The sequence below is a fragment of a genome, unplaced genomic scaffold (genome assembly GCF_019419815.1).
Source record: "Pyrus x bretschneideri cultivar Hongxiangsu unplaced genomic scaffold, Pyrus_bretschneideri_v1 Contig46, whole genome shotgun sequence".
Taxonomy (NCBI): domain Eukaryota; kingdom Viridiplantae; phylum Streptophyta; class Magnoliopsida; order Rosales; family Rosaceae; genus Pyrus; species Pyrus x bretschneideri.
Genome location: NW_025999783.1, coordinates 2,125,163 through 2,269,341, shown reverse-complemented (window position 1 = coordinate 2,269,341; position 144,179 = coordinate 2,125,163). Strand labels below are relative to the sequence as shown.

The window sequence follows — 144,179 nt, the reverse complement described above, 5'->3', positions numbered from 1 at the left end:
TTAGAGTAGCATAAATACCTCTTTGGTCAACAAAGGTAGCATATTGTTTGAATAGCTCGTGTTTTTTACGTGGATCATCACATGTAATATCAAAAGCTTCAAGTACTCCCCTCGTTCCTTCCGCATCATCATTAGGGGCCTTTCTAGTTGTGCCTCCGGGTGCCATTTGTCTTTAGATATTCTCCATCATAGAAACGTGAAGTTAAAGCAAATGTTGGACAATGTGACGGAATTCATCTTTTCCCATCTACTAACCACAATTTGCTCAACATCAGAAAAATATTTTTCGTGTACTCTATCTCTTGTCTTATATCTTTTATTTCACCAAGCAACCATTTTTTTCGTAAATTTCACCCATTTATTGTCTGTCACCATCGCAAAACTTTACCAACAAATATATGGGCTTTGTGATCTTTATGATAGAATCTACATCATCCCAAAAACAATCACTTTGCACGAGCTCAACAACTTTGGCCGCATAAGTGTGTGTTTGCATCTTGATTTTTCAACCAATCTTTCCATGCTTTAAGAATAATTGTAGTTGCTAAAGCCTCTCTACACATACTGTCTCTGAACAAAATACAATGAGATGCAAACCTGGTTTTCGCAACTTTCAATATCTCACAACTTAGAGACTCTTGAGCATAGTCAAAGTCTGAATATGGTTTAAATAGAGCTTGACAATTGACTTTCCTTTTTTGTAAGTGCTCCTAAGCCAATCAAAATTTTTTGCTAGATCTTTGAAGATGAGATTCAATGTATGCAATGTATGAACAACACATGGAGACCAAAAGATATGTTTGTGTGCCTTTCGAATTTCTTGTCCGACAGCAACACAATTCTTTGCATTATCGATTACAACCTGAATGACATTGTTTGCCACCCCCCCCCCCCCCCCCCTCTTGTTCAATTGCTTTAAGCATATAATCAACAATCTCTTTACCACTTTTTATTACTCCAAAAAAATTATCTACATATAAGAACATACATCCTCAACTGGTTACTACAACACCATTAATGAGTGGATTGTGCTTCATGTTTGACCCTCCATCTGACACGATGGATACCCTGTGTGTGAGCCATATCTCTCTAACAGGTTTTAACTCATTTTCAATTCTAGTTTTGCATGCATTGAGTAGAGTGCTTTTAGCTCTTTCATACCCAGGAGCCTTGTACCCTTTAGGTCCATTGTTTATGACAGTGACCATCACATGGAATTGTGGATTCCTTAATAAATTGAATGGTATGCCATTAGTGCAAAATGCTCTAATAACCTTCATATCAACTACTTCTCTAGCCATAGTTTGCATCACTTCTTGAATCGGTTTTGTTTTTTCACCCTTGCCATTAACCTTTGATCTTTTCCTCCTTTTGTACTTTGTTTCTCAAAATTTGAAGTAATTCAAATTTTTTTTTGAACTACACCACAACGAGCAATATTTACACTAGTGTTATAAAAAACGGCCTAGGCAGCACCCTAGGCGCTGGGCGATGGTGACCCAAGGCGTTTTCTTGCAAATCGATTGGAAAAATCGGCTGGGCTCTAGGTGACATAGGCGGGCTAGGCGTTTATTTTTATTTTTATTTTTATTTTTGAAATTAAAAAAAAAAAATCCTATCTAAGTCTAAGTTGTGAACTTGGAGTACGTTGGAAACAAGAAATTAATGAGTAGAGAAGAGATCGATGCGTTTTACCTTTGTGCATCGGCAAACCGTGATGGCTGAAATAGGTGAGTGGGGATCAGGTCTGAGGTTTGTGTTGCTGTGAAAGAGGGTGGAGATAAATGAGAGACTTATTTCGGTTTCTAGAAAGAGAGAAGTTTCTAATTTTCTTGGGAGATGTCTCCCAAGAAACCTCAAATCGAGTTAGAAGCAAGGCTTGTAACTGCTTGATGTACGAAAAATAGAACCAAGCTTCTGAGATTTGATATATTGAATTTCAATTTGCAGCCGCTTTGCTGCTTCATCACTTTTTTGTTTTTCCTTTAAAAGTTGAACCTGGTGTTCTTGTTTAATTACAACTAACATTCACTTATCAACACAAAAGTAGCCTTTGAATTTAATTAGAAATGAGAGAGAGACCTAGGGTTTCTCAATTTAATCAGAAATGAAGGAAGGGCATTCAGATGCACGACACGTGTGCGCATCCTAAGCCTCCGTGCTACCCGAGGAGCAATGGTCTGAATTAGAGAGGAGAGGAGCCGTTTAGGCTCTGGGCTCGAGGTCATCAAAAGCTGAAATGAGAGTGAGTGTAGCTGTTAGGGTTTTTCAAATGTCAAATAAAGCTACTACACCAGCTTATATTGTCCTTGTTGCAATCGATTGACACAGTTGTTGCCTTGTGCGTGTTGCTCAGCGCGTTTTCATCAGTTTTCGGATCACGAGTTCGATTCTTCGCAGTGGCTGTTTTGTGTTTCTTTTTCTTTCTTTTTCCCGAGCATGTTATTCTCGCATGTCATCCTACAATATTTCTCACTATGATTATATGACATATATGCTTAATGTGTTTTTAAATTTTGGACTTATTGGATACTCTTTTTGCATTTTATCATTATTTTATTATCTTATCCATGGATTTTATACAAGTATAATTTTTTGTAAGTGTCAATATGCACTTATTTACAAGAAATTTACCTAAATCCACTTAGGTTGCCTAGGCGTCTGCCTAGACCCCACCTAGCCACCTAGGTGCTAAGCGTTAGCCTGCCGCCCAACTAGCGCCTAACGTTTTTTAGAACCTTGATCTACACTTCTTCCAACTAGTGAACCTAAAGTAAAAAAAATTCAAAATTAAAATAACAAAAATAAATAAATAGAATTTTGTAATATAATTAGTACCTATGAGATGATAACTGATGCGAGTAGTAAAAGATTTGTATACATTCTTGCAGTAATTGCACCTCCATTGCTTTGTCTTACTCGATATCTCAAAAGTAACTTTACTTAATGATAGGGGTTTCACCCTTGTTTTAGTATTTTCGAGTAGTGAAGTTTGTTGCGGAGCCCACCTAGATGATTGAGGTTGACTCGTTGGTATTTCCTTTGACTGTGGAATTTCTATGCAATCATCTTTTTATTTCTCGCTGTACGAGACTAAGTTGATATCATGTTTGGGTATATCTGGTTCCCCTATTCTTCTCTTGTTGAAAACCATCTTAGATTCTCTTTTTTTTTTTTTTTCCCGCAATCTGATGGTTTCTAAACAACAATTGTGCATAAATTTATACTCATATTTGTTTCTTAGGTTAAATGTATTTTGTAATACATATACCTAAGGACCTTAACCATTCGATACACAAGTACCCAACCATATTTATTTTTACTTAGATGCATTTACCCATTCATGTTCTTTATTTTTGTTTCGATGTATCTATCAACCATGTTTGTTTTCATTGCGAAATATGTACCCAACCATGTTCTTTGTTTTTTATTTTGAGGCATGTACCAACCATGTCATTTGTCATGTATCCAATCATGTTACAAATCATCAATTGCTACAAAATAAAAATGATTGCTCATAATAAGTAATACTATAAAATATAAAGAAAACTAATGAAAATTACTTAAAAACTTTGAATTTTAATGAAAATAACAAAATAAAGGGTAAAGTGAATAGTACCAGGATTGATTTTTTAGTGTAAAAATGTGATTTTTCGTTAAAGTAAACAGTATCGGGAGCTTTTCATTGAAGTTCCCTAAAATATAATTATGAACGTATTATTATCAATATTTTATATACAAACTAATTTACATTCTTTAACAAATTTAGAACGAATCAAACTGAATATCGTACTGTGTTTGTCTACTCTCTAGCGAATGATACTATAGGTTACTAGCGAATCCTGTACCCGAGCCAACTGCGAACTCAAACTGTATTCCGTATCTGGCAACTATGATCACAACCCTTGGGAAAGCTTAGGGGTTTTAGGAAATTAAACGACATGAATTTGAATGAAAATTGAAAAGTTGAAAATTTATTACAAACTTTATTTTGCGATTTTGGAAGTCTAATTGATCATTTTTCGCTTAAACACGATGGTCTCACGGTATAACTATTAGTCTTGTTATGCTTGTGATTCTTCAAAACGTCATATTATACGTCTAATTCTGACACTAGAATATTTCTTACTGCCTTTTCTGTAGCCATATCGATTAAATCCAATATTTTTGAACTTTAATTCTTTTTTTTTTCTAGAATTTGGAACATTTTATTGCTTTTATCTTTCTTCATCAGAATTGACCCATATCTTGTCCTACATTAGACTCCTTTACTTGAAAGGAACTTAACCTCGAGTTCATCTTGAAATGATCTTGATAGCTAGTAGACAACTGCATGGTTAAGTAAATAAATTCTTCAACTCGAGAAGCCCAACTTTTAGTGTACCTAGTTGAAATATTCATGAAATTAATTATGTAAACAAGACCAAACTCTGTCAATCAAGAATCAAAATATTTTTCCTCCCCAAGTTTTCTTGTTTGGTCAGCAATGTAATTTAACTCAAATTTGTTAGATTGTTGATTGTCCAAAGTCATAACAATTTTGGAATCACTCATACCTTTAGTTTATCGAGTCTCCACTTGTGAACTGTCATGTTTTGGCATAATGAAATACAAGTCCTCATCACTTTAGCTTCTTTTCTAATGATTGTTTGACATGTTGTTGACAAATACAATTTGTTGAAATGGGAAAAGAATTGCTTAACAATTTTGTTGCTTCAACTAACACCAACTTTTGATTGGAGTCTTACCTTGTTATGGCCTAGACTCTTGCATTTAATCCCACCATAAACGCATATCACCATCTAACCAAGAAGCTACCATCTTCATCTTCCTTTCCGAAATTGGTTGTCTCTAAAAAACTTCTCTATATCCTCAACCCATAATAAAAAACCTTGAATGCAATCACTTCCTAGGAAAATAAGAATATCTTCAACATCAACAAGGTGAGATTCGCGGGGTGAATCTCATACTATATCCCCTTCAAGATTTAATACTCTCTTATGAACAACGTCGTTTAGGGTATTATTTTTTCCACGATCAATTGTCATTACAACAGGGCAAATCTTTGCTCTGATACCAATTTGATGCATCATAAAGTTAAAAGGATTACAAGCATAAATCCCAAAGAACAAAGGTTTCTGGAATTCACAAAGATTATGATAAAACCAAAAGGTTTTTTGATTATTTATGAATTGATGCATTACATTGGGAGCGAAACAACTTAAATATATTTAATCACAGCCCCTGGGGAAGCTCATGGGTCTTAGGGAATTAAATGGCATGAATTCTGATAGAAATTCAAAAGTTCGATATTTTGCAGTTTTAAAAGTCTAAAAGTTCGTTTTTTGCCTTAAAACGACTTATTTTGCACCCAATTCAGAAACCAGACTATTATATGTTGTTCTATATCTCCATGAATCGAGGAACTTTTGCTTGCATTGTATCATTTGGTCTACGTAACGGACTGATAACATTCGAGATTATGTAGGATTCACAAGCAAGCTAATCTCCTAGTCTGATTTCTCGTTGTTAAGTAATTTGGTTAAATCAATCATCTTGGATGATTGCTTTTTTACTTATTCTTACTACCTTTTCTGTTGCCACATCGATTGAACCCAATATTTTCAAACTTTAATTCTTCTTTTCTAGAATTTGAAAAAACTGATTTACTTTATCTTTCTTCTTTGAAATTAACCATATCTTGCCATACATCATCAAACTTCTTTGCATTTTTCTCATCTCTTTATTTTAACAAACTGTGAATACTTTATTATTATTTTTTTATACAAAAATATATTTACACTACTATGTTTCGATGAAAGCAGTGAACTTAGAATTTAGATCCAAGTCATAATTTATAATTTAGCATGCATCATTCCCTTATCTAGATTTATAAACATAGAAATTTACCATTTCCACTTGAAAAAATACTCAAATCTTTGTATGCTTTAAACATGCATGTAGCTAATTGTGAGGAAGGAATAGAGAGAAATTGGCTATCATTGTACACTAATACATTCTTTTCTCTTCTTTTTTTGTGCTTTCACGAACCACTAATAGTATTGCACTTCTGTTTCAATTTATGAGGTGTGTTGTAAGTAGATGAAGCCATGCTCAGGGGACATGGTTTCAGCCAAGTTAAACATGAGGGTGATACTGTTGTTGCAAGGAAAGCAATTGGAAGGTACTCAAATTACACTCCTCCAATTTCTTTTCAACAATTTTTCGTTCTTGTGTCAAAATGATAGAAACAGTTTTGAGTTTTTATGATGGACTTCTAATACTGCTATGTTATGGACTTCCAAGAGACTAAAAAGCATAGAAGGAACAAACATCCATTTTTTAATTTTAATTTAGATTTGATTTTGGATTGCTTTGCAATATATGTGGTTTCCGATTAACTCTCTTGAATTGCTTTTTGTGGCTTTTACAATTTTACTTTTATTTTACTAAATATAATTTCAACTTATCTTTGATTAAGTGCAAGTGTTCCCTAGCAAATACTGAAGTTTTTAGTCCTTTTCCTTAAATTTATGTCCATTTTATGTTCTTATCTATTTTATTAAAAGTTAATTTGATGATAATTAAGAGTTGTGTATTTATATGTGAATTTGACTGCTATCATTGGGACACCACCATCACCCACCATCATCACCACTCACTGTCACCACCACCACTACCACCACCACCATCACCACCACCACCACTGCCACCACTCACTGTCATCACCACTCACCGTCACCACCGTTGCTGCTGCCACCACCCACCATCATCGTCGCCGTCGCCACCCCCATTATTAGCACAATTAAAATATTATCTCTCGTTTATAAATTATTGACTCTGGATACACATTAAATTTCATATTTAAATTCTATTGTGTTTTAGGTTAGTCAAACAAGAAAATTCACAAATTCTAGAAAATCAAGTTTTGTAATTTCAAATTCTGTCATTTTGGAATTTCAGGTTCCATCCGGTAACGTGTAACAAAATGATTTTTGAGATATTATTTTGTTAAACAAAAATGACAAATAAGATTTTGAATTCTTGTGATTTAAGAATGCGTCTGATAGTTTAGTCTGAGAATGATTTTAGAGAATGAAACATTGAAAACGTGTCTGGTACCAATTGTAATATATATATATATATATGTGTGTGTGTGTGTGTATGTGTGTGTGTGTGTGTGTGTGTGTGTTTGATAGTAGCGGTGACGGTGATGGTTAGGATGGTTTGGTTGAGACAAGAGTGGTGTTGGTAACGATGGTGGTTGGAGTAGTGGTAGTAGTGGTGAGAATAAAGGTGTTAGTGGTGGTGGGATATAGGTGGTGGCAATAGTGGGGTAGTGAGCAATTGGGGTGCAACTTAGGTTCGGTCAACTTGAATCTACACATGGCCAACCAAATTTCAAACCCAATCAGGCAGGTTAGAATGAAGAAGAAAACCCGCACAAACCCCACTCAGCCTCAACTCGATCATGTATTATGTTGGGTTGATGCCTTACCCGCCTATGGCAACCCAAACTCAACCTGATGTTGAGCTCGAATTTGCTCATGCACATATTACCCTCCTCACTTTATTTTACATAAGTATAAGTTTTGGGGTGACTATACTTAAAGTTTATTGTCGGTTTTCATATGGGTAATGAATGATAGTGTTACTTTTACATTTCTTTTGGTTAAGGCTTTGGTATGCATCTTGTAATTTAATTTCAACTTTGCATGGTTGAAACATTAGAAATAGTCTCGAAGTTGTGTGCTTTAACTTTTGTTTGCATGGTCACGTGTAAATGAAATTCCAACTAATATTTGACGTTTTTTGTTCAAATTTTGAAAAATCATGCAAAATAAGGTTTTATGAGATTGAACTCGATAAAGATGTGCAATCCTGAACCCAAACTCAACCCGAATAAGTCTGAATCCAACATAAACTTGAACCTAACTAACCTAAACCCAACCCAAAGCCAACCCGAACTCGAATTGTGAAGGTTGGGTTAGGGTTAGTGTCACGCTCCGGACCTAGAGTCGGTAGAAAATCTCAAATCTGAAATATGACCTAAAGTTGAATATAAATAAATAAAAAGAAGCATAAATGAATGAAAAATATAAGTTCCTCTTATATACCAATCCAGAATTCTTTACAAGGCCAAATTAATAAATGAATAAAAACTTCTAGCCCCACATCTAATTCGATCATATCCTATTCACCCTCTTGATTGAGTCTAATTCGTACACCTACATAAACAATGGAGCTTCAACAGCTCATTAGGGATATTGCCTTACAATAGTAAATTAATCAAACTAAATTAAGAGTCCTATGGTCATAGATTTCAGTCATGAGAAATTAGGAACAATGGTTCCATAATGATGCATGAATATTCTCTCATTCCCACCTCTATTCTCGTTAATCCACAATCCAAAACACACAGCCTCACACGTCTCATACCATGCTTTGGCCTCAAGTGTCTTGTTATATGAATTACCACTCATGACATATCCATTCACTTTCCATTGTTCTTTCAAACCACAATATCCATCTCTCGGTCAGCAAGTCGTCTCTCACATAAAGATTGTCTTTACTGCCGATCAGTTATGCTTACCGGAAATCCTGGTCCTTGACATGGTCGATCCAATTTTTACAATACATCGACCCATTCCAATTCATCACGAGACAAACCCACGTAACTCGAGTACCAATTGACAAGAATCATCATATTTGAATAAAGTTGATGTTGACGAAGTGTGCAATGTGCATGATGCTGATGAGGTTTGGTTTTCTTCTCTTGAGAATTTTGTTTTATTTAGATGCAGGTTTCTTTGTTCTCAAGAAATTGGGGTTACTTATTCAATCATGTTTGTATCTTGTTGTCTATAGATACCTCCATTCGAGTTGTGTGGAATTTTGAAATACTAACTATATACGCACTCGTAAACTCTGAACAACGAGCAAAAGTTTGATCTAAACAGCAGATCGATTGGTATGCATTCCATTGTTGTCATCGACACTCCAAAACAATATACAGATTAAACAAAGAATGAGCTTATCAAAATCACACCACTACTCCAAAGAATGAAAGAATAGTTGGAATAAAATCATGAAATAAGTGGTCATCTATATTAGGTTTTGGTTTCCCTGGTTTGGCGTTGTACTAGGAGGGATGCTGAATGGATCTCCAAACGGGTTTGCAGAGCCTGCGGGTTGCATTGGTTGGGAATATTGAGAATAATACGGGTGAGGTACCATCATCATGTTTTGCTGTTGTTGCTGCATGATTTGCTGGTGCTGTTCTTGTTGTTGTGCCATTAACGCCATCTGCACGTTTGTAGGGGGTGCTATGCCGTTGGACATTGCAAATGGGTCTTGTACGGGTTGCTGTGCTGCTTGTTCAAATGGATTTTGCAAGCTCGTCGCGCCATAACCATACCCTGCATTCTGGAGTTGTAACTGTCTCCTGGCACCTTCATCTTCATACAAACTATTAAGTAACAGATTATCAAAGCCACCAGCCTGACAAAACCCAAACGATGTCCATGAATATAAACTGAAAGAAAACGAATACTAATCTATACATGTAAATCTAGTGAATCGGCAGTGGCTTGTAGCTCCAGTTGTATTGCGCATTTACCAACACACTGAAAACAAGAGTTCAAACCTCCCTTGCCCCTTGGCCTCCTTTTTACGAAAGAAAAGTCCGGTGATTGAAGCCCGAAACTGAGATTTAGCCACACAAACAACTGCAATCTAAATGCATACTTAACTACTCTACTCTAGACCAAGTTAGATTTCAGATTCTTCGATTCCTTGATTCAGAAAAAAAGTGTGAAGGTGAGTATGTATGTGTACTGAATCTTGTAGTCAACTAACTTCACATTGAAAGAAATTCAATCCCAAACTGTCTAGGAAGGACCAAGTGGTTCAAGACCATATTGATTCAGTGAGGACTAACCAGAGCTGATCCCAACACTATCCATATGTAGCTTTCATACCATTGCACTGAAAGCGAAAGGGCAGAAAAATAAAATCTTTTTGAAAAGCAAAGAAGACTAACCAACTTTCTGTCTTGGGGCACTTGGCTGGTATGGTTGCTTGGTGTGGTCACCAGCGCTAGCTCCCAACCGGAAGTCCCAGCAAAATCATTGAAATTTGCTCCAGATTTTTGTTCATTCCCTGAAAATGTATAAATATGATTTTATAAAACAGAATTCATAAAGTATATCAGCAAACAAATCTTCAAATTCAACAATGCAGACATGTGTAAATTTTCCTCAATAATATACCATGCAACGAAACTTACCCTGTGGAACTATCGCAAGAGCCAGGGCATTGCATTCTTCTATTTCTGCAGCTTTTGGATTTATTTCCCTTAGACCCTAGACAATGAAAAGGAAAGACACAACATAAATGGAAAAAATCCAGACTGACATCAGAGAAAACATGAATTACAACGCATATATAAAATATCGTACCAGCAGATCAGTGTCCTCAGTTGATATCAAAGGAGGAGGTTTGACTTCTTCTTCCTTGGGTTGGGGTTCTTCCTCTGTTTTAGCCAGTGGCTCCTCAACTTCTTCTTCTTTTTTTTCAGGCTCTGGAGGGGGAGGAGGTTCTTCAGGTCTCTGAGGCTGCTCGTCTGTCTCCTGGTATTCCTATTGCCGGAACAAAATTATCAGAAATTTGAATATTAGAACTAATAGTTCAAATATACAAATAAGCATGACCGTTGTATATACAGCATGTCAACAGCAATTGTGTGCGACAAATATTTCAAAGAGTCTTAATGTTAATGCACATACATATCCAGTACTCAAATGTTCATACTCATATGGATTCTATCTCACCAGTCTTCTGTTAATGGAACCTGATTGTGGCGCTTCCTTTATATACTCTTCCATTGTTGCAAGAAATGAAGGTGGCGGCTGTTCAGTGTAGAGAAGAAGATTTGTGAGAGACCATGCAATGGAGTCAACTTAAATATTCCAGTAGAAGGCAAAGTGGAACCTGTCTCAATGTAGGAAACTGAAAAGTTCTAGCAAGATCCAAACCCTTGCAGTATTCGTAAAAATCTGCAAGCGTTTCAGCCTGTAGGTCGATAGAGAAAAAACTGCTTTTGAGGGTATCGTTATTAATTTAACTATGGGAAAAGGTCTATTCCAGCAATACATGTTTCGCTACAACATATTGTTATACAAACGATTCAAAAATAACGTATCATTGTGTACCTGTTGACCAGCTCTTTTGTAAATATTGAGGGCTTTAACTGCGTCGTGTCTTGACATATCAAAGAACTGCAGGAAGATGCAACTCGATTTGTTATAATTTTAAAATAAAAAATGGAGGTATCATATGATAACTGATTCAGCTCAGAGAAATATGAGTCTAGAAGAGCCTTACCATGTCAACGAGATTTATAATTCCGTCATTGATGGCACAATATATTTTAAAGCTCTCTTTTAATATCTACATGGAGAAGAACATTGTTGAAGCTCAGAAGGAACTAGTAAAAAGGCATATATTGGTTTTCTCAAGGAATTTAGGTTTCATGCATACCAGAGCCAAGGCATATTGTATGAGGTAATTGTTATAAGCTGTTCCCTCGGGCTGCAAAATAAGAGCAAATTAGAAAGTACAATATAACGAACAAAATGGTTCTTTCAAGACTGTTTCAGTAAGAGAGGATGTCGTGGACCGATTAAATAAAATTTGGCTCAAAGAACGAAGCCAGATCAGACTTTCTGTATCCATATTAACTTATTACCTGGCAACCCATGAGGCAGAAAAGAAGTTGCTGCAGTGCAGGTAGCTGCTCCAAGAGCGCATCAGCACTCAGCGTTCGTGTTCTACTATGGACCTGGTGGAGTCAATGGTATCTTTGTTATACTAAAGTTGAACATGAAATTCAATGAGAGACAAAAAAAGTAAAATTTTAAATCATGAAAATTACAAATATAAACCACCTTGGTTGATCCTGGCAATGTTTTGGTCAAACGCTCTGCCTCAATGTCATATTTCAAAACTTTGAAACACTCCAGCCGTTCTTCTAAAAAGAGCGCATATGTCCTAACCCAAGCGGAGCAATCCCAAGCTGCAAGGCAAAAGTTGGTGTAAGAAGGGACTGTTACAAACATCGGCCACATGTTACATAATATATCGTCATCAAAGGCGGAAACATTTTACCAAGGGGACTTGAGTCATCTTTAAAATAGGAAATTTGGAGAATGTGTCCTCTCTGCGAATAGTTCAGAAGCTCCTCTCTGAAGGTAGGATCACCATCTCTCAATGTTCTATGAATAACTATCAATGTCTTTATGGCAACCTGTAGATTGTAAACTTGTCACTTGTTAAGTGACCTGGTAGATTTCAACAACTATTTTGCTACTGCTACTGGACATACTTTTCCTATATGCATGTTGTACCAGCTATGAATGACAACAAAAACAACGATAACAAGAAGCGAATAAAGGGCATTACAATCCAACTCCGTGTCTTGGACAATCTCTTGGCCAACGTGTGAATGCAGTATGCCACATCTGCGCGTGGACGATTCACTGATGTCGCAGAGAAAATCTCTAGGCAGCAGAACAAGAAATCAAAAACACACCCAAAGATTAATCAGAAACGAGAACATGACTGAATTGGGAAAGCTCATCAATGCAAGGAATTTTGACCATGGAATTCAAAATAGAATTGGAAAATAGAATTACAAACATTATGTTAACAAATACAAGGAAATTGAACGTAATTGCAAATCTGATGGCCACAATAAGTTTATAATGCAGATTCATATCCTCATCATTCAATCAGATAACACATCCATATCATACAATTCACAAATGTAGGAAATCAAACACAACTCACTTCTAATATGACGTTCCTTCGGAGGGCACTCAACGTGACTGGTTGCCTTCACTGTGGCGATATCCAAATCCTTCCAAAAAAAAACAACCCACATTTCAGCAAAAATTGCATTTCATCAAAGAACCAAAATGCAAATGCATTCACAGAGCTCATCAAAACAAAACCCACAGGTCAAAATCGGTTCTTTTTCGCACCTTGAATTCGCTGTTGACCTTGATGAGGCCAACCTTGGTAGAGTCCTTCAGAGCTCCATAGGCCTTCCGAAAGCTCTGAAAAGTACCCATAAAAATAAAAGTTGGTTTTTATCTATTCATTGGGTTTTTCAAAATCAACAACACTTATAATGTGTTGGGATTAAAGAGATCAAACCATTGATATGATGTCAGAGGAGGAGATGGTGGTGGAGACGAAGGTGGTGGTGGTGAAAGACGATGTTCTTGTTCTTCTTCCGAAACCGTGTCGTTCCAACAACAAAAACAATCAACGACTCTCTCCTCCCCCTCCAAAATGTCCGCAGCTGGAAGGACTATTATTATATGGGTATTTTCGTAGTTTTATCCCCTATTTATTATTAGAAAAATTAATGAAAATAGTGAAAACTTTGAGTTTTATCGATAAGGATAAAATAAATAGTAAAGTGAATATTACCAGGATTGACTTTTTAATGTAAAAATGTGATTTTTCGTTAAAGTGAACAGTCCCATTATTATTCTCCCTCTTTCCAAAATAAGAAGTGAAAAAATTTTAAGCTTTTTCATGTTAATTGTTTGATCAGGAATCATTTTCATAGCACGGACATAATTTAGGTAATTTAGCCAAAAGTCGATAAAAATTTTACTATTAAGCCATATATCAATGCTATAATTTTGTTTTGGACTAAATCAATGATATATTTTTATTAATTAGGCATAAGTTAATGATGAATGCGACATAGGTTTTAAGTCATTATAAATAGTTAGAATTTGACTATTCTATCATTCCCTCTTTCGATCCAAAAGGAAAAAAAATCCTTCTCTCTCTTTCTCTCCCTATAAATGTTATATGGGTTTAAGCTATTATAAATACGAATTTAGATCCTCTTTGGATTAATTTTGTGGAGATCTTACGGACCGATGGATTTCATCCATTGATACAAATCCAACAACCAAGGCACGAGCCTGTGATCACATTGGCCTTGCTAAGGACGCCAAGGGAGGAAAGCCTGAAGAGGTACTCCAAGTCGTTGACTTCTGATGCCGACTCAAACAACAGTTCGTATCTCGTAGCCATGCAAGTCATGACTACTAGTGCGACTTCCAACGAGGAGCAGTTGGCACAAATGAGCGAAGCAATCGTAAGATTGACAAGGATCGTGGAGGAAAATGACTAACAGATTGCTACACTCGTCAACTGTCTGGAGGCGCAGCATGACAAAAAAGATGACCACAACTCAAAGGTTGAACTACAAAAGAAGGAAATTGACGAAGATGATGAGCCTCCGATAGGAAAAGCCGAGGAGAAGCTGGACCAAGCAACAACGCTCATGGGATCTCTCTCTATCCAACAGTTGCAGGAGATGATCACTAGCACCATCAAGGCATAGTACGAAGGGAACTCACATGACTCTGTGCTGTATTCAAAGCCTTACTCTAAAAAGATTGACGCCTTGAGGATGTCAAGGGGTTATCAGTTGCCAAAATTCATGCAATTCGATGTAAAGGGCAATCCCAAACAACATATTACCCATTTCATCGAAACTTGCAACAACGCTGGGACGGAGGGAGACTACCTTGTCAAACAATTTGTGCGCTTGCTGAAAGGTAACGCCTTTAACTGGTACACTGATCTCGAGCTTGAGTCCATCAACAATTGGGATCAGCTTGAAATGGAATTCCTTAACCGCTTCTACAACATTCGCCGCACCATAAGCATGCTGGAGCTGACGAGTACAAAACAGTGGAAGGATGAAGCTGACGAGTACAAAACAGTGGAAGGATGAACATGTCGTCGACTGCATCAATATGTGGCGTTCATTAAGTTTGGATTGCAAAGATCAGCTTTTTGAAACCTCTGCCATTGAGATGTGTGTTCAAGGCATGCACTGAGGGCTACATTGCATCATCTAAGGCATAAAGCCGAGAACATTTGAAAAGCTGACAACTCAATCCCATGACATGAAGCTAAGTATCACCAATCATGGGAGCTAATCACCGACTTCAAGAAGGATAAGATGTTCGCCTTATAGGTAGACAAGACTGGGAAGAAGCTCGCCAATGAAGCTTTTGTCATCCATACTACCCCCATCAAGACCTTCTCTACGCCCATCAAGATCTCCTCCAAGAACAAAATGAAAGAGGTGAAGAGAGGTGAACCTTCTCGCACCTAAGATAGGTACAAAAACACCTTGAGGGAACTAGAGTCGAAGGTGTACCATTTTCCTGACTCCGACGTGCCTGCAATGTTAGACAACTTGTTGGAAAAGAAAATGATCGAGCTACCTAAATGCAAGCGCCTTGAAAAGATGAATCACGTTAACGATCTTAGAAACTGCAAGTACCATCGTATCGTGAGTCATCCCGTTAGCAAGTGCTGCATCCTCAAAGAGCTCATCATAAAGCTGGCACAACAAGGGCAAATTGAACTTGACCTCGAAGACACAGCCGCAACACATACTAATACGATTGCGTTTAGATCCTTTGATCATGTGCCTCTCTAAGTAACGCCTGACCATTCTCGTCCATGCTCAAGCTATACGGCACCTTCTACACAACCATCACTAGGGGCAAGCGACCAAAATGCACTTACCGACAATGAAGAAGGGTGGACAGTGGTGACCTACAAAAGGACAAGGAAGCCAAGACCACAAACCATAAAGCCAAAAGTGGAACAAGGGAGAAAACACCGCCGCTGCAACAATAGGAAGCCCAAAAAGAGCGTAAGAGCTACCAAGCCAACATACGCTGGGGAACCTATGAAGCAAGAGTCACACATTTCCGTCTCCTCGCACGAGTACTTCCTGAAAGTCTTCTTCTAACAGTGCATTACCATTGCCTGTCACATGGTACCTGATGACATACTTTAGCATCGAGGAAGCGCTACAGTTGCCCAATGAGATGCGAAAAGCACTAGTAGCAGTCTTGGCGAGTCCCGACAACCACAAAGTGCAAGGCCACATGAATATGCCACATGTTGTGCCGCCCATGACGCAATCAACTTCACTAACAAAGACTTGCTACTAAGGTCAAAGCCTCACAACCGTCACATTTTTGTCTTTGGGTATGTAAGGGAGCACAAAGTCAATTGCATGCTTGTGGATGGTGGATCAGCCATAAACATAATGCTAAAGTCAACAATGACTACAATCGGCAACAAGGTAGATGAACTATCCTGAAGCCGCCTTCAAATCCAAGGTTTTAACCAAGGAAGACAAAGAGCAATGGGCATGATTCGAGTGAAGATGACCATTGGCGAACTCAAATCAAGCATTTTATTCCACGTGATTTGTGCAAGAACTTCCTACAGCTTACTCTTAAGAAGGCCTTGGATCCATGAGAATGGAGTAGCACCGTCCACCCTTCACCAATGCTTAAAATTCCACTGAGAAGGAGTGAAGGTGATACAAGGCAACACCAAGCCATTCACCGAAGCCAAATCACAGATGCAGCTATAAAGCGTACAAAAAAAATTACTACGCAATTTGGACCTTGAGTGGTGCTTTATTTATATTCTGAAGGCGAGGTGTGTTAGATTTACGAGTATTAATGACGTCACGAGTCAATCCTGGACGTAGGTCATTTGCGGATGCCAAGTTTTACATGGATGAAGACATGGTGCCCAAAGTTCTTCCAAAAGAATCAAATCCACAGGGAAACCGCACCTAAGAGATAGAAGTAGCAAGAGTTGTGTCCAAGAACTAATAAGTGGAAGTCGTGCCATCTTCGAGCAAAAACGATGATGAGCCTGCCAAACCCACAACAACCAAAGGGACGGCAATGCCTCAAAAGGATCAAACACACCCGTCTTTCGATACATCCCTATATCGAGAAGAAAGAATGGGCAATCGCCATTCGAAACTAAAACAAGCAAAGCCGACACACAGCTATATAAAGACGATGTAAAAACCTGCTTAAGACAAGTGCAGTTTTACCTTTGACATAGCTAGGCAACGCTAAATTTTCAAAACCACCATGAGGTTTCATAAAACCCTTCCCAAAGGGGGCAGAACCAAGCTCTCTTCCAACCAAGAAGACCAAAGAAGGTTTTAACCCAAACGCCTACAAACTCATGTCAAAGGCTGGGTATGATTTCGCCTCTTCAAATCTTGGAAAGAAGAATGCAAACACCATCAACAACAAAGAACATGACCTCACCGAGACTTAAAAGATGTTGAAGGAGCATGGTTACGAAGTTGACAACAACAAAGTTGGGCTTGGCTTCACACCAAATACACCTGTGAAGATTTCAAGAAAAGCGAAAAATGCTAGAACTCAATACATTAGGGTGAGCGTTGAATAAGATCAAGAGGAGCCTAAACCCACCCCTTGAATGTCAGTCTTCGATAGGTTGAATTGTTCAAAACCCAGAATTTCAGCACTTGATCGCATTGATGGTCAAGACCAAACTTCTATCTTCAAACGGCTTAACATGCCAACACCTCAAAGCTTCGTGTTCAAAAGGTTGTCAAAACCCAAGAAACAAAGCAACACAACTAGCTCTCCTTCGCGACGGTCAACCTTGAAAATACTTGAAGAAACCAATAAGCTTTCTAGAAAGAGGAAGACAACGCCAAAGGAAGAAAAGCTCGACAATTTAGCATAAAAGGACGATGTTCGAAGCTCGATTCCTTCAAGGATGAAAAGTTAAGCAACCTTGGAGGTTAACACAAAGGACCATTGAAGGGAAGGAGGCGTACCCTCATCCACACTGGCCAATGTTCACGCCAACAAGCCCAAAATGACGGCACTAAAGAGGAGGTTCAAGATGTCTTTTACATCACTATCTAAGAAGATAAAGAGGACGAAATCCCCAAGGAGGGCATCACTGCTACGCCACCACAGCTTAAGGATGAGGGCAAGCCATAGTTGATGATCTCAAGGAGCTCAACTTAGGCACAAGCGAAGAACCGAAGCTTATCTTTGTAAGTGCACTACTAAGTACAGACGAGATCGAGGAGTACTACCAACTGCTCTTGGAGTACAAAGACATCTTTATTTGGACTTACAAAGAAATACTTGACCTTGACCCTACCATTGCCATGCATCGTCTTGCAGTAAAGCTGGAACGCGGCCAATAAAGCAAACTCAAAGATGCTATCCATCCAAGCTCATCCCGTAAATTAAGACCGAGATTGACAAGCTAATTGAAGTAGGCTTCATTCGAGAGGTGCAATACCCTAAATGGAACTCTAACATCGTCATTGTCTTTAAGAAATCTGGACAAAGACGTGTTTGCGTAGATTTTCGCAACCTCAACGATGCTTGCTTGAAGGATGACTTTCCCTTACCAATCATCGAAATCATGATGGACGCAACCACTGGCCACGAGGCACTGTCATTCATGGACGGCTGTTCTAGATACAATTAAATCTGCATGGCTCCCAAAGGCTAGGAATTAACAGCCTTTCGTACTCCAAAAGATATCTACTGCTACAAGGTAATGCCCTTTGGCTTGAAGAATGATGAGGCTACATATCAAGAGCAATGCAGATCTTCAACAACATGCTACACAAAAACATAGAATGTTACGTACAAGATGTAGTTGTCAAGACCAAGAAGAGATCCGATCACTTAAGCACGAATGGTGTTCGACAAACTACGACACTAAACCTCAAAATGAACCCATTGCAGTGTGCATTTGGCGTCACTTCCAGGAAGTTCCTTGGTTTCATTGTCAAGCACCGTGGCATTGAAGTGAACTAGTCAAAGATTAAGGCCATTCAAAGCATGTCTGAGCTAAGGAATCTACACGAGCTAAAAAGTCTACAAGGGCAACTTGGCTTCATCTGACGCTTCATGTCCAACCTTGTTAGACGTTATCAACCTTTCAGTCAACTCATGAAGAATGACGCTCCATTCATATGGGATGACGTATGCCGCTATGCCTTCGAGAACATAAAATGGTACATGGCAAACCCATCTGTCTTAGGAGCACTCGTGCTTGGAAAGCCGTTCATCATATACATTGCTGCACAAGAAAGTTCCATTGGGGCACTCTTGGCACAAGAAAATGAAGACTAAAAGGAAAGAGCACTCTACTACCTAAGTAGAACCCTCACTGGTGCCGAGCTCAACTACTCACCAATCGAAAAGATGTGCCTTGCCTTAGTCTTTGTCATCCAAAAGCTAAGACACTATATGCATGCTTACACCATCCACTTGTTTGCTAAACCTAACTTGATCAAATACGTCATGTCCGAACCAATTTTGACAGGGCGACTAGCTAAATGGGCATTGCTTCTCAATCAGTATAAGATCATCTATGTCCCAGCTAAAGTTGTCAAATGACAAGCACCAGCAAACTTCCTTACCGATCACCCAATCCCAACCGATTGGAAAATCTCAAACGACTTGCTTAACGATTAGGTGTTCTACATCAGCATTTTCCTGACATGAACAATGTTCTTCGACAGATCCACATGAACGGACGGAGCAGAGGCAAGAGTAGTATTCATGTCATCACAAAGACAAGTACTACCCTATTCCTTCCGACTAAGCGAGCTATGCTCCAACAATGTCGCTGAGTACCAAGCACTGATCATTAGACTCCAAATGGCGATCAACATAGAAATCACAACGCTAGAAGTGTATGGCGATTCCAAGCTCATAATCAATCAACTTTTGATTGAATATGAAGTGAAGAAAGATGATCTCGTCCCATGTATCATGCTCCGGTTGACGATATGGCGGAAGCATTCAGCAATGTTGTGCAACCTCTTGAAGAAGGTGATCGGCCGAACAAAGAGAGACTGGCATGAAAGAATAAGCGAAGCACTTTGAGCATATATGAGTACATATAGGACTTATACCTAAGCTACGTCTTATTCTCTCGTATATGACATGGAAGCTGTTTTGCCACTCGAAAGTTAAATCCTCTCACTAAGGATGGCTATACAAGAAGGCTTAACTGAAGAGGAAAATGTAAAGCTACGACTTCAATAGTTGGAAGCACTCGATGAAAGAAGGCTTGAAGCTCAACAACACTTGGAATGCTACCAAGGACGGTTATCCAAGGCTTTTAACAAGAAGGTCCGCCCAAGGTTTTTTCAAACTGGAAATCTTATCTTGGCATTATGAAGGCCCATCATCACAACTCGCAAAACAAAAAGCAAGTTCACATCAAAATGGGATAGACCTTACGTAATACAAGAGGTTTACACCAACAACACCTACTTAATCATAATGGAAGATGGCTTGAAGATCAGCCCCATCAACGGTAGATTCTTGAAGCGTTACTACCCCTAAAACAAACAAGCAATGCTCCAATCCTGCATGAGCCTAAACTACACACGACAACAATGCTTCTTGTCCGTATGAACTTAAAAGACGACACCCAATGCTCATTGTTCACACGAGCTTAAAAAGCGACACCCAATGCTCATTACCTGCATGAGCCTAAACTATATACGGCACAAAGCTCCTCACCTGCACGAGCCTAAACTGCACACGGCAACAATGCTCCTTGTCCGAAAGAGCTTAAAAGGTGACACCCAATGCTCATTGTTCACACAAGCTTAAAATACGACACCCAACGGTCCTGGCCCGCAAGAGCATAAATTGTGTACAGCAAAACCAAAAATCAAAATCTCATCACTCCTATAAACTACGTCATGACTTGATCCCTCATCAACCGAGCGTACGTAGGCAACCTGAAACTTCAGGTACAGTTATATCATCAACAAAAACAAAAACACTTTGAAGAATAAAGAGCAAATTCAAGAATATGAATACTTTATTTCTTTAAAGGAAGAAAGCCTTATTACAAAATTAGCAAAAAAAAAAAAAAAAAAAACAAAGAAGGCTTCAAGCACAAAAAATGAAAGACACTACTTGAGAGCTATGTCCCTAAAACTACGGCGACGAACTTTAAGCAAGCCTTTCAAAGTCTTCAAAGTCTCTACATCGGTGGGAGACAAGGTGGGCATTTCCATGGCCATGCATTTCTCTTGCTCTAGGCGTGAAACCTTCTCTTAATGCTTCGAAAATGCAGCTTCCTACTCCGAGAGAACACCTTGAAGTCGTGATGCTTTGGTTTCCAACTACTCACGCCTATGCGCCAACACTTCTAGACGTGTTTGGACTGAAGCCAAAGAAGTCACTGTATCTTGATAACCCTCTGAAGCAGCTTGTTGAAAAGACTAAACTAGGGCAACTGATAAGTCACTGTATCTTGATTACCTCTAAATAGTATCTCCATAAAGGAATGAACGCCCATGTTCACCAAGTCAAAAGAACAAAAGGGCTCAACCTAAAGAAAACAAAGAAAGGTGTTAGAAACAAAAAGCTAAACCAATAAAAAACTGAAAAAATCACAAGAAAGAATAAAATACATATACTTTTCTCAAGTGACACATGGCCATCAAATTGAGAAGGCCTAAGCACTTTCTTCTTCTTATGACAGAAATTAAAGTCACTATCATCCAGAGCACCTTCACGCAGTCGTTTGTTCAAAACTTGTTGATGTTGTAGCAAAACAAGGTCATCTCAATGCGAATCAACTTCGTCATCTGTCTCTTCAGAAACACCTAAATGTTGAGAAGACAAGCACGGGCGTTGAGGAGCTAAAATTGCAAATCCATCTAGCAAAGGAGTTGCACTCACGCGATCAAAAGATGCCAGCTGCAACCGCAGGACAATCATCTCTCGGCACATCATTGCGTGAATGAGAAGAATTGGTGTCACTTGTCATCCCTAAGTTTTCACGATGTACCTTTAACCACCAACCTACGTAGCCACAGGTTATTGGATTACTCTTGAACTCATCATTGGCTGGCAAGGTGATGGAATCATTTGCGCATGAACGGGTACAAGACTCCCCATGCATATACACAACTTGCAATTATTCCAACTGTGCATTTTCCTTCAGCTTGCTTGGCACATGTTGGATAAAACCAAACTGCCTGCTGAAATGGTGAGGATTATACGGCTAAACAATACATCAGTCTCCTTGCTGCAAAGAAAAATACCCTGAGCGAAGACTTGTAAGATAAAACAAGTATGAGACATGAAGGTGTGAATCATCTATAAGACCTCACCGCGCTGAGCCAACCCTTACTAGATGGTCCATTCTTAAACCTTCACAGCTTCTAAATAAAGCTTGCGCCTACAAATCATCAAAACTCTTCACAGAAAGCAAGCCAAAGTACTTTGTCCCCAGTTTGACTGAAGTTGGTGAAGAATGCCCCGACTTGTCTAAAGTCGACGAAGAAAAATGAGTGCCAAAGTATTCACCTAACCAATCGTACACATAATGGTAAGGAAGTATCGCAGCACGATCTTCAGTGCTCGTTGAGTTCGAAACAATACTCAAGCCGTTGTAAATATTGGCTAAAACCGGAATAGCAAGGCTAAAAGATTCACCTGCAGCCATCTTTCTAGCCACTTTGAAGACTCTGGGATGGATAAAGTTGACGTCGTCTTTAGGGAAAACAAATTTACAAAGCCAACAAGCTAAGAAAGCAGCTAGGTAAGATTCTTCTACATGCTCTGACGCTACGCTAAGTTTATGAAACGTTTTCAACTCGGCAAGGGTGCGGCGCCTAGCTAAACCAATGACACCTGACGGGTCTGAGTCTCCCTTTCGCTTAATGGTCTTGTTGCAGCCACTTTTCTTTGAAGACTTCTTGTACTTTATGGCATCCCAATACCAAAATCGGATCTATGAATAAATCTTCATGCCTGACTTACCCTGAGCCTATTAGGAAAGCTTGTGATACGCCCAAAACAAATAGCAATAACTCGCAAGCAATCATTGGCTATTGCTATGAGAAAATTCCTCTACGCTAGGAACAACCTCGTCGTAAAACATACAGTGGATCGGCAAGCTTCCTATCTTGTGAAGATCCTAAAGTGAAATCGACATTTCCCCTTAAGCTATGTGAAATGTGTTGGTCGCTGAACACTAATGCTTAGAACGCACGAATGACAGAAGGATGACGATCATAACTAAATAAAGATGCGTACACATCATGATAAAGGCCCACGTTGGTAAGTACATCTTTGGACCAGCTCATGACATCTTCAAGCCATTCCTAATAAAACTCAACAAAGACGGCTTCTCTAGTAGCCAGTAAAGTACAATTCTCATTCGCATCCCCGCTATGGACACAATCGCCAAGAAGATCAAACAAAGCTGGTGAATTGTCACGAGCATGGTGCAGAGGATTCAAGATGAAAATCCTCAATGTACATGCTTTCTTCTTCGTATTTTGTTAACCAAAATCTGTCACCTCCCAAGATACGTTAGAAGATCACGACGTGATATGCATCAAGTTATCTTTTGCAAGAAGAACAAGCGCTTAGGGCCAGTCAATGGCGCACAAAGCTTCAAAGTCGTTCCCCTATCTTGTGAATTGCCTTCCTTCGCAAGAATGGTGATGGTATTGCTCTTAAAACATTTGAAAAATATGTTGCCAAAGCTCTCTTCAAAGAATGCGCAACCAAAGCCGAAGCTTTATGTTGACCAAAGTCAAAGCACTCCCTTAAAGAATCAACAAGCACTCATACTGATTCCTTCAAGACTTTGTTGCAAGCTCAAAACTTGTAACCACGTTTGTTTCAAGATCAAGTCGCCAAGACCGCTGAATCAACGAAATCCTGCATCAACATCACCCTTTTGAGGTGAAAACCATCCAAGCATCGTTTCAAGCTCAAAACTTGAAGCAATCGTTCAATTGTTTGTCCAAGATCAAGTCATCGAGACCCTTGGATCAACAACCTACGCATCTACATGAAATTTAAAGACTGAATAGGGGAAAATTGTAAACAGAGATTGCAACCCTACAAAATCAAATCAATACAAATCTACTTTGTACACGTGTTCTCGTTTCATTCGTTATATTCTATCACTCTCTCTCGCCCTTCGTTTACATGGAGAAGTCTACTCAACTAAAAAAAAAAAAAAGGAACCAGCAAATAAACATTGCATTACAATGTCAGAATCTAGATGTAAAAAACAGAACCAGGAAATAGACATTGCATTGTAGTGTTCGTATCCAAATGTAAAAAAATAGAACCAGAAAATGGACACTGCATTACAATGTTTGAATCTAAATGTAAAAAACAGAGCCAAGAAACGGACACTACATTACAGTGTTTGAATATGAAGGTAAAAATCAGGAGTTGTGCGAGGTGTGAAGTGTATAGGAGACGTTTGAGAGATGGAAAAAATAGAACTAGGAGTCTAAATCCAAAAGTGAAAAACAGAACCAAAAAACGGACACTGCAATGCAATTTCTGAATCCAAATGTACAAATGACATGTAAGCGGTGTGTGAGTGATGGCAAAAACATAATTAGGAACACAGACAATGCATTGCAATGTCTAATCCATATTGACTTATTCCAAATATAAAACTATGAGAAAATGAGTGTTAGTTGAAGTGAATGCCAGCTGTAGTGGCAGATTTTGTAATTTTTGTTTATTTTAATGTGATACATGATTGACCTATTTATAATCATCACTAGGATTTGTCTACACACTTTGTGTGTATGAACACATTTTTTTAGAAAATGAGAGAGAGAGAAAAAAAAAGGGGGGGGGGAGTGGGAGGTTTTTGTTTTTGGTCTTTTTTTTTTTTTTTTTTTTTTTGGAATATTAGAGATATTTTAACATCACCTATAGGTGATGACACACCCCGACCCAGAATGTCCACTAGGACTCCGAATCGAGCTGTGTTGGCCGATACCTGGAAGGTGACGAAGCCATAAAGTATAGTGATGTGGAAAATGTGAATAAATTTAAACCTAAAATTGCCTAAAGACAAGAGTGCGATGTAAGTGGGAATGAACTCATTTCACACGCGACATCAGAGCATAAGTAAAGTACAGTAGTGTGGGTAAGGATCCTACCCTCAAAGGTAGCCACTTATATTGAGATTCGCCAAGAATCCTCGTCGATACAAACTTTCAACAGCTAAACCTGGAGGGGCGAAAAACAAGGGTTAGTGGGCCTAAAAATAAAATTTTAATAAAAACCTTTTGAAAACATTATAATGTTTCGCTGTAAAACCCGTATAGTTTCCATAAAATAATACTACGTATATACAAAAACTAATGCACAAGGCCAGTAAAAAAAAAACTGAAATATGCCATATCATAACGTTTCAGCACTAAAACATGTAAGCCAGGTGTGAAATCAATATAAAATAGTATGCCAGTGACCTATACGACTGAACTTATAGCTCATTAACCTAATCCTGCACACGAGTCAGAACCACCTAATGTGGTCTGTACGACAGGCTGGGTGTAAAAAGTACTCTCAAGTTCTACGATCATGTGAAGGCTGTGCTAAGTATCGCAAGTCACCTACAAGTCGAAACCACCTAATATGGTATGTACAACAGGCTGGCACCTGCCTTGGATCCAAGGTGAGCGTGTGGTGCGGGAGGTGAACGATCACGTGAAGGTTAGGCCCTAGCCTCGGGCGGAGCACTAACACTGGGGTGTAGGATAATGAGCACTAAATGCATCTAAACATAACCATACACACTGCAATTACTATCATCAATATGCACTCACATGAAGCTTGCATGGACGTCCTCATCGTCATACAATAATATGCATATACTAAAATGTAATGCAATTGACATGACATTTAAAAACATAAATCCATTTAAAACCATTTCTGGGAAAATGGAAAACATATATACATATGTATAGCAAACCAAAAGTCCACTCACCTAGAGTCCGCGCTACAACTCTCTAGCACAAACATCAAGGCATCACGAACGATCGGCGCCTAGAACAATTATCAAACCATATCTCCGAATCCTTATCAATAGAACACGTAACTTACATATCCTATTCGAGAAGATCCGTATGTCGGATTCCCATTCCGTAAGTTTCTAATATCCTCAAATATTACGTACTATAATGTATCAAGGTTTGGTGACGATCCAATGGTCGGATCATCGATTCATATAATTATCAAGTAACGCACCTTAATCAAACTAGATTCACAATAATCAAATGACATCATATGGATATCAAATCTGAGATCAAGATATCAATTTAGTGTAAAATAGCATCGGCGGCCCACTAGCCATGCGCCGCAGGTGGCGGTCGACCGCCCAGACTCACCGAAAAATTCAACTATTTCTAAAAATTACCAAATTTTACAGGTAAGTAGATCTCGATGAGGGGAGAAATTTTCATACCTGGGCCGAAGTCTAATTTAGTTGGGAAACACTTGAACATAGCCTCGAATCGGCGGAAACCCTTAAATTTAGGTGTTCTTAATTCAACTCCAAAACAACTCCGACGCCCCAGCCAATGCATGGGCTTTATTACAGAGCTTCGGGGGAGTCTAATGGTGGTGCTAATTGGAAGATCATGTTTCAGATTTGGTGGATCTTGGCCACAGATCTCACGACACCCACGGGTTCATTTCTTCTCGATTCCAAACCTAATCTCCTCAAATTTGATATAGAAATGGTAGAAGAAAGGTCTATAAGATGATTAGAAGTGGTAGATCGGCTCAATCCATTGGAAAAATGATGAATTTCACCGGAGAAACCTATAGGTCGGAACCGGGTTCGCAGGTTAAGGGGAATCCAGTTTGGTTCCCCTTCTTCTCCTCCTTTCTCGTTTCCTTCCTTTCTTTCTTCTCTGATTGGTCACTCTATCATATCTCATTTCCTCACTGATCCGGTTTCCCCCTCCTTTCTCTCCTTTATCTTTTCTCCCAACTGTCAATTTCTTCTTTCTTTAAATCTGGGCCACACACATGGCTTTCCAAATTAAGTTGCAAAAATCTGGAGCTTTCTAGAAAATAACCAATTTACTAAAATGCCCCAAATTTTAAAAGTTAATCTCCTTCGTTATAACTCAAAATCACATTCTGTTTGCATCCACGTGTTTGTCGCAATGAGTACTATGAGGATATGCCAAGAAAACGAGTCTTATGTGACACGACACGGCAGTCAACAAAAGTCAACACTTTATCTCAAAGGGCATTTTCGTAAATTCATTTATTAAATTATATAAACCCTAAAATTAGGAAGGGGTCGTTACAGGTGAAGCTTCAATAAAAAACAATAAAATTTAAACTTGTGAAATTACATTATTGCCCATCATTTTTTTTGTGTGATAGAATACTAAGTTGTCTTTTCACCCTCTTTTAGTTGACAAAGAGGGTTTCCTTAATGAATAGAGATAAATGTTATTGATCTATTGTTAATATTGTAACTTTTTATTGATTTTTCACAAAATCACCCATATAATTTTACCATACTATTTTATGTCAATAATAAAATTACATATATTACTTTTTTTCACACGATGTTGTATGATTGGTATAAAATGCTATGTGGCGATATACTTATATTATGCAAGGAAGTCTTTAAGGAAAGGGATCCTTATTTTTTTTATAAAAATAGAGTAGTTGTGGGGTCCACACCATATCAAACTCTAACGATCCAAACCGCCTATTTTTCAAGTTGTACCTCATAGATCATCCTTACAAAATATTAGCCAAATTGGAAATATTTAAGACATCTAATTGGGTTCAAAGAAATGAATGAATATTTTGTTATATAAGTAATAATGAAACTTGATCTTGATAATTAAATAGGCAAATGGTTTCGAATTGAATTGAATTTTTATAAGGATGATCTATGAATCGAGACTAACAAAATAGCAATATTCTAAAAAAATGGTCTAGGCGGTCACCTAGGCTCTAGGTAGTGGTGACCCAAGGCATTTTCTTGCAAATCGGTTGGGCTCTAGGTGGGCGAGGCAGCCCTAGGCGGCTAGGAGGTTTTTTTTTTAAAAAAAACTTAAAAAAAAAATCCTATCTACATTACTATATTTCCTTATTTTCCTTCTATTTTGCATTTTATGTGGTTTTAAATTGTGAACTTATTGTACATGTGTCATCTTATAATACTCATCACTATGGTTCTATGGCATATATGCTTAATGTGTTTTTAAATTTTGGACTTGTTGGATACTCTTTTTGTATTTTCTTATTCTTTTATTATCTTATCCATGGATTTCATACAAGTTTAATTTTTTTGTAAGTGTCAATATGAACTTATTTACAAGATATACAAAAAATTTACCTAAATCTGCTTAGGCTGCCTAGGCGCCCGCCTAGACTCCGCCTAGTCGCCTAGGCGCTGACTCGCTGCCCGACTAGCGCCTAGCATTTTTTAGAATCTTGCAAAATAGACAGTTCAGGTCGTTAAAATTTGATATGGAGTGGGTCCACACTTAATCTCTATTTTTTTTTTCAAAAAATGGAGACTCATTTACATAAAAGACCTTTATTATGTATATTGTCTTCCTATAAATCGAGGGACTAGTCCATAAATTTGTATTTTAAATAAAAGTAGCAGTTCTGATAAATAAAAAACAGGAAGTAGCAGTTGGGCTAATTGCGAGAATTGAAAATGGTGGGTATCTTTCTGCTTTGGAAAGTACTGGAGTACCCATAATTGTTTAAGGCTTGGTGAAGAAAGGATGGTGTTTCTCGTCATTTGGATTAATTTAGTACACAGTATAGAGATTTTCCTCCACTTGGAAGGAGGCAGATTGTCTGCCCTCCTGTTTAGGTGCCCTTCCCATCCTTTTTTATTTGTGCAGTCACCGTTTAACAACTTCAACATTTTATATTCCTATTGCTTTTTGTCTTATTATCTCTATAAAAAAATCAATATAAAATGTTGTCGTGGCTTAACCGTGACCGTACAAAATAGGAGGGGATGGGAAAGGCACCCAAATAGGAGGGCAGACAATCTACCTCCCACTTGGAATCAGGTTCTGATAAATTAACAAATGCCAAGTACAGGCTGGTTTAGAGTGTGGAAGGAAGGACAGGCTGGAAACATATGGTGAATCACCACCTAGAAACATATGGTGAATCACCACCTAGACCACGCCACATCAAAATCTTCTAAGAGTATCTTGTTCGATAAATATTAACAATCAATGATCAATTCATATATGCTAATAAATAATAAATACGAATAAATAATTTAACAAAGTATGAACAAAACGAAATAATATTAGTAGACAAACTAAAGATTGAGGCCGCAATGTCCTTGAAATAGAAATTTCGTCCCTATTCAATGCTTGTAGTTCTACGAATGTTTGCTTCACCAGAATTCAACGATCTAAGTTAGAATTCCAGCACCAGAAAACTTGACTTCTGGCAAATTTTCTTTGTGGTTTTCTCAGTAAGGATGTTTAGGGTTGTAGAAGAATTTTATTTTTCTTTGTACTAGATGTCATGCAAATGGATGTATATATAATAGGTTTATGCCTGTTCGCAACAGGTATGAGAATGAAATGCGTCTGTTGCGAGACTTCTTCTTAGAAAGGTGCTTTGCTCTCTGATGTTCTTTCATCACTTCAAACTTCATCTGAAAAGATGAATCTATTGATATTAAAAATAATTAATTAAAGAATTTAATTATTAGAGCCTAAGCCCAAAAGCCTAAGATATATTAATTATCAATTAATTAGTACACCCCAAAGTCCAACCCTAAGGTTAAGTCCAATTTTATTCTCTATGGTCCATCACACCAATCACTTTCTATAAAGGACACATCCTTATAAAGTGAGTGAACCTTTTGGTAGTGAGCAATGTGGGACAATGAAATTTCTACTCAAAATTTTCAACATATCTTCAATGGAAGATCGTAATATAAGTTAATAATTTGTTTAAAATGAGTTCATCGTGACATGGCACTTCAATCTAATTCTACACTGTCATGGCACCTCGCATGACCTTATACATACCTAGAATGAGTTCACCGTCATATAGAACCTCACATACCCAAAAAATGCTACACTTACCATTGTTTTATATCACATTTGTACCACCTCTCTAATAGAGATAGGGTTCACCAACACATGTGGTCTCATTTCTATTAGAGAGGTGATACAAATGGGGTATGAAAAATGTGATAAGTATAGCATGTTTTCTATGTATAAGGTCATGTGGAGGAAAAAAAAATGATATCGCATTATTGATTTAGAAAGTCACGACGACAATGAATTTATTTTATGTAAGTCATTCTCCTAAAATGGGGTCTCCAAAGGAATCTTAGAGTTCCTATAAAAAGATTTGCCGGGATAGAGGTGTTTATTGTTTATATATAACTGTGTCATTAAAAGCCATGCACTTAAAAAAATATGTAATGGAGAGAATGTAATTTAAAGTTATATTTCTCATACTCATATTCTATATAATTATGACAAAGATTGTAAATCTGACATTGACAATCTGCAAGATCAGAACATATACCCCTCGTTTGGAAGAATGATTGGTTATTCACTAAACACAATCAAATGATGGTTATTATATGAAAGTTTTACTTGGGTGTCAATTAATAAAATATGTTGCTGTAATGATGCAATGAGTCCTCAAACTTGAGACATCACAATTGTTTTATAGATACGTTTTTTATCATTTGATTATGCATCATGACCCTAGAGTTTGTTCTGTGCACTATTAGTGTCATTGATACATTCATAGATGAAAGTGAATGTACAATAAAGAATTTCTACCTTTAGTAATATAGGAGAATACTCTAAGATATGATTCGAGAATCTTAGCTCATAGTATAAAATAGGATGGTAATTTTTGTACATCTCTTATTATCTTCCACACACCTTTTTCAAAATTTTAATATTTGTTTGCTCTTATTCAAAGCCCACCTCTAAGATAAAACAAAAAGGATAAAAGAGAAAACAAATATAAAAATAAAAATAAAAAGATTTTGTGAAAAATATAGTGTGTGTGAAAATGATCACCCTATATAATTTAATTACATAGAGTTCTAACTATATACATATGTATGAATCATATAAAGCTAAGGATTAACATTAGCGGTTTGACAAAAACTTCATGCCATATCAATGTGATTAAGAGTATTCATTTAGTGAAGAATCATGTTCTATATTTCAACCAAATGCATTCTCTGCCTTTTTCTACTTAGCTTGGGTATTCATGATGTTCTGCTAAGGGTGACTCATGACTTGCGGAAAGCCCTAAGGAAGGGAGAATTGCATGAAGGTTTTAGTTTATAGTCAATTAGTAAGAGTTTTAATTCTCCACTACCTTTCTAACTATCACCTTGGATCGCAGATTGATAAGCTTAAGTTTTGGGAAAACAAAAAAAGATTAAGTTAAATTAATTTAAAATAATTAAAGCCTAAACTCAATTAAGATTGATTAAGCTTTTTAAGTAATTACAGGGTTTTTCACTTGTAAGTGAGAGGTCTTAGGTTCGATTCTTGCCAAAAGCGAATTTGAACCATATTATTGATAGCCCATTGTGAGGATTAGCCACCCCCTCCTCCCTAGTATAGATAATATCGTTTATTAAAAAAATAATAATAATTACAGGGTTAATTACACATACACCCCCTGAGGTTTTTTTGTATTCACAAAACCTACTCACACATCACAAACATCATTTGATATTTTAAAATCATTAATAATAATAATTACAGGGTTAATTACACATACACCCCCTGAGGTTTTTTTGTATTCACAAAACCTACTCACACATCACAAACATCATTTGATATTTTAAAATCATTTCACAAAACCCTCCTTTTACGATTCTTAGTTTTATGCTGACATCAGTATAAAATAATCTTAAAATGGAAAAATTAATATTTTTGTAGCCAAAACACCCACTTCATTAATTTTTCTATCGTTTGACAAAAATAAGAATAAAAATAAAATAAATAAAGCCTAGTCTTTTTCACTTGGTATTTTTTTTCTTTGATCTACCTCTAGAGTTAATCACCTAATATTGAATTTGAATGGTCAGCGAGCCTCACACATTAAAGTAATATACAACCAAAATAAAATTTACATGTCTGATTTAAAAATAATCCAACATTTTCATAACAAATTGCAACAATTCAAAATAAAACTTAACATGAAAGATATAGGAAAATGTAAAACCGAACATAATATTTCCCATATATTTACGTATACTAAACATTAACACAAAAAAACACTGTTCATTAACAGTGTTCTTTCATTTTCACCCTTGCTTCTTTTCTATTATTTCAACTTTGCCCTATTGCTTTGCTGTCAAATGAGTAACCGTTTTGTGGGAAGGTGCTCAAAGGCTCTTCCATTTTCTTTTGTTGCTTTTCCCTTTCTCTTCCTCTCTGTTTCTGTGCTTTTCTCCCTGCGTTAATCTTTCGTGTTTCCCCGCTTCTCTCCACCTCCTCCTCCACCCAAGAACCACTGGTCAATCTGGTTTCTTTGGCTTCTTCTGATGGTGGCCAAGTCGTCATGGAGGAGATGAATGATGGAGGTCAATCGGATCTTGAATACGATTTCTACCACTAGACTTTCCCAAAAATTGAGACCATTGTGAGGTCTCCCACCAAAGGAGTGTCTCTGCTCAGCTGCTGGGCCTCTTCTTCCATGACTACTTCATTCAGGTATATCCCAAACCCCAAGATTCTTTTTTTCTTCATCTTTGCGGCTATTTCTCATATGGGTTTTGTTCTGATTGCTCTGCTTTTAATCTTGATGATACTTTTCTTCATCTTTGTGAGCTTTTCTCAAATGGGGTTTCTTCCAAATTCTAATCTTACTCTGGGTTCTCTAACTTTCTTCATTTTTGTGTGGGTTTTTCTTGAGGGTTTTTGTTTTGATTGTTCTGGATTTTCTGGTTTTAGTTTTCATTTCTTCTTCCCTGTTTTTTTCTTTTCACAAACACCCCTTGCAGGTCCCATTCTCGGATATCCGAATATGCGCTCGAACTAACTCTCTGAGGCCGCTGATCTTGGATTCGCCACTACTATATTTCCTTACTCGGATTCATTTCTGATGTTCTAATTCTACGGAATTAGCAGAATATCATTGATCGATAAAAGAATCCTCTTTCGTCATATTCTCTCGGTAAAATACGTACATCTCTCATTTTCCTAGCAATTGCTATATGTGTGTGTGTGTGTGTAATTATTTTCCTAGCAATCTTCTCTTCTGTATTGTATCGTTGTTTTGAAAATTCATTAGGAGAACTACTTCGAGGTTTAATTCATTTTGTGCTATCAGTTTTCTTAAGTGGAAGCAATATGTATGTTTTGTACGGCATATTTTAAATAATTACAGAAAAAATTACTTTCTAAAGATTGATGTGAAAATTTATAAACTAAATTAAATTTAAGAAACGCATGAATGAATTTAGCAAAGAATTGAAGTGATTTCATTTTTTTAACGCTTTTAATTGATTCAGTTTATATTTGAATCAGTAAAGAAATGTTGTTAATGGTGTACCTATGACAATGCAATGTTGATATGCTTCTGTGTCAATTTGGCTTCGGTTATGTGGTAAGAGAACTTACATTAACCTTCTAGTTTAATTCATTTTGTGTTATCAGTATTCTTAAGTGGAAGCAATAAGTATGTTTTCTATAGCATATTTTAAATACAACAACATATTTTAAATAATTACATAAAAAAATTACTTTCTAAAGATTGATGTGAAAATTTATAAACTGAATTTAAATTTAAGAAACGCATGAATGAATTTAGCAAAGAAAACAAAAAATGAGAACTATTTAAAAAAAATTTAAATGCATTCTAGGGTATTATCACTGTTGGTTCTATGTTTGAAGTTGATTTATAGTTCTTAATTAGAATTGGCAAATTCTTTTACTAAACATTTTTTTACTCATATTTCTAACGTAGGAGGTTCATTCTGATTTGAGATGGAAATTAATGTTATCAAGAGTTTAAAATGTGATGTAAGACAGAAACTATTATGATTTTCTAGAGAAAATAAGTTTTTAAATGAAAAAGCTGTAAAAACAAAGTCAAGGTTAGGTTAAAAGGTTTAAGAGAGTAAAATTGGGATTATGAAGGGTTAGATAGGTATGGGTGGGATTGGTTGAAGGATTTGATGGAAGCTAACTCTTAATTATGATGCTGTTGACGAAAAAAAAAATCAAGAATAAGTTGAAGGGTTTGAAAGAAACTAAAGTAGAATTAATTGGAACCGAACTATTCACTAGAAATTGATATATTTTTAGGTGCATTTGGAATACAAAAGTACTATAATAAGTGGTATATGTAGTTTATATTTTCTATACTTTTTTTTATAATCTCTTATGCCTTGGTCTAATTACTTTCTTGTATTCGATATGTTTTTGTAGAAACTTGGTTGCAAGGCAAGTTGAAAACACACAAAAGTTTGATCGCATCCTATAGAATTGCCAGAGAAGGTCATCTCCATTTTCGGGCAAAATCAGACTTCTTTTTGCACACAAAAACACTAGGTAAACACGCCGTATCCTTATTTTCTTCATGATATAATTCTACTGTCTATTAAATTATTTCAATTTTTTTTGCCTAGCCTGGGATGCTTCCTTAATGACCAACATAGCAGAGGACAACTTTTAGGCTTGGTTTGGTATTGCTGTGCTTTGAAAAAAAGCTGCTGTGAGAATAAGCGGCTGTGCTGTGAGAATAAGCGGCTGTGAAATAAAGCCAGCAAAGTGTTTGATAAACTTTTCTGTAAAAGTGTTTTTGGAAAAAAAAAGCAGTATCATAGTGTTTGGTAAACTTTTTTGTAAAACAGCTGTGACTGTGTGAAATGACCAAAAATGGTATATTACTATATGTGCTATTAATTTAATTTTCTTAACAAATAAAAGTGAATTACTAAATATATTTTATTTTTAGAAGAAAAATATTTATATACTATAAAATGTGCTATTAATTTCATATACTATAAAATGTTTTCATGCTTTACTGACTATCTTTCAGGATAATTTTCATTTAATGAACCAGCAACCAGCAAAGAATGCATGATTTATGCACAAAAGAGATGCAAACAAAAGGGAGATGCAACGATTTATATGATATTATCAACTCCGTCAAGAACAAAGCACAAAACAAGGAACATTTCAGCAAAAGAGGGCTTGTATGCAAATGATTAAACATCTTTCTCTAAAATCTCTATTCCCTTTTTCTTTGGATCCCCTTTTTTCCAACCAGTTCTTATTAGCAAAAGTCTACTTGTTTTCTCTCATCATGAATCTCCCAAGTTTGCACAATTCTGTTTTCCTTTTAATCTTTTAAATTTCTACAAATTCAAAACTATTGGATCCTCAAATTCTCAATCATTCAATGTAATTATGTAACACTTCCACATTAGAGAGCAAAATAACGAAGGGATAAATATTACTCGATTTTGATCCAAACACAATCCAAGAGTCAACAGATCCAAACTTTAAACAAAATTGAAACCCTAACAACATCAACTCTGCGAAAATTTACAGAGCAAAGCGAAAACAAAGCATTCGTGTCATTGAATTACCGATTAAGCTCCGAATCCGAACCCGATCCGAACCAGGACTCAGAACTCAAGCTCCGCCACCAGATCGGTGGAGGTACAGCTTGCCAAACACATGAAGAGCCGTGACGAAGCCTATGAAGCAGAGGCTCATGACGAGGACAACAGTCGGGGTGATCTTCAAGCCAGGAGCGTCGTCCGTGTAGAACCTCAGCATGTTGTTTCCGGCACCTGATCTGCCTCCTCCTCCGCCGATGCTTCCGGAGCTGGTGGAGCCTCCGACACGACGGCGACGCATTCCAGCCGTCGCGGCGGGCGAGCCCCGCGGAGCCATGACGCCGGGGCGCGCAGTCGCAGAGGACGACGACGACGTTTGGGTTATTCATATTTCATTAAACTCGTACACTGTTCACCCGTGTGTGGGTGAAAATAAGCTGCTTTTGGAAGCTGCAAATTGCAGCTTCTTGTCATCTCCTGGTTTTGGGCTTTTTTTCACCCTCAACTTTGAAACAAAGCTGTTTTTCAAAGTTTACCAAACACCAAAAATTTTCATAGCTTTTTTTCATAGTAGCTTTTTTTTTAATCACCTCAATCCCAAACAGGCCCTTAGTGTTGCAATAAACAACATTTGCCATTAATGTTTTTGGATATGAAGCAATTTGTGTTTTTTTGTATCCAAAGAACTTCGTAATATTTTTAATAGATGAAATAGGTTTCTCTTTTGATATTTAAATTTGTTTCATTCATGATGAGGTTGTGTATAATTTGCATTGGCATTGGTAACTCAGTTTTTTACGGTAACTCAGTTTTTGACTCAAACACTTTTTATGAAGATTGAAATTGCATAATCTTTCGTATAGTTTTCAATCCCGCAGCAATGCGCGGGTACAAATTCTAGTTATACCCAAAATCCAAACCAAAAGTGAAAACCCAACTATAGCAACTTCTTCAAAATGATTGATTGCCAACAACTTGGTTTGTTATGGCTTGACTTCTAATCTCTTGACATGGTTCAGGAGACCAACATTCCTTCAATTTGGAATCAAACTTCAATTTGGTTTGTGAAACCAACCTTTAATATGGAGAATCACCAGGAGCCACTTCACAAGGGTATTCTTGATGGGGTTGTTAATTCTTTTTTCAATCTGGAGCAGAAATTGATAAAAGTTTACTTTTATAATTTTATCGATGTCTTACGTGTGAAAACAATATGAAGTAAGGGCACATTTTTTAGTGTCGCCCCTGACCTCAAAAATCATTGGACTGACCCTGGTGACTAGGGAAAGGTTTGATTTCAATTGATTCGCTTTTTTGCCAACAACGAAATTTCGGTTCGGTTTTCTTCAGTTATTTTTTGGTTCGAGTTCCCTTTTTTTTATTATTATTTTTATTATTATTTTTATTTGTAAATCAAGTTCATCCCAAAATTTTGCTGCAAACGTAGAATTTTGAGCATCATTACAATTTGGTCAAATCCCAATACCACATCACAAATCTAAAACGAACTTACCACCATTTTGTAGAAATGATGGCCCACGAAACCAATTATTTTTAAAACAATTGGGGAAAATGAAAATTTGAAATTCACAGAGGCGGAGTGGATATGGTGGCTGCGGAGAGTCGCAGAGGTGAAAGAATAGACGAGAAATTGGGTTTGGAAAAAAGGCTGAGATGATGGAGGAGGGGATGTGACAAGAGCTGAAAGATTGGGACAGAGAGGGAGATAGAGTCGAGGAGGAGGAAGATCTAGGATACTTGTAAATAGTTTACTTATTCAATAATAGCAACACAAAATCTGTTGTCAAAGTTGTTTGAAGTAAACACTCTTAACCAGGAGGGAAGGAGTTCCGGACAATTAAAACTGAAACCGAAACCAAACCAATCAATTTCGGTTCGATTGTTTGGCTTTGGTTTGGTTTTTTGTTCCATTTTTTTGGTTTTTTAAAACCCACTTATTCGTGACAACTTGAAATAAAAAGCCCAAATAGACCAATGACAAGGCAAAGAAACATCCCCCGCAATTTTTGGGGAGAAGCAGGGAAAGAGTTGGGCAACTTTCGGGTTTTGAAAGACCCGGTTGTGACATATGTTAAGATTTTAACAACAATAAGTTCTCTTGTTTGTTTACTACTTTTTTTTAATACAACTATATTAGTTTCTGGGGCAAATTAGATACAAAGTCCATTTTATATATCCGTACTGAATAAAGTTCACTGTATACATAATTGATAATCGAAGTCGAATAACTAGGCATACAACCATGTCAGTTATTTTTGTGTCTCCAAAACCTGTCACTTGGGCGTCGGAGCCACAAGACATTTTTTGTGCCTCGTAAAGTTCCATACTCCCTATTCAAGGTGGTTATTTTATTGAAATTTTATTGATTGTTATGTGCTTGACACACAATTTGTTGCTTTCAATTATGAGTGTGTTCAAGTGCGTTGGGTTCTAACAAGTAACACTACTAGCACAGGCAGACCGAGGGAAGGAGGTGGTGTGAACACCCGAGTCGGTGTTAACACTGGAACCCACCTTACTAATGAACCACAACAAATTGTGGTCAAATGTTATTGCAGACCAAATTTGGAAAAAATTGATGAAGGATGGAGTGAAGTCAGAAAGAAAGAAGCGGAAAACAACAAAGATCGATGATGGATGAAGGATGCGAAGATGGAGGGAGAACATGGTATAGCAAAACATATAATAGTTAATCTAAGGACATAGAGTGGGTTCAATGACGTGCAAGTTGGAAAGATCAAGTAAATCGAAAAACGAGAATAGTGGGAAAACAAAAAGAAGGAAGCGGATACCACCGACCTTAGTCAGAGCTAAGGTTGCCGGCTGAATGAAAATTTGAATAAAAATAAGAGACAATCTCACACAAACAATGAGAATCTCTCTCCCTTTCAATGGGAGAGAAGGACTCTCACCAACTGGGGAAAGAAAGTAAGGTTTTGACACAATATCTATTAAGGCTTTTGCTCACACGCACATTTTTTTCATATGTGAACAGTTGACGTTTAACGAATTTCAATTCATTAAATTTGAAACGTTAACTCATGAGGAAAAAAGCCCAAAGTGTTTTGGACCCAAACCCAAACAAATGGTCCGTTATCATACGAAAACTCTTTCCTTTCTGAGTCTCCATCACGGGCTACCTCTCTCTCTCCCCCCCTTCAAATCCCATCATTTCTTCTCTCAAGTCTTCCTCGATTTGTAGGGTTAGGGTTTTCCAATTCACTCTCTGTCGAGTGCATCACCACAAATGGCGATGAGGAGATTCTACAACGAGATCAAGGGGTTGAGCGTGAAGGAATTGCCCGACCACATTAAGCCGATGCTGTCCGTCGATTATGCCAAGAAGGCTGTGCAGAGAGGCTTGGACAACTACCACGCCAAGTACATCCAGACCAGCTCCGTCGATCCTCTCCTCCATGTCTGCTTCGGAGGCATGATCTTCTCCTACCTCGTCGCTCTTCCCGAGGAGCGCCGCCACCTCGAGCACGCCAAGCACGCCAAGGAGCATGGCCATTGACCTCGATCATACGAATGGTATATTCCTAATATTTTTTTATTTTTTTAATTTTTATTCAAATTTTGGATTATTTTTCTTCTTAATTTTATGGGTGAATGATTCGTTTGTTAAAAATTCGATAAATGTGGGTTTTTTTTTCCTTTCAATTGGGTCATTTTAGATTTTCTGATTACAGATGCAGTTTATGTTCCTTATTTATTTGTGGTTCAAAATGGGTTACGGGTGATATTTATTTTATTTTGGGTTGTTGTGTGAGAACATTTCAATGTATATATTTTCGGTCAGTGGATGCTTCAATTGTGTATCTTTTCGTAAATATTTGTTGATTTGATGATGGATTCTACTTGCTTGTCTAATCTAAAGGTGTTGAAGAGGGTGTAGTAATCTAAATATTATATGAGAGGGATTTGATTTGAAAAGTGTAGAAATCTAACTATTTTAAACAATGTTTCACCTTTGTTTGCTTGAAGATGGGATCTTGATTTTCTGTAGACCGTTTGTTTTGTGTGTATTTTGCTGCATTTATTTGCATTGGTAAAAAGGAACAACCGTTGCGGAGAAATACTTTTCAGCCTGTCTTATTTGGCTTGATTGAACTTGTCATGTTGTTGATTTTAAGAATAAAGTTACATACAGATTTGAAATTGACGAAGTGGAAAAAAGAAAAATGTTTTATGTTGGATTTTTCAGTATTCTATGTAATCGCATTATAGAGTAGATTAGATCTTATAGGCTATGTTTGGGTCAGGGATTTGCAAGTCCCAAGGGATTGAAGTTGAGTTATTAAGAAATTGATCACAAAATGTTAGATAGGAGGGATTATAAAAGCCCTCCAGGACCATTACAAAAGCATGTGAGAGGATTTGCAAATCCCTATTTGGAAGGTGTCATTTGCAAATCCCTTTGTGATCCATTCCATACTCACTTGGTCTCAATCCCTTGGAACTTGGCAGTCTTCACTCAAACATAGCCTATACTCCTTGTATTCAACCTACTGTCTTATTTTCCTGCATTAGAGCCTGATTTAGGTTTGAACTGATTGGTTTAATTTGGGTCAGAGCTGTTAGGCTATTCCACATATCCCTATAAGACTTCAATGTATTGATCTTCTGTTCACTTTGCATATAGTTCTAGGCTGGATTGAGTTTCAACCCCTTTTTAATGTATTTCTGTTCAAATTGGTCATAAACCTTTTTCTGAATGTAAAATTTTGGTATATTGAAAGAGGCCCAAAATTACAGGGCACAAATCATTTGGTATGCAATAACGTTGGTTTAGTTAGTACATTGAATTGGCAACATTTTTATCCTTCAACAACACTTTTGCAATTTCTTTTGAGTTAGTACTATTAGGGTGTGTTTGTTGCACCGAACTATCTCGGACTGGACTAGCTGTAAGGACTAAGCTGGATTGGATTGGCTTAGACTAAGCAGGATAAAAATAGTGAAGTGTTTGAAGCAGTGCTGGACTAAATCTCGGACTAAAATATTTTAGTCCCAATATTTTATTTTTTCCATTTTGCAATGGAACTAGACTTTGTAATTTGCTAGTATCCTACAAAACTTTGCCGTATTACCCTTACCCTCTCCCTCTCAACAAAAAAACATCACCCACACTCTCTGCACATACCAAACTGATTCGAATTTCACCTCCAGTTTTTCTGAAGTAATTTGTAGTTTGTAAAACCCATGCCATCTCCGATGAGATCCAACCGATTAATATCGATTTCGAGAATTTGATCAAGCCAAGCCGGGTCGACTCGGCGCAACCCATCTTCAAATCGCGGCTCAGGAGGCTCTTTGACTAGCAGTTCCGAGTGTGCATAGAATATCTTCTGCACAGGAGAAGCCGACTGCTACTGAGTCACCACCGCAGCAGTAGAACTACAGTACCAGCAGGATGGAGCAACTGTCGCCGTCGCGGCCGAGTTCGAGCCGAGCTCCGCTCGAGCTCAGATCTCGGCAGAGCAGAAAGAGAAGAAAGCGAGGAGAGAGGAGGAGGGGAAGGGGGAATGATGGTGGCTCTCGGCGTTTGCGAGAACATAGGAGCAGAGGAAGACGCGAGGGAGTTAGTCCCCACTAATCCCATGGTTCTCGACGGGTCTGCTAGCAAGGGAGTTAGTTCTCGCGAGTCCCTTCTAATCTCATTAAACTTAGTCCTGAACTGTTAACAAACACGGGACTAGACTACTACATAGTCCAGTCCAAGCCAGCGAAAGCTAGTGAGCTCGAACAAACACACCCTTATGTCTTTGCGAGCTTATCTTTTTTTTTTTTTTTTTTTTTAAATTGATTTTTTAACTCTTAAAAGCTGTCAAATATGAATATGGGTAGTTCTCTAATGTAAACAATCCGCTATTTAGGAAAAGAGCGGATAATAGTTTTGCCCCCCGGCACCTTCCCTTCACCCTCTATCCAATGAGTTGAGCTATTGGATAATTATCATGCTTTCAGTGTTTGTTAAAATAAGTTGTTTTTGTCTATGATAATTAGAGGGTTGAGTGAGTGCTAAGTTAACTAACCTTTCCTAGGTCCACTGAGTTATAAGCATTTTCCCTCCATCTATGAATGCACTAGTTGTGTTGGCATGAAACATGGTTTCACAAAAATGATTGAAGACCATAAGCTAATAGGATGGAATTAACCTACCTTTGTTGATAACCATATTTTTTACTAGGCTATAAAATTTCTCTCTGCTTTCTCTGATTGAGAGCTATCTACTATATGGCTTTCCCTGAGTGCCAATATATCATTGTTTGTTGTGCTACTGAATATTCTTCGCCTCTTGGTGTTTCCTTGCGCTTTGGTTATTAGGAAATGACATTTTGACTTTTTAATTTCTGCAGGTTAGTGAGGGCTTTGGGTGTTTCTCCGTCAACACATGGTATCATTGTGATACAATAAAATTCTCTTGGCCGTGGGTATCTTACCTATTACTTTTGAAATTTGACCATTAAATGAGTTATCAGAAATAAACAACGTTTGTCATTTATGCGGACGGTTACTGATTTTGTTATCCGAATGACTCTGTCTTGCTGCCTCTCACATTCTTATTGATGTTTTGATTGTCCTACTTTAGCGTTGGTATTCAGAGGCCTGCATATCCAACTGAATGCTAGTTTGGTTAGGTTTCTGAAATGGCGTTTTCTTGTTGCCTCTTTTGCTACGAACACTTTTGATCTGAACGTAGTTGGCATGAATCTTTCGTTTTTATGCCTTCCTTGATAGGAAACTACTAAACCGTCGCATTCTTAGCAAATTTTGTGATAGTTGCTGGGTGTTATTGCACGACACTTGCATGCATACCAATGTTATCAAGAGTAGGAAGGTAATAGTAGCACAAAATCGAAAGAGGGAAAGATGGATTGTTCTGGAGCGAAAAATTGTTTCGTAATAACTTGATCATGCATTCTTCCAACTTGTTTTAGTCCGTTGATTCTCATTTGAATAATTTGATCATGGCTAGGAAAAGCTAGTGCACGACGATGAAATTGAAGTGTGAAGTCACTCCATTCTCGTTAATGAAGTTGCTGCTGGGACACTCTCAATGCTTTTATTCTCGGCTTATTATTTGCATGTTTTTCAACAGAAATCCCACTCTCAAAACCTCCACTGGTTGAAGCTTTTAACGAAAAGAGCTTTACAAAATTTTTGTTCGATTTGAAAATATAAGTTAGAAAAGAAGCATTGCACTTATTCTTATACAGGCCCTTTATCCAAAGGATCCTCATTTTTGGGTAAAAATGAGGATTTGTTGTAGGGGTTCACTTCACATCGAATTTCAATGATCTGAACTGTTTGTTTTGTAAGCCTCAATTTGTAGATCATCGATACAAAAATTCAATTTAATTTGAAATCATTTATCTGTTTAATTATCATGATGAAGTTTCTTATAGAGCAAAATGTTCGTCAATTTTTTTGAACTCAATTAGATATATCAAATATTTCTAATTGGTTAATATATTGCAAGAATGATCTATGAGGTTCAACTTGAAAAATAGACGAATCAGATCGTTTAAGTTCGATGTGGTATGGATCCTACAATTAGTCACCATTTTTTCAAAAAAATGGAGAACCCTTCCTTTAAAGGTCCCACTGAATTCCAAAACATAATGAATGAAATATCAATCACTTTTTCATTGTTTACATTGATGATGTCCTCATTTATTCAAAGTCAATTGATGAACATTGGAAACATTTAAATATGTTCACCAAAATAATTAAATCAAACGGATTAGTCGTTTCATCTACAAAAATAAAATTGTTTCAAACCAACATAAGATTCTTAAGATACAACATCCATCAATCAACAATTGAATCTATAGACAGAGTCATCCAGTTTGAGATAAATTCCCAAATGAAATCACTGATGAAACCTAATTTCGGAGATTTCTAAGATCATTAAATTATGTTGCAAAATTCTACCCAAAATTGAGAGAACTATGCAAACCATTGTTTGATAGGCTCAAGACTAACCCCTCATCTTGGTCTCCTACTCATACTGCCATAGTCAAACAAATCAAGTCTCATGTCAAGACATTATCCTGTCTTGGAATTCCTATAGTCAATTCAATCAAAATTGTTAAAATTGATGCCTCTGATATTGGTTACGGAGGTATTCTTAAACAATCAACTCATCTTGGTTCTCCTAAACAAATTGTTTGTTTCCATTTAGGAGTCTGGAATCCAGCTCAAAGTAATTATAGTACTATTAAAAAAGAAATACTATTTATAGTACTATGCATATCAAAATTTTAAGATGATTTGCTAAATCAAAATTTTTTAGTAAGAGTCGATTGCAAAAGTACAAAACATGTTTTACAAAAAGATGTTCAAAACATTGCATCAAAACAAATGTTTGCACAATGACAATCAATATTAAGTATTTTTTTTATTTCGAAATTGAATATGTAAGAGGCAGTCAAAACTACATTCCTAATTTCCTAACAAGGGAGTTTCTGCAGGGAAAGAATATCAGGACGAAATCTTGATCAAATGAAGCGTTATGCCTCTTTCAACCCAGTAAAAAAAAAGAATCAATCAAACAAGAGTCAGGCCTTGTACCTTACTCAGCCAGCAGTTCAGTAAACCGTTTTACTCCCTTAGGTTCTACCGTAGGGAATTTCCAACCAAACTATCAGTCAACCTTAGTCAATCCTTATGATCTCTACAAAACCTCAGCAAAACCATTTCAACCAATGAACAATTACAGTCAAACCTCCCCTTACATTCCAAAATCATTTAGTGAATATTTGTTTAGTTACCTGATAGGAGCATATTCATGCGACTTAAATAGCTTGTTCTCGTACATTTACGTTATGTTTCTTTAGTTATTTTAGTACTTTAAGCTATTTTCGTGTGTTTGTAGGTCCAAAGGGCTAAAGGAGCAAAAAGATGCATTTTGGAGACTTTTGGAGCACTTTTGGGCTAAGGACGGATAGCTTATGCTTGAAGCCAAAGTGTTGGACGAAATTGAAGACCTAATTGGAGCCAAAGTGTTGGAACCTTGTTCTCTTTAGTTTTAGGACATTTAAACCTTTCCTAATCCCAATCATGCCATGCATAACACACATCCATTCTAACACATTGTCATTGAACATGCATTTCCTTCATTAGTTAACCCACATGCACTTATCACTTATCATCACCACATATCATATCACTTAATCACTTATCACTTATCATCACCACTTAACCACTTATCATATCATAACCACATATCATATCACTTATCACTTATCACTTAACATAACATCCACCTACTTCACCTACAACATCCACTTCACCTACAACATCCACCTACTTCACCTACAACATCCACCCACTTCACCTACAACATCCACCTACTTCACCTACAACATCCACCCACTTCACCTACAACATCCACCTACTTCACCTACAACATCCACTTCACCTACAACATCCACCTACTTCACCTACAACATCCACCTACTTCACCTACAAATGACATAGCCATATGTTCCCTCCACTACTCCTATAAATACCCTTGCATTCATTCATTCATGAACATCTCATTTCATACACAACACATTACAAACACATTTAACCTTCCCTAGCCGTGAGCTTCCCATCTCTCCCCTTATAATCCAAACACCATTTTTCCATTCCCCTTCCACTTCTCCACCACTCCTCTTCCATTCCACACTTCCATCCCCCAAACCAATTATCCCTAGACCTTATGCTACAATAAAGAGGAAGAGAAGAGAGCCTAAACGTTCATACAATTCAAGTTTGAGTTGTTGGAATGTTTAGGCGTTTCTTTGATTTCAATGTTTAATTTCAATTCTCTTTGTTTTGTATGAGGAACTAAACCCCCCTTTAGCTAGGGGGTGATTCGAAATATATGTTTATGCTTGCATTTTGATTTGATTACTTCTAATTACGTTTCATAAGTTGTGAATTCAACTTGTTTAACTGTTTTATTGATAACCTATTTATGTATGTTTATTGAGAGTGCACACTTAATTTTCATGCATGAATTTGACGCTAGAATATAAGTGAATTTCACCTAATCGTTATGAACTTATATTCACAAGTAGTGGAGGTTGCTTATAAACAATCGCGTTAAACGAATTCTTGGCATAAGTTTCATGCGTATTCCATAGTAACGAATGTCTCGTCAAAACTTATAATCTTCATAGAGCGTAATGATTCTTGCTTGTATCTCTATTATGCAATCATGTAGGGGACTTGTGGGGAATGTTTTGGGTTGTCGTATGCAATCATCCAATTCAATAACGTTAGGAAGATTTGAAGGTTAATTTAAGCGGATCTAATTAACTTGGAGTGTTGAGAATTAATGATTTATTGAAATGCAATTGGAAATCATTTTATTATGCAAGTGTAACATGTGTGGAGATGAACCCCTTGGCTAGCATCCATTCATCCATACTTTCATCATATTCATATTTACATTCTGTCTAGTTTATTAACTTGTTTCGTTATTTCAATTTTTGTCAAGTCCTAAACCCCCCTTTACTTTCTTGTTCTTTAATGCTTAGAATCTGTTTAGTTTATGTTTTAAAGTATTTTTGAATTCTTTGAGTCTAGTATAGTGTTTTATATTGTGTTTTTACATTTTTGAGTCAAATCCAAGTGATTAACAATCCCTCCTAATCCCCGGTCCAGAACGATCCCTACTTACACTTATACTACAAATTGACAAAAAGAGGGTTTAATTTGTGTGCGTATAAATCTCGCATCATTACCCTCCAGATCTTATTCCAAACCTAACACCATCAAAGTTAGCCAAATTCTGGTTTCCCCTAAATTTCCACTACCAGCTAGAAGAGTTATACAAAACCCTTAGATTTTACAAAAGCATTCTCTTTGAAACTGAGTCAATAACCATTAAGCTCATCACCAGTCACACAGATGAAAACAATATCCTTTATCATAATTTACACATTGAAAAATCATGTCAGAAAAGGGATAGGGAATCCCCATTTACAAACACAAGTCCCTTCACACCCAACCACCCAATATTCAATACAATTATTATGATTATATCAATGCATGGACCAATATTTTCCTCTATTAGAAAGAGGATTTCAGTCACTCATGATTTATCAACTTCGACAAGAAATTTCAACCAATACTCCCAGCTTAGTTCTCCAAGTGGTAGTGAGTTCATGGCCCAATTGCTAGTCTCATCCCAGAATCACTCATGCAAAGAATCAACCATTTTCAGTCAAGGTTTATATATATATATATATATATGTATGTATGTATGTATGTATGTATGTATGTATGTATGTATGTATGTATGTATGTATGTATGTATGTATGTATGTATGTATGTATGTATGTATGTATGTATTGTTATAAATAGGCAAAAGTTAGAGAGATAACCTTTGCTAGAGATGGGAGCAAAGTGGGTGCAACGTATCACACTGTTTGTTTTCGTAACTATAACACAAAAGGATTGCAGGTAAAGAGAGGAAGGAAGAGATATTGATATTATTGCTTTCACTTCTTTTCTGTGTCTTGTGATCACACACATAATGCTGTTTATATAGAGCCACATCCATGAAGATTTACAAAAGTGAAATGAGTGCCTTATGAAAAACATCATACAACAGCAAGGCTACTATTCTAAAGTCTTCCTCACCTTTGGCTAAAAACATATGGGTATTCACTCCAACTTTTACAACACTCGCCCTTGGATGCCCACATTTCAACATTAGTTGCCTCGTTAAAACCTTGCTCAGAAAAACCCAGTAGGAAAAAACCATAACAAAGAAAAAAGAGTACAACTTTGCTTGGCTTGTTGATATAATGTTAAGTATGCTTATGTTGCCTCGTTAAAACCTTGATAGGAAAAACCCAGTGGGAAAAATCCTAGTTGAAGGAAAAAGAGTACAACATGCATGTATCATGGATGTTTCCCCTAATATGTATCTTCCCCTGATTCCACATTCTTCAAATTTTTGTGTCCCCAAAACTTATCACTTGAGCATAGGACCCGCAAGACATTTTTTGTGCTTTGTAAAGTTTCATACTCCCTATTCAAGGTGGTTATTTTGTTGAAATTTTGTTGATTGTTATGTGCTTGACACACAATTTGTTGCTTTCAATTATGAGTGTGTTCAAGTGTGTTGGGTTCTAACAAGTAATACTACTAACACAGGCAGACAGAGGGAAGGAGGTGGTGCGAACACTGGAACCCACCTTACTAATGAACCACAACAAATTGTGGTCAAGTGTTATTGCAGACCGAATTTGAAAAGAAATTGATGAAGGATGGAGTGAAGTTAGAGAGAAAGAAGTGGAAAACAACAAAGATCGATGATGGATGAGGGATGTGAAGATGGAGGGAGAACATGGTATATAAAACATATAATAGTTAATATAAGGACATAGAGTGGGTTCAATGACATGTAAGTTGGAAAGATCAAGTAAATCGGAAACGAGAATAGTGGGAAAACAGTAGCATGAAAAAACGAAGGGGAAAACAAAAAGAAGGAAGAGGCTACCATTGACCCTGGCCAGAGCCAGGGTTGGCGGTTGAATGAAAATTTGAAAAAAAATAAGGGATAACCTCACACAAACAATGAGAATCTCTCTCTCAGTGGGAGAGAAGGACTCTCACCGACTAGGGAACGAAAGTAAGGTTTTGACACAGTATTTATTAAGGCTTTTGCACACACGCACATTTTTTTTTCACATGTGAACTGTTGATGTGTAACGAATTTCAATTAGTTAAATTTGAATCGTGAAGTCGTGAGGAAAAAAGCCCAAAGTGTTTTGGGCCCAAACCCAAACAAATGGTACGTTATCAGACAAAACTCTGCCCTTTCTGAGTCTCCATCACCGGCCCTCTCTCTCCCCCCTCAAATCCCATCTTTCTTCTCTCAAGTCTTCCTCGATTTCTAGGGTTAGGGTTTTCCAATTCACTCTCTGTCGAGTGCATCACCAGAAATGGCGATGAGGAGATTCTACAACGAGATCAAGGGGTTGAAGGTGAAGGAATTGCCCGACCACATTAAGCCGATGCTGTCCGTCGATTATGCCAAGAAGGCTGTGCAGAGAGGCTTGGACAACTACCACGCCAAGTACATCCAGACCAGCTCCGTCGATCCTCTCCTCCATGTCTGCTTCGGAGGCATGATCTTCTCCTACCTCGTCGCTCTTCCCGAGGAGCGCCGCCACCTCGAGCACGCCAAGCACGCCAAGGAGCACGGCCATTGACCTCGATCATACGAATGGTATATTCCTAATATTTTTTAATTTTTTTAATTTTTATTCAATTTTTGGATTGTTTTTCTTCTTAATTTTATGGGTGAATGATTCGTTTGTTAAAAATTCGATAAATGTGGGTTTTTTGTTTTTCTTTCAATTGGGTCATTTTAAATTTTCTGATTACAGATGCAGTTTATGTTCCTTATTTATTTGTGGTTCAAAACGGGTTACCGGGTGATATTTATTTTATTTTGGGTTGTTGTGTGAGAACATTTCAATGTATATATTTTGGGTCAGTGGATGCTTCAATTTTGTATCTTTTCGTAAATATTTGTTGATTTGATGATGGGTTCTACTTGCTTGTCTAATCTAACCTAGTTTCTTATTTTCCTGCATTAGAGCCTGATTTAGGTTTGAACTGATTGGTTTAATTTGGGTCAGAGCTGTTAGGCTATTCCACATATCCCTATAAGACTTCAATGTATTCCTTACCGATTGATCTTCTGTTCACTTTGCATATAGTTCTAGGCTGGATTGAGTTTCAACCCCTTTTTAATGTATTTCTGTTCAAATTGGTCATTAACCTTTTTCTGAATGTAAAATTTTGGTATATTAAAAGAGGGCCAGAATTACAGGGCACAAATGTCATCATTTGGTATGCAATAACGTTGGTTTAGTTAGTACATTGAATTGGCAACATTTTTATCCTTCAACAACACTTTTGCAATTTCTTTTGAGTTAATACTATTAGGGTGTGTTTGTTGCACCGGACTGTGTTGGACTGGACTAGCTGCAGGGACTAAGCTGGATTGGATTGGCTTAGACTAAGCAAGATAAAAATAGGGAAGTGTTTGATGCAGTGCTGGACTAAATCTCGGACTAAAATATTTTAGTCCCAATATTTTATTTTTTCCATTTTGCAATGGAACTAGACTTTGTAATTTGCTAGTATCCTACAAAACTTTGCCGTATTACCCTTACCCTCTCCCTCTCTACAAAAAAACATCACACACATCACCCACAACCTCTGCACATACCAAACTGATTCGAATTTCACCTCCAGTTTTTTTCTGAAGTAATTTGTAGTTTGTAAAACCCGTGCCATTTCCGATGAGATCCAATCGATTAATATCGATTTCGAGAATTTGATCAAGCAAAGCCGGGTCAACTCGGCGCAACCCATCTTCAAATCGCAGCTCAGGAGGCTCTTTGACTAGCAGTTCCGAGTGTGCTTAGAATATCTTCTGCACAGGAGAAGCCGACTGCTACTAAGTCGTCGCCGCAACAGTTGAACTACAGTACCAGCAGGATGGAGCAACTGTCGCCATCGCGGCCGAGTTCGAGCCGAGCTTGAGCCGAGCTCGGATCCCGGCAGAGCAAAAAGAGAAGAAAGCGAGGAGAGAGGAGGGGAAGGGGGAATTGGCGAGGGGGAATGATGGTGGCTCTCGGCGTTTGTGAAAACATAGGAGCAGAGGAAGACACGAGGGAGTTAGTCCCCGCTAATCCCATGGTTCTCGACGGGTCTGCTAGCGAGGGAGTTAGTCCTCGTGAGTCCCTTCTAATCTCATTAAACTTAGTCCCGAACTGTTAACAAACACGGGACTAGACTACTACATAGTCCAGTCCAAGCCAGCGAAAGCTAGTGAGCTCAAACAAACACATCCTTACGTCTTTGCGAGCTTATCTTCTTTTTTTCTTTTTTTTTTAATTTTATTTTTTAACTCTTAAAAGCTGTCAAATATGAATATGGGTAGTTCTCTAATGTAAACAATCCCCTATTTAGGAAAAGAGCGGATAATAGTTTTGCCCCCCGGCACCTTCCCTTCACTCTCTATCCAATGAGTTGAGCTATTGGATAATTATCATGCTTTCAGTGTTTGTTAAAATAAATTGTTTTTGTCTATCATAATTAGAGGGATGAGTGAGTGCTGAGTTAACTAACCTTTCCTAGGTCCACTGAGTTATAAGCATTTTCCCTCCATCTATGAATGCACTAGTTGTGTTGGCATGAAACGTGGTTTCACAAAAATGATTGAAGACCATAAGCTAATAGGATGGAATTAACCTACCTTTGTTGATAACCATATTTTTTACTAGGCTATAAAATTTCTCTATGCTTTCTCTGATTGAGAGCTATCTACCATATGGCTTTCCCTGAGTGCCAATATATCATTGTTTGTTGTGCTACTGAATATTCTTCGCCTCTTGGTGTTTTTTTGCGCTTTGGTTATTAGGAAATGACATTTTGACTTTTTAATTTCTGCAGGTTAGTGAGGGCTTTGGGTGTTTCTCCGACAACACATGGTATCATTGTGATACAATAAAATTCTCTTGGCCGTGGGTATCTTACCTATTACTTCTGAAATTTGACCATTAAATGAGTTATCAGGAATAAACAACGTTTGTCATTATGCGGACGGTTACTGATTTTGTTATCCGAATGACTCTGTCTTGCTGCCTCTCACATTCTTATTGATGTTTTGATTGTCCTACTTTAGTGTTGGTATTCAGAGGCCTGCATATCTAACTGAATGCTAGTTTGGTTAGGTTTCTGAAAGGGCGTTTTCTTGTTGCCTCTTTTGCTACGAACACTTTTGATCTGAACGTGGTTGGCATGAATCTTTCGTTTTTATGCCTTCCTTGATAGGAAACTACTAAACCGTCGCATTCTTAGCAAATTTTGTGATAGTTGCTGGGTGTTATTGCACGACACTTGCATGCATACCAATGTTCTCAAGAGTAGGAAGGTAATAGTAGCACAAAATCGAAAGAGGGAAAGATGGATTGTTCTGGAGCGAAAAATTGTTTCGGAATAACTTGATCATGCACTCTTCCGCACTCTTCCAACTTGTTTTAGTCCGTTGATTCTCCTTTGAATAATTTGATCATGGCTAGGAAAAGCTAGTGCACGACGATGAAATTGAAGTGTGAAGTCACTCCATTCTCGTTAATGAAGTTGCTGCTGGGACACTCTCAATGCTTTTATTCTCGGCTTATTATTTGCATGTTTGTCAACAGAAATCCCACTCTCAAAACCTCCACTGGTTGAAGCTTTTAACGAAAAGAGCTTTACAAAATTTTTGTTCGATTTGAAAATATAAGTCAGAAAAGAAGCATTGCACTTATTCTTATACAGGCCCTTTATCCAAAGGGATCCTCATTTTTGGGTAAAAATGAGGATTTGTTGTAGGGGGTTCACTTCACATCGAATTTCAACGATCCGAATTGTTTGTTTTGTAAGCCTCAATTTGTAGATCATCGATACAAAAATTCAATTTAATTTGAAACCATTTATCTGTTTAATTATCATGATGAAGTTTTATTGTTTCTTATAGAGCAAAATGTTCGTCAATTTTTTTGAACTCAATTAGATATCACAAATATTTCTAATTGGTTAATATATTGCGAGAATGATCTATGAGGTTCAACTTGAAAAATAGACGAATCAGATCGTTTAAGTTCGATGTGGTGTGGACCCCACAACTAGTCACCATTTTTTCAAAAAAATGGAGAACCCTTCCTTTAAAGGTCCCACTGAATTCCAAAACATAATGAATGAAATATCAATCACTTTTTCATTGTTTACATTGATGATGTCCTCATTTATTCAAAGTCAATTGATGAACATTGGAAACATTTAAATATGTTCACCAAAATAATTAAATCAAACGGATTAGTCGTTTCATCTACAAAAATAAAATTGTTTCAAACCAACATAAGATTCTTAAGATACAACATCCATCAATCAACAATTGAACCTATAGACAGAGTCATCCAGTTTGCAGATAAATTCCCAAATGAAATCACTGATGAAACCTAATTCCGGAGATTTCTAAGATCATTAAATTATGTTGCAGAATTCTATCCAAAATTGAGAGAACTATGCAACCATTGTTTGATAGGCTCAAGACTAACCCCTCATCTTGGTCCCCTACTCATACTGCCAAAGTCAAACAAATCAAGTCTCATGTCAAGACATTATCCTGTCTTGGTATTCCTATAGTCAATTCAATCAAAAATGTAAAAATTGATGCCTCTGATATTGGTTACGGAGGTATTCTTAAACAATCAACTCATCTTGGTTCTCCTAAACAAATTGTTTGTTTCCATTTAATAGTTTGGAATCCAGCTCAAAGTAATTATAGTACTATTAAAAAAGAAATACTATCTATAGTACTATGCATATCAAAATTTTAAGATGATTTGCTAAATCAAAATTTTTTAGTAAGAGTCGATTGCAAAAGTACAAAACATGTTTTACAAAAAGATGTTCAAAACATTGCATCAAAACAAATTTTTGCACAATGACAATCAATATTAAGTATTTTTTTTATTTCGAAATTGAATATGTAAGAGGCAGTCAAAACTACATTCCTAATTTCCTAACAAGGGAGTTTTTGCAGGGAAAGAATATCAGGACGAAATCCTGATCAAATGAAGCTTTATGCTTCTTTCAACCCAGTAAAAAAATAAAGATTCAATCAAACAAGAGTCAGGCCTTGTACCTTACTCAGCCAGCAGTTCAGTAAACCGTTTTACTCCCTTAGGTACTACCGTAGGGAATTTCCAACCAAACTATCAGTCAACCATAGTCAATCCTTATGATCTCTACAAAACCACAACAAAACCATTTCAACCAATGAACAATTACAGTCAAACCACCCCTTACATTCCAAAATCATTTAGTGAATATTTGTTTAGTTACCCTCCAGATCTTATTCCAAACCCAACACCATCAAAGTTAGCCAAATTCTGGTTTCCCCTAAATTTCCACTACCAACTAGAAGAGTCATACAAAACCCTTAGATTTTACAAAAGCATTCTCTTTGAAACTGAGTCAATAACCATTAAGCTCATCACCAGTCACACAGACGAAAACAACATCCTTTATCATAATTTACACATTGAAAAATCATGTCAGAAAAGGGATAGGGAATCCCCATTTACAAACACAAGTCCCTTCACACCCAACCACCCAATATTCAATACAGTTATTATGATTATATCAATGCATGGACCAATATTTTCCTCTATCAGAAAGAGGATTTCAGTCACTCATGATTTATCAACTTCGACAAGAAATTTCATCCAATACTCCCAGCCTAGTTCTCCAAGTGGTGGTCAGTTCATGGCCCAATTGCCAGTCTCATCCCAGAATCACTCATGCAAAGAATCAACCATTTTCAGTCAAGGTTTATATATATATATATGTATGTATGTATGTATGTATGTATGTATTGTTATAAATAGGCAAAAGTTAGAGAGATAACCTTTGCTAGAGATTGGAGCAAAGTGGGTGCAACGTATCACACTGTTTGTTTTCGTAACTATAACACAAAAGGATTGCAGGTAAAGAGAGGAAGGAAGAGATATTGATATTATTGCTTTCACTTCTTTTCTGTGTCTTGTGATCACACACAAAATGCTCTTTATATAGAGCCACATCCATGAAGATTTACAAAAGTGAAATGAGTGCCTTATGAAAAACATCATACAACAGCAAGGCTACTATTCTAAAGTCTTCCTCACCTTTGGCTAAAAACATATGGGTATTCACTCTAACTTTTACAACACTCGCCCTTGGATGCCCACATTTCAACATTAGTTGCCTAGTTAAAACCTTGCTCAGAAAAACCCTGTAGGAAAAAACCATAACAAAGAAAAAAGAGTACAACTTTGCTTGGCTTGTTGATATAATGTTAAGTATGCTTATGTTGCCTCGTTAAAACCTTGATAGGAAAAACCCAGTGGGAAAAATCCTAGTTGAAGGAAAAAGAGTACAACATGCATGTATCATAGATGTTTCCCCTAATATGTATCTTCCCCTGATTCCACATTCTTCAAATTTTTGTGTCCCCAAAACTTATCACTTGAGCATAGGACCCGCAAGACATTTTTTGTGCTTTGTAAAGTTTCATACTCCCTATTCAGGGTGGTTATTTTGTTGAAATTTTGTTGATTGTTATGTGCTTGACACACAATTTGTTGCTTTCAATTATGAGTGTGTTCAAGTGTGTTGGGTTCTAACAAGTAATACTACTAACACAGGCAGACATAGGGAAGGAGGTGGTGTGAACACTGGAACCCACCTTACTAATGAACCACAACAAATTATGGTCAAATGTTATTGCAGACCGAGTTTGAAAAGAAATTGATGGAGGATGGAGTGAAGTTAGAGAGAAAGAAGTGGAAAACAACAAAGATCGATGATGGATAAGGGATGTGAAGATGGAGGCAGAACATGGTATATAAAACATATAATAGTTAATATAAGGACATAGAGTGGGTTCAATGACATGTAAGTTGGAAAGAAAGATCAAGTAAATTGGAAACGAGAATAGTGGGAAAACAGTAGCATGAAAAAAGGAAGGGGAAAACAAAAAGAAGGAAGAGGCTACCACTGACCCTGGCCAGAGCCAGGGTTGGCGGTTGAATGAAAATTTGAAAAAAAATAAGGGACAACCTCACACAAACAATGAGAATCTCTCTTTCAGTGGGAGAGAAGGACTCTCACCGACTGGGGAACGAAAGTAAGGTTTTGACACAGTATCTATTAAGGCTTTTGCACACACGCACATTTTTTTTCTTCACATGTGAACTGTTGATGTTTAACGAATTTCAATTAGTTAAATTTGAATCGTGAAGTCGCGAGGAAAAAAGCCCAAAGTGTTTCGGGCCCAAACCCAAACAAATGGTACGTTATCATACAAAACTCTGCCCTTTCTGAGTCTCCATCACCGGCCCTCTCTCTCCCCCCTCAAATCCCATCTTTCTTCTCTCAAGTCTTCCTCGATTTCTAGGGTTAGGGTTTTCCAATTCACTCTCTGTCGAGTGCATCACCAGAAATGGCGATGAGGAGATTCTACAACGAGATCAAGGGGTTGAAGGTGAAGGAATTGCCCGACCACATTAAGCCGATGCTGTCCGTCGATTATGCCAAGAAGGCTGTGCAGAGAGGCTTGGACAACTACCACGCCAAGTACATCCAGACCAGCTCCGTCGATCCTCTCCTCCATGTCTGCTTCGGAGGCATGATCTTCTCCTACCTCGTCGCTCTTCCCGAGGAGCGCCGCCACCTCGAGCACGCCAAGCACGCCAAGGAGCACGGGCATTGACCTCGATCATACGAATGGTATATTCCTAATATTTTTTAATTTTTTTAATTTTTATTCAATTTTTGGATTGTTTTTCTTCTTAATTTTATGGGTGAATGATTCGTTTGTTAAAAATTCGATAAATGTGGGTTTTTTTTTTTCTTGCAATTGGGTCATTTTAAATTTTCTGATTACAGATGCAGTTTATGTTCCTTATTTATTTGTGGTTCAAAACGGGTTACCGGGTCATATTTATTTTATTTTGGGTTGTTGTGTGAGAACATTTCAATGTATATATTTTGGGTCAGTGGATGCTTCAATTTTGTATCTTTTCGTAAATATTTGTTGATTTGATGATGGGTTCTACTTGCTTGTCTAATCTAACCTAGTGTCTTATTTTCCTGCATTAGAGCCTGATTTAGGTTTGAACTGATTGGTTTAATTTGGGTCAGAGCTGTTAGGCTATTCCACATACCCCTATAAGACTTCAATGTATTCCTTACCGATTGATCTTCTGTTCACTTTGCATATAGTTCTAGGCTGGATTGAGTTTCAACCCCTTTTTAATGTATTTCTGTTCAAATTGGTCATAAACCTTTTTCGGAAAGAGGGCCAGAATTACAGGGCACAAATGTCATCATTTGGTATGCAATAACGTTGGTTTAGTTAGTACATTGAATTGGCAACATTTTTATCCTTCAACAACACTTTTGCAATTTCTTGTAAGTTAATACTATTAGGATATGTTTGTTGCACCGGACTGTGTTGGACTGGACTAGCTGCAAGGACTAAGCTGGATTGGATTGACTTAGACTAAGCAGGATAAAAATAGGGAAGTGTTTGATGCAGTGCTGGACTAAATCTCGGACTAAAATATTTTAGTCCCAATATTTTATTTTTTCCATTTTGCAATGGAACTAGACTTTGTAATTTGCTAGTATCCTACAAAACTTTGCCGTATTACCCTTACCCTCTCCCTCTCAACAAAAAAACATCACCCACATCACCCACAACCTCTGCACATACCAAACTGATTCGAATTTCACCTCCAGTTTTTTTCCTAAGTAATTTGTAGTTTGTAAAACCCGTGCCATTTCCGATGAGATCCAACCGATTAATATCGATTTTGAGAATTTGATCGAGCCAAGCTAGGTCGACTCGGCGCAACCCATCTTCAAATCGCAGCTCAGGAGGCTCTTTGACTAGCAGTTCCGAGTGTGCTTAGAATATCTTCTGCACAGGAGAAGCCGACTGCTACTAAGTTGCCGCTGCAGCATTAGAACTACAGTACCAGCAGGATGGAGCAGCTGTCGTTGTCGCGGCCGAGTTTGAGCGGAGCTCGGATCCCGGCGGAGCAAAAAGAGAAGAAAGCGAGGAGAGAGGAGGGGAAGGGGGAATTGGTGAGGGGGAATGATGGTGGCTATCGGCGTTTTTGAAAACATAGGAGCAGAGGAAGACGCGAGGGAGTTAGTCCTCGCTAATCCCATGGTTCTCGACGGGTCTGCTAGCAAGAGAGTTAGTCCTCGCGAGTCCCTTCTAATCTCATTAAACTTAGTACCAAACTGTTAACAAACATGGGACTAGACTACTACATAGTCCAGTCCAAGCCAGCGAAAGCTAGTGAGCTCAAACAAACACACCCTTATGTCTTTGCGAGCTTATCTTCTTCTTTTTTTTTTTTTTTTTTTAAATTTATTTTTTAACTCTTAAAAGTTGTCAAATATGAATATGGGTAGTTCTCTAATGTAAACAATCCGCTATTTAGGAAAAGAGCGGATAATAGTTTTGCCCCCCGGCACCTTCCCTTCACCCTCTATCCAATGAGTTGAGCTATTGGATAATTATCATGCTTTCACTGTTTGTTAAAATAAGTTGTTTTTGTCTATGATAATTAGAGGGTTGAGTGAGTGCTAAGTTAACTAACCTTTCCTAGGTCCACTGAGTTATAAGCATTTTCCCTCCATCTATGAATGCACTAGTTGTGTTGGCATGAAACATGGTTTCACAAAAATGATTGAAGACCATAAGCTAATAGGATGGAATTAACCTACCTTTGTTGATAACCATATTTTTTACTAGGCTATAAAATTTCTCTCTGCTTTCTCTGATTGAGAGCTATCTACTATATGGCTTTCCCTGAGTGCCAATATATCATTGTTTGTTGTGCTACTGAATATTCTTCGCCTCTTGGTGTTTCCTTGCGCTTTGGTTATTAGGAAATGACATTTTGACTTTTTAATTTCTGCAGGTTAGTGAGGGCTTTGGGTGTTTCTCCGTCAACACATGGTATCATTGTGATACAATAAAATTCTCTTGGCCGTGGGTATCTTACCTATTACTTTTGAAATTTGACCATTAAATGAGTTATCAGAAATAAACAACGTTTGTCATTTATGCGGACGGTTACTGATTTTGTTATCCGAATGACTCTGTCTTGCTGCCTCTCACATTCTTATTGATGTTTTGATTGTCCTACTTTAGCGTTGGTATTCAGAGGCCTGCATATCCAACTGAATGCTAGTTTGGTTAGGTTTCTGAAATGGCGTTTTCTTGTTGCCTCTTTTGCTACGAACACTTTTGATCTGAACGTAGTTGGCATGAATCTTTCGTTTTTATGCCTTCCTTGATAGGAAACTACTAAACCGTCGCATTCTTAGCAAATTTTGTGATAGTTGCTGGGTGTTATTGCACGACACTTGCATGCATACCAATGTTATCAAGAGTAGGAAGGTAATAGTAGCACAAAATCGAAAGAGGGAAAGATGGATTGTTCTGGAGCGAAAAATTGTTTCGTAATAACTTGATCATGCATTCTTCCAACTTGTTTTAGTCCGTTGATTCTCATTTGAATAATTTGATCATGGCTAGGAAAAGCTAGTGCACGACGATGAAATTGAAGTGTGAAGTCACTCCATTCTCGTTAATGAAGTTGCTGCTGGGACACTCTCAATGCTTTTATTCTCGGCTTATTATTTGCATGTTTTTCAACAGAAATCCCACTCTCAAAACCTCCACTGGTTGAAGCTTTTAACGAAAAGAGCTTTACAAAATTTTTGTTCGATTTGAAAATATAAGTTAGAAAAGAAGCATTGCACTTATTCTTATACAGGCCCTTTATCCAAAGGATCCTCATTTTTGGGTAAAAATGAGGATTTGTTGTAGGGGTTCACTTCACATCGAATTTCAATGATCTGAACTGTTTGTTTTGTAAGCCTCAATTTGTAGATCATCGATACAAAAATTCAATTTAATTTGAAATCATTTATCTGTTTAATTATCATGATGAAGTTTCTTATAGAGCAAAATGTTCGTCAATTTTTTTGAACTCAATTAGATATATCAAATATTTCTAATTGGTTAATATATTGCAAGAATGATCTATGAGGTTCAACTTGAAAAATAGACGAATCAGATCGTTTAAGTTCGATGTGGTATGGATCCTACAATTAGTCACCATTTTTTCAAAAAAATGGAGAACCCTTCCTTTAAAGGTCCCACTGAATTCCAAAACATAATGAATGAAATATCAATCACTTTTTCATTGTTTACATTGATGATGTCCTCATTTATTCAAAGTCAATTGATGAACATTGGAAACATTTAAATATGTTCACCAAAATAATTAAATCAAACGGATTAGTCGTTTCATCTACAAAAATAAAATTGTTTCAAACCAACATAAGATTCTTAAGATACAACATCCATCAATCAACAATTGAATCTATAGACAGAGTCATCCAGTTTGAGATAAATTCCCAAATGAAATCACTGATGAAACCTAATTTCGGAGATTTCTAAGATCATTAAATTATGTTGCAAAATTCTACCCAAAATTGAGAGAACTATGCAAACCATTGTTTGATAGGCTCAAGACTAACCCCTCATCTTGGTCTCCTACTCATACTGCCATAGTCAAACAAATCAAGTCTCATGTCAAGACATTATCCTGTCTTGGAATTCCTATAGTCAATTCAATCAAAATTGTTAAAATTGATGCCTCTGATATTGGTTACGGAGGTATTCTTAAACAATCAACTCATCTTGGTTCTCCTAAACAAATTGTTTGTTTCCATTTAGGAGTCTGGAATCCAGCTCAAAGTAATTATAGTACTATTAAAAAAGAAATACTATTTATAGTACTATGCATATCAAAATTTTAAGATGATTTGCTAAATCAAAATTTTTTAGTAAGAGTCGATTGCAAAAGTACAAAACATGTTTTACAAAAAGATGTTCAAAACATTGCATCAAAACAAATGTTTGCACAATGACAATCAATATTAAGTATTTTTTTTATTTCGAAATTGAATATGTAAGAGGCAGTCAAAACTACATTCCTAATTTCCTAACAAGGGAGTTTCTGCAGGGAAAGAATATCAGGACGAAATCTTGATCAAATGAAGCGTTATGCCTCTTTCAACCCAGTAAAAAAAAAAGAATCAATCAAACAAGAGTCAGGCCTTGTACCTTACTCAGCCAGCAGTTCAGTAAACCGTTTTACTCCCTTAGGTTCTACCGTAGGGAATTTCCAACCAAACTATCAGTCAACCTTAGTCAATCCTTATGATCTCTACAAAACCTCAGCAAAACCATTTCAACCAATGAACAATTACAGTCAAACCTCCCCTTACATTCCAAAATCATTTAGTGAATATTTGTTTAGTTACCTGATAGGAGCATATTCATGCGACTTAAATAGCTTGTTCTCGTACATTTACGTTATGTTTCTTTAGTTATTTTAGTACTTTAAGCTATTTTCGTGTGTTTGTAGGTCCAAAGGGCTAAAGGAGCAAAAAGATGCATTTTGGAGACTTTTGGAGCACTTTTGGGCTAAGGACGGATAGCTTATGCTTGAAGCCAAAGTGTTGGACGAAATTGAAGACCTAATTGGAGCCAAAGTGTTGGAACCTTGTTCTCTTTAGTTTTAGGACATTTAAACCTTTCCTAATCCCAATCATGCCATGCATAACACACATCCATTCTAACACATTGTCATTGAACATGCATTTCCTTCATTAGTTAACCCACATGCACTTATCACTTATCATCACCACATATCATATCACTTAATCACTTATCACTTATCATCACCACTTAACCACTTATCATATCATAACCACATATCATAACCACATATCATATCACTTATCACTTATCACTTAACATAACATCCACCTACTTCACCTACAACATCCACCTACTTCACCTACAACATCCACCCACTTCACCTACAACATCCACCCACTTCACCTACAACATCCACCTACTTCACCTACAACATCCACTTCACCTACAACATCCACCTACTTCACCTACAAATGACATAGCCATATGTTCCCTCCACTACTCCTATAAATACCCTTGCATTCATTCATTCATGAACATCTCATTTCATACACAACACATTACAAACACATTTAACCTTCCCTAGCCGTGAGCTTCCCATCTCTCCCCTTATAATCCAAACACCATTTTTCCATTCCCCTTCCACTTCTCCACCACTCCTCTTCCATTCCACACTTCCATCCCCCAAACCAATTATCCCTAGACCTTATGCTACAATAAAGAGGAAGAGAAGAGAGCCTAAACGTTCATACAATTCAAGTTTGAGTTGTTGGAATGTTTAGGCGTTTCTTTGATTTCAATGTTTAATTTCAATTCTCTTTGTTTTGTATGAGGAACTAAACCCCCCTTTAGCTAGGGGGTGATTCGAAATATATGTTTATGCTTGCATTTTGATTTGATTACTTCTAATTACGTTTCATAAGTTGTGAATTCAACTTGTTTAACTGTTTTATTGATAACCTATTTATGTATGTTTATTGAGAGTGCACACTTAATTTTCATGCATGAATTTGACGCTAGAATATAAGTGAATTTCACCTAATCGTTATGAACTTATATTCACAAGTAGTGGAGGTTGCTTATAAACAATCGCGTTAAACGAATTCTTGGCATAAGTTTCATGCGTATTCCATAGTAACGAATGTCTCGTCAAAACTTATAATCTTCATAGAGCGTAATGATTCTTGCTTGTATCTCTATTATGCAATCATGTAGGGGACTTGTGGGGAATGTTTTGGGTTGTCGTATGCAATCATCCAAATCAATAACGTTAGGAAGATTTGAAGGTTAATTTAAGCGGATCTAATTAACTTGGAGTGTTGAGAATTAATGATTTATTGAAATGCAATTGGAAATCATTTTATTATGCAAGTGTAACATGTGTGGAGATGAACCCCTTGGCTAGCATCCATTCATCCATACTTTCATCATATTCATATTTACATTCTGTCTAGTTTATTAACTTGTTTCGTTATTTCAATTTTTGTCAAGTCCTAAACCCCCCTTTACTTTCTTGTTCTTTAATACTTAGAATCTGTTTAGTTTATGTTTTAAAGTATTTTTGAATTCTTTGAGTCTAGTATAGTGTTTTATATTGTGTTTTTACATTTTTGAGTCAAATCCAAGTGATTAACAATCCCTCCTAATCCCCGGTCCAGAACGATCCCTACTTACACTTATACTACAAATTGACAAAAAGAGGGTTTAATTTGTGTGCGTATAAATCTCGCATCATTACCCTCCAGATCTTATTCCAAACCTAACACCATCAAAGTTAGCCAAATTCTGGTTTCCCCTAAATTTCCACTACCAGCTAGAAGAGTTATACAAAACCCTTAGATTTTACAAAAGCATTCTCTTTGAAACTGAGTCAATAACCATTAAGCTCATCACCAGTCACACAGATGAAAACAATATCCTTTATCATAATTTACACATTGAAAAATCATGTCAGAAAAGGGATAGGGAATCCCCATTTACAAACACAAGTCCCTTCACACCCAACCACCCAATATTCAATACAATTATTATGATTATATCAATGCATGGACCAATATTTTCCTCTATTAGAAAGAGGATTTCAGTCACTCATGATTTATCAACTTCGACAAGAAATTTCAACCAATACTCCCAGCTTAGTTCTCCAAGTGGTAGTGAGTTCATGGCCCAATTGCTAGTCTCATCCCAGAATCACTCATGCAAAGAATCAACCATTTTCAGTCAAGGTTTATATATATATATATATATATATGTATGTATGTATGTATGTATGTATGTATGTATGTATGTATGTATGTATGTATGTATGTATGTATTGTTATAAATAGGCAAAAGTTAGAGAGATAACCTTTGCTAGAGATGGGAGCAAAGTGGGTGCAACGTATCACACTGTTTGTTTTCGTAACTATAACACAAAAGGATTGCAGGTAAAGAGAGGAAGGAAGAGATATTGATATTATTGCTTTCACTTCTTTTCTGTGTCTTGTGATCACACACATAATGCTGTTTATATAGAGCCACATCCATGAAGATTTACAAAAGTGAAATGAGTGCCTTATGAAAAACATCATACAACAGCAAGGCTACTATTCTAAAGTCTTCCTCACCTTTGGCTAAAAACATATGGGTATTCACTCCAACTTTTACAACACTCCCCCTTGGATGCCCACATTTCAACATTAGTTGCCTCGTTAAAACCTTGCTCAGAAAAACCCAGTAGGAAAAAACCATAACAAAGAAAAAAGAGTACAACTTTGCTTGGCTTGTTGATATAATGTTAAGTATGCTTATGTTGCCTCGTTAAAACCTTGATAGGAAAAACCCAGTGGGAAAAATCCTAGTTGAAGGAAAAAGAGTACAACATGCATGTATCATGGATGTTTCCCCTAATATGTATCTTCCCCTGATTCCACATTCTTCAAATTTTTGTGTCCCCAAAACTTATCACTTGAGCATAGGACCCGCAAGACATTTTTTGTGCTTTGTAAAGTTTCATACTCCCTATTCAAGGTGGTTATTTTGTTGAAATTTTGTTGATTGTTATGTGCTTGACACACAATTTGTTGCTTTCAATTATGAGTGTGTTCAAGTGTGTTGGGTTCTAACAAGTAATACTACTAACACAGGCAGACAGAGGGAAGGAGGTGGTGCGAACACTGGAACCCACCTTACTAATGAACCACAACAAATTGTGGTCAAGTGTTATTGCAGACCGAATTTGAAAAGAAATTGATGAAGGATGGAGTGAAGTTAGAGAGAAAGAAGTGGAAAACAACAAAGATCGATGATGGATGAGGGATGTGAAGATGGAGGGAGAACATGGTATATAAAACATATAATAGTTAATATAAGGACATAGAGTGGGTTCAATGACATGTAAGTTGGAAAGATCAAGTAAATCGGAAACGAGAATAGTGGGAAAACAGTAGCATGAAAAAACGAAGGGGAAAACAAAAAGAAGGAAGAGGCTACCATTGACCCTGGCCAGAGCCAGGGTTGGCGGTTGAATGAAAATTTGAAAAAAAATAAGGGATAACCTCACACAAACAATGAGAATCTCTCTCTCAGTGGGAGAGAAGGACTCTCACCGACTAGGGAACGAAAGTAAGGTTTTGACACAGTATTTATTAAGGCTTTTGCACACACGCACATTTTTTTTTCACATGTGAACTGTTGATGTGTAACGAATTTCAATTAGTTAAATTTGAATCGTGAAGTCGTGAGGAAAAAAGCCCAAAGTGTTTTGGGCCCAAACCCAAACAAATGGTACGTTATCAGACAAAACTCTGCCCTTTCTGAGTCTCCATCACCGGCCCTCTCTCTCCCCCCTCAAATCCCATCTTTCTTCTCTCAAGTCTTCCTCGATTTCTAGGGTTAGGGTTTTCCAATTCACTCTCTGTCGAGTGCATCACCAGAAATGGCGATGAGGAGATTCTACAACGAGATCAAGGGGTTGAAGGTGAAGGAATTGCCCGACCACATTAAGCCGATGCTGTCCGTCGATTATGCCAAGAAGGCTGTGCAGAGAGGCTTGGACAACTACCACGCCAAGTACATCCAGACCAGCTCCGTCGATCCTCTCCTCCATGTCTGCTTCGGAGGCATGATCTTCTCCTACCTCGTCGCTCTTCCCGAGGAGCGCCGCCACCTCGAGCACGCCAAGCACGCCAAGGAGCACGGCCATTGACCTCGATCATACGAATGGTATATTCCTAATATTTTTTAATTTTTTTAATTTTTATTCAATTTTTGGATTGTTTTTCTTCTTAATTTTATGGGTGAATGATTCGTTTGTTAAAAATTCGATAAATGTGGGTTTTTTGTTTTTCTTTCAATTGGGTCATTTTAAATTTTCTGATTACAGATGCAGTTTATGTTCCTTATTTATTTGTGGTTCAAAACGGGTTACCGGGTGATATTTATTTTATTTTGGGTTGTTGTGTGAGAACATTTCAATGTATATATTTTGGGTCAGTGGATGCTTCAATTTTGTATCTTTTCGTAAATATTTGTTGATTTGATGATGGGTTCTACTTGCTTGTCTAATCTAACCTAGTTTCTTATTTTCCTGCATTAGAGCCTGATTTAGGTTTGAACTGATTGGTTTAATTTGGGTCAGAGCTGTTAGGCTATTCCACATATCCCTATAAGACTTCAATGTATTCCTTACCGATTGATCTTCTGTTCACTTTGCATATAGTTCTAGGCTGGATTGAGTTTCAACCCCTTTTTAATGTATTTCTGTTCAAATTGGTCATTAACCTTTTTCTGAATGTAAAATTTTGGTATATTAAAAGAGGGCCAGAATTACAGGGCACAAATGTCATCATTTGGTATGCAATAACGTTGGTTTAGTTAGTACATTGAATTGGCAACATTTTTATCCTTCAACAACACTTTTGCAATTTCTTTTGAGTTAATACTATTAGGGTGTGTTTGTTGCACCGGACTGTGTTGGACTGGACTAGCTGCAGGGACTAAGCTGGATTGGATTGGCTTAGACTAAGCAAGATAAAAATAGGGAAGTGTTTGATGCAGTGCTGGACTAAATCTCGGACTAAAATATTTTAGTCCCAATATTTTATTTTTTCCATTTTGCAATGGAACTAGACTTTGTAATTTGCTAGTATCCTACAAAACTTTGCCGTATTACCCTTACCCTCTCCCTCTCTACAAAAAAACATCACACACATCACCCACAACCTCTGCACATACCAAACTGATTCGAATTTCACCTCCAGTTTTTTTCTGAAGTAATTTGTAGTTTGTAAAACCCGTGCCATTTCCGATGAGATCCAATCGATTAATATCGATTTCGAGAATTTGATCAAGCAAAGCCGGGTCAACTCGGCGCAACCCATCTTCAAATCGCAGCTCAGGAGGCTCTTTGACTAGCAGTTCCGAGTGTGCTTAGAATATCTTCTGCACAGGAGAAGCCGACTACTACTAAGTCGTCGCCGCAACAGTTGAACTACAGTACCAGCAGGATGGAGCAACTGTCGCCATCGCGGCCGAGTTCGAGCCGAGCTTGAGCCGAGCTCGGATCCCGGCAGAGCAAAAAGAGAAGAAAGCGAGGAGAGAGGAGGGGAAGGGGGAATTGGCGAGGGGGAATGATGGTGGCTCTCGGCGTTTGTGAAAACATAGGAGCAGAGGAAGACACGAGGGAGTTAGTCCCCGCTAATCCCATGGTTCTCGACGGGTCTGCTAGCGAGGGAGTTAGTCCTCGTGAGTCCCTTCTAATCTCATTAAACTTAGTCCCGAACTGTTAACAAACACGGGACTAGACTACTACATAGTCCAGTCCAAGCCAGCGAAAGCTAGTGAGCTCAAACAAACACATCCTTACGTCTTTGCGAGCTTATCTTCTTTTTTTCTTTTTTTTTTAATTTTATTTTTTAACTCTTAAAAGCTGTCAAATATGAATATGGGTAGTTCTCTAATGTAAACAATCCGCTATTTAGGAAAAGAGCGGATAATAGTTTTGCCCCCCGGCACCTTCCCTTCACTCTCTATCCAATGAGTTGAGCTATTGGATAATTATCATGCTTTCAGTGTTTGTTAAAATAAATTGTTTTTGTCTATCATAATTAGAGGGATGAGTGAGTGCTGAGTTAACTAACCTTTCCTAAGGTCCACTGAGTTATAAGCATTTTCCCTCCATCTATGAATGCACTAGTTGTGTTGGCATGAAACATGGTTTCACAAAAATGATTGAAGACCATAAGCTAATAGGATGGAATTAACCTACCTTTGTTGATAACCATATTTTTTACTAGGCTATAAAATTTCTCTCTGCTTTCTCTGATTAAGAGCTATCTACCATATGGCTTTCCCTGAGTGCCAATATATCATTGTTTGTTGTGCTACTGAATATTCTTCACCTCTTGGTGTTTCCTTGCGCTTTGGTTATTAGGAAATGACATTTTGACTTTTTAATTTCTGCAGGTTAGTGAGGGCTTTGGGTGTTTCTCCGTCAACACATGGTATCATTGTGATACAATAAAATTCTCTTGGCCATGGGTATCTTACCTTTTACTTCTGAAATTTGACCATTAAATGAGTTATCAGAAATAAACAACGTTTGTCATTTATGTGGACGGTTACTGATTTTGTTATCCGAATGACTCTGTCTTGCTGCCTCTCACATTCTTATTGATGTTTTGATTGTCCTACTTTAGTGTTGGTATTCAGAGGCCTGCATATCTAACTGAATGCTAGTTTGGTTAGGTTTCTGAAATGGCGTTTTCTTGTTGCCTCTTTTGCTACGAACACTTTTGATCTGAACGTGGTTGGCATGAATCTTTCGTTTTTATGCCTTCCTTGATAGGAAACTACTAAACCGTCGCATTCTTAGCAAATTTTGTGATAGTTGCTGGGTGTTATTGCACGACACTTGCATGCATACCAATGTTATCAAGAGTAGGAAGGTAATAGTAGCACAAAATCGAAAGAGGGAAAGATGGATTGTTCTGGAGCGAAAAATTGTTTCGGAATAACTTGATCATGCACTCTTCCGCACTCTTCCAACTTGTTTTAGTCCGTTGATTCTCCTTTGAATAACTTGATCATGGCTAGGAAAAAGCTGGTGCAGGACCATGAAATTGAAGTGTGAAGTCAATCCATTCTCGTTAATGAAGTTGCTTCTGGGACACTCTCGATGCTTTTATTCTCGGCTTATTATTTGCATGTTTTAAAACAGAAATCCCACTCTCAAAACCTCGACCGGTTGCCTTGCGTCTCACTTTGTCCATTTGTTAACTTCGCTATCAACTGTTAGTTTGGTTCTGTGCCAGGTGGAAATAGGTAGGCGGAGAAATTTTTTCATGTACTCGGAACAAGTGTCGTAATTGAAGTTAAGAGAGCTATTTTTCAGTATCATTCTACGTGTATAGTTGTATTATGATATGTTGTGTACCTTGTGTTTCGGGTATATTGAAAAATTGCTCGGATAGGCAGTGCACGTGTTTCGGGGTCTTTATTTGATAGTTACTGTATTGTGAGCCCTACCATTGATGTATGTAGGGCTTATTAGCTTTACATATATCAGCTATTATGAGAGAACGACTAATCATAGTATATCTCAAGCTCAAGGTAGCAGAACTTCCATTGATTGGAAAAAATTTATCCAGGTAATAGAGCACTCCAGTGTAAGTTCAGAATTGAAGCTTTAACGAAAAGAGTTTTACAAAATTTTTGTTGGGTATGAAAATATAAGTCAGAAAAGAAGCATTGCACTTATTCTTATACAAGCCCTTTATCCAAAGGGATCCTCATTTTTGGGTAAAAATGAGGATTTGTTGTCGGGGGTTCACTCCACGTTGAATTTTAACGATCCGAACTGTTTGTTTTGTAAGCCTCAATTTGTAGATCATCAATACAAAAATTCAATTTAATCCGAAACCATTTATCTGTTTAATTATCATGATAAAATTTTATTGTTTCTTATAGCGCAAAATGTTCATCAATTTTTTTGAATTCAATTAGATGTCTCAAATATTTCTAATTGGCTAATATATTGTAAGAATGATCTATGAGGTCCAACTTGAAAAATAGACGGTTCGGATTGTTTAAATTCGATGTGGTGTGGACCCCACAACTAGTCACCATTTTTTCAAAAAAATGGAGAACTCTTCTTTCAAAAGTCCTAGTGAATTCCAAAACATAATAAATGAAATATCAATCACTTTTTCATTGTTTACATTGATGATGTTCTCATTTATTCAAAGTCAATTGATGAACATTGGAAACATTTAAATATGTTCACCAAAATACTTAAGTCAAATGGATTAGTCGTTTTATCTACAAAAATAAAATTGTTTCAAACTAACATAAGATTCTTAAGATACAACATCCACTAGTCAACAATCGAACCTATAGATAGAGTCATCCAGTTTGCAAATAAATTCCTAGATGAAATCACTGATGAAACCCAACTCCAGAGATTTCTAAGATCATTAAATTATGTTCTAGAATTCCACCCAAAATTGAGAGAACTATGCAAACCATTATTTGACAGGCTCAATACTAACCCCCCATCTTGGTCTCATACTCATACTTCCATAGTCAAACAGATCAAGTCTCATGTCAAGACATTATCTTGTCTTAGTACTATGCATATCAAAATTTCAACATGATTTGCCAAATCAAAATTTTTTTGTAAGAGTCGATTGCAAAAGTACAAAGCATGTTTTACAAAAAGATTTTCAAAACATTGCATCAAAACAAATTTTTGCACGATGGCAGTTAATATTAAGTATTTTTTATTTCGAAATCGAATACGTAAGTGGCAATCAAAACTACATTCCTAATTTCCTAACAAGAGAGTTTCTGCAGGGAAAAAATGTCAGGATGAAATCCTGATCAAATGAAGCTTCCTGCCTCTCTCAACCTAGTAAAAAAAAAAAAGGAATCAGTCAAACAAGAGTCAAGCCTTGTACCTTACTCAGCCAGCAGTTCAGTAAACCGTTTCACTCCCTTAGGTTCTATCGTGGGGAATTTCCGACCAAACTATCAATCAGCCTTAGTCAATCCTTATGGGCCTTACAAAACCTTAGTAAAACCATCTTAACCAATGATCAATTATAGTTAAACTTCCCCTTACAGTCAAAAATCATCTAGTGAATATTTGTTTGGTTACCCTACAAATCTTATTCCAAACCCAACACCAACAAAGTTAGCCAAATTTTGGTCTAAATTTCCACTACCAGCTAGAAGAGTCATACAAAACCCTTAGATTTTACAAACGCATTCTCTTTGAAACCGAGTCAATAACCATTAAGCTGATCACCAGTCACATAGATGAAAACAACATCCTTTATCATAATTTACACATTGGAAAATCATGTTAGAAAAGGAATAGGGAATCCCCATTTACAAACACAAGTCCTTTCACACCCAACCACCCAATATTCAATACAATTATTATGATTATATCAATGCATGGACCAATATTTTCCTCTATCAGAAAGAGGATTTCAATCACTCATGGTTTATCAACTTCGACAAGAAATTTCAACCAATATTCCCAGCTTAGTTCTCCAAGTGGTGGTCAGTTCATTGCCCAATAGCCATTCTCATCCTAGAATCACTCATGCACAGAGTCAACCATTTTCAGTCAAGGTTTATATATATATATATATATACCCACACACACACACACATATATATGTATATATTTATTGTTATAAATATGCAAAAGTTAGGGAGATAACCTTTACTAGAGACAGGAGCAAAGCGGGTGCAATGTATCACATTGTTTGTTTTCGTAACTATAACACAAAAGGATTGCAGGTAAAGAGATGAAGGAAGGGATATTGATATTATTGCTTTCACTTATTTTCTGTGTCTTGTGATCACACACAGAATGCTCTTTATATAGAGCCACATCCGTGAAGATTTACAAAAGTGAAATGAGTGCCTTTTGAAAAACATCATACAACAACAACAAGGCTACTATTCTAAAGTTTTCCTCACCTTTGGCTAAAAACATATGGGAATTCACTCCAAATTTTACAACACTCCCCCTTGGATGCCCACATTTCAATATTAGTTGCCTCGTTAAAGCCTTGCTCAGAAAAACCCAATGGGAAAAAAAACCGTAACAAAGAAAAAAGAATACAACTCTGCTTGGATTGTTGATATAATGTTACGTTTGCTTATGTTGCCTCGTTAAAACCTTGATAGGAAAAACCCAATGGGAAAAATCCTTGTCGAAGGAAAAAAAGTACAACATGCATGTATCATGGATGTTTCCCCTGATATGTATCTCCCCTTGATTCCACATTTTTCAAATTAAACCGATTGTAAGTCGACGTAATTCGATACCATGCGCTAGCTTCTGAAACGTGCAATTTGGTAGAGATTTGGTGAATAGGTCTGTCAGATTGTTATTGGAACAAATTTGTCTGACTTCAATAACTTTGGCCTTCCGAAGCTCATGTGAACTGAAAAACTCTAGAGATAGGTGTTTAATCTTATTGCCCTTTATGAATCCTTCCTTCATTTGGGCAACACACGCTGCATTATCTTCATGAATGACAGTTGGAGTGCCTAACTTTGAAGGTAGATCACATGAATTCTGAATGTGGTGGATGATTGATCTTTAACCAAGAACATTCACGACTGGCTTCATGTAGAACAAGTATTTCCGAGTGATTAGAAGATGTAACAACTAATGTTTGCTTCGTTGAGCGCTATGAAGTTGCTGTATTTTCATAATTGAACACATATCCAGTTTGTGAGCAAGCTTTATGCATATCAGAAAGAAAACCAACATCTGCATATCCAACAAGGTTCTGGTCATTTATGGATTTCTCATAGTAGAAAAGACCCATGTCTGTTGTCCCACGAATGTATCATAAAACATCTTTGACTGTCTTCAAATGACGAATTGTTGGGGCAGAGCTATACCTTGTTAACAAGTTGACTGAAAAAGCTATATCTAGTCTAGTACATTGTGCTAAATACAATAAAGCACCTATTGCACTCAAATATGGTACTTCAGGACCAAGGACCATTTCATCATCTTCTTTTGGACGAAATGGATCTTTCTTAATGTCCAGAAGATGAATGAACATTGGCGTGCTGAGTGGATACGCTTTGTCCATGCCAAATCGCTTTAGAATTTTTTCAATGTAAGTTGATTGATAGACCAAAATTCCATTAGTACAATGCTCGATCTGCATGCCAAGACAATATTTTATTTTCCTAAGGTAGTTTTATTGAGCTCTTCAGGGGTTCCAACTAAGTTCATATCAATGACATATACTGCCACCATAGAAAATCCAGAATTTGATTTCTTAATTAACACACAAAGGCAAATGACATTGTTGGTATATCCTTCTTTGATCAAATACTCGTTGAAATGATTATACCACATTCGTCCATATTATTTTAGCCCATATAATGATCGCCTTAATTTGATTGAGAGCATACCTCGTGGTTTGTTAGTCGTTTCAGGCAACTTAAGTCCCTCTAGGACCTTCATATATGTGTTAGTATCTAATGCTCCATATAGATACACGGTGATGACATCCATAAGTCGCATGTTAAGTTTTCTAAAACCACCAAACTTATTAACGGAATGTAATTGTGTCTATTACAGTAGAGTATGTCTCCTCATAATGAATTCCAGGTTTTTGTGAAAAACTTTGTGCAACGAGTCATGCTTTATATCTTCCAATCTTGTTGTTCTAATTGCGCTTTCTTGTGAATACCCATTTGTAACCCATGGGGTTTACTCTAGGGGGGTTTGGACTACTGGTCCAAAACACTTCGCATTCCCAAGGAATTTAATTCTGTCTAGATTGCATCTTTCCACTTAGACCAATCTTATCTCTATTTGCATTCATCAATAGAGGGGGCTCAATATCATCGCTTAATATGATTTTAGTGGTTACTGTGAATGCGAACATATCGTCGATGGTTATTTCATTTTGATCCCACAATTCATTATTACATGCATAATTTATTGAGATTTCTTTGCTTTCATGTACTTCTGTCTCTTCAGGGACATGTGTCTCATCAAGGACATTTTCTTTTTCTGGAAGTACATAATCATAGGTTGTGGATTTGTCATTCATTTTCCTTTCCTGAATGATTTCATTTGGATTCAGCTGTGCCCTCATCTTCCTTTTTCGAGAGGCTGAATCTTTTGAACTTGAGGGTCTACCACGCTTCAAGCATGCACTGCATGAATCATTTGCTGCCATTTTATTTTGTCCAATAGGGACATCGATTCTTACAGGCGCATTTGCAGCTGGTATATGTGATTTTGTCACATTCATCTCATCCATTATAAGGGCTTTCAAGGTTTCATTTGTTCCTTGGTTAAGATTTTCAGATTTTCACAAAAAGAGTGCATTTAGCCTAGAGCTAAATTTTAAGCTTCTAAACCGAAACCTTAGCCACAAAACCATCTCATGCACAAACACCCAATCACTGTATTTTAGGGTTGCATTGTTTTAATGGTTTTGTATTAAGCTTTTGGTCTAACCTAAGTTTTCATATCCTTCATAGACTAATCTCTCGGATTCATGTTAGGTTCTTCTTCAATTGTTTGACTGAATGACCTGATTGGTCAGTTGAATCCAAATCTCTTGTGCATACCATAAAATCATATCACATCATTGATCGTGTTGATCCCGGTGCCACAAGGTGATAAGTTTAGGAGGAGCTACCACTTCATGAAGACCGAAGGAGTCCATCTTGTGTAAGGCAAGGTTGCACAAAGGTAAAGCTGCTCCTTAGATAGGGTTCTAGGAATTGAGTTTTTTGTGAATCTTTGTATGAACATTTGTTTACATTAGTGGATTGAACTCAGTGGAGAGTTCCCGGTTTTTTAACCCAGAAGTAGGTTTTTTTTTTTCGGCCAAAAACTTACTTGTGTTCAATACTTTACAAAGCCTTATTTATAACCTTGTTGGAACTAAACATTGTAAAGTTTGCTAGTATTGACACTTTATTAATCAAGTGAACTTAACTCAAGTACTAAGACTAAACTAAAACTTAACTGAAGTTCACATTGTTAAGTTTTAACCTTTTAAGTTTGTTTGATTTATATGCTTGTGGGATTCTAACAATCTGTACTTAGTTGACTAGTACATTGGCTAGTTAGTACAGTGGCTTTTAAGTTCTTATTATAAGGTATTCCACTTGGTACCAATTTCAATTGGTATCAGAGCCTTGCTCTAGACATACATAGAGTAATCTCTAGGATTTTACTGGTATTAGGTGGTCTCATATCATGGATCGTGATCGTGTTGTTGGATCGTGTAACTCTTGTCCATTCTTTGATGGCGTGAACTATGCGGCATGGAGTGAGAAGTTTCAAATATTCCTTGAGGCACATGATTTCCTTGTTGTTGATTATCTTACTCTTGAGTAGATGGCTCGCTCTAGAGTTGTTGATGGTGAGTTGGTGATCAAACCTAAAAGTGAATAGACTACTAGTGAAGTGACATCTGCCATGGCAAACAGGAAGGCAAGAAATGCCATTGTATTCGCCATATTGCCAACTCAGTTTGCTCATATTCGCTATTGCAGAACTGCCAAGCAAGCTTGGGATAAACTTTAAATCCTTCATGAAGGTGACAAACAAATGAGATATTTGAAACTTTAAATGACCCTCTCAAAGTTTGAAGATCTAAGAATGCTTGAGTCTGAAATCTTCTTTGCCTTCTATGAAAAGGTTGAAATGTTGACAAATAAAGCCTTGGGATTAGGGAAACCAATATGTGAAGTCCAAAAAATGCCAAGCAAAGAAGGCTGCCATCCAAGAGTTTCAAGATTTAAATGAGATTAAACTCGGGAAGTTAGTTGGGAAACTCATTACTTATGAGATGGAACTAGACATGGATGATGGTATCTCCAAGAAGGGAAAATATGTTGCTCTTAAATGCTGAGCTTACCAAAAAGGTATCTGTGTTGCAAGAAGAGTTTGTGTCTCTCCGACTAGTCAAATTAGAGCTGAGTGACAAAATCATACGGTTAGAGGATGAACTTCACAAGCTAAATTAAAGAGGCTCCTTCTATGGTAATGATGATGAAGAGGATGACTTAATCGCCTCTCTTGAAGATCATGTTCAGAGTTTAATGATATAACATGAAAGTTTGCTTCAACAAATCCATTTGCTGCTGGAAAAAATTTGAAGATGTTTTTTGAATTGAATGAGGCTACTTGCAAGTTAAACTACTTGTCCATGGGAGTTGACTCATCAGAAAGAGCATTCGCTACAGGAAATCAATTTGAAGGTGATAATGTGGTTGCGATGAAAGCAGTTCAAGTTCCATGGGTGTAAACTTGCATGCTCCTAAGGAATTATCTGTTATATCTCCTTTGGCAGACTCTACTTCAAGGTCTAGATTCGTTCCCAAATGTCATCATTGTGGGGATCTTGGCCATATTAGACCTAGGTGTACAAAACTACATCTGAAAAGAAAAAAAGATCTAAATGAACAAGTGGATTGTTTAACCATAAAGGTTAGCAAAATGTCCAATATTGCTAGTTCTTCAAGCTCAAGAAATGTAAAGTCGAGTTCAAGTGGCTTTCAACGTGGTTTTAGGAAGTGCTTGATTGCTCAAAGTTCCACATCATTATGTAAGCTTGACACTTGCCACCTAGTGGGTGCTCTCTTCACATGACTGGTGACAAAGATGCTTTCATGTCTCTTATATCATTTAAAAGATGCTTTCGAGTAGATTTTTAACCAATTCCGTAGAGCCATATGTCATGATTCTATAAGAATTTTATGGATAGATTTCTGATAAGATTTTTAACCAATTTCATCGCGTCACGAGTCACTATCTATTTGGAAACCTGGAGAATAGATTTCGATAAGATTTTTAGCTAATCACGGCGTGCTACGTAACATTATCTACAATCTCATCCTTTCTTTTTTCTCCATATAAACCTTACATCCATCTTAAAGTCACACACTAAAATTAAAATATCTCAAAATCATTCTTCATAGTTTATAAATCTTGAGTTTAAATAAGGGAACTTTAATGAAAAGCTCCCGGTATTGTTCACTTTAACTAAAAACCACATTTTTACACTAAAAAGTCAATCCTGGTACTATTCACTTTACACTTTATTTTGTCCTTATCGTTAAAACTCAAAGTTTTCAAGCCATTTTCATTAGTTTTCTTTTTAAATAAAGTACCAAATTAAATAAATATGAAATTACATAAAGCAAAAAAATTAAAAATACAAAATTACATAAAAGTATGAAATTAAATAAATGCGAAATTACAACCCAATGTGAATGAAAAATTATGGCCTCTGATTTTACAACAAATTCCCTACAAATCACTTAACCAATTGGTTGAAAGTATTTGAAAATATTCAAATATGGTGTGAGGTGGAAGATAATTGACACACCCCGACCGAGATCAAGGCATGCTGGCCATCACGTGGAAGTGACGTAACCATGTGCACAGTGCGGAAGCTAATAAAATAATAATAAAAATACGAATAAATAAAAACCAGCTGTACACAACGTAAGAACATACATGTGCAAGTGCAAGTGTGAAAAAAAAAAAAAAAGTTCAGAGCTCGAAGACCTAATGCAATCCAGAAGAAATAACGCTACAAAAACACACCCAAAGGTGGTCCTACACTGGTAATAATCTGTCAGATATGCCGGGGAAATCCTCAGGGAAGCCACCAAAAGTGCTAGCCAACTAGAACTGGAGGGGCGCAAAACAAAAAGTGTGAGTGGGCAAAAACAAAGCTTTTCGAAAACCATGTCATAAACAAAGTTCTAACCTCTCCCCGTAAAACCTGTATACTTCCCAAAAAAATAGAGTATACATATATATATATATATATATATATAAATCATGCTTGGAAATATGCCATGTCAAATGTCTCTAAATAGAATGCAAGTGCTCAGGAATATCAAATCAATGCCATGTAATCTGTCAGCCGGAGTCACCTAACGTGACCTGTATGGCTGAATCTAGAGCTCAAATCTCCATCTCACTAATTATACCTGCACATGAGTCGGAACCACCTAAAGTGGTCTGTACGATAGGACTGGGTGTAATATAAGTACGCTCAAGTGCTACGATCACGTGAAGGCTGGGCGAATAATCGCGGGTCACCTACGACTCAGAACCACCTAAAGTGGTATGTACGACAGGACTGTGCACCTAACTTGGATCCAAGATGAGCGTGTGGTGTGGGAGGTGAACATCACGTGAAGGACTGTGCCCAACTCTGGGCGGGAGCACTAACACCGGGGGTGTAGGTTATGAGCTTTCTATGCATCTCAAATCACTACTGAACATAAACATAAATCAGAACTTACCTGGCACTTACCTGTGCGTCCACAGCACCAATACACACACACACACATATATATATATATATATATATATATGCAACTAATAATGCGTAAATAAATGGCAAACAATAAGCATGGCATATAAACGAATAAATGTTTCATTTCACTTTCTGGGAAAAGTATAAGTATATAGGTATATACAGAAAACCAAAAGCCCACTCACTGGTATGTAGAAGGGTCGTAACCCCCTTGCCTCGAGTGACCGCGCTTGTCCTCAGGATAGGTCTCACTTATATGCGAAACAACTATAAAAACGTAAATTTTAAAGCACATAACCAACATCACGAAATAACTTCTCATACAATGTTCAAATGGGGTGTATGAATACACCAACGTGATCTACTCAACCTCGGGAACATCCCCATATTTTTAGAAAAATTTTCCCCCGCCGCACGCGCAGGCACGTGCCTGGCATACTGACGGCGTCAGTTAACGTCGTCAGGAATATTCCGTTAACTTTAATGGATTCCGTTAACGCCGTTAGGAATATTCCGTCCAAACTGACGGAATACTCCGTCGTCTTCTCCGGCGAAGCTCCGGCACCGTCGTCGGCGCCGGAAAATTTGGAAAACTTTAAAACCTTGTAACTTCTTCGTTTTTCAACCAAATTTCACAAAATTGGCACCAAAATGAAGCTTACAATGAGAGGAACAAATCCATACCACTTTCAAGCACTAAAATCCACGGAATATCGCCGAGAAAACACCACCAACTCCGCCCAACCTTGTAACTCACGATCCCGACGTCCAAAACCTTTAAACGAAGCACCCCGAGCCTCCTAAGGACCTCACCAAGCTTCCTACAAGCTTGAAATTCCAAAAAATACAAGAATTAACGTGTGCATGAACAGTGACCAGATCGGGGTATCCCAAGTTCGACGTGAAAACAAAGGTATCCTTACCTGAAATGGGTATGGTTGAACTCCCAAGGACCTCACGAGCACGACTATGTAATTTGTTTCCTCAATCTGTGAAGGTTTGGATGGTTTTTGGGTGTGTCCGTACATAGAGGATAGGAAAGGGAGAGAGAGAGGGCTCGGGACAGGGATACAAGACAGGGGAAATGGTGAGGGGGTGTGGGAGAGTGTGTGTGTGGTCCAAAACTTGCCAACAAAATCCAAAAACAACCACACAACGAAATAACCACACTAGGGGCAAAAACATCATTTCACCCCTACAATTCGAAAATCCGGAACGGGCTGTCACAACCTACCCACCTTATTAGAATTTCGTCCCGAAATTCAAAACAACCACACAAAGCAAGCCCCTAACGATCAAAGAACAACCGAGGATACAAATCTCTTATCCGATCTTCAGTTTCCCAAGTAGCTTCCTCCACAGAATGATTCCTCCACAAAACTTTCACCAAATTCACTGTCTTGTTCCTCAGAACCTTTTCTTTCCAATCTAGAATCATCATTGGTTCCTCATCATAAGTCAAATCCGGATTTATTTCCAAGGGTTGAGGAGGTATCACATGAGACGGATCAACAACATAATGTCAAAGCATGGACACGTGAAAAACGTTATGTACTTTAGCCAACTCCGGAGGCAACTCCAGCCTGTAAGCTACCTCGCCAACTCGCTCGGTGATCATGTACGGTCCGATATACTATAGGTTAAAAATTTTCGCAATACACCCCAGGAGAACTAAAGCTTACGAAGCTACCCAAAGCCAAAAATCACAGCTATAGTAGATACACGAACTCGCCTGCCTTCTATGGAGATAACGAGTTTGGTCGCCAGCTCTATAAGTTCGAAATCTCGCATTTCTTCCTTTTGTAGGTAAAGCTCTAGAAGCCCTAAAACCAAAATTGAAGCCTAAAGTGACCGTGTGAGTCAACTGCTTTATCGAAGTAGCCAACTCAACTGTCCGTCCTACGACAAAGTTTTGCAAGACACCTCAAGCAGGTAAGGCTCCCGAAGCCCCAAAGCCCAAATTAAAACCTAAGCGATGATGTGGGATCAACTGCTTTGGTAAAGCAACTCACCCAGCCGCTCGTCCTACGGTAAAGTTTCATTAAAGACATGGCGAAATAGAAGGATGAAGCAAAAACACGGAAATCTGTTTATTAAATTTCTGGCAAATTGATAAACCAACTCGAAGGCCAACAAAGTTCAAGTAAAGCAGAACAAAAAGGAAAATAAGAAAACTCCTAAGTCTAAGCAAAAAGACTACTCCTTGGCAACCTGCGCAACCACTAGTTCCTCAACTGCCATGCCTTCAGCAGCCGCACTGCTCCCAGCAGCCAAAGCTTCCATCAGCTCATCCTCAACCGCCCTTGCTTGGACTACATGATCCTCAGCTACTCTACCAAAGGCAGCCTCAAACGAGAAATCAAGTAGATTAACTGGAGAAATGGAAAAAGTCTCGAAGTCATTCTCAGAAAACTCATAATCCAACGGCCTGCCCTGAAAATGGTCTACATAGCCAAGCTTGTAGAAATCGCCCTGACAATAAGCAAGCGCCACTTCGTGACCAAGTTTCTCATTCTTCAGCTGCACATTCTCCTCAACAAGCCCAATGTGAACGCCCTGCAAGTTATCCGGTTCCTTTTTCAGGTTCTCGCTCGCAGACAGCGCACCTTACAGATCTCTCTCCTTGGACTCAAGCTTATTGGCAACCTCCTTGAGACGAGACACTTCAGCATGCATGAAGATAAACTCATCGTCCTTGGTAAAGCAAGCAAATCGTAGCTCCGGATTGACATGTTCAAGGTCCTCGACCACCGGAGAAACACGACTGACTTCATTCTCTGCAGCTTCCAACATTGCCTGAGTCGCACTAAGCCTAGCATTCAAATGGGTGATCTCTTGATGAGAAATCTCCAGTTGCAAAGAAGTAGGGGCAGAGACATCAGACCCCTTTAAAACAGCGAGTTCAGATTCGAGCTTTTCGATCTTTTCAGCAACCGAGCGAAGCTAAGACACCAACGCTACTTCGTCATCCTTAGCATACTTGATAGTATCCTGATCAACATGCATAGACTCGGTTATTAGGAACAAATTCTTATCCATTGTAGCAATTAAGGAGGACCTTTTCGAGTAGGCAGGACGCTTCACAAATGAGTCTGAGCGGATGATAACTTTCCCAACACTGTTAATAAACTTGGCATATGCATCGACATCCTTAAGTAGGTCAGCCTTCAACAGTGCACAAACCTCGGGAAACTCTCCAGCCTTAGACTTGGTGGATCTCTCACAACTACCTGTGCAAGCAAATTTCCCCTTCTTAGCAAACGAGTCAGTCACGGCAGAAGGAGGAATAGGCCCAGGCGCCACCTTAACAGTAGAATCCATCTTCCCGCTCTTTATAGCGGTGAACCTTTCAGAAATCGATCCAGACTTAGCTCCTGATGGACATTTTAACAAAACCAGAATACCGGAGACATCATCGAACTTTTCTGTTGGGAAAGTCTATCAACAATGGACGAGGTCACCTTCGGACCAGCAGATTTCATAGGCTCAGGCTCAAAGGTCTTCTTCGCCCTCTTTGGGGAAGTTAGATCAATGACAAGTTTCTCGGTAGCAGACGAGCTCCCACAAGCAGTAGAGGAAGTCCTTGGTTTCTTCTCAGCCGAAGGCTCACAAGCAGGTGAGGAAGACCTTTTTTTTCCACCCTCATTGGTAGTAGGTTGTACAGCAAGAATCGGGCGAGCCAATGCCTCGTCCTTTATCCGCTTTATCTCTTCCTTAGAGGTAGGCCACCTTTCTCCAGATGAAAAGGGTTAAGCAGCCAGCGCCACTTATGGTACTCAGCAGGAATGCCCACGGCGTTGTGCACTTTCTTAATATCTGCCGAAGTCCTTGGAGTTGAGCCAAACTCCGAATATACACAAAGTAAGAAAGACGATCAATAAATTGAAGTCATGGAGTAGCTCAACAAAAATTCAAGCAGGACAAGAATGAAGCAGTTCACTTACCACTGATAAAGGTAGTCGGGACACGCAACTCAGGAGAAAAGTCAGACTCCCACTCTTCGCTCACCTCCAAGGTATCTCTCGCCCACTCATGATCACCTTTGCTAGAAGCATCGAGCAACCTGTGGTGAAATCTCAGCTGCCTCACACTTTTCTTGTGGCCGATCTCAAAGAAGTACCATAACTCATTTATGGTCAAACCAAGATCAAAGAACCTGCTCAAGTTCAAGAACCTCACCATCACACGAACTGCATTTGGGGAGCGCTGAGCAGGCGCGCATTTCATAGAGCAAATCACCTCTTGGAAAAATGAATCCCAACACAAAGTAGTGCGGATGGAATTTGATGGCCCTCTTCCTGGCAGTAGCGCCCTTGCCTCATGGCTCATGGTTGCTGTCATCTTTCACTTGCTTGACGCGAACCCCTGATGGAATTGGATGCTTGTACGCCTCAAGAAAATCTTGAAACAGCTCGTCGAAATTAATCTTGACATGCGCAGCCTTGAAGCAGCCCACCATACCAGCGAGAGGCCCAGCCTGAGCCGGCCTCTCATTCTCTCTTCCTCTTCTCCAACTTTCAGCGGGCCCGAGCCCAATGCACTAGTTAGAGAAATCCGGCCCGTGCCAATATCTCTCTCTTTCTCGTCATCCACCTACATGGGCCCCTGCCCAATGTTAACCATTATGTAGGAATAAGATAACAAAGAGATTATAAAAGAAGAAGGAGAAAATAGAGGAAACTTAGAGAGAGAAAGAGAATGATTTTTCACTTGTATTTTCTTTATTGATTTTCTGGTTACAAATTGTTGCTATATAGATGGATATTCACCTAACTGACTTATCTGAATCTCACAATTCCAACAATCCTAACTGCCTTATCTATATACTCTAACATCCCCCCGCAAGCTCATGGTGCTTCAAGCATGAGATTGTTGCAGTGAGTGTTAAACAATGGTGAACTTAAGCCTTTGGTAAGAATGTCAGCAAATTGCTAGGAAGAAGAGACAAACTGAACCAAGAAGCTTCTTGACAGATGATCATCATGAGAACAGATTTTGATAAGTCATAAAAGATCGATTGAATTCTTCCAACCAACTGCACAAGTAATCTAATTATAGCAATAAAAAATTCCAACTCAAACTGTAAAAGCCAGTCTAGCAACCCACCAATTAAGAAGGAAGAAATCATTCTCAAAGTACATCCAAGATAAATGCTTCTGAACAAAAACGTGGGGCCTCCACCTTTGTCAGAAATTCTCATATGGTAGCCTAACTGAGTATCAAATATACTTCCACCATTCCATAACCAAAGTACATAAAATCCTCAGAACTCAAGTACAACAGTTTGAGTGGGAACACAATTTTCACCTTGTTGTCAGAGTTAAGAACACGAAAGTCCTCGAGTGAAATGATACTCTCACACACTCTGAGTACACATTTAAATGTGTTGTATTTTGGAGGGAGTCCATTCAACGCAATGATCAGAAAGTCTTCATCAGCAAATGTGACACCAAGAATAGAAAATCTATCCCTTGTTATTTAATTCTTTGAAAATACTGGGAAATTGAATTTGATCCCTTCTTAATGTTGTAAAGATCAGTCTGTAATTTGATTATACTAGTTTTTGTACTTGGGAAGAAAAACTGGTTTTGAAGAAGAAACCACATCTCTTGAGAACTCTTGCTACCAATCACATAGGAAATAACAGATGAAGAAAGTGTGGCAGTAATTAACAACATCTAGGAATGATCATGCATTTTCCAGACTTTGTACTCATCATATTCAATTCTTGAAGATAAAGTACCAGATGTTACCTCTGAATCTCCTGAAGAAGTAGAAGAAAACTGAGTGAGACAGAGATTTGATCTATAAACGAACCCCATAAGTCCATGGACTTCAACCAGCAACTGCATCTGAAAATGCCATTGTAGATAGTTGGTCTCATCCAGTTTCACAATAACAAACGTTGAAAAGGATGAAATCAATCCAGTGATCGGTGACTGCAAGATTTGAAGTTGATTCGCAGTTACCATTTCGAAAAAATTGTAGAGAAATCTGTATGAGGAAAAGACTCAAACACCTGGTGTGCACAATCTTTCAAAGCGAAGAATGAAGAACTGGGCTTACGGTTGTGAACCCACAAAAAAAAGCAAGTCTTCCTTCAACTACCCACTTTATCACACAGAGAGAGAGAGAGCTAGTGTAGTTTGAGAAAGTTAGAATCGGCCAACAAGTCGACTCAGTTATCACAACGAAGATGGCAAACAAGCCAACTCGAATAATGCTCGCAGTGAATGAGTCGACCATTAAGGGCTACCTGCACACCTTGATCAGCAGCAAAAGAAAGAATCGAAGAAGATGGTTACAGAAGAAGAAAGAATTTCATGTAGCGGAAGCAAAAGAAATGATCAAAGAAGCTGATCAAGCTTTAATGGCGATTGATACCATGTTAACCATTATGTAGGAAGAAGAGAACAAAGAGATTATAGAAGAAGAAAGAGAAAACAGAGGAAACTTAGAGAGAGAAAGAGAATGATTTTTCACTTGTATTTTCTTTATTGATTTTTTGGTTACAAACTGTTGCTATATAAATGGATATTCACCTAACTGACTTATATGAATCTTACAATTTCAACAATCCTAACTGCCTTATCCATATACTCTAACACCCAGCAGCTCACAAGGTTCGACCCGAGCCAACCTTTTAGCGCCCTAGCGCCGCCAGTACCTCAGCCAAGCTGAGCCGATCCTTTAGCCTCACCACCTACAGCCCCATGACACCCTTGCCACGCCACCCACACCTCCTTGACACCCACCAAGTCAAAATTTTCAAGTCCTAAGACTCCCAAAAAATTCAAGAAGAGAAAATTTTCAATTTTTTTCTTACCTTGGTGCGGCACAGAGAAGAAGAATTACAACAAGAGACGACTCTTTGCAAGGGCAAGAAAGAAGAACACTAGGGGAGGGGGAATCAACATTTCCTTTAGCTTCTCTTTCTTGTTAGGATAATAATTGTTCTTCAAATTTATTTAATCCCCTACTTAAGGCAGAATTAAGTAAGTATTGGGAATAATTATTTTCCTTTTCCTAGAAGAAGTCTATCTCCAAATCAAGAAAGAAGATCAAGTTCAAATTGGGAAACAACTTCACAAGCCTAAGCAGCTGGGGATTCCTACACCTACAATCCTTTTCAAGTGTGCGGCATAGTAGGTGTGGGGGCATTTGTGGAGCCTAAAATAATCCCAAATATTCTAGAGGCAACACGTGGACTTTTATTCAAGAAAGACAAGATTGCCCTCAATAAATGGACAAGCTTCTCAGATACTCCCACGCGCAGCTCACACCCCTGTAGGTCTCAATAGCTGAATACAACTGCCCACAGCTCATTTGCCCTTGGCAAGGAATTAAAGATAATGATTAATAACCCAAATCCTATCTTTAATACATTCCTAATTGAAGATTGACTCCAATCAAGTAAGTAATCCTAATTTAAATCAATTAGGGATAATTATACCATTATCTCAAGATATTATTTCCTATTTAATATCTTGGAAATATTTAGAGAATATCTCTCCATTAAACATTATATGGCTGGCCCTAACCCTATAAATACCCCATATTCTACCAATTTTGGAGGGCTTTTGCAACCCTAAAAAGTCCAAAACACTTTACTCTCTCAGCTCTGTTGACCTAACCCCACCTCCCCCACCCCCCCCCCCAACCTTGTGGGCGCATGAGGCTTAGGTCTTTGATCAAAGGTGTTGATTGTTTTGCAAGTGCATTTTTTTCAAGACTGAAGACGGTGGAAATTTGCATCGACAGTGTGCTCAGAATGGGAGGTATAAGTAGGCTTTGTCTTTGTTTGGTTAGATGAGGAGGCCAAGTGTGGAATTGAATCAGGTGGGCACCATTATCAGCTTGTGCCGAAATAACGGACTTGAATTTGGGAAGGTGGATTCATTGGTACATTGAAGAGCGATTGTAGATGACGTCCCAGCCGTTGTTGGTGACTCTGTACAATGCATTCATACAAATTTATGACAAGTTGTTAATTAGAGGTTATTTTAGGAATAATAGTGAGTGTGGAAATAACGTTTTAACTTTTTATGGTGGGTGAAATTATAATGTGGGTGAAGAAATAAGACAACGGGGTGGGTGTAGTAGCACTCTACGCTTATTCAAAACATAATTAAAAAGTACATTCAATTAGGGGTTGGTTTGGTTTCATTCGGTTCAGTTTTTTGCCAAAACCGAAACTGTACTGAAATTTCGATTCAGTTCAATTTTCTTTCTCTTTTTTTCGGTTCGGTTTTTTTTTTTTTGGTTAAATCAATGTTGCACACCTAAAAAACTGATCTTAACATTCTTCTTGAGTCTTGATACTAATAAAAGCAAATCAACTTGTTTCTTATCTCCTCAGTAATGGGGAATACCAGAACAAGCATAAGAATTCTAGAGAAGATGATCTCTACTATTGATACCGTTAGGGTGAAAGGGCAATCTGTTAGTGGTATTGTCACATGCATTGTTAGGAATTGCCCGCCAGTTCTCTCTCTCTCTCTCTCTGTCCATGTTTCTATTTGCAAGCACGTCTTCAATTGCTTATATTAAGGGCAGACTCTTTACCTTAACCATTGCAAAGTTATATTGCTCTTTCATTAATTTGTTTAATCTTCATCAAGTCATATATGAAAAGTTAAATTGCTCTTTCAATAATTTTCTTAATCTTCATCAAGTCATATATGGAGGATGGACTATCGCTAAAATGGCATCATTTTAAGTGTAAAGGGATTTGGTTTGGTTTGGTTTTCAAACCTCTAAAACCGAAACCAAACTAATAAAGTTCGGTTGGGTTCGGTTTTCCTTTTTTCTGTTCGGCTTTTTTCGGTTTTCGGTTTTCGGTTTTTTGGTGTTTGGTCTGGTGTTTCCAGTTTTCGGTTTTTTGAACCCACCCCTACATTCAATATTTCAAAAGTTTTAGTCTTTCAAACATCCACAAATCTCAAGCATTTCAATTCAATAAGAACTAAGTTTCAATTAAATAAAATCTCATGCTAGAAAAATATTTATTAATTACAACATAACATAAATATAAATACATGTAAACCTCCTAATTCTTAGTCATTACAACTTATAATATGTTTATAGTGAGGTCACTAAATAGCTGACAATAAGCTTACATGTGCAAATTAAATTAATTAATAATTTAAAGATAGATGGTCCGTTCGGTTTATTTTTTGTCAGTTTCAAAAGTATCAAAACTGAAGCAAACCAAAACTAAATACGTTTGATTCGGTTTTTAAATTGTTTGACATTTTTTTCTTGGTCAAAATCAAACCGAACCGACTAATATGATTCCATTCGGCCGGTTGAGTCAGTTTGATGCCCACACCTAGGCTCCAACATGTAGTATAGCATCGTCTCAAACCCAAGTACAAATCAAAGTGTCTTTCTAGTGTACCCAAACTGTATTGTACTTGTTGCATTAGTGTACCCAAACTATATTGTACTTGTATACAACAAACTCAAGTGATTAAGTGCATTTTGTACATTCGTTAAGTGCGGTACTTTTTATTCAATCTGTCCTTCTCAGATATCTCTCGGATAAAAAAGAAGAGAAAATAAATATATTGCTACACTTCATTGATTAGTTACAAGTTGTGTAGAGGAATTCATCAATTGGTTGTGAGTAAATATTAAAGAAATTAAAATATAAAAAAAAACAGAAAATTATTCCATGAGGAATCATATTGGTCGTTAATATATTATAGGGGTATGCTATCCACACACTTCATTTTACTTCTCACACACTTTTTGATAATTTATGTCCGTTGATCTTTTTCAATTCATCCGATCCGACGCTTGAAAATTAAAAAGGTGCGTAAGAAGTAAAATTGGGTGTGTGGATCACACGGTTCACACCCCATATTATATGCATAGCAACAGCATAAGATAATCCAACATCGAGCATTCGAAAACTGAACCATTATATTTAGGACTTTTTTTGTTAATAGTCTTTTTAGAGAGAGAGAGAGACCTTCGGGTGGCGCTTCGGGAAGAACAAAACCGGCCGGCGACTGCGAGTACTAACCGAAAGCACAATTGAAAAACCCCAAAGAACCGAAAAAAGTTTCAAAATTTGAAATTGTTGGAGCAATTAATCCAAAACCCATCAATGCCTCAACAATTCCAAAGCTCTTGCTCTCATATATGAATGTATATGTGTGTTTTTATTGCCACAGCTTCAAAGGCCAACAGTTGATAGAGATCTCCATTCTTTTTCAGGTGAGGTTCCATTTCTACCTCTATCTCTCTACTTCTTATCTGTCAGTTTGAAGCTCAAATGTTTGGTGCTCTGTTCCAATCTTTGAATTTTGTGATCTGAGTTTTTTTTTGTTTTTTCCAAATAAAATCTTCCAATTGGAAGGCGGAAGATCACATGCTTGCTTCTGAGTCTGCATTGACATATCACCTGATTAATTCATTGATACTCCACTTTGTAGGAAAGATGATTGCATTTAACTCAATCTTGTTTCATTGATTACTTTGCTATGTTGAAATTGTTCTTTTTGGTTCAGTAGTTAAGTAATTATCTACTTTGTAAAGAGGCACCCTATTCACTTGGCTGTCGAAAAGTCGGAATTTCTTTCCGCAATTATGATCATTAATTGGACTTTGTCGAATATGTTTAAATTCCAGGGTGCTAGAGAACCTGCTTTGTCAACGCTAATCTGATTTCTGTTTTGATTTTCAGTATGGATACATTGGTTAAAAATATGCGTGTTCCTGGAAAGAAATCATCCTTTAAGGAGTACGGGAAACCCGGTTATTCCGGTTCTCTGGCAAACCTGATTTCGTCGCCAAAAGTTAAAAAAGGTGGAAAAGTTCCACATGTTAAAAAACTAAAATCAAAGTCGTCCAAGACCATTGTTGCTTCAGCCTTGTCAAAGAAGAGAGGTGCCAACTCTTCAAGCAATGCGTCAAGGAATTATGATGCTTACAATAAATTGCTGAGTAGAAAAGGATTTCGTAAAGAGCATGATACAGATTCTTCCAAAAATCCGTCTGCTGTGAAACTTCAACACAACAAGTTATCAGAGAACGGCTCTGATGAGAAAGGAGAAAAAAGGAGGAGAAAGAAGAAACCGAAAAAGGATAAGGTGGAGTTGGATGAAACTTCTCGCTTGCAGAGGAGGACAAGGTACCTTTTGATTAAAATAAAACTGGAGCAGAACCTTATTGACGCTTATGCCGGTGAAGGTTGGAAAGGTCAGAGGTATGTACGATCATTTAATACATATCTTCATTTCCTGATTTCTGCTTTATATATCTCATAAGTTCTATCAATGATTTAGTATTTAAGCTAGACATAGGAAAAGAGTAATGAAAGTTCGAAGACTTGGTTTGAAAAGAATAATATTTATGTTAAAATAGAATTTTAATAAATAGGTGACTGTGGATAGTTTTAGAAGCTAATGTTTTGATTATTCGATGAATGTACATTTTCAATCATTTTAATAGCAGGAGCACAATCTTGTAGATTTTATGCACTCAAAGTCTCAAATTAACTGAAAACATTGCAGTGTTAAGTTTGAATTAAATTGCAATCATTTTTATTATACGCAAGTGATGATGATCAGTTAAGCATGTAGAATGTGCGGTGTTTTCTTGGGCTCCTTTCTATAGTAAATAGTTATGCGGTTTAATTCGTTTAATTATTACTTTTATCACAGTCGAGAAAAGATTAGGCCTGAAATGGAACTACAGAGAGCCAATAAACAGATTTTAAATTGCAAGCTTGGAATCCGTGATGCAATTCATCAACTGGATTCTCTGAGCTCAGTAGGAAGCATTGCAGATTCTTTTATTTCTCCAGATGGATCTGTTTCTCATGAACATGTAAGTACACGGCATTACTATCCTTTTTGTATGTGCCGACAAGGGATGTTTGGATCCCTAATTGTGGTCTCTGCTAAGGTCTGGACTTTCCGATAGCTCCCAAGCGTAGGCTACTGATAGTTTTGGAGCAATAATGATTTTATTGTTTTTCGTTAGAACTGATTCTCCTTGGAAATAATACTTCATATGAGGCGTTACCTCCTTATCTTGGTTTCATGCTTTTCACGTTCTGGTTTTTCTTTCTATTAGATATTCTGTGCAAAGTGCAAGTTGAACGAAGCTTTCCCTGATAATGATATTATACTATGTGATGGGACATGCAATTGTGCATTCCACCAAAAATGTCTTGATCCTCCCTTGGATACTGAAAATAGTAAGTTTCTCACCTCTTCTGAATTTGCTTTGGACCTTTTGGCGACATACCAATTATGTTTTCTTAGCAAAAGCTACTTCTAAGTTCAATTGTTAATCTACAGTTCCTCGAGGAGAGCAAGGTTGGTTTTGCAAATTTTGTGAGTGTAAAATGGAAATACTAGAATTAGTAAATGCTCATCTGGGGACCTGCTTTCCCATGAACAGTGGTTGGCAGGTTAGTCATTGCCTAAATCATTGAGAAATGTCAAAATTTCACCCCCAATTACTTTTGGTTTTGCTGCTTTAATAATTCCTATATCTAATGGCTCTCTTTGGAATATAGGATGTCTTCAAGGAAGAAGCTGCTTTCCCCCATGGCAAGAATTCCTTATTAAATCCAGATGAAGAATGGCCTTCCGATGATTCTGAAGATGATGATTATAATCCAGAGAGGAACGAGAACAGCTGCAGCAGGGGAGGCAGCAATGACATTGCATCAGAAGAGGAATTTTCAACTGATGTCAGTGTAGGTTCTGATGTATCTACCGACGGGGAAATTGTTTCCGGCCGCAGACAGAAAAGAAGTGTTGATTATAAGAAGTTATATGATGTGAGTATAGAAGCCCAAATTTTTCGAGTTCTTTTTTTCCACTTGTTCTTGATAAATAAAATTGAGATAGAACTCTAGACTGATAACAGAATTGTAATTTTTTTTTAAAACAAGGCTCGACCCTAAGCCAACAAGACTCCTCTCTTAGCAAGGGTCAGGCAAAACGTCTATCGTACACAGCCTTACCCTTGCTTTGCAAAGAGGTTGTTTCCATGACTCAAAACCGTGAACTTTCGAGAATTGTAATTTTTAAATTTCTAATTATAGTATGACCTTTAATTCCTTGTACCTTATCTTTACATTCAACTGGACTCCACTTTTGAGTCTGACAAGAGGAGAGTTGTAAATTTCGAGGTAATGAATTACTTAGAAATTGCTTGCTGGTGTTCTTTATAAATTTGATTGTGGATGGTTTGGCAATAAAACATGCCTATTAGGATATAGTCAACTTTTGAAATGCTCGTATCATATTTTAATCAATATATATTAAACCCTTTGAGGTTTAATTAAAGTTTATATTGTGTGGATAATAATGGGGCACTGTATCTGTTGTATAACAAAGGTTCTTTGAGGTGACGGTCCAATATTCACTGTGTTGCATATTTGTTTTCTCCTAAGGAAATGTTTGGAAAAGATGGTCCTTTGCTTGAACAAATTAGTGATGATGAAGACTGGGGTCCCAGTAAAAGAAAGCGGAGAGGAAAAGAATCTGATGCAGCCAGCACTCTTATGACTCTCTATGAAAGTGAAAGAAATCCAGATGTTGACCGTACAGAAAAGAAATCCAGCCAACACTCTTCAGATACGCAAGTTAGAAGGTCATGTTTCCGAATTCCTCGAAATGCAGTAGAGGTATTAGAACCTGTCCCTTTCCCCTCTCTCTCTCTCTCTCTCTCTCTTCACTTGCACCCATAATGATTCTGGCGTAGCTATTTTGAAAATCTGATGGTAGTATATGTAATTTCCTAGACTAAAATTTCTGCTGTAATTTCTTATTCCAGAAGCTCCGCCAAGTGTTTTCTGAGAATGAACTTCCTTCTAGAACTGTCAAGGATAATCTTTCAAAAGAATTGGGCCTTAATCCTGAGAAGGTAATGGCGATCGATGAACTACAGATTGTTTGTGCCTTCTTGAACCGTCAACTAATTCGTTGCTTGGTATGAGTTTTATTGCTTGCCAATTTGGATAAGGGCAACGTTTTTCATCCAGTCAAATACATTGTCTTTCTGGATTCTGCTTTATTGAAAATTTGGAATTATGGTGTGAATCTGAGGGACTGTTAAAATATGTAGATATGGTTTTGTAGCTTCTGATCTGCCACTGATATAAAATGGCTATGATCTTGTTAGCTCTTCCATTGTTCTAATAATTTTAATGTTGCAATTTCCAGGTTAGTAAATGGTTCAAGAACGCACGTTACTTAGCCCTGAAAACCAGAAAGGTGAGCTAGTTGTCCATGTTATTTCTCATACGCCCATCTTCTTCAATTCTACTGTTGTTTTATTTTTTTTCGTTTATCTGTTTTAGCCTCTTTGTTATCGCTACTAAATCAAAGGTTTGTATGGAGTTGGAAATCTTTTAAACAAAGATTATATTGGTGAATGAGCCATGGAGAGTTAGGATCTTAAATCTCAACTCCTGAGGATTTTTTGTCTCTCAATAAACTATGTTGATGGATCTTTTGCACAACAGGGAGCGAGTGATAAAGACCTTGACACTTTTACTCCTGGAATCTCCAATGAACCGGGATATGAAAATGTGACTGGAAAAGCTGCTGATCTCATGGCATCAGATTCAGATGATGATACCTTAGCTGAAACTGTGGTCCATTCGCCAAAGAATGTTAAGGCCTTCCGGAGAAAGCATCCAAAATCACTAAGCAGCCCCTTGAGGAAGAGTCAACAGAAAGGTCCTTCGTGTGGGTCATGTGCAAAGAGCAACGAGGTCTTTGTCCTTCAGAATAAGGTTTGTGAGTTTCTGGAAATTTGCCATCTCGTTTTCCATCCAAAAATCATATTAGAAACCAACTGCACTTCACCTGACTTTGCAATCTCAGAATCCCCATATCATACCTTTTTACATACGTGCAAGCAAACTTCTCATACAATTATCTCCCAGAACTATGTTTTTGTGGGAAGAAGAATTCTGGTATATCAGAGAATTCTTCAGGAACCCTCACCCTTTCCTTCCTCAACTAGTTCACTTGGTTAAATCTTCTCTTAGACTTGTGCTTGTCTCTGCTTATTTTTCGTAAAATATAAAGTGGCAGATTAGGGACTTTTTTGGTTTTTAGATACTATATTTACTGCCAATTATCTGTGTTGAAAATATAAAGTGAAAACAAAGATTACTCATGTGTTGGTTTGCTTTCATGTAGGATGGAAAAGAGTTGAGTGATGATGTGAGCTTGAAGAAGCTTAGGAATACACGAACAAAGGAGAAGAGGGCCAACCTTATCGCTGGAGGAGGTGAAGATGGATGTCGAGTTGCAGAGCTGGAAATGGAGAGACTATGTAAAGCCAAAGGTAGGCTAGAATACGTGAGACAGAAATTATTGAAATTTCAAACCGTGAAGGCAAAGCAGAATTCAAATATATCTCGATTGCATGAACAGCCTGTGATTTATGTTCCAATAGCAGAACTAAAGGAAAAGGTTTGATAATTTGACAATTTTCTGAATGAAATATAGCATTTTTTTGTATCAGTCATCCCGTCATTTTGAAATTTTATTTGTTTATCATTTTGCTTGTTGTACAAGAATACTCTCTCTCTCTCTCTCTGCACACAAGATATTAAAATTACTCCATATCTGAAAACACACATCGAATCCTGGAAAACGGATTGGCACTGTTGTACAACTTGAAATTGAAGTTAAGACGATGATGAACTACGAGTAGAATGATGCTGCATCAGTGTGCATTCATTTAGTGTGAAATATTCTGCAGTCTGAAGGTTGCAGTTCAATTTCCAGTTAAAGAGATTTGTATTGTTTGTCCAATTATTTATTTTTATTAGAGGGGAGAGATTTCAACCTGCTTCGATCGGAGATGACATCGTTTAAGATTAACATGGTTTTAACATTTGAGTTTACAAAAGGTTTATTTATTTATTAATTAATTTTTTATGGAGGCGAATTTGAAGTTTATATTGAAAAGATGGCTCTTGGATTAGAGAAATTTTTTAGTGTGCCAGGAATAATTGGTTAAATTTTTTTTTTTTTCAAGTTTTCAACCAATTATATTATGACATTGGTATACCGGGTTGCGTTCTTAGCATACTAAAAAATCTCTCCTTGGATTGGACCTAGTGGCTTCATTTGTTCTAAAGATATGTTGAAGAAGAAATGTTGTGTTGTTTTAACTTGAATGCAGGAGATGAATTATTCGTTAAATGGAAGGATTAGAAGGGAAGCGTTTCATTCATGACTAAACCCTTAAAATGAAAAAATCATTCTCACTTCAATGTACCTTGAATTTGGAGAATTATCTATTCTAATCCAGTCTTAGAGACCCAACGAGGCTGGTGATGAATGAAAATGGGATGATGTTAAACAACATGGTGAGTTAGGCTAGTTAAGCAAGGTTACATGACCATCCTTTATTTCTATCTCCATTTCTATAAATTAGATCGTAACAGAAATACTTTTCAAGTGGTAACTACATTTTACACTCTTCTAGTTTGAGGTGATTTTCAAATAAGACCACGAAGTCCTACTTCTCAAATTGCACACTAAAATTTTAGAATTGTATCAATTTATATATTTTATCTCTTTAAACATCTAATTCTCTATTAAATTAACGAGTTAGCCCATATAAGGGTCCCACGCTCAACGTGTCATCAATTTAATGGGATGATCCAATTTCAATTCAATAGGACCAAGGCATATTGATAGACCCAATTTCAATTCCTTGCAACCTCAAAATAAGAACCATTTTAATTTATATCTTGATGCAGCAAAAAGACTTGTCACATTGTGTAGTCCAGCATATTCCAGTTAACCCCATTGAAAGATGAAACAGTAAACACTGGTGTCTAACAAGGAGGTTAAGCTTAATAACAACAAAAAAAGGGGGTGGGGGGGAAGGGAGAGAGAGAGGCACAGAAGCCAGTGGCTCGTGCACTTTGCCTACAAAAACCATAATCCAGTTAACTGTGGTCAAAATTTCTAACTCGATTTGATATCTATGATGTACAACGACTCAACGAGCCAGGTTCTATACACGCTTATCACAAGTTTTCACCATATCATAGAGTTTGTATACTTTTTGTACCTACTATGGGGGTTTTCAGATCACCAGCACTCTTGGTTCCGTCCAAAGTATGCCGTTTAGCAGATAACCGGGGCCTCAGCTACACATCATAAGAAATTAATAAGAACCCAAAGAAAAACCAGTACGATAATATTATGCTCCTACGAGCAATTAGGCATATATAAGAATTCAGAAAAGGATTTTCAAGCAAAAGCACATGAATTTGAAACCAGGCAACATCGTATAAATTTGAATACTAAACTTTAGCGTCTCATTTCAACTCTCTTACTAAATCTACCCATGCCTACCCTGACAAAAATAAATAAGATTGAATTCAAAGGGTAGTCTTGGTTCCGGATAGTCAGCACTCATCATTTTATAATGAACACAGCAATCCAAAAACATATTTATTGGAGGAAGTGCCGTAACATACCGTCTCAATATACTTCAGTTGCTTTAGAACTTGATCCGTTTCCAGTTCCTGAGCCAAACACAAAAGAAGAGGGATGTCGTTAGATTTAAAGATGGACACCACACAGACCACCGTATGAAAGTGAAGAAACCATAGAACAAAGATAAAATCAAAGTGAAGGAAGCAAAATACATTGACATAATACAATAGTGAAGTGGTCTACCCTAATGACTACATCTCAGTCATTAAATATCAAAATCCGACTGAATGAAATCCCAATGACCCTCAGTAGGTTCGAAATGGATAGTTGAGGTGCACAATTGTTGAGATGCAATCCCAACCATTTATATCTAATCTAGCAGTTTAAAATGTGATCCATTCTTTTGGGTCGCAGAAAAAATGTGATCACGTTTAAGGATCCTATAAGAGAATTTGCGCGGATGCATACCTACTAGTGTTACTCCTCTAATTCTGAGAGTTTCATACGAAAGATCTAAAAATTCAAAACTAGTCTATAAATAGAGATGTAAATAGTGTCAGTGATATGTCCACCTGAGGCACGTTACAATCAGCATGGCTTGGATCCCAAAGGATAGAGCAGAAGCACTCCCAGCCATCAGTTTGGACTTCAAAAAGAGGAGCCCTGATATACGAGAATCTTCCATATTTGTTAAAATGTCAAGCATAATCAACAACAAAAGTAGAAGATAAACTAAGAGAACAAAAGTGAAATAACACAACTTTAGATCAATAGTATTACGTGACATATCAAGATACCAAAAAACTCGTTCTGAACTATTTTGTGCACTTTATATTTCAAGATAATTTCCGTAAAAAAGAATCCAGCCATAAGATTTGTGGTATAATTTCAAGTGGGAAGGACAAGGTTCCGGGTGGGAAGAAGGCTAAAGTTTTTAAGATTGCAGTGTCTTAGCTGCGATTTGGATTATAAGGATGGAGAGAAACATGAGTTTAGCCAACCTTCAATCACTCTCCATCCAAATAAAGGGGTAGGTTGAGAAATTGTTGCTAAATTTTTTAAATGCCTCGAGTCTTTGAGGTTGCAGTGTGTTACTCTCATCAAATAAATAAGTCCCATTGTTGATTTTTTGGCATCCAAATTGGTTTTCCAGTTCCACAGTGTCAAGTCTTAATCTTCAATCACTAAGACCAAAGAATGAGAGAGATGGAAAACGAATAAAAACACCCATCGAGAGTAAGGAAAGGAGAGAAGGGAAGCTTTGATGCATTCTTCCAGTACCTAAAGTACCATCAGTCTTGGATTGGGGTTATCTCTCGAATATTTTACAACGATCCGGTTGACAAATCAAAAACAACATGCATACATTCGTATCGGTGTTTCATGTTCTCCATTAAAGTAATGTCACTCAAATATATTACCATACATATCAGAAACTTCCAACTAAATAATCAGATCACAACCTTCACAGGTTCCAGTTAAGTGTTAACACAACCATAAATAAATTACCTGCGCCACTTTCCACAAATAGTTCTGTTTGCGCGATCTACAACTTCTCGACATTGAAGCCAATTACCTATAGTGCTATGTCTAGAAGGTTTATTGCAGTTCAGCCCCTACAACGGAAAGATGTGTCATTACTCCATAAAATTTCCAAATCTCTCATGCCAAATGAAAAGCTGATTACAAATAGAGACACGTCAAGTACTTACATGGAATCTAGCATATTCTGACGAATCTATTTCCAATGGTTCACCAATGCCATTGATATCACTATATCAAATCAAAATAACAAAAGCTGTACATTGTAAGTAACATGCAAAATGAAAGAAAATAATGATTCGAAACAGAATTAGGAAAGGCAGATGATGACAATTTTCTTTCCTAGAACACATGAGAAAAAAAGATCCCACAAAGGTAACTATGCAGGACAGCAGCAACAAGAAGATCTGTCCTACCTGGCATGCTAAGTCCTCTGAAAACAAGGATTCAAAGCACAAAACCAAATGAAACTACTTACCCTCCCATATAAACCACGTAGTGGCTACCTTCTTAGTACATATCATTTGAAACATGACCAATTGAAAGGAAGAGGGACAAGTAAAGCAGGCAGTTTTCACAAGGATAATCCAACTAGTGAAGGCAGTCTATAAACTTCAACTGCATCAAAAGTAATTAACGGAATAAACATACCCATTTGTTGGGCCAGACCAGTTAGGAACTTCCGCTTGAAACCCTTTGCCAACCCGAACACTAGTTCTATACAGTTCAATGTCTCTCAACATTAACATTATGGGATTCATTTGGCCCTTGGGTGATGCTTCCTTACTCATGACACTTGCGATATTCGGCGATTTTTGGGTCACTTGCTCCTGTAAAATCTTATGTTTCTTTTTCAAACAAGAATGACAGAACCATTCATCAATAGGTGGTTTCTTCATACGGGGGTGGCAGCATGAAATGTGAAATGCCTCTTCACAATGATCACAAATTAGCATTTTCAAAGTGGTTCCAGAACGACTACAAATTGTGCATGACCGGCGATGGATGTCACTGCCAATGGTGTCAGCGTCTTCAGCAGAACCACTGTTCATGGTAGCCTGGGAATCCCCAAGCAGTCCATGGCTTCTAAGAATAGAGATGCATAGATCCTTTTCAGACAGGTCTCCCACAACCTCCATAACTACTGCACTAGAAGAGGAGCACTCACCTGTTTCATGTACTTCAGTCTTCACGGAAGTTGAAGCATGCTCCATATTTGACTTTGATGATGAACAACTATCATTTACGCTGCTTACCTCTAAAAGTTTTTGCCCGTTATTTTTAGGTGCTTCATCAGAAACTAATTCCTCACCAGCAGAACATCCATTACAAGATTCTGAATTTAAAACATGAGAGACTCTCTTGCATAAACGAGGAGCTACAAAATGAGCTCGAGTGGCTTCAGTTTCATGCTCTAATTGAGAAGCAAGTCGTTCCTTACCAGCAACTGCAGAAGCTTCAGAATTTAGAAAAGAAAAATAATCACCACTTATAGTGTTTTCTTGACCTCCTTGAAACCTGGTGACAGGGTTTCTTCGTAACTTCCTCCTTTTATAAACGAGATTAGGTGCAGAAGTTTCAGACATCGTGACTGCTGAAAGCTGGGAAGAGCTACTTTTATAAATCAAGGAGCAGGAATCATCAAAATTCTTGTTTTCCTCAGAGATTGGTTGAGCTCTTCTGCAGCTGCAATGATCATTGCATTTTGTACACATCTGCCAAGTTTCAGCACCAGGCACCGAATCACATAAGTCATCGTGTAACCCACGGTTAGATACACAAAATATAGCAGCTTCAATTGAACTAGGAAGGAAACTCAGACTCAACATTTCACCTGAAACCACCTCACTAATATCTGGTGTCTGTTGCTTCAAAGTACCACAGTAACACGCTGAATCACTCTATAATATGTTTGAAATATGAATCATATGACAGAAGAGGCATCCCCCAAAGTTTTCCTCATTCTAATGCATCAACCTCTCTGTTTCCAACAAGCAAAACAAGTTTTAAAATGGGGATCATATTGTACAAGTTCATGCACTTCTTCAGTTGAACTCAATTTTATAAGACAAGTTTCGCAATGCAGACGGGAAAAAAAAAAAAGAAAGTGAGACTCTTCATCGTCCAAGCAAAAACAGGTAACAAAGACTTTCTTGAGATACACACACACATCATGACGAAACTCTACATGGTACTCCACAAACACATCACCAACAATAGCTACATCACCCAAGGAATTCTAACAAGGTAGGGGGCAACCAAACAAAGAAAAAGTAATTTACAGATTCCACTGTTTGCTTACAGTATCTACAGTCAAACCTACTTAAGAAGCCGCCTTAGGTGGGCCAGTATTATAAAATTTCACTACAAGGAAAGCAAAAGGACTAAACCCTAATTGATTTCTTTGTAGTAAGCAATATCCTCAAACACCCGTTTTTGGATAAACCCGACTTTCATCCTGCATCGCCAAGAGAAGTTCCAACAAAATAAAATAAATACAACCACCCCATAAATAAGTAAACAAAATTTTTTAAAGGTTCCAAAATAACAAATGAAGAGAATCTTTTAATATCTTTAACTCCGTGACAAAGTACAAAGCACGACATGCTCAGTTTCTAATAGAAAAGGATGCCAACCCGTTTAGATTTCTTTATGGTCGCATTATTTGTTTATAGAAAACAAAGGGAAAGATTTAAAATAAAAAAAAGATAAAAAGAAAAAAGGGGGTTAGAGAGAGAACAATATGAGAAAAGGATAGAAACTGCTAGGGTTACACCAATAGGGATTCTAGGAATCACACAAACCTACAGAGAAGCAAAGTTCCATCAATTTTATTCAATCACTAAATCTGTCTAAAGGGAATCATAAGGGTGTAATTAATCAAGACGTAAACCTAATAAAACAGGAAATAACCGAATCCTAAAGAAAAAAGAAATTAAAGACTAAGGACCTGCTGGAACCATACACCAGAGGAATTTATTTAAAGCCATAGACATGAAACAATAAACACCCTTGACCCATATACCTTACATTCCTCAGAGTGCTATGACTCTTCTAAAGCAATGTGAACCATAAACACAAGTAAAAACGCATTGACACTGCTTAAAGAATCTCTCTCCTTCTGATATATCCCAACATCAATACGAGACCCAAAGAAATAACATATGCAATTTCATAGCATCGTCGACCAATAACTAGCATCTTCCCTTTTTGATGAACTAATCATCACAATCCTCTAGTGAACAAATCCAAAAAGAAGTTCCACTGTAGGTGGGATCTCGTACCAAATTTCTTTCCAATGAAAAGAATTTTGATACAAAACCAAAAAAGTCCTAACGAAGGTCCTCAATTCCACCATCTTCACCACGATAGAAGTATTTAAAGAAATCCACAATAAATATAGGGATTCAAGAAATACCACCTCCAGCACACACATACAATCATTTTTTACAGCTTTTAAATCAAACAAATTATGGCCGGCACTCTTCAATGGGCATTTCCACACCGCACATCTTGATAACATGCACTCGCCTACCAAGTGTTATCTGAAATACAAAATTCTTTTATGTGCTATATAACTACTTTTGTGATACAACCGCCGAAATCCTCATCAGAAATTTTTCCCCAAAAATATCTCCACAAGCTATTCAAGTCCACATCATAAAACCAATTAAGCTTCCAGGATGCGAAGCCCCCATTCACAAGGGGCAATCAGTTTCTTCAACCCATCAAATTGCTCCAAATTTCAAAACTCCTATAAGAACAAGTGATGCACTGCAATAATTTCAGTTAATAACCTAAATGAGCCTTGTGCATGCCCAAAAGACCTAAAACATACATATTTAAGCAACAGTCACTATAGCAGTAGATACCACCCTGCCAATATGAAAATTGTCACTTTGGCATGCATCAAATTTGTCGAAATATGACATCTGGTATATTCTTAATGACTATTTTTATATCGATCAATAACCAGTATCAGCACAAGCTTAGCACTGTGTAAAATCATCAACAAATCATGACACCTGAGATTGCTAAGTTTCTGGTTGAGACTAAAATCAAGATGCAACAACGGAGCAGGCAGAGAATAACTAAAAACAATCAAGTCATGGCATGAGACACCAACTCACAAAACATAACTATGAGAAAAGCCTTTGGGCTTTTTCCGTCAAACATATCGCCAACGTCTTGGAGAAATCAACGCACTCTATTGTCCGAAACAAATTTAACTTGGACCCCAAAGCAGATTTTCCTAGAACTTCGACATGGAGTTGATACCTCATCACCTCCCGCACTCAATGCAACATTTTCCTTGTAATTTTTTTGAGATGCATATCAAAACTAAAACAGAAACATCTTAACTAGAAAAGCTACAAATTTACCGATTGAGAAATGCCATATGTACCAAAAATTTGTAGCAAGTCTGTTATACACATCAGCATGGCGGCCTGCCACAAACTCCATATTCAAGGGAGGTGGGTTATTGGGTAATGCAACACATAAGTAAAATTTCAACTGGCATGCCCATAAAAAAAAAAAATTAGTAAAATTTCATGGAGCACCACACACTTTCCTTAGTTATTCCCTGCATACCCATAGATGCATATGTTTTCTTATTGCAATACTTGGAAACCTAATTAAAATGAAAATGAAGTCCTTATACTTAAGAAATGCTACTTACGAGGAAACTATTTTCACAATACCAATAAACAAAATGTTCTTCCACATATAGCATCTATTAATTAGTACCCGATTTGTTTAGATCAAATTTTCAATCATCAAAAATCCTCTAATGAATAATGTCCCCTGCCCAAAACAGCAGCGGCAACAACAACAAAGCCTTATCCCACTAAGAGGGGTCAACTATATGAATCCTAGAACTCCACTACACTGGGTTTTGTGCCATGTCTTCCATTAGATCCAAGTAGTTCAAGTCTTTTCTTAGAGTCTCTTTCCAAGTCTTCCTAGGTCTTCCTCTACCCCTTTGGCCCTGAGCCTCTGTCTCGTAATCACATATTCTAACCAGAGCATTTGTAGGTCTTTGTTTCACATGTCCAAACCACCTTAACCGATTTCACTCATCTTATCTTCAATTTCGGCTACTCCTAATTTACCTCGGATATCCTCGTTCCTAATCTTGTCCCTTCTTGTGTGCCCACACATCTATCGAAGCATAGAAGCATTCTAATTTCTGCTACACTCATTTTGTGTACGTGTTGATGCTTCACTGCCCAACGTTCCATGTCATAAAGCATTGTTGGCCTTGTTGCCGTCCTATAAATTTTTCCCTTGAGCTTTAGTGGCATACGATGGTTGCACAATACACCCGATGCACTCTTCGACTTCATCCATCCAGCTTGTATTCTTTGATTGAGGGTCTCCATCCAATTCTCCGTTCTTTTGCAAGATAGATCCAAGATAGATAAAGCGTTCACTCTTTGGTACTTCTTGATCTCCAATCCTCACTCCAATTAAAGTCTTAGAAGAAATCCTCCATCAAAACCAGTTCCTAGTGATTCAAGTTTATAAAAGTTAAAACATAGGGTTCAAGAGGCACACCTCCATAATAGACAAAATCATGTGTTACCTTCCAAATCAAACATTGGGCATTTCCACACCACATATCAGGCACAAAATATACATGCTTACAATCTGCTACTAAGTGATATACCAATCTTTGTGCTCCAACCACCGAACTCCTCATCAGAATTCTATTCCCAATCAAATCTCCACAAGAGCTACACGTCTGCAGACAAAGGAATTGAACTTCCAGTTTTCAATGCCCCTGTTCTGCCTCAAGGAAAAACCTCCAACCCCTAGAAAAGGAGAAGCGATGTAGAGCAATAACTTCCCAATAACTTACATTATGCAAGCACAAAGCACTTGGTGAACAAATATAATTGCCTTGTAGCATGACATATCCAAGAAGATACATCACTTTGTTGAAACTCACACCAGTTATATTTATCAGCGTTATCTCAGCTCATTCTCTTTTTCCGGTCAAATCATAGTTCATCTAGAACCAACATAATTTGTACGCCTAATTTTGCAGGACTTAAAAGCATTAATAAACTCAACCATCCAAATGTAACTGGACAAGAATACTAAAACGTCATGAGGTTGTGGGCATAAGCCACCAAATCATAAAGCATAACTATAAGCGAAACTTTTGGTTCTTTTTGTCTGCTTAACATATTCTCTAATGCCCTGAAGAAATCTATGCATTCTATTTAAGGTGCGAAATTAAGAAACATATCAATTAAAGAATTGCATTTTATTTATTCAGCAATGTTATACGGACTAAAATTTAGTATTATCTATTTTTCAAATTAGCACTGAGGCATGCTACAAAGACCAAATTCAAGGTGGGTAGGGTAGTGTGTAACGCCACACATAAATTAAAAGTTTAACACGTCCCCTATGCATATCATAGAAAACCACACACTTTCCACATTTGTTTCCTGCACATCTTTCTTTGATCGCAATACTAAGTATTTAATAACATGGAAAGAACAGATTCTTTGCATTTACGGTTATTACTTAAAAGGAAACTATTCATTCGATGCCAATATGGAACCTAGATAGACATACAGTTAAACTTCTAAGACATTTTTCGAGTTTCATTAACTACGATAAAATAATCACCGAATAAATTTGCTGAATTCTCTACTTTTGCAGTCTTTCTTCATACATTACGATGGATGGGAAATAAATACAGAAACCAAATAAGATCAATCACTCAAAACTGTTCCACAAAGACCAACTAAAATCTGGTTCCAACAATAGGTGGTGACATTCAACCCCAATTCCAGGCACAGAGTCTAAAACAACCCGAATTTTGATTTCGCTTTTCTTATATCAAAACTAAACCAAATCAGTGTAAAGTAAATCTAACAAACGGGGGGGCAAAGGCATGGATATGGACCCAATTTGGTCAACCCCAACTGGGAAAAGCAACCTAGATCCGTACCCAATTGGGGTTTATACAAATTTCAACAATATATGGCATCAATGTTAGTAATTAATCGCATAAAATTATAGGGGAAAACTATGATATGCAGAAAAGAGTAAAGCATTTAAAACTAAACTAAGAAAACCAAAAACAAGAACATATATATATATATATATATATATATATATGTATTTATAATTGTATATATAAGAAATTGGGACACCATTACCATAGATGTGCATAGGATCAAAGGCCCAACACATGCAAGAGGAATAACTTTACCGTTGTTGGGCGCTTTCAACTACAGACAAGAATGCTGCAGAGGTGCCATTGTCTGTTGTTTGTCTGGAGGCAAGGACGAGGAACAGGGGTTTACGGAAAACAAACGAAGAGCCGAAGACAGAGTGGGAGATGGGTTTTATGCCTTTTTAAACACTATTTTTCTTTGGGTTTTCCTTTCACAAGTTTCAAGATCAAAAGGTCCATTAACCAATTTAATCCAATATATATATAGATTGATTATTTTTGTTGTTCCTCAATAAGTATATTGAATAATAAACACGCACCGTTTTTCTCCTCTTAGTGTTCATTATAGTCGATTTCATAAACAAAAACTGATATATTTATTTAGCTTCTCTACATATTTTGTTCAAGATTAAAAACCAAAAACGACATAAATATACATTTGCAGATGTTCGATAGCCCAATAAATCATCCTATGACTAGAAAATTACTTTAGGACTTTAGAACTGTAGGGCACGTGTCTCAAATTGTATCTTTCTTACTTTTGAGTTTTAACGATAAAGACAAAATAAATGATAAAATGAATAGTATCATGATTGACTTTTTAGTGCAAAAATATGATTTTTCGTTAAAGTGAACAATACAGTGAGCTTTTCGTTAAAACTCCTTATATCTTAAGGTAATCCTTGGACTCACCCTAATAGCGCTAATCTTCTATTAGGTCATTTGTTTGACCGGCAAATGTTCTCCCTTGCCCTCGTAGTTGTAAGTTGAAATTAGATTTCCAAGAATAATCACTCATGTGTTGGTACGCCAATTACTTTTCGAACGTGCTTCAACAATCTTGCACTTGCACAAAAGGTAACTGACACTCATGACATACACTTATGAATCTCATTTCAGCTATATGCATTAGGCAATCGTTACAAATTGGGTTTGACTACACTTACGCATGTGTCAATACCATATGAATTATGTAGTTAGGAATTTCTCCATGAAATGTACAAGTTATGTGGCTTAATCTATCAGCCCATTAAGTCTGCGATTAAAGGAGTTCGATACTCTCATTAGTTTAGGACTTCAAATTGAACTACGAATTATGGACTCTCCAAACAGCCTTACTTAAAACATCGCCCTCATTTGATGTTTAGGATTGGCTTGGCTTGGACAGGTCATTAAATTGCAAAGAATGTTGAATGAAAATATGGATGCTAACTTGCATATTTTATCCAGGTAAAGGTAAAAGAAGGAGAAATCATGAAGAAAACTTGTCCCTCTTAATCCCCAAAAAAATAGTAGGATTGAGTGGGACAAGTTGGTTTTGTGACTTCCCCATCTCCTACTGCCATTTCGACAAAATACGCAAGTTAACATACATATCTTGTATTCGACATTCATTAAATCTAGTGAACCGTCCAAGTCAAACCTACCCTAAACATCAAACGAGCTTCTTAAGTTGCATTATCATCATGACATTCGTTTCGAAACAACCCTTGTGAATTCAATAGCTTGATACAAACAATTTGCATCAACCAAGAACCGAGCTCCTACTCCAACACTCTTATTATATCACATTAACTAATTATAACCACATTATTTGTGAATGGTGAATTAATTCATTTTATTTAATCCAAACGAATTAATTTAATTTATTCATTGAAAACAATTCTGAAGAATTGAAGCCTAAACAATATTTTCGAAGGAAACATTTGACAATGTCTTAATTCATGTTATGTCTGATTCTTGATAAATTTCTGAAACATGAAATAGAAAAAAAAGAGTTGGCTTCTTACCGCAAAGTTACATAGAAAGAAGATATTACTTATTTGAACGTCTGAATATAAAATCTAACGTGATTGTCAGACAACCTAACATGTCATATTTCTGAAGAACAATCGTTCTTCTGGAAAGCCTACAACCATAAGTTAGAATAACATGGAAGGAAAAACACAAACCACAATAGCCAATTCTCAAATTCTACAGTTCTACTAAGCTTATTCCAAAATTTTATAAATTATATAATTGTAGTGATAGTAGAAAATATCGAAGAGATCCATATTTCATGTAGTTTTCCCAAAGTTTTCATCCGTTTCCCTTTCCGAAGTCCGCAAAATCCAATTGTGGGCTGTTGCAAACCTTAGGAAGGTCTTGCTTTGGTCTTGCACTTGATTTTTAACCTCTGAAATCAAATTAACGATTGTTACATTAAACAGTGAAAAAAAGAGGACAAAAAAGGGTACAAACAGAACGTTAACATAACAGAAACTGCAAAGCGAGCAAGAAAACAATCAAATTAAAAGAGAAAATGAACTCGAAAAGACTCGACGGTACCATTTAATAAATGAGGTGAGAAACTACTGAATCTCTACGTACTCATTGCGTTGCTTGTTGAGCAAGAGGCCTATGAGGCTTTGGAGCTGAAAGAAACCAAACAATACAGTAAATTAAAGACATGAAGAAAAATCTCAAATACTTTAACCAAATGATGAAATATTCTAAGTAACGAACATGAACAAAGACAGTGAATCTGACAAAAAATTGTGCTACGTGCTGAAATCCTCCAATGAGCAGGAGTTGACAAACTATAAAATGTAAAAGTAACGATTAGCTTCCAGAAAAATATAAATTAAACATGAACTAGATACCATTAGGGTTTCCCTGCTCATAAAAACTGCGAAAAAGTGAGATTGCTTCTGTTGCCATTATCCCTCCAGTGCATTTGAATCCTTTCCCCTCTGGAGCTCCACCACTATACAACAAACAGAAAGTGAGACTGAGAGACAATAATGTTGGCTAGAAAATCGGAGAATTCCACAGAGTCTTCAGCATTAGCTACAGCTAAGGAATCACCAAAAAACACTTCCAGCTTACCTCTTACAGCCAAGTCAATAAATAGGCAACATGGTTTCTGTATGTTAGGATTGTTTGTACTGTCTAACTAGTTTTCTTTTTGGCTGAATGTATTGATTAACTTATTAAGAACCCACTAAACCTGTGCGAAACAATCAACGTTAAGACCAATTTTAAGGCTTGAGCCCTCGGATAACATCCAGAAATCAAGGATTCAAGATATACACATGCCTGAACTCTTCTCATCAGCACATTCCTTCAATAAGAATCAGCACAATCACAATGACGAAAAGATTTGATCAGATGTCCTCAACACCCCATCTTTAGTGAGAGATTTCATGTTTTGTGATATTAAATTGTTGATGGCAATTATGTGCATATATCTATGAATTTTGTGGTGTGTCTGTCATTCACAGCGGGTTACCATACATAGATACTTATGTGGTTCCCTGGCTTTATGTTATTCAGAAACTGTCTCCCGGAAAGGTACACCAAAACAAGCAAACAATTTGTTAAAGATCACCCAGAGAAAAAGCAATGATTACAGAAGACACTACAGGAAGTCAATCAAATCTTGATTGTGATGTGGGTTCAGAAATGAACCTCGTTTGTGGCTCAGAGCTACTTGAGTGCAACGACAATATTGATCCACACCCACCAAATTTGTCATTGGCACAACCATAAAATACTTCCCTTATTCCTAAACATAGGAGGAAGAGTCACCTATACATTAATCCAAGTGACAAAACGAAGATAAAAAAGTGTCAACATTTATTTGCAGATTATAAGAAAAGGAGCATACCAATAAATGATAAAGCCGCCGCACACATTATGCATGGCTCACATGTAACATAGAGTCTACATTTTGAAAACTTTTCGGCAACTTGTGACTTTGAAAGCCTCCGTTCTCTCCACTGCTCAAGAAGAGTATCAATGGCTTCCATCTCTGCATGCCTTGTAGCCTGCATTTTTATGGCAAGCATGTTAGATTAGAAACTCATAAGTTCCAAGTTCAAAAGGCTTACATAGGAAACAGAGTTCTCATGAACATTAAAGAAAGCAAGCAAGTGCCAAACAGATATATCGCTATAATTGTAAGAAAGACTCCAAAGAATGCAATATACAGTCAGTATATTTTGAAACATTTGATCCAAGAATTTAATCATAGAACTGTACTTTTGAGTCAAAGTAGAAGGCAGGAAAAATATAAGAACAGTAAAGTACCAAGATCGAACTGAACACCCACCCACCCTCATTGAAATCGGTAAGGCATTAAAGATGCAAGCATATGTACACAAACAATGAACAATCCTCAAGATATTTGAGTTAATGCACTAACTGGGTCCCACTCTTTCCTTGTGGTTCCAAGGAAAACTGTCTTTAAGGGTACGTTTGGGTGAGCAACTTTCAAATTCAAGGGATTTAGACATAGTGATGAAGAAATGAATCACAAAAAGTTAAATGGGAGGATTACAATGCACCACTTGAGCATTACAAAAGGAAAAGGCATGCGAGAGGGATTTGCAAATGACTACTTGAAAGGAGTCATTTTACAAATTCTTCTTATGTGCCTTTGTTACGCACATGTGGTGCATTTTCTAGTTCCACCTATCTAACTTTTTGTGATCCATTTCTTCTTTATTTTGCCTATATGCCTTGGAATTTTGAAGTCCCTCCCCCAAACAAAACTTAAGAGAATAAGCAATTGAAATGTGAAAATTATTTTTATGGGCAAACCAGAGACATGACAAGGTATTGGGATTTTCACTAAATGAAAAGAAGGCTCAGAAACAAATATCCAGATAAACCGAAACAATTATTTCTTCAACATCAGAACCAATGGTAAACTTACATTTCGTGTCTCATTAGTTCGATTTCTTCCCGAGGCTATGACCTTCCCATCTTCAACAATCACGCAGCTATTCAATCAAATTTATAGATTAGAAAAGTGCATTAATACAAGGTAGACCCTTGATTTTTAACACAAGAAGCAATTGAGCGCATGTCACATCAAACTTCAAGAAGGTGATCAGAAGAATAAAAAGATAAGATGGGTATATACTATAAATTTTTTAATTCGGCTTGGGAAGCTGAATGAAGTGAAAAGTTGTGTTACCCCTACATTCTTGCCCTAAATGAGCAACAGGGCTGCTTTCAAAATTCAGAAGAGAATAATTTTCAAGCTACGCGTATATAACAAGGTAAACTAACCTATTTCTAGCAGTTATGTGATCAAATCGCCAAAACGGGTGAGTATAAAGCTCAGGAGTATAAAGACTCGTACAAGTGTGGCAAACACAGTTTATGCAATTAACCGAAATCTTACCCAACAGGAACTTCAAGGCTGTCCAAAGCTTCATTTGCCTGCAAAACGAAAGCAGGACCAAATATGGAAGTTATATACAGTAAAGCATAGCAAATTTAATCACCCAAAAATAACTATTAAAAAAAATAGAGTGGCATGCACAGCATTGAATTCACATGATGCATAAAGTTTCCATCATCTGATGGCCTGAAACACAAATTTCTGTTAGATGATTGGAACCAGAACAGCCCTAGAATGCCACTGCGCTCGGTTTTGCCCCAAATCTTCCACTAGCTCCGAATACTCCATGTCTTTCTTAAAATCTTTGTGCAAGTCCCTAGGTCTTTCTCTACCCTTTTTCCTCTGTCTCATAATCGCATTTTCTAACCGGAGCATCTATAAGTCTTCGTTTCACATGTCCAAACCACCTTAACCGATTTTTCACTCATCTTATCTTCAATTACAGTACTTCTACTTTACCTTAGATATCCTCTTTCTTAATCCTGCCCTTTCTCGCGTGCCCACACATCCAACAAAGCATTCTCATCTCTACTACATTCAGTTTTTGCACGTGTTTGATACTTGACCGCCCAACATTCTATGCCATAAAGCATTGATGGCCTTATTGCCGACCTATAAAAATTTCCCTTGAGATTTTGTGGCATACGACAGTCGCACAACACACCCGATGCATTATTCCATTTCGTCCATCCAACTTGTATTCAATGATTGAGATCTCCATCCAATTCTCCGTTCTTTTGCAATATAGATCTAAGATGGCAAAAGCGTTCACTCTTTGGTATTTGTTGATCACCAATCTTCACCCCTATCTTACTTGGACCTCTATTCCCACTGAACTTGCACTACATATACTGCCTTTGACCTACTTAGGCAAAGACTTTTAAATTCCAACACTTCCAGCTAAAGGTTAAGCTTCGTATTTACTATGTCATGCGTTTCATCTATTAGTATTATAACATCTACGAAAAGCATACGCCAAGGGATATCATCTTGAATATATCTAATTAACTCGTTCATTACCAATGCAAAAAGGTAAGGACTTAAAGTTGAGCCATGATGTAACCCTATGGTTATGGGAAAAACTTTCGGTTTATCCTTTGTGAGTTCCTATTACAGTCCTTGCTCCATCATACATATCCTTTATTGCTTGGATATATGCTATTCGTTCTCCTTTCTTCTCTAGAATCTGTTGAAAAAACCCCTTTCACTGGACCTTGTTCTTTGATGTAACCAACGGCAATAGACTAAACTGGCAAATATAGAAAACTTAGAAACACACAAGAATTATACTGGTTCGGCAGAACTTATGCCTACGTCCAGTTGTGATTTCCCTAGGTAGAGAAATCACCTCTTCTTTGATTAATAATAGAGATTACAGAACTTATGCAAACCCTAGAACTAATCTCAAACCTCTCTGCTGTTTGGCTGTTTTCTCTCTCTGCTGAAAATCAGCCTTGCCGCACCCTATTTATAGATATAGGGTTGGCTTACATGTCCTTTACAGATTATAATTCCTATTCTAAGTGGAATAGGAATTTAGACTTCCTTTCCAATTCCAAATAGACTTCTAAGAATTCTAATCTACATTGAATAAGGAAACTAAAATTCTTTCCTAACCCTTTTAGGAGAAGAATTGGTGCACCCTTTCCCTAAAACAATCCTAAACAGAAAAGGACACAATATTGACGAGCCAAAAACTAACAATCTCCACCTTCGTGAGTCAAACCAAGTCTTGATCGTTTGCACCCCAGAGTATCTTTGAACCTTCTTGAAGTAGCTCTGGAAAAACTTCAAGAGTCTTCACCTTGGCAACCTCCTTCTTGCCTCATTGCACCTCAGGTGAGGAGGTGCTCCACTTTAATCAATCAACGAGATTGATCAAGTTCAAACAATGCTTGAACTTCTTGGCCGGCACTATCTTTGTAAGGAAATCTGCGGCATTGTCATCCGTATGAACCTTTTCAATCCAAATTTCCTTAGACTCCACCCAATCTCTGATTCTGTGATATCTTGCTTCAATGTGCTTTGATCTTCCAGAAAAAACCTGATTCTTTGCCAAGTGAATGGCACTTTGACTATCACACTTAAGCTTCACACAATCTTGAGTGATTCCCATTTGACTTACCAAGCCACTAAGCCAAATTGCTTCCTTTCCAGCTTCGGCCAATGCAATATACTCTGCCTCTGTGGTCGATAAAGCTGTAATTGGTTGCAGTAGTGCCTTCCAACTGATTGGTCCTCCTGCGCATGTAAACACATAACCAGAAGTTGATCTTCTCTTGTCCAAGTCCCCTGCATAATCGGCATCCACATATCCTAACACCCCTGCATTTTCCTTTTGCTTCTCAAACATAATCCTTTGTCGCCAAGAACCCTTCAAATAACGCAAAATCCACTTGACTACATCCCAATGTTGCTTTCCTGGATTTGCCATGTATCTGGAAACGACACTGATTGCTTGAGCTATGTCAGGACGTGTGCATACCATTGCATACATGAGGCAGCCCACGGCATTAGCATAAGGCACCTTCTTCATTTCTTGTTGCTCTTCCTCGGACGTAGGACACTGTTGTCCACTTAACCTGAAGTGAGCTGCCAAAGGAGTCGAAACTTCCTTTGCTTCTTGCATGTTGAACTTCTCAAGGACCTTCTGAATATACTTGGCTTGTGATATCCAAATCCTTCCAGCGGTCCTATCTCTCTGAATTTCCATGCCAAGGATCTTCTGTGCGGCACCTAGATCCTTCATGTCGAACTCCTCGCTCAACATCCTTTTCAAGTCTTGAATTCTAGACTTGTCTTGACAAGCAATTAACATGTCATCCACATATAGCAATAGCAATATGATCATCCCATCTTGGAACACATGATAGTACACACAACAGTCATACAAACACCTTCTAAAATTAATTTTCAGCATGAATGAATCAAACCTCTTGTACCACTGTCTTGGAGACTGTTTCAGGCCATACAGGGACTTCCTTAGCTGACATACTAGGTTTTCTTTCCCATATTCAACAAACCCTTCTGGTTGAGCCATGAATATCGTCTCCTCTAAATCCCCATGAAGAAACGCTGTCTTCACATCCATCTGCTCAATCTCCATGTCATGCTGAGCTGCCATTGCTAAAAGCAATCGGATAGAAGTATGCTTGACTACAGGTGAAAAGATCTCATCATAATCCACCCCTTCCTTTTGTGAGTACCCCTTAGCCACGAGCCTTGCTTTGAATCTCACGGCATCTTGTTCATGTAGTCCTTCCTTTTTCCTAAATACCCACTTGCATCCAACTAGCTTTCTGTCTTTGGGTTTAGGAACCAACTCCCAAACAGAGTTCTTGTAAAGAGACTCCATTTCCTCTGTCATAGCACTTATCCAACTATCTCGCTCATCACTTGCTATAGCTTCTCGATAAGTAGTCGGATCTCCTTGACTAATGTTAAGAGCATAATTAACTTCGTTTTGGTCGAACCCAAACCTGTCAAGTTTCTTCTTGTTCCGCTTAGGTTTGTCCAGTGCTATGCATCTTTGGAATGCAGGTGGATTGTTGGGTGGAGTTTGACTCCTTTGGGATATCTGGCGGATTGGAGTACCTTCAATCTGTCCTGTTTCTTGCTCCACCTGATTCCTAACTGGTGAATGATGCTGATGCTCTTCTTCTTCCTCAAAACCATCAGATTCGGCCTCTTGCTCAATTTGCTCCACCTTAGCTTCTTCTTCATCTGAACTGATTAACGGAATCTTTGTTGCTTCAATTCCAGCATCATCCTTCTTTTCCCTACTGCTCTCGACTTTATTCAGAGGCATGGTTGTCTCATCAAAGACAACATCTCGACTGACAACCTTTTTCCTGTTGTTGAAATCCCAAAGCTTGAAACCCTTCACTCCTTTCTCAAAACCTAGGAATATGCAATGTATAGACTTCGGTTTGAGCTTGGACCTTTCATCACTTGGAATATGTGCATAAGCACTACAGCCGAACACCTTGAGCTTGGAATAATCCACCGGCTTCTCAGACCATACCTCTTCTGCACTCTTAAAACCGAGACTGTAGATGGTGATCTGTTAATCAAATAACTTGCATGATTAACAGCCTCTGCCCAAAAACTATCAGGCAATCCTGCATGAAATCGCATGCTCCTTTCTCTCTCCATGAGAGTTCGATTCATCCTCTCAGCAGCTCCATTTTGTTGGGGATTCTTCTTTACTGTGAAGTGCCTTATGATGCCTTCCTGCTTGCAGTAATCGGTGAACTCAATACTTGTATATTCACCTCCATTGTCACTTCTCAGATACTTGATCTTTCTTCCAGTTTGATTCTCGGTTTCTGTTTTCCATTCCTTGAACTTTGCAAAAACCTCGGATTTCTGCTTCATGAAATAAATCCAAACCTTCCTAGAAAAATCATCCATGAAAGTGACAAAATACCTGGCTCCACCATTTGATTTAGTTGGAGCAGGACCCCAAACATCTGAGTGAATATAGCTGAGTTGCTCCTTACTTCGGCTATCTGCACTGCTACTTGCGAATGATACCTTTCTTTGCTTCCCAAGAACACAGTATTCACAAAAGTCCAGTTTGCAAGTTGACACGCCTTCCAACAGGCCTTGCTTGTGTAATTCTTGCAATCCCTTCTGGCTTATGTGCCCGAGCCTATGATGCCATAGTTCAGTCTTGTCTTCTATACTTTGATTTACAGAAACAGCTGCTCCCCCGACTATAGTGGTCCCAATTAACTTATACAACTTATTGGGTTGTAGGTCACCCTGCATTACCACTAGCGATCCTTTAGTTACCCTGAGTCTTCCTTTTTTAGACTTGTACCCATAACCGGCCTCATCTAAAGTACCCAAGGAAATCAAATTCTTTCTTAGTCTAGGGACATACCTGACGTTCCCTAACACTCGTATCATCCCATCGAACATTCTGATTCGAACAGTGCCGATTCCTCTTACAGGACATGAAGAATCATCCCCCATTAAGACTTCCCCGCTGCTGACTTCTTTGAAAGTATCGAACCATTCTTTTACTGCACACATATGAAACGTGCATCCAGTATCCAAAATCCAATTGAAAGCCTTGGAGCCCGATGTTACCGAAAGAAGTTCCCCGTCACTCTCATGTTCGGTGACTGCACTAGCGGAACCTGAGCTTCCTTCCATCTTGGCTTTCTTTTCTTTCCAAATCTTGCAGTTCCTCTTCCAATGATCGGCTGAACCACATTCGAAGCAACCTTCCTTCTTTTCCTTTTTCTTCTTGGATTTTGACCTACCTCTGTTGCCAGTTTTCTCTTCTCTTGTCTTTTCCCGCCCCCTCTCCTTGCCTTTGGCATAAAGGCCTTGAGAGCTTTCAGTTATATCATCTAGTTTAGCATATGACTGAAGAGCTTGAATTACGTCTTCAAGCTTCAAGGACTCTTTTCCAAACATTAGAGTTGTTCGAAAGTGCTTGAAAGACGAAGGTAGAGACCTTAGCAGGATGATAGCCATATCATCATCTTTGTAAGTTTCTTCGACTTTCTGAAGAATAGCTATGCAATTCTGGAACCTGCATACGTGATCTTCAATATCACCTCCTTCTTCTAGTCGAAGCCCGAATAGTTCATCCTTTAGAAAAAGTTTATTGGACACGGTTTTTCCCATATAAACATTCTCCAATTTTTCCCATGCTTCTTGGGCAGACATCTTTTCGGTGATGTGTGACCGAACTGATCTTGTGAGATGGATCTCGATGGAACTCTTGGCCTTCTTGAGAACCTTATTCCATGCTGCTTCTGTCATGCTTTCCGGCTTCTTACCATCAAGTGCATCATCCAAATCCTGCTGTATCAGTACGTTCTTCATCATCCTTTGCCAGTCCGTGAAGTCATCCTTGCCGTCAAAGGGTTTTAACGCAGGTCCTTGATCCGCATTCATCTTCCCTTTTAACATCGTAGAGCACCTTGATCCTAGCTCTTGATACCAATTGTTGAAAAAACCCCTTTCACTGGACCTTGTTCTTTGATGTAACCAACGGCAATAGACTAAACTAGCAAATATAGAAAACTTAGAAACACACAAGAATTATACTGGTTCGGCAGAACTTATGCCTACGTCCAGTTGTGATTTCCCTAGGTAGAGAAATCACCTCTTCTTTGATTAATAATAGAGATTACAGAACTTATGCAAACCCTAGAACTAATCTCAAACCTCTCTGCTGTTTGGCTGTTTTCTCTCTCTGCTGAAAATCAGCCTTGCCGCACCCTATTTATAGATATAGGGTTGGCTTACATGTCCTTTACAGATTATAATTCCTATTCTAAGTGGAATAGGAATTTAGACTTCCTTTCCAATTCCAAATAGACTTCTAAGAATTCTAATCTACATTGAATAAGGAAACTAAAATTCTTTCCTAGCCCTTTTAGGAGAAGAATTGGTGCACCCTTTCCCTAAAACAATCCTAAACAGAAAAGGACACAATATTGACGAGCCAAAAACTAACAGAATCCTCCAAAAAATTTCCCTTGGGACCTCTCATACGCTTTTTCCAAATCTATAATGACCATGTGCAAATCCTTTTGCATATTTCTATATCATTCCCTCGATCTGTTAGAATGTCAACGCCCCTCTAGATCTTGCTCTTTGACGTTTCCGACACTAGACTAAACGTAGCAAAATCAGAGAATAACTAGAAACACAAGAATTATACTGGTTCGGCATAACTTTTGCCTACGTCTAGTTGTGATTTCTATGAGTAGAGAAACCACAACTTTTTTGTATTAATAATAGAATATACAGACTTTTGCAAACCATATAACTAATCTCTCTCTTCTCTCGGTTGTCTCTCTGTTTTCTCTCACTAGCTTTCAGCCTTTTCCACACCTCCATTTATAAGTATAGGGTGTAGTTTACATCATATTTTCTGATTAGGTTTCCTATTCTGTATGGGATAGGAAAGTACACTTTCTTTTCTATTCTAACTTGGCTTCTAAGATTCCTAGTCCAAGAAAACTTAATTCTTTCATAATCCTTGGAGGACAAGAATCTATGCACCTTTAGCTTTCCTACTACAAGCCTAAACAAAATACAACTTTAACAAAAGACAAACCAAATCCTAACAATCTCCACCTTGGTGAGTCAAACCAAGTCATCACAGTTGCACCCCAGAGTATCTTTAAACCTTCTTGAAGCAGTTCTAGCCAACTTTCAATATCTTCACCTTGGCAAACTTCTTCTCGCCTCATTGCAACTCAAGTGAGGAGGTTGAACCTTAATCAATCAACGAGTTTGATCAAGTTCAAGCAATGCTTGAATATCTTGGCCGACACTATCTTTGTAAGGTAGTCTGCATAACTGTCAACCATGTGAACCTTTTCAACCCAAATCTCCTTGGACTCCATCCAATCCCGGATTTTGTGATACCTTAGTCCAATGTGCTTTGATCTTCCATGGAAAACCTGATTCTTTGTCAAGTGAATGACACTTTGACTGTCACATTTCAGCTTTACGTACTCCTGAGTGATTCTCATTTGGCTTACCAAGCCACTACACCTAATTGCTTCGTTTTGGCTAGAGCAATGAACTTTGCTTTTGTGGTCGACAAAGCTGTAACTGGTTGTAGTAGTGCCCTACAACTGATTGGTTTTCCTGTGCATGTAAAGACATAATTTGAAGTTGACCTTATCTTGTCAAAGTCCCCTGCATAGTCAACATCAACATATCCTAACACCCCTGCATTTTCCTTTTACTTCTCAACATAATCCCTTGTCGCCTTCAAGTAACAGAATCCACTTGACTGCATCCCAAGTTGCTTTCCTGGATTTGCCATGTACTTGGAAACGACTTCGATTGACTGAGCTAGGTTGGGATGCTAGCTATGTGCATACGATTGCATACATTAGGCAGCCCACGGCATTAGCATAGGGCACCTTCTATAGAAGTAGAAAACTTCCTCTGTAAGTTTTCAATTGTATTGACTGAATAATCAATTACACATGTGTGGATATATATATATGTGTGTGTATATATATGTGTGTGTGTATATATATATATAGCAATTTGACTATTTACATGAATACCCTTTAACTGCCTTAACTAATCACTTAACTACCTTAACTAATCATAGCTATTAACAAACTAATTACATTAAGTTTTAACAAAGTTTGTTAATAGTTGTGATTAGTTAAGGTAGGTAAGTGATTAGTTAAGGCAGTTAAAGGGTATTCATGTAAATAGCCAAAAGGCTATATATATCCACACATGTGTAATTGATTATTCAGTCAATACAATTGAAAACTTACAAAGGAAGTTTTCTGTTTCTATATAGTATCTCGCCTTTCTGCTTCACAGCTTCGATCCAACCTTCCACTCGTCAAATCGATCGATTCTTGCCTTCTCTCTAATTCTTCAATTCTTCGTTTTCAATCTTTCTTGCATCATGTTTTTTGCAAGTTATGGCTACTCAATTTGATTCGCCACCACCTGGATCATCTTCTCCGATCGTATCTCTTTCGGTTCAAAACCCTAATTCTTCTTCCAATCCGAGTCCTCTAAACTCATACACATCTCTTACGATTCATAACATTGACAGTATGGTGCCGATTAAACTGAAAAATCCAACTATCTACCATGGCGTGCGTTGTTTACCCCAATTTTCAGGTGCTACAAGCTTCTTGGCATCATTGATGGAACTGAAGTCTGTCCACTGCCATTCTTGCCTGATTGATCGCCGAACCCTGCCTTTCAGGACTGAAGAAAAAGATCAAAATCTTTTGATCTAGTTAAATTCTACTCTTTAAAGAAATCATTCCGTTCACTGTTGGGGTTTCGTCCTCTCACGAGCTCTGGGTGAAGCTCAAACACCGTTTTGGAGGAATTTCAGACGCTCACATTCATCAGTTGCAATCACGACTTCAATCAATTCAGAAATGATCTCTTTCAATCTCTGAGTATCTTCAACAAATCAAGGAAATTGCAGATTCCTTGCAAGCCGCTAGTGCCTCAATGTCCGATTGTGACCTAATTGCTGCCACACCATGGATTACCTGATGAGTTTGAGTCATTCACTGACTCCATTATGCTGTGCTTGGCTTCTACATCTCTTGATGAACTCCATGGTCTCTTACTCACTAAGGAACTCTCTATAGCTCGAAGAAAGAATGTCAACTCATCCTTGGCAACTGAACCATTTCAGGCTTTCTCGGTGCAATCTGAGCCCCCTCTACTTCCTACTCCACTTGTCTTTGCTGCTCAAAATCAACCTCTTTACTCTGCATCTCGGTACAACTCAAATCGTGGCAAGTCAACTGGGGGTAATTCCTTCTCCAGTTGAGGCAATCGCAATTTTCATAATCGTGGTACCTTCACCAACAATCGTGGCAGTCAAAACTATCAAAGCTCTCGCACCAATCAAGGTTCTTTCAACTTCAAAGTTCTTTGCCAGATTTATGGTTCCACTAGTCATGAGGCAATTGACTGTTTTGATCGCATGAATCCGGACATCTGTGCACATCACTCTACCAAACCATCTCAATCCTAGTTGATTGATTCAGGCACCACTTCTCACATCACAAATGATGGTGCTAATATTTCTTCCCCTACTCCCTACACTGGAGAGGATAAAGTGTATTGGAGATGGTAATGGCCTCTCTATTCATCATGTTGGTTCATCTCTGCACGCTCCTCATACTTCATTTAAACTGAGAAATGTTTTACATGTTCTTCTCATGAAACATAATCTCGTCTGCTTATCAATTTCTAAATGATAATGAATATCATGACTGTTCATTGACACTTGACCCCTATGGATCCACTCTCAAGGATCGCATTTCAAGGAAGATGCTTTTGCAGGGACCGGTTAGGGATGGATTCTACCCTCTTCAAAGTTCCAGCAGCGTTCATACTTCTCCACCTTCAACTTTTCTCAGTATCAAAGCTCCTGTCAAAGTATGGCACAAGTGTTTGGGTCATCCTTCCTCTTCCATTTTCAGAAAGGTAATATCAACTAATAACCTTGCACTGGAAGGCAAGTCTACTGTGGATTTCTTCTGTTCAGACTGTGCACTTGCTAAGAATCACAAGCTTCCATTTGGAGTGTCTTCTTCATCAACAACTCAGAGTCTTTAACTTCTGCACTGTGACTTGTGGGGACCTGCCTCTATTACATCTAGTAGTGGTTTCCAGTATTACCTACTACTTGTTGATGATTTTAGTAAATATAGTTGGTTATTTCCATTGAAATCCAAGTCAAATGTTTTTTCTACATTTGCTGTCTTCAAAACCTATGTAGAAAACTTACTTGGAAATAAAATCAAAGTTCTGCATTCAAATTCAGGGGGTGAATTTACTGCTCATTCTTTTGCATCATTTCTCAGTGCACATGGTATATTACATCAATTTAGCTGTCCACACACTCCTAAGCAAAATGGTTGTGCTGAGAGAAAGCACAGGCATCTTGTTGAGACAGCTCGAACTTTGCTTGTTCCTCATGTCTTTTGGGTTGAAGCCTTCTCCATTGCCATGTACCTTATTAATAGACTTCCCATCTCTAGTTGTTCAAAGTCACCTTCAGAACTTCTATTTAATCAACATCCAAATTACTCTAAACTCAAGGTGTTTGGTTGTCAATGCTTTCCATGGCTTAAACCTTATGTTAATAGAAAATTAGATGCTAAGAGCAAAAGCAGTGTGTTTTTGGGATATAGTCTTCAACATAAAGGCTATAGATGCCTTGATCCCATCACCAACACAATCTACATATCAAGACAGGTAGTTTTCAATGAAGGCCCCTATCCATTTCAGTCTCTGCCACTCCAGAATCCAAGTTCAGATAATTCAACTCCAGTGTTTTCTTCATCACTTGATCTTCATTTTAACACATATCCTCATCATTCTCCCACTTGTGGTACATCTTCAACACAAAGTCATTCTGCACCTATTCATGCTACTCATAATTCATCTTCAACTGGAACCATATCAATGGATACTTCTGCAAGTTCAATCCCTCCTTCAGAATCTTCAATCTTGCCAACAATTCAGACAAGTCATCCCCCATTTCTGGCAATACACATCCTATGATTACAAGATCTAAGGCTGGGATCTACAAAGCTAGGGTTTATGCGGCAACAAAACATCCACTTCCAGTTGATCTTGAATTTGTTCCAAGTACTTACAAGCATCAAAGCATGCTCACTGGATAGCTGCAATGCAAGATGAATATAATGCTTTACTGTCCACAAGAACTTGGTCTCTTGTTCCATCACATCCTTCCCAAAATGTAGTTGGATGTAAATGGGTGTTTCGATTCAAGAAAAAGCCAGATGGCACTATTAATAGGTACAAAGCCCGCCTTGTGACAAAGGGCTTTCATCAATAAGGTGTTGATTTTCAAGAAACCTTCAGTCCAGTTGCTAAACCGGTCACAATTCGGATCCTTCTTACACTTGCTATTCAATATAATTGGTTTTTAAATCAATTAAGACATCAACATTGCCTTCCTTCATGGAGATTTAAAAGAGGATGTTTACATGCAACAACCTCCAGGGTTTATTGATCCTCTTTCTCCCAATTATGTTTGCAAATTAAGGAAATCTCTGTATGGTCTCAAACAAGCTCCTCAGGCTTGGTTTGATAAACTGTTTCAAGTTCTTCAACAACTTAGGTTCAAACAATCTTCATCTGATGCTTCTTTGTTTGTTCTCAATGGTCCTCAATTGGTTATTGTTCTGGTTTATGTTGATGATATCCTTGTTACTGGCCCTAACTCTCAACTCTGTCAACAATTTATTCAACAACTTAGTGCTCGATTTCCAGTGAAAGATCTTGGTCCTTTACACTATTTCTTGGGCTTAGAAGTGCACAGATCATCCAAAAGGATTTTCCTTCATCAAACCAAGTACTTGCGTGATCTTCTCAAGAAAACCAATATGGAAGGTGCAAAACCTTGCTGCACACCTCTTGGTTCCAAGAAACTGGATCACAATGGGCCACTCTTGTCAAATCCCACTAAATATCATTCTATAGTTGGTGGATTATAATATCTTACTTGGACTCGGCCGGACCTTGCATTTGTTGTTAACCAAATATGCCAATTTATGCATGCTCCAAGGGAACAACATCTTCAGGCAACCAAACAAGTTCTCAGATTCCTAAAGGTTCTATTTCGCATGGTTTATGGTTCACAAAGGGCTATGTTCATCTCTCAGCATACTCTGATGCTGATTGGACCGGCTACACCTTTGATAGGCGTTCAACTAGTGGATACTATGTGTTCCTTGGACCTAATCTCATCAGAGAGTGCCAAGAAACAAAGCATTGTTGCACGTTCATCTACAAAAGCTGAATATCGTTCCTTAGCTCACACTGCTGCAGAAATCACTTGGGTGTGCAAAACCCTTCGTGATCTTCGTTTTCCATTGCCTACACAACCTACACGAGGGTGTGACATCTTAGCAATCTCGTTAGCATCTAATCTTATCTTTCATGCTCAAACTAAGCATGTTGAGATTGACAATCACTACATTCGAGAATTGGTCCTGGCAAATCTCATTAAAGTGCAGTTTGTTTGCAGTGAAGATCAATTGGTTGACCTTCACACCAAGTCTCTGTCTAAAAGCAAATTTGCTTACCTGTGTTCCAAGCTTCCAATTGGAATCAACTCTGATTCCCCTTTTAGACGAGGTGTATTAGGGAGAATGACAAGTCATCCATTTCAATTACTGTGAAATAGTTTGTTAAAACTAAATGTAATTAGTTTGTTAATAGTTGTGATTAGTTAAGGTAGTTAAGTGATTAGTTAAGGCAATTAAAGGGTATTAATGTAAATAGCCAAAAGGCTATATATATCCACATGTGTAATTGATTATTCAGTCAATACAAATGAAAACTTACAGAGGAAGTTTTCTATTTCTATACCTTCTCCATCACTTGTTTCTCTTTCTTGAACTTATGACATTGTTGCCTCTTAATCTGTAGGACAAGAATATGTGCACCTTTAGCTTTCTTAATATAATCCTAAATAAAATAGGACTTTAACAGAAGATGAACCAAATCCTAACACGATCTCTGTAAGAGATAGATTGCCTCCATAGTTAAGCACCCTGGCATGTACCCAAATTGGTTGTTTGAGGCCTTGCCTCAGTCTATACTCGATAACTCTCTTCCAAAGCTATATTATATGACTCATTAACTTAATACTCCTATAATTCATACAAATTTGTATGTCACCTCTATTTTTGTAGATAGGTAACAAAGTGCTTTTTTACCACTCATTTAGCATCTTCGTTTTCAAAATCTTGTTGAAAAAGTTTGTGAACCATGTTATTCCCGTTTCTCCCCAGACCTTCCACATTTTGATTAGTCGGGACCTACTGCTTTTCTATGTTTCATCTTTTTTAAAGCTACAACCACTTCCTCGTTCCTAATTCGATGACATGAGTAATTTCTACACCCTTCCGAGTAACTCAACTCACCCAAAGTACTCCTTTTGTGTCCTTCATTGAAAAGAATCTCTCCATCTGTCTTTAACCGCTCTCTTCGTAGGTAAAATATTTCCTTTTTCATCCTTGATGCACCTTAGTTCAAGTCTCTTTGTCCTCCTTTTCCTTGCCCTGGCCAATTTATAGATATTCAACTTTCTTTCATTGGTATCCAAACACTTGTCCATATTGTCAAAAGCCATTAGCTTCACTTCTCTCATGGCTTTCTTTGCCTTCTTCGCTACTATATACCTCTCATAGTTTTCATCGGTTCTATCCTTGTATAAGGTTTTACAACATTCCTTCTTAACCTTAACATTTTCATGTACCTCATCTTTCCACCACCAAGATTCCTTTTAATGTGGAGCAAAACCTTGGACTCTCCTAATACCCCAAATACAGCTGGCCATGGAATCCCACATTGGCTAGCGTTCCCCTCGGTATCCTAAACGCCTTCGGCAAGTACCTTTTCTTTGAAAGTGACTTGTTTTTCTCCTTTTAGATTCCACCATCTAGTTCTTGGACACTTCAAGCCCTTATTCTTTCTTCTATCTCACAATCCCCCTTCCTCATTAAAAAGAAATCTATTTGTGTTTTTGATGACCCATTCTTATAGGCGATCACACGCTCCTCTTTTTTTAAAGAAGTATTGGCTAGAAAGAGATCGTATGCCATTGCAAAAAATGACATCCCCTCCTTGTTACTCTCCCCAAAACTATGGCCACCATGGAAACCATTGTAGTTGATTGTCTCCTTGTCCACATGTCCATTTAAATCTCCTCCTATGAGTACCTTCTCTGTCTGGGAGATTCCTTAGACCAATTTTCCAAGATCTTCCCAAAATTTCTTCTTCGTACTCCTATCCAACCCAACTTGAGGTGCATGTGTTGTGTATATCGCATTTAAAATGCAAAAAACAGAACAAACTCAGAAGTTGAAAATAAAATAACCAAGATAAATAACGCCAAGAATTAACATGGTTCGACTGTATGTGCCTACGTCCATGGGGCAGCAACATAACAATATTTCAATATATCAATGAGTAAGACGAATAATCTTGTCAAGCCTCTAGGATAAAAACTTAACAAAAAAACAGAAAGAACAAGAACTAGAAATACACTTTTTATCTCTTTTCTTTTCTCTTGCACACTTTTTCCTTACAATATTCTCTAACTCTTAAGTCATTGAGTGGTGTACAATTTATTGTTTTGCTCCAATTCAAAACTAGTGCAATAGACATAATAAATGTCTTCTTCAATAAGGATTACTAATCATAATTGGAATTTAGTTATGAATCATTCTCCAATTGAGAAACCAACTCCAAATGGGAAAAAAAATTCAATTGGGTAAACAATTTAAATTGGATTAACAACTTCAATCGGGAAAACAGCTTCAATTCGATAAACAATTTAATCTTCTACAACTATAATTCCTAATAGACTCGGGACAACTCATCATGGGTTGGAAAAATAAAATAGCATACGCACTAATCACATTGATGAGTTCTTGATTGCTATAATTCTACCCCAGACCCTCTTAACATCTACAACATCTCTTGTTCGAGTCTTATACCGTTTCTGGATTTGTTTGTGCCCAAATACCGAAACTTAAAACTTCAATCTTTGAGTTCTTTTGCCTTAGGACCAAACCACTTAGTTTCCTGGAGGCAGATAATACTATCTTTCTCCTCACCACAACTTCCACTATTTCAATAGATTTTCTCATTAAGGTTCCTATATTCCACGTTCCTAAACGCATTTTACTCTCTTGCACCCTACCCTAATGTCCTAGATTCTTTGACCTCACTCGTCCAGTAAGGTCAAAATACTTCTTTTACCTGTCTGGGGCAAAATTGATGTCATCAGATGTTTCCAAACAACTTTGAGTCGAATTGTTCAAAAATAAAGTTTCTATAACATTCTTATTCATTTGACACTATATTCGGGCACCGATAGAGATACTGCGACCTTTGCTCACTCATCATTATACCAGGGCCACACAACTCGTCACGTCCGAGTGACGACCTAACTTCAACAATTTCATTTAGGATCCGTTCTCATTGGGATTCGACATGAAAACGGAGTACTGACCATCGACTACTTAACACCTTGCCCCTCCTCATTTATCCGAGATTGAGACCGGCAGCGTAAGGTAAACAAAAACATCAGAGAATAAAAAAGGAAATGCAGAGTTTGAAGTGATGCTGTCTCAGAAATGTAGAAACACAAGTTCCTTGAAAATTGAAACCAAATCACATCCCACAGTTTATAAACCTCCCCTAGTTTAAGATGTTAATAGTAGCTATTGTAATTTAGTCGGCCGATTACTATTCAACAACCTAAGGTTTACAGCCTGCTAATGTGAAGCCGCAGCATTACCTGTTCTATAGCAAGACGCATAAATTTAAGGGTGTCGTCAGGGTACTCTTCTTCAAGAAATGCCATCTGTTGAAAGCAATTAAAAGATTACAGAAATACTGTAATTACAAAAATCGAACACAAAAATGTAAAGTCTGTCGATTTTTTTCCCCCATAACGAGGTTGGGTGCATGCTCAAACACGCCAACACCCAGAAAAATCCCCAATTACGCTAGCCCTAATTTCAACAAACAAACAAAAATTGAATCCCAAATTATGGCAATCGCAATTTCAACAAAATCTGCAACAATCAATCACAAATTCAAGGGGAAATCGTAAGAAATTAAATAAAAAATAAAATAAAATTGCGAGAGCAATTTAGGAAAGAAGAGTACCAGGTGGGATATGGAGGACTGGAGTGCGAGTGTGTTGCTTGCTGTTGATGTGGAAAAACTAATAACAGACGGAAATATTGGCTTAATTACATTCCCGCGGTATCGCGCCAAATAATTTGAGGGCGTTTCCTTCTTTCCTATTAAAACGGATCTGTCTCTCCGGATCCGTCCGGATCATTTAATCTAGGACGTTCCCTCAGATCATGCGGTCACAAAATTGATTTTTAATTTTATTTTTTACTTGTTTTACGGGGGACGACGTCGTAATGGGACAGATCTTTCCATGGTGATTTAGTCCATTAAAAATCAGCGTGGTGGAATTTTCAATTGAAATGTCGACGAGATTGAAATTAGGAGAGAGCAAAAAATTTTAAAAATTGAAAAATCCGTTCATGTTTGAGATTTTTCTCTTTTTCTTTTAAGTGAAAGGAGAAAAAAGTGACCTTAGGGATTGGAATTGGAGAGAATTTTTGTCAAAACAACAGGGAACATATGATTTTATCATAAATCAAACAACGATGTTCTAGACTAAATTTCGTTTAAACTCGGCTCTTGATCGCTTTTGGTAAATAAACAGGATTCAAACTTAAAATTGTTTTCAACATTAAAAGAGAGATATAAGACTAAGATAACTCCAGTATTCGAGAAGTGTGTACAAATAGTTAGAATGCCAATATTCAAGATCCAATTTTCCAAAACAAAGATTATAAGCATATGAAAACCAAACCCACAATATAGAGGAGAACCACGCAAGTAAATTTCAACGAAAATAGCTCCATTATGTGCTACTTGTCCCAAATCCAATACCATCAAAAACTCAACCAAACTTACATAATTAAACAAACAAGTAGTTGTTATATTTGACACAAATTAAGTCACTCACTCCAAACAATCGAAAAGGTTAAGCCAATATTTGTGCTCTTGTTGCGATTTCTCGATCAAAAGGGTGGGCAATATCTGGATTCTCACCACAACACCAACAAGACTATTTCAGCGTAACTGCTAACATTTGCGTCCCCTTGGCAACTTATATCAGTAGTCATTCTTCTGACAAAATAAATAGCAGTTTAGTTTTCTGGTTTTATTTGCAATTGAACGCGTAGCAACTACAAATATACACACACACACACACACACAAATTAAATATATATACACACATATATATACACACAAATACGATGAAGAAGTGACCTACATCGTGCAAAACTGCTTTGCGCGACGTATAGCCTACGTCGCGCAAAACCACTTTGCACGACGTAGGTCACTTCTTCGTCTCGCAAACCCTTTTTTTTTTTTTTTTGCAACAAATTTTTTAATTTAATTTTTAATAAATATTGTAATTAAATTCTAAACAATAATTAATAAACCAAGAAAAAGTATTTAATTATAAAATATATGAAAATGTATATACAATATGTCCAAATAAAAAAGAAAAAACTACAAGTCTTCTAAGTTTAATACATCATGCTATTGGGTATCGGCTGGGCAAAGTGGCTGGGAAGTCGAAGGTGGAGTAAGATCAGGTGCTGGCATCGGGATTTGGAGGGCGAAAATCTTTAAGACCCGTACAATCATACCCATCTTCTCATTTTGGGCCCTTATCTGCTTATCCTAGGCCCTCATCTGCTCACCCTGGGCCCTCATCTGCTTGCCCTGGGCTACAAGCTGACCTTTTAGGGTTGTCACTTCCTCCTTCAAGGCATTGACCTCTCCTATGGATGATCTAGAAGATGAGGCACCCGTCTCACGAACCCCGCCTTCCCCATACATCGAACAACATTGTCATGACGACAATCAAACTTCTAATCCAAGACCTCAATCACGATCTGAAGACCTGCATCCTCGAATGCAGTGACGTCCTTAATCGGGGTCTCAGGGGGAAGCTGCAATGTTGCTTCTTGGAGAACAACAGTGCGCTTTTTCACCATAGAACAAAGAAAAAGCAATGGCTGAATACATCGCAAAGGTGAAGCAACTGCAACAACAAGAAGTAGCCTCCACATAGATCATACAACATTAATGGAGTTCTATATCTATATCTTAAACATTTCCCAAGTGTTTCAAACTTTCAAGAAGAAAACACATACTAGAATGTAATAAACCAATAATTTTCAATTTCCACAGCTTCTGCTTTATAATTAAGTCATGATTTAAAGGTGTCACACTTCAAATGCTTGTGTAGTCATCTTCACAAGATTAAGGAATGGAATGCATAGGTATAAAAGTATTAAGCGAGAAAGTATATAACCTAACTAAATCAGGGCGGCTATGGAATTGTCTCGAAAATTACAGCCCGGTATCAAAGTGAAAACAAACATCTAGTTTATTTTCAGTACCAATGAACACACCATGTTTAATCAAGTGAAATGTTCATCTGATTGTAAATGTGGACAAGGAGAGAGACGAGCAAAATCCTTAATTTCACAATTTCATAATTTGTAATTAGACTTACTTTCAAGGAGAGAGACGAGCATGACAAAGGGGTGGTGGCTGAGAAAAAAATGGTGCAAACAAAAGCATTTTAGGAGTAGTGTGATGAGAAAAAAAAAATGGTGCAAACAAAAACATCCAATGACATACCCCGACTGAGATCAGGGCGTGCTGGCCGTCACGCGGAGGTGACGTAACCATGTGCACAGTGCAGAAGGTAATAAAACAATAATGGAAATAGTAATACGAATAAATAAAAACTGGTTTACATGAAATGATAATAGGTGCAAACGTAAGTGTGACACAAGTTCAGAGCATAACGCCTAAAGCAGTTCAAACCAAAATGACGCAACCACAGTACACCTGAAGGTGGCCCTACGCTGGTGATCGTCTGTCAGAAATGCCGGGAAAGCCCTCTGGGAAACCACCAAACCTGCTAGACAACTAGAACCTGGAGGGGCGCAAAACAAAAGCGTGGGTGGGCAAAAACAAAGCTTTTCGAAAACCATTTAACAAATAAGTTCTAACCCCTTGCCGTAAAACCTGTATACTTCCCAGTAAATAAACATATGTACATATATATATATATATATATATACACCAATCATGCTCCAAGATATGCCATGCCAAACCTCACAATGAAATGCAAGTGCTCAGGTGAAAATCATATCAATATCATATAGTCTGGCAGCCGGAGTCACCTAACGTGACCTGTACGGCTGAATCTAGAGCTCAAATCTCAATCTCAATAACTAAACCTGCCCACGAGTCGGAACCACCTAAAGTGGTCTGTACGACAGGCCTGGGTGTAATACATATAAACGCTCTAGTGCTACGATCACGTGAAGGCTGGGCGAGTAATCGCGGGTCACCTACGAGTCGGAACCACCTAGAGTGGTCTGTACGACAGGACTGTGCACCTAACTTGGATCCAAGCTGAGCGTGTGGTGCGGGAGGTGAACATCACGTGAAGGACTGTGCCCTACTCTGGGCGGGAGCACTAACACCGGGGGTGCAGGTTATGAGCTCTTTAAGCATCTCAAATCGCCATTGAATGTAAACATGAATAACCCTTACCTGGCACTTACCTGTGCGTCCGCAGCACCCAATATGCATATGTATATATATACCACTAATAATGCAACTAATGATGCGCAAATAACGATAATATAATGCATGGCATATGGCAAATGACAATTCAAATCAATTTCTGGGAAAATATAGGTATATAGGTATATACGAAAAATCAAAAGCCCACTCACTGGTATGTGGAAGGGTCGTAGCCCCCTGCCTCGAGTGACCACGCTCGTCCTCGGGATAGGTATCACCTATATGCGAAACAATTACAAAAACGTTAATTTTAAAGCACATAACCAACCTTTTGAAATAACTTCTCATACAATGCTCAAATGGGGTGTATGAATACACCAACGTGATCTACTCAACCTCAGGAACATCCCCATATTTTAAAATAATTTTTCACCGCCGCACGCGCCGGCCAAGGCACGGCCACACGTGCCTGGCACGCTGACGGCGTCAACTGACGCCGTAGGGAATATTCCGTCAGATTTAACAGATTCTATCAACGACGTCAGGAATATTCTGTCAGAATTGACGGAATATTCCGTCGTCTTCTCCGGCGAGCCTCCGGCGCCGGAAAATCGGGAAAATTTCAAACTTCGATATCTTCTTCGTTTTTCACCCAAATTTCATAAAATTGGTACCAAAATGAAGCTTAGAACTAGAGGAACACAATCATACCACTTTCAAGGGCTAAAATTCACGAAATCTCACCTGTAAAATCAACCCAACTCCGACCAACTTCGAAACTCGTGATCCCGACGTCCAAAACCTTCAAACGAACCACCCCGAGCCTCCTAGGGACCTCACCAAGCTACCTACAAGCTTGAAATTTCCTAAAACATGAGAAATCACGTGTGCATGAACAGTACCCGAAATCGGACATCGTGGATTCGACGTGAAAACGAAGGTGTTCTTACCTGAAAAAGGTATGGTTGGACTCCTACAAGCCTCACGAGCTCGAATATGTGCTTGGATTCCACGATCTGTGAAGGTTTGATGGGTGTGTGGGTGTGTCCGTACGTTTCAAAGGTAATGGGAAGGGAATGGGGACTCGGGACAGTGTGCAGGAAACAGGAGGAAAGGTTGTGGTGTGTGGGAAAATGTGTGTGGCCTACAACATGCCAACCAAACTAAAAAACAACCAATAAACGTAAAGAAATCGAACTAGGGGCAATTTTGCCTTTTCACACGTACATTGTAATATCTCTGGGACGAGCTGTCACAACCTACCTACCTTAATAGAATTTCGCCCCGAAATTCAAAACAACCAAACAACAACCCCTAGTGATCAAAGAATAACCGAGGATACAAATCCCCCGTCCAATCTTCTGTTTCCCACGTAGCTTCCTCGACTGAATGATTCCTCCACAAAACTTTCACTAAGTTCACTGTCTTGTTCCTCAGAACTTTTTCCTTCCAATCTATGATCGTCACCGGTTCCTCGTCATAAGTCAAATCTGGATTAATTTCCAAGGGTTGAGGAGGTATCACGTGAGACGGATCAGCAACATAATGTCGAAGCATAGACATGTGAAAAACGTTATGTACTCTAGCCAACTCCGGAGGCAACTCCAACCTGTAAGCTACCTCACCAACTCGCTCTGTGACCATGTATGGTTCAATGTACCTGGGACTCAACTTACCTTTCTTTCTAAACCGCACGACACCTCTCCATGGTGAAAGTTTCAGAAATACCCAATCTCCGACCTCATACGCTCTGTCCGTAGCATGCCGATCTGCTAAACTCTTCTGTCTGTCCTGGGCTGCTTTCAGGTTAGACTTAATTACCTGAACATTTTGAGTAGTCCCCTCAACAATCTCCGGACCCACCAAGACTCTTTCTCCAACCTCTGACCAACACAACGGTGTGCGACAAGATCTACCATACAATGCCTCAAATGACGTCATGCCGATACTCGAATGAAAGCTGTTGTTGTAGGCAAATTCCATCAAATCCAACCGCTGGTGCCAAGCATCACCAAACTGTAACACCGAAGCTCGCAACATATCCTCCAAAGTCTGAATAGTTCTCTTTGACTGTCCGTCTGTCTGAGGATGATACGTCGTACTATAAAGTAGTCTCGTGCCCAAAGCTTTCTGAAATGCTACCCAAAACTTAGATGTAAATCGTGAATCACGATCCGAGACAATACTCACAAGGACACCATGGTACTTCACAATCTTCGAGGTAAACAACTCCGCTAATCGACCCAAAGAATACTTTTGCCTCACTAGAATAAAATGTGCCGACTTAGTAAGCCGATCAATGATCACCCAAATGCCGTCAAAACCATTATGTGTACGCGGAAGCTTGTACACAAAATCCATAGTAATATTTTCCCATTTCCACTCTGGAACAGGAAGCGGCTGCAACAATCTAAACGGCTTCTTCCTCTCCGCTTTAACCTGCTGACAAACAGCACACCTACTCACATACTCAGCTATCTCCCTCTTCATACCCCGCCAATAATAAAATGGTCGAATGGTATGATACATTTTAGTAGCTCCTGGATGCATGGCGTAAGCCGAGATATGTGATTCATCGAGAATTTCTTTCTTTAAATCCAAATTATTAGGCACGAACATCCTACCCTTCTGCATCAACATGTCATCCGATTCACGAACTCTGAGGTCTTTCCTCCTACCCCAATCTCGAGCTTGGATTAATTCCTGGGTTTCCCTATCCGCTACCTGAGCTTCAAGAACCCGATCCACTAAAATTGGTTTAACTTGAAAATTAGCAAATAAAGCTACTTCTCGATCTTCTGCTTCTAACCTCACTCCCGTAGAACGTAAGTCTGCCAAAAGAGGAATACGACTAGTGTACAAAGCATTGATACGGCCCTGAGACTTCCTGCTAAGTGCATCAGCCACTACGTTTGCACGACCAGGGTGATAATCAATCGTGCAGTCGTAATCACTGAGCAACTCCATCCACCTCCGTTGACGAAGATTAAGTTCCTTCTGAGTAAAAAGATACTGAAGACTCTTGTGATCTGTAAAGATCCTACATTTCTCTCCATAGAGGTAGTGTCTCCACACCTTCAACGCAAAAATAATAGCGACCAACTCCAAATCATGTGTAAGGTAATTCAACTCATGAGGTTTCAACTGTCGCGAAGCATAAGCAATCACCCTACCATGCTGCATCAACACATATCCTAGACCATTCAAAGAAGCATCACTGTAAACCTTGAAATTATCACTATCGTCCGGGAGTGCCAACACAGGTGCATGAGTGAGACAATGCTTCAATTGCTGGAAACTCTGCTCACACTTATCATCCCACTCAAATTTAACATCTTTCCTCGTTAATCTCGTCAGTGGTAAAGCAATCACAGAAAAATCCTTAACAAATCGCCGATAATACCCCGCCAAACCAAGGAAACTCCTCACCTCAGTGACGGTTCGCGGTTGCTCCCAACTCTCCACAGCTGCGACCTTCTGAGGGTCCACCAAAATACCCTGAGCCGAAATGATGTGTCCCAAAAACGCAACTTGGTCTAACCAAAACTGGCACTTGCTAAACTTAGCATACAATTGGTGTTCCCTCAACCTTTTCAACACCAAAGTAAGATGCTGAACATGCTCCGCTTTCGACTTCGAATACACCAAAATGTCGTCGATGAAAACAATAACAAACCTATCCAAATATGGCTGGAACACCCGGTTCATTAAATCCATAAAAGCAGCTGGTGCATTCGTCAACCCAAACGGCATAACCAGAAACTCGTAATGACCGTAACGAGTCCTGAACACCGTCTTAGGAACGTCATCCCTACTAATCTTCAGCTGATAATATCCAGACCTCAAGTCAATCTTGGAGAATACACAAGCACCTCGAAGCTAATCAAACAAATCATCGATACGTGTCAACGGATAATGGTTTTTAATCGTCCCCCGATTCAATTGCCTGTAATCAATACACAGCCTCAAAGTTCCGTCCTTCTTTCTCACAAACAATACTGGAGCTCCCCACGGTGAAGTGCTAGGCTGAATGAAACCCTTATCCACTAATTCCTGGAACTGAACTTTCAATTCCCTTAACTCAGCGGGAGCCATACGATAAGGAGTCAAGGAAATAGGATTAGTACCTGGAAGCAACTCGATAGTAAACTCCATGTCTCGGTCCGGTGGTAAACCAGGTTAATCCTCGAGGAAAACATCGGGAAGGTGTCTGACTACTCTCACATCCTCAACTCTATCAGGAGCGGCCTCATCCAACACCACATGAGCTAGGTACCCCTGGCAACCTTTAGATAACAACCTTTTCGCTCATAAAGTCGAAATAACTCCATGTCTTACCCCACTCTGCTCGCCCACAAAAGTAACCACAGGTAGTCCAGGACGATGAAACGTAACTATTTTCCCGTAACAATCAATATTGGCACGATAGAAATGCAACCAATATGTGCCCAGAATCACATCAAAGTCAACAATGTCTAACGGGATAAGATCAGCTGGCATAACAATATCCTCAAGTATCATTGGACATAATGGGTACACGCGATCTACAATACATCTCTCCCCTCTAGGAATAGCGAACTCTAAATCGTACCCTAGAGGTGTGGAGCGAGGTTGCGTCACTTGAGCAAATGTATGAGAAATCACAGAATGTGTAGCTCTACAATCAATTAATACTCTAGCAAAATAACCAAGGATATTTAACGTACCCATAATCAAATCCAGATTGTTCTGAGCATCTTGCAGAGAAATATTATGAATACGCCTCTGGGTCTGCTGTCGTCCACCGCGACCTCTGCTCGTCTGACCACCACGACTTTGAGTACCATGCCCCTGACTGGGCTAACCAGACTGCCTCGAAGACCCCGCACTACTCGTAGCAATCTCTCCCGGCTGAAACTGTCCTCCCTAAAACCACTGAGAACCGTCTGCTGAAGCTGGAGGATACGGCATATAGCTGCCAGGATACGGAGGATAACCACCCTGAGAATACGAGTCCTGGGGATACTGATACTGTCCCGAGGCATAAGGAACAACATCACCCTGGTAGTGGTAGGCACCACCTCGACCTGCCTGTCCATAACTACCCAGACCCTGAATCTGCTGAATCGGTGCAGGTGGCAGCAAAAAAGTCTGTTACGGCTTCTGCTGCTGACTCTGGGGACAATTCGCAGCCCGATGTCCCATCTGCCCGCATGTAAAGCAACCACTGCTGCCACGCCTGCACTCACCAAAATGCCGATTATTACATCTGCGGCAAACTGGAGCTTTGCCTCTACCACCCTCACCCTGTCTCTGGCCTCGAGCACCACCAGCAAACCTACCTCCTCGTCCCTGACCAATGGCGCTGAAACCACCGCTGGAAGAGCTAGAACTAGAGCCACCCCTCTTAAAGTTCTGTGTCCTGCGAGGCCCGAGCGACGCCTGGCCTTTACCCTTATCCTCTTTCTTCTGATTACCATCTTTTTCTTCTTCCTCACTCTCGCTCGGCATGTTCTCTGAATCCTCAATCCTCAACAATATCTCGTAGAAATCCTGGTAGGTATCACAGTGGGTAGTGGTCGCCATCGAACGCCACTTCTTCTTAGTGCCTAAGCGGAAATGACGAAGCATCTCCGCCGGATTACCAGCAACATCTGGATGGTAGTGAGACAAATCAGTGAATCTGCGATATTACTCATTAGCTGTCAACTTCCCCTGTCTCAACTCAATGAACTCCTGCTTCTTCCGATCAATATACTCAGGAGGCACAAACCTTCTCCTGAACAATTCCTGGAAAACATCCCAATCAGTCCTCTCAGCTGGAGTCAAACGACGAGATTCCTGCTCCCACCAGGCTGCAGACTCCTTACCCAAAAACCACGATGTCGTCTCAACCCACCTCTCGACAAGAAGGTTCCCTTGATTGTGCAACACACGAAAAGTCTTCTCAATGTGCTCTAACCATCTCTCTGCACCCTGGTGACCCTCGCTACCCTCGAACTTATCCAATTTCAAATTATACATAGTCTCCAGAGGAGTCCTCTGGGGAGAGCAGATCGCCGACTGAATAGCGGTAGCGATAGCTTCCCCCAACTAGGCAATATCGGGGAAACTAGGCTCATCAGAGTGACGTGGTTCCCGACGAGGCGGCATAATTCTGACAGAAGACACCAAAACCATTAGAATACTCACAAAAGCACAGGACTGCCAAACCTAGGCTTTGATACCAAACTGACACACCCCGACCGAGATCAGGGCGTGCTGGCCGTCACGCGGAGGTGACGTAACCATGTGCACAGTGCGTAAGCTAATAAAACAATAATGGAAATAGTAATACGAATAAATAAAAACTGGTTTACATGAAATGATAATAGGTGCAAACGTAAGTGTGACACAAGTTCAGAGCATAACGCCTAAAGCAGTCCAAACCAAAATGACGCAACCACAGTACACCCGAAGGTGGCCCTACGCTGGTGATCGTCTGTCAGAAATGTCGGGAAAGCCCTCTGGGAAACCACCAAACCTACTCGACAACTAGAACCTGGAGGGTCGCAAAACAAAAACGTGAGTGGGCAAAAACAAAGCTTTTCCAAAACTATTTAACAAATAAGTTCTAACCCCCCGCCGTAAAACCTGTATATTTCCTAGTAAATAAACATATGTACATATATATATATATATACACCAATCATGCTCCAAGATATGCCATGCCAAACCTCACAATGAAATGCAAGTGCTCAGGTGAAAATCATATCAATATCATATAGTCTGGCAGCCGGAGTCACCTAACATGACCTGTACGGCTGAATCTAGAGCTCAAATCTCAATCTCAATAACTAAACCTGCCCACGAGTCGGAACCACCTAAAGTGGTATGTACGACAGGCCTGGGTGTAATACATATAAACGCTCTAGTGCTACGATCACGTGAAGGCTGGGCGAGTAATCGCGGGTCACCTACGAGTCGGAACCACCTAGAGTGGTCTGTACAACAGGACTGTGCACCTAACTTGGATCCAAGCTGAGCGTGTGGTGCGTGAGGTGAACATCACGTGAAGGACTGTGCCCTACTCTGGGCGGGAGCACTAACACCGGGGGTGCAGGTTATGAGCTCTCTAAGCATCTCAAATCGCCACTGAATGTAAACATGAATAACCCTTACCTGGTACTTACCTGTGCGTCCGCAGCACCCAATATGCATATGTATATATATACCACTAATAATGCAACTAATGATGCACAAATAACGATAATATAATGAATGGCATATGGCAAATGACAATTCAAATCAATTTCTAGGAAAATATAGGTATATAGGTATATACGGAAAACCAAAAGCCCACTCACTGGTATGTGGAAGGGTCATAGCCCCCCTGCCTCGAGTGACCACGCTCGTCCTCGGGATAGGTATCACCTATATGCGAAACAACTACAAAAACGTTAATTTTAAAGCACATAACCAACCTTTTGAAATAACTTCTCATACAATGCTCAAATGGGGTGTATGAATACACCAACGTGATCTACTCAACCTCATGAACATCCCCATATTTTAAAATAATTTTTCACCGCCGCACGCGCCCCCACGCGCCGGCCAAGGCATGGGCACACGTGCCTGGCACGCTGACGGCGTCAACTGACGCCGTAGGGAATATTCCGTCAGATTTAACAGATTCTGTCAACGGCGTCAGGAATATTCTGTCAGAATTGACAGAATATTCCGTTGTCTTCTCCAGCGAGCCTCCAGCGTCGGAAAATCGGGAAAATTTCAAACTTCGATATCTTCTTCGTTTTTCACCCAAATTTCATAAAATTGGTACCAAAATGAAGCTTAGAACTAGAGGAACACAATCATACCACTTTCAAGGGCTAAAATTCACGAAATCTCACCTGTAAAATCAACCCAACTCCTGCCAACTTCGAAACTCGTGATCCCGACGTCCAAAACCTTCAAACGAACCACCCCGAGCCTCATAGGGACCTCACCAAGCTACCTACAAGCTTGAAATTTCCTAAAACGTGAGAAATCACGTGTGCATGAACAGTACCCAAAATCGAACATCGTGGATTTGACGTGAAAACGAAGGTGTTCTTACCTGAAAAAGGTATGGTTGGACTCCTACAAGCCTCACGAGCTCGAATATGTGCTTGGATTCCACGATCTGTGAAGGTTTGATGGGTGTGTGGGTGTGTCCGTACGTTTCAAAGGTAATGGGATGGGAATGGGGACTCGGGACAGTGTGCAGGAAACAGGAGGAAAGGTTGTGGTGTGTGGGAAAATGTGTGTGGCCTACAACATGCCAACCAAACTCAAAAACAACCAATAAACGTAAAGAAATCGAACTAAGGACAATTTTGTCTTTTCACACGTACGTTGTAATATCTCTGGGACGGGCTGTCACATCCAATCCCCTAATAGAATGACACCTCAATAGTTGAAACCTCAATAGTTGGAACACACCTCACGACTAGCAAAATAGTAGAAAGATGATTTACCAATACCGGAAAAATATTATGCATAAGTACAAAATTCATAACCCGAGCAATCACGAAACGTAGCATTGGATATGAGGCACGAGGATGGATTAGTCAGAGATAGAACGATGATTGGAATAAATATTTTCATCATAAAATTGAAATTCTGGAAAGCCCCTTCCAGTTACAACAGCAAAACTTCCAACTAAAGCCCTAATTCTTCTTCTTCTTCTCCTTCATTCTCCCCCCATCCAGCAAAACCCTCCCAAATCCTACATACAATTTGAACGCCTAATTTGAATTGCATTGATACATTGCTTAAAATTCACAAATTTGCACAAACCTTTCTTCTTCTTCTTCTTCGTCTTCTTCTTGTTCCAGCCACCCAAAGCTAGTTATCGCAACAAAGAAACCGCCGATACTCAAACAAGGGAAGAAAACAAAAAGGTTCTTTTTTGTGCATTGCAACACTAGATAGCTCCAATTACGTCCCAAAGAATTCGAAAGACATTCAGAGATATGGTGCTTATAAATGTTTTACTACATCCAGCCCCATACCAAACAATTATAATGTTTAGCTCTAATGTCAACGTAACATTTTTCACACAAGCATAAAACAACTGCTAAACCAATTCTACACGCATACTTGTTGATGTTTTCAGGGCATCATTCAAATTAATCTCAAACAATTTATCAGGGAACAAATAGCATAAAAATCCCCAAATTAACAATTCACAAAAATATTGTATTGTCCGTACCATCTGAGATAACAACATTTCCTACAGCACTGAAAGCCCCCACTGCATTTAGAACATCAGAGACTCTAATTTGCTGCCTTTCCAAGCCCCAATTAAATTACACAAATGCAGTTAACTTGAATTTTTAATTTGGACGTGGGAACATCAAAATGCATAAACCTTTTGCAAGTAAAAGGCAAATGCCAGAATCTCAATTCCCATCTTCTTATCGGCAACGTACAACACTAATTACGCTATCGAAACAAGCGAATCAAAGACTCTAATTTGTTGCCCTTCCAATCACCCAATCGTTTAAAAACTCAAATCAACACAAAAAAATTCAAAAATTATGTATAAAAAATTTGAAAAAAAAAAAAAAGGGCTCAGAGTGTAAAGTTGGCATCAACAAGCCTAAAAAGCAAAGCTCTCAAAACATCAAAACATCACAGGCCAATGTCAATAACGATACAATATCAAAACATCACAGACCAATATCAAAACGATATGACAAAATCAAAGTGACACCATCAGGCAATTTCCAATAATTCACAAAAACTCTAGATGAAATATTCCCAATTTGCCATTGGGTTTTAGGGAAATGGAGAAATCGATAGAGAGAATGAGAGAGATTGGGATTTACCGGCTGGCGCAGTCCCTAAGAAGCTGCTCGGTCTTCTCGCACTTCTTGACGAACTTTCCAGGCTCCACTTCCTCAATCTTGCACAACGTCTTCACCACCTTCCTTGTCAAGAGGATAAGGAGGAAGGCTACGGAGTGAGAGAGAGGGCGAGATGAACGAGAAGGAAGAGAGAGACCGAGTGAGAAAGAGGGAAAAGAAACCGGAGGAAGGCTACGGAGTGAGAGAAAAGGCGAGATAAGCGAGAGGGAAGAGGGAGATCGAGTGAAAGAGAGGGAAGAAAGACAGGCTGTGGGGGAAAAGTTTGTCCAAATTTAGGAAAATTCAAATAAAACGCCTATTAACTACAATTGCACGGCCAAAATTTAAGAACTTGTGCGACGTAGGTATACATTAAGGCGTCGCACAAAGTGGTTTTGCACAACAACTCATTGTGGCGTCACGCAAAGTGGTTTTGCGCAACAATCTCATTGTGGCATCGTGCAAGCTATATTTTAAAAAAATATATATATATATTTATAAATTTACTGAAAATATGACTTTACTTCCTTCAAATTCAAATTTTTTTTACATAAAACCCACAATAATATATTTTTCTAACAAAAACCCGATCCGAACTACAATAATAAATTTAAAGCTACTTAATAAATAAATATATATATACACACACCATTGAACTTGATGGGATACGCATTATATGAAATTAGTTTCAACAATCCAACCGTCAAACTTTTGTATATACTTCGAGATCGCGTACACCAAAAATCGAAAAAAAAAAAAACAAACATTCAAAGATCAAGTAATGGGACAAACCTTTTCGACGGTTATAAATGAAAAATCACGATTTAACGGTTATTTTAACTCCGATTTTGATGATTTTTTTACAACTACACTCCTTGGCCCTATATGAACACAATAAACCAATTTGATCTTCAATTTAAAATATTTACACTAGTGGATACCACAAAATCAAGTGTTATACTTAATGAAAGTATAAATAAACTCCAAATGTTAGTGAATCTATTGTTTTAAAGGGATACGCATTGTACGAAACTAGTTTCAACGATCAAACCAAACTTGTTTGTATGTACTTCGAGATCACATACGCCAAAAATAGAAAAAAACAAACATTCAGAGATCAAGTAACAGGACAAACCTTTTTGACGGTTATAAACGAAAATCACAATTTAACAATTATTTTAACTCCGATTTTGATGATTTTTTACAGCTACACTCCTTGATCCAATATGAATACAATGAACTAATTCGATCGTCAATTTAAAATATTTACACTAACGGATACCACAAAATCTTATGTTATACTTAATGAAATTATCAATAAACTCTAAATGTTAGTGAATCTATCATTTTGATGGGATAAACATTCTACGAAACTAATTTTAACGATCCAACCGTCAAACTTGTTTATATATACCTTGAGATCGCATACGCCAAAAATGGCAAAAAACAAACATTCAGAGATCAAGTAACGGGACAAATTTTTTCGATAGTTATAAACGAAAAATCACGATTTAACGGTTATTTTAAATCTGATTTTGATGATTTTTCACAGCTACACTCCTTGATCCAATATGAATACAATGAAATAATTTGATCGTCAATTTAAAATATTTACACTAACCGATACCACAAAATCTTATGTTATACTTAAAGAAAGTATAAATAAACTCCAAGTGTTAGTGAATCTATACTTTTGATGGGATACACATTCTACGAAACTAGTTTCAACGATCCAACCGTCAAACTTGTTTGTACATAATTTGAGATCGCATACACCAAAAATCGTAACAAACAAACATTTAGAGATCAAGTAACAGGACAAAGCTTTTTGACAGTTATAAACGAAAAATCATTATTTAACGGTTATTTTAACTCCAATTTTGATGATTTTTTACAGCTACACTCCTTGATCCAATATGAATACAATGAACTAATTCGATAGTCAATTTAAAATATTTACACTAACGGATACCACAAAATCTTATGTTATACTTAGTGAAAGTATAAATAAACTCCAAGTGTTAGTGAATCTATTGTTTTGATGGGATACGCATTCTACGAAACTAGTTTCAACGATCCAACCGTCAAACTTGCTTGTACATAATTCGAGATCGCATACGCCAAAAATCGCAACAAACAAACATTTAGAGATCAAGTAATGGGACAAAACTTTTCAACGGTTATAAACAAAAAATCACGATTTAATGATTATTTTAACTCCGATTTTTATGATTTTTTATAGCCACACTCCTTAACCCTATATGCATACAATGGATTAATTCGATCATCAATTTAAAACATTTACACAAGTGGATACCACAAAAGAAAAAAGCAATGCAAGAACCCCAAAAGAAAAGCAAAAGGAAAAAAAAAAAAAAAACACTTTGCGTGACGCAGATACACCTACGTCGCACAAAGTGTTTTTTTTTTTTTTCTTTGTTTTTGCTTATGAACTAATTCGGTCATCGATTTAAGACATTTACACAAGTGGATATCACAAAATCTTATGTTATATTTAATGAAAGTATAAATAAACTCTAAATGTTAGTAAATCTATCATTTTGATGGGAAACACATTGTACAGAACTAGTTTCAACGATCCAACCGTCAAACTTGTTTGTATATACTTCGAGATCATATATGCCAAAAATCGCAAAAAACACAAATTCAAATATCAAGTAACGTGACAAACCGTTTCGACAGCGATAAACGAAAAATCACGATTTAACGGTTATTTTAACTCCGATTTTTATGATTTTTTATAGCTACACTCCTTAACCCTATTTGAATACAATGGACTAATTCAATCGTCAATTTAAAACATTTACACAAGCGGATACCACAAAATCTTTTGTTATACTTAATGAAAGTATAAATAAACTCCAAGTGTTAGTGAATCTATTGTTTTGATGGGATACGCATTGTACAAAACTAGTTTAGACGATCCAACTTGTTTGTGCATAATTCGAGATCGCATACGCCAAAAATTGCAACAAACAAACATTCAGAGATCAAGTAATGGGACAAAACTTTTCAACGGTTATAAACGAAAAATCACGATTTAATTGTAGTTTTAACTCCGATTTTGATGATTTTTTACAGCTACACTCCTTGATCCTATATGAATACAATGAACTAATTCGATTGTCAATTTAAAACATTTACACAAGTGGATACCACAAAAGAAAAAGGCAATGCAAGAACCCAAATGAAAAGCAAAAGGGAAAAAAAAAAAAAAGGACACTTTGCGCGACACAGGTGCACCTACGTCGTGCAAAGATGTTTTGCACGACAAAGTTGGGAAAAAAACGGTAAAGCATCTTGGTTTGGCGCCAAAATCTTGCGTGACGCAAAAAAGTCACGCAAACGGTCTTGGCTCAACGACACTTTGCGCGACGCCAGTCTTTATCGCTTAAAGTGTCATTGCGCAAAGACTGTTTGCACGACCTTTTCTGTTTTGCGTCACGCAAACGTACTTTGCGCGACGAAATTTGCTGCGTCGCTCAAACATGTTTTTGTACTAGTGCGTATTCGTAAATCCATAAAATTTCATATACGAAAATCCAATAATTCATAACCTTTAGTAAAACATAAATTCGATAAATCATAAGTTCTCCGTGAACCATAAATAGAAATTCGTAAAACATAATATAAAACATACTCAATTCATGAAATATGAAATACATGCAAGCCTAATATTTTATAAAAACATGCAATTTAAGAAAGGTCCACTCACAGATATTTCATTGCTGGGGAGTCGCTCAAACTAGAGAGGATGAGATCACTTCCAACCGACGCACCTAAACACAACTCGAGACCATTTAATAAACTCTACTAAAACGTTAGAATTTGGGAAAATGGACAGCAGATTCGGATTAAGGAAGGACCTCGGCTTCCATCGGGCGGTAGCCATCGGGCGGTAGCCCGGAAGGCCACGCGCCGTCGCATGTGGAGGTTTCCAGCGACAGAAATGTAACTTTTCGACCAACTCTAAAAATTACCAAATTTTACAAGAATGTAGAGCTCATCAAGGGGAAGAATTTTCATACTTGAGCCGAAGTCCAATTCAACTACGAAACACCTGAAAACCACATCGATCCATCGGAAACCCTAGAAATGGGTGTTCTTGATTCGACCTCAAAATGAACTTCAAATCCTCAGCCACTGCTTGGGCTTTTTTCCTGAGGTTAGGGGAATTCTAATGGTGGTGATAGTTGAAGGAATCACCTTCAGAAATGGCGGATTGCCGACAAGGAACCATTGCACCTATCGGTGCAGTTCTTCACGAAATCAAGGCCCATCCTTTCAATTTTTAGGTGAATATGGAAGAAGGGTTAATGCTGAGTTGTTTCCAAGTGGTGGGTGGCTATGAATTGCTGGAGAAATCACCCGAAAAGGCATCAAAATATATGGTGGAAGTCGGGTCGAGTCGTGGGTAAAAAAGAATGGACCGGATCGGCTGGCTCCCCCTTTCTCTTCTTTCCCTCATTTCCCCACTTCAGATTGGCCCATCACTCCCTCCCTTCCCTCCTATCTCTCTTCGTTCTCCAATCACAACCACACACGTGGCACATCAGATTTGCTGGAGAGTTCTAGATTTATGGTCAAATGACCATTTTGCCCTCAATTTTGTTTGTTTATAACTCTTTCGTTATAACTCTAAACTACATTTCGTTTGCGCCCACGCGTTCATAATGATGAGTACTACCAAAGTAGGCCAAGGAAATAAATCTCACGTGACATGACAGGGCGATAAACAAAAGTCCACTTTTTTTCCTTGAAGGGCATTTTCATAAATTCACGCATTAAAATTATAAAAACCGAAATATTTGAGGACGGGTCGTTACATGATGGATCGCAGACAACAAGTAACTAGCAAAATATTGAACAATTGGAAAGGTGATTTGACTCGTTGCACCAAAACCACAATCAAAACTTCTCAAAATCAACGTCCATTCAAAGTCGACCCAAAATCAATGAAATTTAGCATTCAAACAATCAAAGACAAACAAGCAAAAATTTGAGAATTTTGGTAACATGAATTGAATTGAAAGAAAGATGTCAGTGGCAGATCCAAAAAAAGTTATTCAGAGGGTCACATGTAAAAAAGTTCACAAACATTTCTTAGACATATAATAACTTTGAAATTAAACCATAGTTTCATCATTCATAATTTATAGAACAAATAACAATACAAATTACAATTGTCTACGACACATTTTTATATTCAGAAAACGCTGCCTTATAACTTCATTATCAATAAAAGAAAAAACACTGCTCTAAATATAAACTACCACGTTATCACTCAATCATTAATCTCCCATTCGGTTATGCAATAGACTTTCTCAATATTCATAACGGAAAATGCCCTCTCCACTGAAGCAATAGCAACTGTTAGAACCAAAGGCAATGCAATTTGCAAATACACATGATTATATACTTCTTTATTCCTCTCCGTCTTAGCCTTTTTTTATTTTATTTTATTTTATGCAAAACTACCCATTCCTTTCAATTGGGAAAGTTCACTATTTGAACGTGTATCAATAATTTAATGCCCAAGTTGATATTTAATAATAATAATAATAATAAGGGCAACTCCTCTTATCATGGAGCCAAGTCCCAGAAACTTTCTTACTTTTCTATGGGTGGATTGAACTATCAACGCCGGGCTTCATTTTCCTTTTCTTTATTAAGCTATCCACTTAAGTCTCAATTGGCCGAAACGGAACTACAGGACTTTGTGAGACCTCACTCATTTCATGTCTATCTCCCTGGATCCGTTTCCGGTCCGAAGAGGAAGGTTTAGATCTTTAAATCTTATGACGGGTGCTCAGATTTTCTCATTCGAAAAGAAAAGGGATCAAGTTGTTGGATGACATGTATGAAGAGCAACTCCAACCTCTAAAGGGACAACATCTATGTCATCCATGAAGATTCACCTGAGTTTAGAGGGTAGGCTGACCCCCTTCCCCTTAATGGATCCGCCGGCAAGATATACCACTAACGTAACAACTAGTTAGTAAAACTATAAGGATTGATTATGAGTCGTATGTAAATCTAGTTGGAATGTATGCGATCCAACTTTTCAAAGAAAATATAAATACGCATATAAAAACCGAAACCCTAATACAGAAGAGAACAACCCAAGTAAATTCAACTAAAATAATTTCATTTATGTGCTACTTGTGCCTCCTACAAGAAAATTTCTTTTACTTATCAAAAGTTATTCATGACTTAAGAACCAGAGTAGAAGTTAAAAAAGAGAGAAACATGTACGAAAAATAAGAATGGACCATCTAGTCATGCGAACTATTTCATGAGCAGGGATCTTACACTTAACATCTTTTCCAGTTAAAAACCCAGGCTCCCGCGGAATTGAATCCTTTAGTTGGCTAAGTATTTTTAGGAAAAAGTCTATTGTGACCAATTATGGAAGCTGTCCAGCGCAAGTAGTCGATAAATTCAGGGG

The 144,179-nt window shown here is 38.0% G+C and overlaps 9 protein-coding genes across 13 annotated transcripts; 5 read left to right on the top strand and 4 right to left on the bottom strand.

The window, feature by feature from the left end:
• Nucleotides 1–8,968: 8,968 nt before the first annotated feature.
• On the bottom strand, nucleotides 8,969–13,358 carry LOC125469819 (putative clathrin assembly protein At5g57200). 2 transcript variants are annotated; one of them, XM_048567756.1, is made up of 16 exons: nucleotides 13,219–13,358; nucleotides 13,044–13,118; nucleotides 12,850–12,919; nucleotides 12,463–12,560; nucleotides 12,169–12,307; nucleotides 11,949–12,076; nucleotides 11,750–11,842; nucleotides 11,542–11,592; nucleotides 11,386–11,451; nucleotides 11,214–11,279; nucleotides 10,993–11,073; nucleotides 10,833–10,910; nucleotides 10,461–10,640; nucleotides 10,289–10,364; nucleotides 10,043–10,161; nucleotides 8,969–9,501 (listed from the first exon to the last, which is right to left on the bottom strand). In XM_048567756.1, the coding sequence occupies exons 1-16, from the start codon at nucleotides 13,219–13,221 to the stop codon at nucleotides 9,106–9,108; spliced, it is 1,719 nt and encodes a 572-aa protein (XP_048423713.1). In that variant the 5' UTR covers nucleotides 13,222–13,358; the 3' UTR covers nucleotides 8,969–9,105. The 2 variants fall into 2 exon arrangements, with proteins under 2 accessions (XP_048423713.1, XP_048423712.1); XM_048567755.1 differs by lacking the exon at nucleotides 13,219–13,358 and having other exon boundaries at nucleotides 13,044–13,133.
• A 21,819-nt stretch (nucleotides 13,359–35,177) lies between these two features.
• On the bottom strand, nucleotides 35,178–35,692 carry LOC125469837 (protein transport protein Sec61 subunit beta-like; the record flags this gene model as incomplete). Its single annotated transcript, XM_048567789.1, has 1 exon — nucleotides 35,178–35,692. A coding segment is annotated over one exon (303 nt), but the record flags the coding sequence as incomplete, so codon positions are not given.
• A 2,846-nt stretch (nucleotides 35,693–38,538) lies between these two features.
• On the top strand, nucleotides 38,539–41,893 carry LOC103940715. The gene is made up of 2 exons (XM_048567739.1): nucleotides 38,539–38,871; nucleotides 41,700–41,893. The coding sequence occupies exon 1, from the start codon at nucleotides 38,585–38,587 to the stop codon at nucleotides 38,852–38,854; it is 270 nt and encodes an 89-aa protein (XP_048423696.1). The 5' UTR covers nucleotides 38,539–38,584; the 3' UTR covers nucleotides 38,855–38,871; nucleotides 41,700–41,893.
• A 6,401-nt stretch (nucleotides 41,894–48,294) lies between these two features.
• On the top strand, nucleotides 48,295–51,112 carry LOC125469849. Its single transcript, XM_048567859.1, has 2 exons — nucleotides 48,295–48,581; nucleotides 50,822–51,112. The coding sequence occupies exon 1, from the start codon at nucleotides 48,295–48,297 to the stop codon at nucleotides 48,562–48,564; it is 270 nt and encodes an 89-aa protein (XP_048423816.1). The 3' UTR covers nucleotides 48,565–48,581; nucleotides 50,822–51,112.
• A 4,273-nt stretch (nucleotides 51,113–55,385) lies between these two features.
• On the top strand, nucleotides 55,386–58,091 carry LOC125469858. The gene is made up of 2 exons (XM_048567883.1): nucleotides 55,386–55,687; nucleotides 57,898–58,091. Exon 1 carries the CDS (start codon nucleotides 55,401–55,403, stop codon nucleotides 55,668–55,670), a length of 270 nt encoding a protein of 89 aa, XP_048423840.1. The 5' UTR covers nucleotides 55,386–55,400; the 3' UTR covers nucleotides 55,671–55,687; nucleotides 57,898–58,091.
• A 6,319-nt stretch (nucleotides 58,092–64,410) lies between these two features.
• Nucleotides 64,411–67,132, top strand: LOC103940716. The gene is made up of 2 exons (XM_048567882.1): nucleotides 64,411–64,697; nucleotides 66,939–67,132. Exon 1 carries the CDS (start codon nucleotides 64,411–64,413, stop codon nucleotides 64,678–64,680), a length of 270 nt encoding a protein of 89 aa, XP_048423839.1. The 3' UTR covers nucleotides 64,681–64,697; nucleotides 66,939–67,132.
• A 19,621-nt stretch (nucleotides 67,133–86,753) lies between these two features.
• On the top strand, nucleotides 86,754–92,325 carry LOC103940718 (pathogenesis-related homeodomain protein). Its single transcript, XM_009350881.3, has 11 exons — nucleotides 86,754–87,043; nucleotides 87,513–88,034; nucleotides 88,492–88,657; nucleotides 88,907–89,030; nucleotides 89,134–89,246; nucleotides 89,355–89,621; nucleotides 90,240–90,473; nucleotides 90,623–90,712; nucleotides 91,012–91,062; nucleotides 91,314–91,586; nucleotides 91,999–92,325. The coding sequence occupies exons 2-11, from the start codon at nucleotides 87,514–87,516 to the stop codon at nucleotides 92,278–92,280; spliced, it is 2,121 nt and encodes a 706-aa protein (XP_009349156.3). The 5' UTR covers nucleotides 86,754–87,043; nucleotide 87,513; the 3' UTR covers nucleotides 92,281–92,325.
• Nucleotides 92,326–93,772: 1,447 nt separating this feature from the next.
• LOC103940719 lies at nucleotides 93,773–103,231 on the bottom strand. Of its 4 annotated transcripts, XM_009350883.3 has the most exons (8): nucleotides 103,040–103,230; nucleotides 97,640–97,786; nucleotides 96,457–97,520; nucleotides 95,976–96,036; nucleotides 95,773–95,879; nucleotides 94,836–94,926; nucleotides 94,305–94,352; nucleotides 93,773–93,971 (listed from the first exon to the last, which is right to left on the bottom strand). In XM_009350883.3, the coding sequence occupies exons 3-8, from the start codon at nucleotides 97,518–97,520 to the stop codon at nucleotides 93,867–93,869; spliced, it is 1,476 nt and encodes a 491-aa protein (XP_009349158.2). In that variant the 5' UTR covers nucleotides 97,640–97,786; nucleotides 103,040–103,230; the 3' UTR covers nucleotides 93,773–93,866. The 4 variants fall into 4 exon arrangements, with proteins under 4 accessions (XP_009349158.2, XP_048423826.1, XP_048423825.1 ...); XM_048567869.1 differs by having other exon boundaries at nucleotides 96,457–97,786; nucleotides 102,987–103,231; XM_048567868.1 differs by having other exon boundaries at nucleotides 96,457–97,786; nucleotides 103,040–103,231.
• Nucleotides 103,232–104,856: 1,625 nt separating this feature from the next.
• On the bottom strand, nucleotides 104,857–124,481 carry LOC103940722 (tRNA-specific adenosine deaminase TAD2). Its single transcript, XM_018645867.2, has 9 exons — nucleotides 124,383–124,481; nucleotides 124,009–124,074; nucleotides 108,177–108,214; nucleotides 107,703–107,769; nucleotides 106,653–106,812; nucleotides 106,454–106,550; nucleotides 105,646–105,749; nucleotides 105,332–105,417; nucleotides 104,857–105,179 (listed from the first exon to the last, which is right to left on the bottom strand). The coding sequence occupies exons 2-8, from the start codon at nucleotides 124,072–124,074 to the stop codon at nucleotides 105,374–105,376; spliced, it is 576 nt and encodes a 191-aa protein (XP_018501383.2). The 5' UTR covers nucleotides 124,383–124,481; the 3' UTR covers nucleotides 104,857–105,179; nucleotides 105,332–105,373.
• Between the last annotated feature and the right edge of the window lie 19,698 nt (nucleotides 124,482–144,179).

Excerpts from the sequence above, each read along its gene's own strand:
- LOC125469819 (XM_048567755.1), bottom strand. The coding sequence starts at position 13,133 with ATGGGTACTTTTCAGAGCTTTCGGAAGGCCTATGGAGCTCTGAAGGAC. Across the intron at positions 12,308-12,462 it reads CCAAGACACGGAGTTGGATT|GTTGCCATAAAGACATTGAT; the intron begins GTAATGCCCTTT and ends TACAATCTACAG. Across the intron at positions 10,911-10,992 it reads AGTTTCCTACATTGAGACAG|CCGCCACCTTCATTTCTTGC; the intron begins GTTCCACTTTGC and ends TACACTGAACAG.
- LOC103940715 (XM_048567739.1), top strand. The coding sequence starts at position 38,585 with ATGGCGATGAGGAGATTCTACAACGAGATCAAGGGGTTGAGCGTGAAG.
- LOC125469849 (XM_048567859.1), top strand. The coding sequence starts at position 48,295 with ATGGCGATGAGGAGATTCTACAACGAGATCAAGGGGTTGAAGGTGAAG.
- LOC125469858 (XM_048567883.1), top strand. The coding sequence starts at position 55,401 with ATGGCGATGAGGAGATTCTACAACGAGATCAAGGGGTTGAAGGTGAAG.
- LOC103940716 (XM_048567882.1), top strand. The coding sequence starts at position 64,411 with ATGGCGATGAGGAGATTCTACAACGAGATCAAGGGGTTGAAGGTGAAG.
- LOC103940718 (XM_009350881.3), top strand. The coding sequence starts at position 87,514 with ATGGATACATTGGTTAAAAATATGCGTGTTCCTGGAAAGAAATCATCC. Across the intron at positions 89,031-89,133 it reads TCCCTTGGATACTGAAAATA|TTCCTCGAGGAGAGCAAGGT; the intron begins GTAAGTTTCTCA and ends GTTAATCTACAG. Across the intron at positions 91,063-91,313 it reads TAGCCCTGAAAACCAGAAAG|GGAGCGAGTGATAAAGACCT; the intron begins GTGAGCTAGTTG and ends TTTGCACAACAG.
- LOC103940719 (XM_048567869.1), bottom strand. The coding sequence starts at position 97,634 with ATGTTGAGTCTGAGTTTCCTTCCTAGTTCAATTGAAGCTGCTATATTT. Across the intron at positions 94,927-95,772 it reads ATTTGTGGAAAGTGGCGCAG|GGCTCCTCTTTTTGAAGTCC; the intron begins GTAATTTATTTA and ends CTCGTATATCAG. Across the intron at positions 93,972-94,304 it reads AACTGAAGTATATTGAGACG|CTGAGGCCCCGGTTATCTGC; the intron begins GTATGTTACGGC and ends TATGATGTGTAG.
- LOC103940722 (XM_018645867.2), bottom strand. The coding sequence starts at position 124,074 with ATGGCATTTCTTGAAGAAGAGTACCCTGACGACACCCTTAAATTTATG. Across the intron at positions 106,813-107,702 it reads GAACTAATGAGACACGAAAT|GCTACAAGGCATGCAGAGAT; the intron begins GTAAGTTTACCA and ends ATAAAAATGCAG. Across the intron at positions 105,418-105,645 it reads TGAGCAGGGAAACCCTAATG|CTCCAAAGCCTCATAGGCCT; the intron begins GTATCTAGTTCA and ends GGTTTCTTTCAG.